This window comes from Geotrypetes seraphini, chromosome 18 (assembly GCF_902459505.1).
Source record: "Geotrypetes seraphini chromosome 18, aGeoSer1.1, whole genome shotgun sequence".
In the NCBI taxonomy this organism is placed as follows: Eukaryota; Metazoa; Chordata; class Amphibia; order Gymnophiona; family Dermophiidae; genus Geotrypetes; species Geotrypetes seraphini.
Genome location: NC_047101.1, coordinates 39,211,154 through 39,341,097, shown reverse-complemented (window position 1 = coordinate 39,341,097; position 129,944 = coordinate 39,211,154). Strand labels below are relative to the sequence as shown.

At 40.7% G+C, this 129,944-nt stretch overlaps 2 protein-coding genes across 5 annotated transcripts; both read right to left on the bottom strand.

Annotated features, from left to right (window-relative positions):
• Positions 1-27,145: 27,145 nt before the first annotated feature.
• On the bottom strand, positions 27,146-129,120 carry LOC117351714 (protocadherin alpha-C2-like). 4 transcript variants are annotated; one of them, XM_033927452.1, is made up of 4 exons: positions 126,869-129,120; positions 69,161-69,219; positions 64,490-64,578; positions 27,146-29,023 (listed from the first exon to the last, which is right to left on the bottom strand). In XM_033927452.1, exons 1-4 carry the CDS (start codon positions 129,083-129,085, stop codon positions 28,701-28,703), a joined length of 2,688 nt encoding a protein of 895 aa, XP_033783343.1. In that variant the 5' UTR covers positions 129,086-129,120; the 3' UTR covers positions 27,146-28,700. The 4 variants fall into 4 exon arrangements, with proteins under 4 accessions (XP_033783343.1, XP_033783342.1, XP_033783341.1 ...); XM_033927451.1 differs by lacking the exon at positions 126,869-129,120 and adding an exon at positions 109,316-111,638; XM_033927450.1 differs by lacking the exon at positions 126,869-129,120 and adding an exon at positions 77,005-79,560.
• Positions 97,717-100,254, bottom strand: LOC117351814 (protocadherin alpha-C1-like). The gene has a single exon (XM_033927657.1). It carries the CDS (start codon positions 100,252-100,254, stop codon positions 97,717-97,719), a length of 2,538 nt encoding a protein of 845 aa, XP_033783548.1.
• Positions 129,121-129,944: the final 824 nt, after the last annotated feature.

Below are 129,944 nucleotides of genomic sequence, written 5' to 3'. Positions count from 1 at the left end.
ACGCTGCTGGCCTCGATCACCTGAAGTGGAAGACTATTCCAGCGATCAACCATTCTCTCGGTGAAAAAGTACTTTCTGGTGTCACCGTGCAGCTTCCCTCCCCTGATTTTCCACGGATGCCCTCTTGTAGCCGTGGGACCTTTGAAAAAGAAGATATCTTCTTCCACCTTGATACGGCCCGTGAGATATTTGAACGTCTCGATCATGTCTCCCCTCTCTCTGCGTTCCTCGAGTGAGTATAGCCGCAAATCACAGTTGCCTAGCAGAAACCCAAATAGTACCAATATTCCATGCTACAAATACCAGAGCAAGCAATGGCTTCCCCTGTGTGAATACTTGTAAATAAATACAAAAATGGCCCCATCTAGTCAATCAAGATGGTTAAAGTTATAAAATGCCAGTCTGTGCATGCTTGTATCATCTCCGTGCCTTCTGCCCTTAATCCCAACGCCTCTTTAGATGCATAGGGTAAGCATTTCATTGTAGATTGGTCTAAAATGCTGTTTCCTACAGACTACCTGTGGCATCATTATCATCCACTTTTTGCTGTTTGACTTCTGTGTTTATCCCATGCCTTTTAAATTCCTCTTCTTCAATCACCTCTTCTAGAAAGGGTGGAGGGGGGGGGGGGTCAGGCTTTCACCACCCTTTCTGTGAAAAAAAAAAATGTCTTCTTCACCCCAAACTAGGGGCAAAATATTTACACATCAGGGAAAAATCAAGCAAAAAAGTTTTCATTTTGGTGAAAGAAATACTACATGAACCCCAATAAACAATTATGCTTTATGTCGAAAAGTTATATATAAAAAAAGTTTGTGTGTGCTCAAACCAGACATCAAAGTGTTTCAAATGTAATCATTGCACACAATCCTCATGAATTTTCAAACTAACCTAATATCATGAAAATAATATATTAAAATAACATACTCATTTAAAAATGATGGTGAGAAACAACATTTTCCACTGAACATTCACATCAGCTTGTAAGCTTGACATAGATCATTATATTACACCAACTCAGAGGAATTATAAATAATTGTAAGCACATCATAACTACAATCAAAAGTGCATTGCTGTCAGGAACCACTGCTTGTGCAATGTTAACGCAAAAGGGGGTATGGAATTGGATGGGAGTGGCTTGGCATTAAACAACAGAGAAAGTCTACTCTGCAAAAATGCCGAGCCCAAAAGAAGAAACAGAGTAAGCCAGGTCTTCAAATGAATTACACTTTATTGGCAACCAATATAATATATAAGAAGTCATCTAAACATGCATTGGACTCGACAGGGGCCGAGTTTCAGCAATTATGACTGCATGAGGAGTGCAGTTAATAAGACAATGTTTCTTGAGATGAGTCAATGCCCGAAAATATAATGTAAAATCATAGAACAAGCATCCTTCTTGATCTTCTGTTTAGATTGTTGATATAAATTGTATGATTTGGATTAACTTCTGGTACAGCCATGGTTTAAATGAGGGTCCAGAACTTCCTGCTGCAAGCAGCCATCATAGCAAGTCTTTGTTTATGCCATTACACTACTCGCAACTAGTCAAGTAAGATCCTCCAGTGTCATCCTCATGGTTGTTTTCAATGTGTCCAGCCATCTGATTGCAGACTTCGCCCAGTTCCTTTGAACTTCCCAAACATGATGTCCTTTTCCAATGATCTTTCTCTTCTAACAGTGTGACCCAAATAAGACAGTTGTAACTTCATCATTTGGGCTTCAAGTGACATAGCCAAATTGATCTCTTCCAGAATTGATTTGTTAGTTCTTCTGGCAGTACACACCACACATAAAATTCTTATCTAGCAAAAAGCTCAAATTATTCAATCTTCTTTCTGTCTTGTTTCTGTAGTGTCCAGCTTTCACATCTGTAATTGACCACTGAGAAAATGAATGCATGGGCAAGTCTGATCTTCGTTTGGACTATTATTTCCTTTCCTTTAAATACTTTGTTGACAGCCTTCATTGAAGAGTGATCAAGTGCTACACTGTGGAGTATTTCTTCCCTGTTAGTTACTTCTTTGTTTACAAAAGAGCCCAAAAGATTGAAATCCTTTATAACTTCTATTCTTTCACCTTTAAATCTTCTTCATTTTCCATGTTCATGATCTTCATCTTGTATATGTTCAGTTCTAATCCACATGTTATGACTTTCGGCTTTGAACTTTCTCAGTAGATACAGCATGTCTTCTTTGCTGCTGGTGATGAGTGTTGTATCGTCTGCATAGTGCAGGATGGTTTTATTTTGGCCACCAACCTTGAAACCAATGCTTTCTTCTTCCAAATTAATAATAATAATAATAATAATAATTTATTGTTTATATACCATCAAAGCCAAAGTAGCTCGAGGCGGTTTACAATAAAGAAGAGCTGGACATTCAGCGAAAAAAACAATGAAGTCTTTGAGTACATGAATATTTGTACAGAGTAAGGTTACATTGTAGGGGCGGGTTTACAATAAGAAGTAGGTTGAGGTGGTTTACAATAAGAAGGGTTGGTCATACAGCATGGGGTAAGCAGTGAAGACTTTAGGCATCCTTGGTCACAAATCGGTTGAACAAGTTGGTTTTAACTAGTTTTCTGAAGTTGAGGTAGGATGAGGAGTGCTTGATGATGCTGCTTAGCCAGTCGTTCTGCAGACTTGCTTGGAAGGCAACCATTCAGTCAAGGAATCTTTAGTATCGGCAGGTTTTTAATGTAGGGTGGCTAAACATACATATTCTGCATGTAGGCCTGCTGGAGCAGTCTAGTTTAAAGTGGGAGACCATGTATAGAGGGGCCAAACCGAGAATGGATTTGAAACAGAGGCAGGCGAATTTGAACAATACTCTTGCCTCCAGGGGCAACCAGTGGAGTTTTTGGTAGAAAGGGGGTTATGTTATCCCATTTCTTTATGCCGAAAATCAGTCGCACAGCTGAGTTTTGTATGATTTGGAGTCTTTGAATGGTTTTCTTGAGAGACCTCAGGTAAATGATATTGCAATAGTCGAGTAGGTTTAAAATGGAGGATTGCACCAGTAAACGAAATGATGTTGTGTTGAAGTACTTTCTGATGGTTCTTAGTTTCCATAGTGTCGCAAAGCCCTTTTTTATTAGTAGCTCTGAGTGCATATTTAGAATGAGATAGCGGTCCAGTGTCACTCCCAGGATTTTTATGGTATCGACAATGGGGAAGTTCTTACCGTTCAGGGTTATTGTAGTATCTTTGATTTTGTCATTTGGGCTTGCCAGGAAGAATTTGGTTTTTTCAGGGTTGAGTTTCAGTTTGAACTCTGTCATCCATGTTTCGATTTGTTTTAGAATTAGTGCTAGATAATTCTTCGTCTCAGGAGTCAAGCTTGTTAGGGGCAAGACTATGATGATGTCATGGGTGTAGATGTAAAATTTGATTTTTAATTTTTCCAGTAGATTTACCAATGGGGCTAGGTAAATGTTGAACAGAGTGGGGGATAGGGGGGAACCCTGTGGTACTCCGCATGGGTTTACCCAGCTGGAGGATTGGATATTGTCACTATAGATTGGTACGATCGTTTGGTCAAGAAGGCTTGGAACCATTTTAGTACATTGCCTGAGAGACCAATTGTCTCCAAGCAGTCAATTAGGATGGTGTGATTGACTAAATCAAAGGCGCTGCTTAGATCAAGTTGAAGGATTAGTGCACTGGAGCCTTGGCTGAGTAGGTTCAGGAGGGAATCCAGTAATGAGGCAATGACCGTTTCCGTGCTGAACTCGGATCGAAAGCCTGATTGGTTGTCGTGGAGTATGTTGAATTTGTCCAGGTGTGTTACTAACTCCTTTACAAAAAAGGGAATGTTTGCGATGGATCTGTAGTTAGATGTAGTTAGCTTTTCTGAAGATGGCTTCACTATAAAGATTGAACACGTAAGGTGACAAGATGGAAATCAATCAGTGTTACCATATTCAGTTCACACTGCAGCTTCTTGATTTTCATAGATGCTCTTTATCAGCCAATTATGTGTTTGAGTATTCCCATTTGTGCTAGAGTTCTCCATAGTTTATGATGATCCACACAGTCAAAAGTTTTACTCAAGTCGATGAAGCAAAAGTATTCTTTGCTCTTTCCAATATCCATCTAACATTGGCAATAATGTCTCTTGTTCCTCAACCTTTCCTGAAACCAGCCTGATCTTTGGGTAGTTTTTCCTCAATGTATTATTGTAGCCGTCGTATTATTTTCAGCAACATTTTGTTGGTGTGTTGAATTAATGCAATCGTTCTGTAGTTGTTACAGTCCTTGGCATCACCTTTCTTTGGTTTAAGCATAAACACTGATCTTCTCCAATCAGTTGGTCATGTTTTTTCCTTCCAAATCTGAAGTTAGGGCCATGATGACACCTTCTTAGCCTTTGATTAATTCAGTTGGAATACTGTTGATACCAGGTTACTTGTTTTTCTATAAAGCTTTAATTGCTGCTATGATTTCTTTTAAAATATCTGATTCTTCTTCAGTGTCAGTTTCCAGTTCAATTTCCCCAATATTATCCTCATTGCCTTTTTTGTATAAATCTTCTGTATATTCTTTTCATCTCTTTTTAATATTTTCAGGATCATTCAATATCATTCCATTGGCGTCTTAAGCATCCCCAATTGAGGTTGGACTTTCAGCCTCAATCCCTTAACAAGATCCCAAAAAACAGGCAACTGATCTGTAAAATCTTTAAGATCCATAAGACCATAAGAATTGCCACTGCTGGGTCAGACCAGTGGTCCATCATGCCCAGCAGTCTGCTCACGCGGCGGCCCTCTGGTCAAAGACCAGCACCCTAACTGAGACTAGTCCTACCAGCATACTTCCTTGTTCATTATGAACTTGTCTAACTTTGTCTTGAATCCCTGGAGGGTGTTTTCCCCTATGACAGACTCCAGAAGTGCGTTTCAGTTTTCTACCACTCTCTGGGTGAAGAAGAACTTCCTTACATTTGTACACAATCTATCCTCTTTCAATTTTAGAGAGTGCCCTCTCGTTCTCCCTACCTTGGAGAAGGTGAACAACCTGTCCTTATCTACTAAGTCTATTCCCTTCAATACTTTGAATGTTTCGATCATGTCCCCTCTCAATCTCCTCTGTTCAAGAGAGAAAAGGCCCAGTTTCTCAAATATTTCACTGTACGGCAACTCCTCCAGCCGTTTAAATATCTTAGTCGCTCTTCTCTGGACCCTTTTGAGTAGTACCGTGTCCTTCTTCATGTACGGCGACCAGTGCTGGACACAGTACTCCAGGTGAGGGCACACCATGGCCCAGTACAGTGGCATGATAACCTTCTCCGATCTGTTCGTGATCCCCTTCTTTATCATTCCTAGCATTCTGTTTGTTCTTTTCGACACCGTCGCACATTGCGCATGTAGGGGTGTTTCCTTATTTGCACCTGAAGGTTAGGCTTCTCTGACGTCATAAAGCCTGAACCATCATTCTAGCCTGAACCATGCAAGAAGAGAAAGAAGAAAACATATTTGCTGTTTATAATGCCTGATGCATTCTGGGTATGTACCAGAACTGTATTCTAGTCAAAGACATCCAGCTCTGCCTACATGCCCAGCCTGTGTGAATCTTGGGGGAGTAATGGCTCCTGTGCTGGTCTTATCTAATGAAGGTGCTTCTATTTCACAGCCTGAGCGAGACTCTATATAAAAAGGTTGTTCATCTAAGTTATGTTTCTGGGTTGGTCCGGAGAAGTCATCTGATGAACCAAGTGGAATGTGTAACCCTGCAAACACCTTCTGAAAATCCAGATATATAATGTTGACCAGGTCGCCCTTGTCTATCGCTCTGTTTACTCCCTCAAAGAATTGCAGCAAGTTCATCAAACACGATCTGCCTTTGCTAAAACCATGCTGACTGGTCCTCATCAGCCCGTGTCCGTCAAGGTGATCAATGATGCGGTCCTTTATCAGTGACTCTACCATCTTTACTGGTACCGAGGTCAGACTCACCGATCTGTAGTTTCCCATATCTCCCCTCGAACCTTTCTTTAAGATTGGCGTAACATTCGCCACCTCCCAGTCTTCCGGAATCTTTCCCAATTTATTCAACAGATTGGCTATTAGTTGAAGCAGTTCAGCTATGGTCCCTTTCAATTCCTTGATGACCCATAAGAACATAAGAACTGCCATCTCCGGATCAGACCCTAGGTCCATCAAGTCCGGTGATCCGCACACGCGGAGGCCCCGCCAGGTGTACCCTGGCATAGTTTTAGTCCCCTTATCACTCTAAGCTTCTCATAAGGAGATGTGCATCTAGTTTACCCTTACCCATATCACTTTATGCCACTCATAAGGAGATGTACATCTAGCTTACCCTTAAATCCTAGAAAGTTGGATTCTGCAATTACCTCTTCTGGGAGAGCATTCCAGGTGTCCACCACTCGTTGCGTGAAGCAGAACTTCCTGACATTTGTCCTGAACTTGTCCCCCCTTAGCATCAGTCCATGTCCTCTTGTCCATGTCACATTGGACATTGTAAATAATTTTTTTTCCTGCTCTATGTTGTCGATTCCTTTCAGTATTTTGAAAGTCTCGATCATATCCCCTCGCAATCTCCTCATCTCAAGGGAGAACAATCCCAGTCTCTTAAGTTGTTCCTCATATTCCAAGTTCTCCATACCTTTTATTAGCTTCATTGCTCGTCTCTTCACTCTCTCCAGCATTTTTATATCCTTCTTTAGGTATGGAGACCAATGCTGGATGCAGTATTCCAAGTGTGGTCTGACCATCATTCTATAAAGCGGCATTATTACTTTCTCCGATCTACTCATGATTCCCTTCTTTATCATGCCTAGCATTCTATTTGCGTTCTTCGCTGCTGCCGCACATTGCACCAACGGCTTCGGGGTCCTATCAATTACTACACCCAGGTCCTTTTCCTGTACAGTTTTTCCCAGAGTTGCACCTGACATACTATACTTGTGTTTCTTATTCTTTCTGCCTAAGTGCATCACTTTGCATTTTTCCACATTAAATTTAATCTGCCATTTGTTTGCCCATTCCTCCAATCGACTCAAGTCACTCTGGAGTTCCTCATTGTCCTTTTGCGATTTGATTGCCTGGCATAGCTTTGTGTCATCTGCGAACTTGATGATCTCACTGGATGTTCCATCCTCTAGGTAATTTATGAAAATATTAAATAAGATGGGCCCAAGTACTGAACCCTGGGGCACACCGCTAGTCACATTCTCCCAGTCTGAGAACTCCCCATTTATGCCTACTCTCTGCCTTCTGTTCTCCAGCCATTTGCCTATCCATCTTAGTATTTCTCCTCCTATTCCATGGCCTTGCAGTTTCCTGAGAAGTCTTACATGTGGAACCTTGTTGAACGCTTTCTGAAAATCCAAGTATATAATATCCACCGGTTCTCCATTATCAATTTGTCTGTTCACTGTCTCAAAAAATTGAAGTAGGTTTGTCAAACATGACTTCCCTTTCCTGAATCCATGTTGGCTGGCTCTCATCAGGTCATGTGTGTCTAAGTGCCGGATTATGCTATCCTTGATCAGCGCCTCAACCATCTTCCCACAGACTGACGTGAGACTTACATGTTTATAGTTGCCTGGCAATCCTCTCAATCCTTTTTTTTTTAATTTATATCTTTTATTATTTTCAATTTAAATTCCAAGTATTACACTTGTACAGAAAGCAAGAATAGAGTAGATATCAAATACAATACAAATGTAAATCCTAAATTAACAAATATACTATTTATGCTCAAGTCCTCAAATTGAGGTCCAAGAATTAAAGAAATTGGCAAAATTATAAAGAAAAATAATAATAATTTTTAAGAAACTGAGAGCTATAACAATGAGATGAGGTCATAATATCCAAATTATAGGGCTCAAAGATTATTTGCATTCAGATGAGACATTGCCACGAAATTTGTCATTTGTGATGGTTCAAAAAACACTTATTTAAAAGTACGGTAACACACAATACATTTACACGGGTGTCTCAAATATAAGGTTGCCCCCAAAGATAAAACCCCAGGTTTCAAGAGAAGAAATTCACGGCGGTGCCTTTGCGTCTCCCGTGCTAAATCTGGAAACATTTGTATTTTGTAACCAAGAAAACTTTTTTGTCTATTTTTAAAGAAAAAGTTTTAACAACCATGTTTTATCAATTGGCAAAGCTAAAGTAATGATCATAGTAGCTGGTGATGCTAAATCCTTCTCAGATGTTTCTAAAATCTGTGAAATGTTTAAGGGTTCTTGATCTGAAGATTTTACTTTTTGTTGTTGATTTTGTTCTTTATCAGGCAAATAATAAACCCGTGAAAATGGTGGTAATGATTCTTCAGGTATCTCCAAATTTTCCACTAGATATCTCTTAAGCATATCTCTAGGTGTTACCAACTCAAGTCTTGGAAAGTTATTTAACCTTAAATTGTTGCTACGTGAATTGTTCTCAAGCACTTCATTCTTCTTTCTTAGGTTAATATTGTCTTTAACTAAAATCTCTTGCATTTGTTTCGATGTTACAATTTCTTTTTCTATTTTTTGAATGGATGAGTTAGAAGCGTTTATTTCTTTTCTTAAATTCTTCAGTTCTTTATTATGTTCCTTAATTTTCCCTTCAATTTGTTGAAATGTAGGAGTAATATTTTTAACAAAACCAGCCATTAAGTCCCAAATAGAATCTAAAGTCACTTCTGCAGGTTTAATCAGTACAATTGGAGTTTGTGTAAATGTGAAGTGCTCACCGTCCTGAAGTCCTTCGGGGTTGTCGTATGTCCTTCCCCCTCATATTGAGATGGTGTTCCCCCAGATATCTCCATGGGGGCCCTAGAAAGGTGGGCCCCAACCTCCAAACTCTCCAATAGATCCTTCCTTGCCTCTGGAGAGGAGAAAACCACTGAATCCGGGGTTTCCCCACCTCTGGGAGAGCTGGTTGTCTGAGGCTGCGGGGGCGGTGCCCTAACGTCGGGGCTTAGTGTAGTATCGGGCCCAGGAGTATCCACAACGGGTTCGCCTCCCTGTGTCCTCAGCAGGCCGCCATCTGACATCGCTGTGACCTCCTGCATGCGCCGCAGAAGATCCTGTATATTCCCGAGACCCGGAGCTCCAGAAAGCCGCGAGGCAGAAGCGGCACTCTGGCCCCATCTCTTCGGCATCGCTGTAAGTAAATACCGCTAGAAATTTTCCCCAACAAACGCGATTCTGGGACAAGCAGCTCAGCGCGTCCTGCTCTCAAATCGCCATCTTGGATCTCCCTTAGGATTTCTCGATCCTTTTTAAAATATCGGCGTGATGTTCTCTATCTTCCAGTCGTCCGATATCTGTCCTGTTTTGATGGACAGTGTGGCAAGTTTTTGCAATAGTTCTCCGATTTCCACTTTTAGCTTTTTCAAGATTCTCGGATGAATTCCGTCTGCTTCAGGAGATTTGTCAATTTTGAGTTTGTCGATCTGGCAGTAAATCTGGTCCAAGTCCACTTCTACTGTGGTGAGGCTGTCCTCTGTTACTCCTTTGAACACTTTCACTGCTTCAGAAATTGTTGCAGTGTCCTCCTTCGTAAAGACAGACGCAAAGAAGGAATTTAGTCTGTCTGCAATTTGTTTGTCTTCCTTAATGTACCCTTTCCTTCCCTGGTCATCCAGCGGTCCCACTGCCTCTTTTGCGGGTTTTCTCCCTTTCACGTACCTAAAGAAGGGCTTGAAGTTTTTGGCCTCCTGCGCTATTATCTCCTCATAGTCCTTTTTGGCATCCCTCACCGTCCTGTGACACTTCTTCTGATCCTCTTTTGTTTGTTCCAAGTTTGTTCCAAGTTTCGGTTGTTTTCGTGCATTTCCATATTTTAAAGGAGTCCTTATCTTTTATGGCATAATATACAAAAGCATGTAAAGTAGCTCATTATTATACAAGTATAAATGCTATAACACAGTTTGTGGGGAACACCTGGGTCACACTATTACCCATGTTATATAACCTGTAAAATAACCCCAGCTCTTGGGCTGCATCCTAAAGAGATCAGTGCTCACCAAAGCTAGCTCTTTTCTTCCATCACAATTGAGCACCTCAGGCCAAGACCCTCCTAATCACAACCCCCCCAATTCACACAAAAAGCTGCACCCAATCACTAAGGGTTCCCCAACTTCCTGTAAGGCCACTCCCCCCCCCCAGGCCTACCACCAATATTCCTGCTGTCTAGTAGAATAGAGCAGAAGCAATCCCCAGTTTTTCCTGCCCTCACAAGCATAAGGCTGAAAATGGTGCCAGTGACCCCTAGTGGTAGTCTCGTGGTAGTACTACTAAGGGTCATGTTTCTGGGTCAATAGAATAACCCAGCTATCAAGTCATCTCATACGCAGGGTTATTTAACATGTGAGTTAATAATTGTCAGTACTGAGCTATTGCAGGTTGATGACTTCTGTGGTAAATCAACTACCACCCCCCCAAAAAAAAAAAAAAAAACCAGATATGAATTTCAAGAATACAATGAATTCAGCATATGTTCTTGATCAGAAATGTATTAGCTTTATTAAAATATTAGAATTATATTTTACTTAGTTGCCAAGTATATCTGTTAGATATTGGTGGCTATTTTAGAAGCTTTAGTCTTGTTTTGGATGTTTGAAAACTGGCATTTACACTTCTATATTGCACGGATGTCGAAATACCAATTTTATTAAGTCAATATATGAGTGTCTAAAATTGTAGTACATCCATAAGGCAAGAGAATGTACTGGATGTGTTTTGGGTAGGGCTACGGAGAAGCCAAAATATGGATGTCAGAAAAGACTTCAGTTAGTCGAAAATACAGCAGCTCATTTAATTTTAAATGTTAAGAAGTTGGATCACAATACACTTCTCCCTCCGTATTCGCGGTTTCAGCAATTGCAGTTTTGATTATTTGCGGTTTTTAGCTTGCTGGCTCCTCCGCCCAAATTACATTGGCTTGCATAGAGAAATCGCTGATTCCAAGTGTTTACAGAGAAAATCGCTGATTCCCAGCAGTTTCTTCACCGTGTTTAGCCACTCCTTCAGGAACAGACCAGGTCTCCCATCAGGTTATTTGTGGCTTTACCATATTCGCAATGGTTTTTAATAGAAAACAGCGAATAACATTTGAAAAAGTTATTTGCGGTTTTTCTGTATTCACGGGTCTGTTAATCCCCTATCATAGCATATATGGAGGGAGAAGTCTCTAATTTTGAGAGAATGGTATTAGCTACCAATTTCAGCTAGGATTACTTTATAAGTTGTGTTTGTTTTTTAGAGCTTTTAGTATGGGAGTGCCTACATATCTGTCAAGTTGATTAAACAAGAATATTAATGCTCTTGGCATTCTTCTCTTCATAGTAACATAGTAAATGAAAGCAGATAAAGATCTGATTGGTCCATCCAGTTTGCCCAACAGTCACACTCATTATACATTTATGGTTAAATTGTCTTTTTTCTTTAATATTTTTGGCAATAGACCATAGAAGTCTTCCTAGTACTGTCTTTAGGTTCCCACTGCTGGAGATGCTATTGAAGCCCACTCCAGCCTATCTTAACCATCATGTCACTGGAGCTTCTATCAAGGCCCCTCCGCAGCTCATTCTAAACCGAATTACCCTCATATATAGAACACAGACCATGCAGGATTGCCCAGTACCGGCTTTAGTTTGTGTTATGCTATTCAATTTCTAATTAGAGATCCTCTGTGTTCATCCTATGCTTTTTTGAATTCCGTCACTGTTTTCATCTCCATTAACTTCCTCAGAAGGGCATTCTAAAGATACTACCACCCTCTACATGAAAAGGAATTTCCTAACATTACTCATAAGTCTGCGACCCTGCAACCTCCATTCATGCCTTCTAGTTTTCACATTTTCCCATTTTCTCAATGATGCTTGTTGCAGCTTCCTTCATTAAAATCAATGAGGTTCAATTCCACTGGAAAAGGAGCTTTCTGCTACATAGGACTATCCTTGTGGAATTTTTTTTTTCCCGTTAGGGTCAGTGGTGCGCCTGGTTACCTTGGCTTTCGTAAAGCTGTGGAAACTTGGAGTTTTGGGAATACTTTTGGTAGCTGATCTTAGAATTTCTGTTTTTTTTAGGCTTCAACATTTGAATGGTATTTGTTATTGTTTGATATAAGTTACATATATTGTTGGTAAGTGTATTATCTTATTTTTATTGTTAACCATTTTTAAATAGTTGAAAAAGTGGTATATCAAATTATTAAATTAAATCAAATTCTTATTGCAGATGGGGAAAGAACACCCATTTCCAAACAGATGGACATCTCTATGTAGACCTGGCACATAGCACATCCAGGTTATAGAAAGGTGCATTGGTTGAGCAGTTGTCCACTGGAGGGACTAAGGCACATCAGTCACTTAATCCCCCAGTGGTTGGTGTCTCTATCCCTCCTCCTAATCTGAAACTGACAAGGGATGGCAGCTTTTATGAGAGCTTCAGAAACTATGAACAGCCTTCCATGTACAGTAGCTCTGAAGAATAGTTTAATAGTGAGCAAAACTCTAAGGGACCCAAGTTCAAACCTTACTTCAGTTCTTTGGGTAAGGGGGTGTTAAGCACTTTTAAGCTACTTTTTTACATTATTTTGAGGTTGGTAGTAATGTGGTATATGAGTAGTTTATATTTTTAAGTGGGATTATTGAGGCACCACAATAGCAACAGGCACTATTTCACTAGGGCAATCACCTATATTAGCATTATTTAAATATATATATATATATATATATTCTTCAAAATTCAAAATAATTTAATCTCATGGTTTTTAGGTTAACCCTTTTTCTACCAAAATGATGTTTTTTGAAACATTGGAACATGAGGGTAGTGCTGGCTGTACTTCAATGAACTAAGTCCTAGAAATGGCAAAGAAGGACCAGGTGGTTTGAGTGTGAATGTTGGGCAGACTGGATGGACCATTCAGGTCTTTATCTGCCATCTTCTACTCTGCTACAGTGTAATGTAATGTAATTTATTTCTTATATACCGCTACATCCGTTAGGTTCTAAGCAGTTTACAGAAAATATACATTAAGATTAGAAATAAGAAAGGTACTTGAAAAATTCCCTTACTGTCCCGAAGGCTCACAATCTAACTAAAGTACCTGGAGGGTAATAGAGAAGTGAAAAGTAGAGTTAGAGGAAAAATAAAAATAAAATAAACATTTTAACAAGACAGCATTGATTTAAATACTTTGGAAGGTAGAAGAGAGGAGAGAAAGGAATAGAAGCAGAAGGGGGAGCCGTTGAACAGTAGAATTCTGGAGAAATTTAAATGATAGAAATAGAACAAAACAAAGACAAAAGGCAAAACAATAGATAAGATTAAAGATAAATCATAAGCTGGAAAGAAAAATAAAATAAAACTTTGTCTTCAATCCACGGTTTCAGCGTCAGTGATGAAGTGGAGCAAGTAAGTTTAGGAGGAGCGATTGACGTTTCCAGAAAGGGCTTCTTCAGGGAAGAGACTTGGCAGACACTCCCAGGATGCCTATGTCTCCTCCCCTGCGATGTTCTCCCATCCATGCATTCCCTCCCAGACACACTGCCCATGCCCCAGCCGCTCCAAGGAGGCTGCCCCAGATGAGGCCCACGGTGAATGCAGGATTCTCTCCTCTGCGGGAAAGCCGCCCGGAGCCGACAGTCGATCTTCTTAGCGGATTGCATGGGGGGAAGAGTTCACACTCTTGGTAGGATCGGGTCTGTGTGCTCTCGGTGGTTGTGGCTGGTCTCGTTGCTACTATGTTACACCTAGATAGGTTGTTTATACATATTACATCTTTCAAATTCCAGAAGGAAGCTCTCTTTGACACAATGTAAGTTTTATAGTGAAAGTCAGCAATAAATTTAAGAGACTGAGATCTTACTCTACATCCCTCAACCTTGGAGTGAGGTTCATTCCTGTCCTGATATGTGAGACTAAATAATTTGGAGAAATTGCCCCCAAGAGAATCCCAGATTCGACGGGCCCTTCTCAACTGGTCTCAATGAGTTTAAAGAGCAATGTTAAAATTTGAAAAGAATAACTTTGATCTCAGATTAAGAGGAAGATTATTTGAAAAGGCTAGAGTGAAGAAATAAAAGGCACCATGCCTTGTAGAGTCTAATCAAGAGCATGCAAGGGATGGAAGAACTTGGTGATTATCATGCAAATAACTAAGGAAATGGGCTGGGGTGATCCTGCGTAGCTTTTGTTGCATTCCGAGAAAAATGAGGTAACTGAAGAATTTTGAGTTGGGGATTATGACTGGCAGATTTTGTTGAGTGGAGACATTTACCCCCCATTTTCCTCTACTGTTTTCTTTTGTGAATAGAATCACACTTTCTCATAATGTTGGCCTCAAGATTTTGTACCATTTCTTTTCTGTTTTGTATATAAAGTTTTGATATTGAATGAAAAAAAAAAAAAAGATTAAAAACCTGAGGTCTTGGTAGCATTTCTTTAAAGCCTAAAGAAGACAAATGCATACAAACAACTCCCTTGCACTTGTTTAATTATATTGGTTGCCTATTTAATAGCATATTAAATTCAAAATCTTGACATTTATCTGTAAAATCCTTCATGAGCAGCAACCTCTTTGTTTAGCTGCAACTTTAAAAGTTCTTGTTCCTGGATGGCCTTTGCATTCAAGCAAATATGATTAGAGATGTATAGAGAATCAATCTTTATGGTCATGGGACCTCAGTTATGCAATACACATCCAAAAGACTTAAGATTGATTGATTCTTTAAATGAGTTCAGAAAATCTTTAAAAACATCCTTGTTTTCTCGTGGTCCTGTAACATTATATTACTTGGGTTTAGTGCAGTGGTTCCCAAACCTGTCCTGGGGGACCCCCAGCCAGTCAGGTTTTCAAGATATCCCTAATGAATATGCATGAGAGAGATTTGCATATAATGGAAGTGACAGGTATGCAAATCTCTCTCATGCATATTCATTAGGGATATCTTGAAAACCTGACTGGCTGGAGGTCCCCCAGGACAGGTTTGGGAACCATTGGTTTATTGATACAAATCATTGATTTTATATATTTATGTTATAAGAAATAATATATTGTTTGTCAATGTACTTTATGTGTGTAGGTTGTATACCAGAGAACTGTAGATTTGAGGTATATAAGTTTGTTCTTAAATTAAATTAAATTAAATGCTGGTACCAGAAGAAACTCAGAGACACCACAATCTTTACATGCCAGTATGGAAGGAGTTTGTGCTTCTCAAAGTTCAGTGAATTGGCAAGAGCGAGAACAGCTCACCTCCTGCTTTTGTAGACCCAGCTGGAAGCTCAGTTGAGACACTATGGGCAACTGACACCAAACCACGGACCAAAATCAAAGGAGGATTCAAACCGTAGACCTCAGAGCAGGGGTGTCAAAGTCCCTCCTCGAGGGCCGCAATCCAGTCTGGGATTTCCCCAATGAATATGCATGAGATCTATTTGCATGCACTGCTTTCATCGTATGCTAATAGATCTCATGCATATTCATTGGGGAAATCCTGAAAACCCAACTGGATTGCGGCCCTCGAGGAGGGACTTTGACACCCCTGCCCTAGAGCATAACATTAAAAGTAAATTAACAGAATGCCCCTGAAGTGCTGCTGTTTTTATTGTTATCAGTTGACATCGACTCGTGCTCGAGTCCTAGCGAATTGATGAATTACAGATCTAAAAATAAATTGGTTTTGTGCTAACCCAGAAGGGCTGCTACCTGCTTAAAATCTTCTGAACACTGGGCTGGGCGCATACTTCAATTGCACAAATTTGTATTTGCATTGATTGATTGATTGATGCCCCGCCTTTCCCAATAGAGTCACATACAGTACAACAAATCGAACATCAATAAAACATAATAGTGATAATGTAAAGCCTCCTAAAATTACAAAGAGGCTACCAGCGCCTCACATCAAAAAACCTATAAATCAAGTCCCATAAATAAGTCAAGATGGAAGACCCTACTCCAGAGCATCCTAGTTTCCTCTTTGCAATGTTTTCAAAATAAGGGCTCCTTTTATCAAGGTGTGCTACGGGGGTTAGCGCGTCGGACATTTCCTCACGCGCTAACCCCCGTGGCATGCCAAAAAACTAACGCCTCATCAATGGAGGCGTTAGCGACTAGCGCGGCAGGCGGTTGAACGCGCGGTATTCCACATGTTAACCGCCTACCGCACCTTGATAAAAGGAGCCCTAAATGTTTTGAAAAAATATTTCCGAAATTAAAAACCTCCGTTTTGTGGCCAGCCCATTTGGATTTTTCCACATGTGGCTAGGTCCACACAACTACGTCGCAAGGAATTTTTGAAATTGAAGGATAGAGTTACATCATTGAGAGGTAGATTTTTTCTTCAATTTCCTTGCAAATGTGTAATAGCTTTACAAACTAATAGATATATTTACTTTGATCCTTCTCAGCTTGAGAGATTGTTGATTGAAAAAGAAGTTTCTGTTGTGGGATAGGAGATTTAGAGGATGTTTTGAAATTGAACGAAGTTCTGGTGTGAAAGATTGATAGGGTCCTTATTTCTTGATTGAATATATAATTGTTAAAATAATTTCACATTGCTTCCTCCCATTAACGAGGATTATATGTTTCATCCATTGTATTTCATTTAAAATACGTAATAAATAATGATTAAATTTTTTTTTTTAAAAAAGATGCAAGACACTACTCCAGAGCTTCCTGATTTCCTATTATTTTCCTAAATAACTTAAACAGAATATCTGTGGTGATATTTATCCATTATGAGTATACATCTTGCCTAATTTTGGAACCAGAAAAAGGATAAGAACATAAGAATAGCCTTACTGGGTCAGACCAATGGTCCATCAACCCATTGGTCCATTCTCATGTTGGTCAATCCAGGTCACTAGTACCTGGCAGAAACCCAAGGAGTAGCAATATTCCATGCTACCGATCCAGAAGAAATGAGCACACAGGAAGAGTTTTCCTACTTTTAGGAAAATCTGCAAATACTATCCATATGCCCCTGGATTCTATATACTGTATGGTGTACATACCTATGTGTGCAATTTTAGGCACATTCTTAATTTGCATGCACAATTCTTAATTGAATAACGAACCAATTAGTGTTGATACTGGAGTGCTAGCAGTCAACATGGAAGATACCGCATATGGCTGCATGAAAATGCAAATGAGCACCCAAACTGAGCAGTCACCTTTATTTTCTGACATTCTGCAAGAATTTAAATTGCTTTGTCATCTCTCTCGCTGCCTCCTATCCACCCAGCTCTCTCTTTGTTCCTCACCCCTTCCTATTCCTATGAGACTGTCACTGGAATGCTTTCATGTTTCCCTTTCATATACTGATATTTGTCAACGTGTGCTTATTTCTGATCTGAAGATGAAGGGGTTACCTTTGAAAGGTAATCATAAAATGCATTTAGTCCAATAAAAAGGAAAATATAGATATTACTTCCTTTCTTGATCCTGATATTTTAACTACTTACTCTGATTCAGTCACAAGCCAAATAGTAGCTTGGAATTCATCTCTGACATCTCTTTTAGATACAATATCTCCATCAATTTCAAAAACCATTTTTCCTCGCAAAATTAATAACCCTTGGTATAGTGCAGAATTACGATTGATCAAACAGCAATTGCGCTCATCTGAAAGAAAATGGCGACATAATAAGACACCAGACAATCAATACAAATATAGGGAAATAGCTGCAACATACAAAACTAAAATTAATCTTGCAAAAAAGTCTTATTTCTCTAAAAAAATCGAAACAGCAAAAAATTCCTCCGTTCTCTATAACATTTTAAAATCAATGGACCCTATAAATAAATCTCAACATTCTCAGCGAACATCCTCCCTTAAAGCTCAAGAACTAGCCGACTCTTTTATCCTTAAGATAAACAATATTCGCAATACTTTTGCCCAAGGTACATCTACTATTTCCTCTAATGCCGACCAACCAAATCTTATACCGACCGCAAAATGTTCAAATTTTACAATCCCCTCACTTCATGATGTTGAATCCCTTTTTTCCCAAGTAAATACTAAAAGTTCTCGCTCAGAATTAATTCCACCTTTTTATTTGAAAAAATACTTTTCACATTTTGGCCCTTTTATTTTGTCCATTATTCAAAACAGTCTTTCTACTTCCACAGTTCCATCTCAATGGAAGTTCGCATCAATTACTCCTATTATTAAAAATCACAAAATTAGTATTAACGAGTTATCAAATTACCGACCGATTGCGAATGTTACATTTCTGGCCAAACTTACCGAAAAATTAATTTTTAACCAGCTGTCAGATTTCTTTGAAAAAACTAATGCTCTACACCCACACCAAACTGGATTCAGAAAAAATCATAGTACAGAATATTCATTAATAGGTTTAACCACTAACATCCAATACTATCTCGACCACCATAAATCGGTTATTCTCTTTTCTTTAGATATATCCGCTGCCTTCGACACCATCGATCATGACTTACTCCTAAATAGATTAGAAGAAAAAGGAATATGCGGTAAAGTCTTAGATTGGTTTAAATCTTATCTCAACAACCGCACCTCATCTGTGAGATTTAATAACGAAGATTCCACTATTTTTTCATCTACATTCGGCATCCCTCAAGGATCCATCCTCTCTCCACTATTATTTAATATTTTTTTATCGCCACTATTGGAAACCTGTCAGGCCATAGGTTTCATTCCATTCTCCTATGCCGACGACATTCAATTACTTCACCCTTTGAATCCCGAAAGCAGTACAGACATCACCACTATAAATCATAAATTAGAAAAAGTATATAATTGGTTGAATTCGAATAAATTAGCATTAAACATCAATAAGACTAAATCCATTTTATTTAATTGGAAAAAAGACATCTCTCTCATAAACCCATTCCTTCTCCATAACATACCTATCAGTATGGAATCTTCAATTAAAATTCTGGGGGTAATATTCGACGAAAACCTCTCTTACCACGAACATGTTTCTTCTATCGTCAAAAACTGTTTCTTTAAATTACGTCAGATTAGAGCCATTGCCAAATTCCTTTATCCTTCTTCTTTAAAAATCCTGATACATTCATTTATCATCGCAAAAATTGATTACTGTAATGCTCTATTCTTAAACATTACCCAAAAAGAAAAAAGGAGACTCCAAATTGTCCAAAACACCGCAATAAAACTTATCTATAACAGTAAAAAATTTGATCATGTATCACCTTTATTGATAGACGCACATTGGTTGCCTGTTAGCCACAGAATCCTGTATAAATTGATGTTCCTAATTTTTAAGACCCTCAAATCCAGTGAACCACTATTCATATCTAAATCATTGATCCCATATAATCCCCAGAGATCTTTACGTTCATCTGAGTTAAATTTATTATCAGTCCCTTCATTAAAAGTTATCGGAACTCGAAGAGCGGACATCTTCACTGTTGCAGGTCCAAAATGGTGGAACTCTCTTCCCCAATATATAAGAATAGAACAAGATATTTTAACCTTTAAAAAACTTTTAAAATCTTATTTGTTTAAGGATGCCTATGACCTTTAAGAATTTTAAATTATTTATTTTGTTTTAATTAATATTCACAAAAGTGCTTTGCGATTTTTACCCTACCTTTTGTTTTTTCCTCTTTCACATTCCCTAATTGTAACTTCACCCCCTTTCCTTCTTGTCATGTTAGTTATTATTGGATTAATAAGTTTAAACCTGTTTTATTATATTATGTACATCGCCTAGAATTTCTGTAATAGGCGATTTATCAAGACCTAAATAAACTTGAAACTTGATCATCTTATTTACTTTATGTTTTTGCTTTATTTCTATATATTACCTTGAAGAGTGGACTAACCTGGCCACCACACCGTTTCACTCAAAGTAAGACCTAAACTATTTTGTGCATTCAGTAGGGTGTCTTGTTTTTCATCACAACTTCCATTTCAGTCATTCTTTTTTTTCTCTGTAATAATTTTCAGTCATTTAATATGGCCACAAAGGCTATCTTCACAAAAGCATAATATCTGAAAGGAAATTAAAAAGGAACCTTGCACCATGTGAGAGATCAAAGATAGGGAGTCACCTGCAGGTGGCTTGTAATTCTTTCCGCCTTACTGCAGACTTCTCTGAACCTTCCCTAAGGTAGTGAGACAACACTAATACTGAAATAAATCATTTCTTTATAAATGAGATGTATACAATGATAAATGAGCATCAGTGGATAATTGTATAAAGTATTTTCTACTTGTAAAATGTGCTTTACATGTATAAAATGGCTGTTACAAAATTGTCCCGGGACAAACATGCATGAATGGTAGGCACAGCACAATGTCTGCCCAAGAGCATAGCTTAAGTGGTGCTGGGGAGGAGTAATGATATAAGTGCATTGTAATAGGAAATTTAGGAAATAAGAATAAGGAATACGAGTATACAATGTCAGGTGCAACTCTGGGGAAGAGTGAACAAGAAAGGGACCTGGGTGTACTGATAGATAGGACCCTGAAGCCGTCGGCAAAATGCGCGGCAGCGGCAAAGAAGGCAAATAGAATGTTGGGCATGATAAAGAAAGGAATCTCGAGTAGATCGGAGAAAGTTATAATGCCGCTTTATAGGGCAATGGTCAGACCGCACTTGGAATACTGCGTCCAACATTGGTCTCCCTACCTAAAGAAGGATATAAAACTGCTGGAGAGGGTGCAGAGACGAGCAACAAAACTGGTGAAGGGTATGGAGAAACTGGAATACAAGGATAGACTTATAACACTAGGATTGTTCTCCCTTGAGAAAAGGAGACTGCGTGGGGATATGATCGAGACCTTCAAAATACTGAAAGGAATCGACAAAATAGAGCAGAGAAGATTATTTACACTGTCCAATTTGACACGGACTAGAGGACATGTAATGAAGCTAAGGGGGGACAGGTTCAGGACTAATGTCAGGAAGTTCTGCTTCACTCAGAGAGTGGTTGACACCTGGAATGCCCTCCCAGATGAGATTATTGCGGAATCGACCGTCCTAGGCTTCAAGAGCAAACTAGATGCATATCTCCTTAAGAGAGGCATGTAAGGATATGGTGGACTATAAATTACGACAGGTGTACACCTGGCAGAGCCTCCGCGTGTGCGGATCGCCGGACTTGATGGACCGAAGGTCTGATCCGGAGATGGCATTTCTTATGTTCTTATGTTCTTATGTAATGATATAAAATACTTCTGTACATGCATTTACATCTTTAGAACAGGTATAGATTTCTGTGAGAGAATTTGAGTGCTACTGGAGGTCATTAGGCAAGTTATTTTCTAAAAGCACTTAGGTGCTTATATTACCTTTATTAAATAGGCACAAAATTGGCACCTTTAGACTTCCTGTTATCAAATTACTCCTCACTCCCCATTTACTTTATGTAAGTAGTAGCAAGTCTTCATTCTAACTCAAGCAAACATCTCTCGTTTTGCAGTATATGATAGGGAAACATGAAAGCATCCAGGTTTGATCTCCCTTCAGAACTGCTATCCAAGAAAGCAGTGAGGAAAATAACACTTTTCGACAGGCTCATTCCATGATGCACATCAGACTGAAAACCCACCTTTCTGATACAGCTTTCAATCCTTAACCCTACTCCTCTGCCCTCCAACCCAGCCAGCTGATTAACCGTTCCTCTTAACTGCATCCATGACATCCTGTTTGTCTTTGGGAAGCAGAGCTGAGCTTGTGAGGTCATAATACCTCATTTCACCAATAAGAGCCAACCTCATCCGTGACGTCACAATGGCTTGATTGTCCTGTACTCCTCTCTGTCCTCCAGCCCAGCCAGCTGATTAACTGTTCCCCTTAACTGTATCCATGACATCCTGTTTGTCTGTCTTGGCTGTTTAGATTGTAAGCTCTTTTGAGCAGGGACTGTCTTCTTTGAGACTCTGTACAGCGCAGCGTGCGTCTGGTAGCGCTACAGAAATAATTCATAGCAGTAATAGTAGTGTGAAGAGTTTCAGTCTTTGGGAAGCAGAGCTGGTATTGTGACATCATAATGCTTCATTCCACCAATAAGAGCCAACCTCATCCGTGACGTCACAATGGCTTGATTGTCCTGTACAAGCCAGCAGATTAACCGCTCCCCTTAACTGTATCCATGACATCCTGTTTGTCTGTCTTGCCTGTTTAGATTGTAAGCTCTTCTGAGCAGGGACTGTTTTCTTACTCTTTATGACTCTGTACAGCGCTGCATGCGTCTGGTAGCGCTACAGAAATAATTCATAGCAGTAGTAACTTTTTCAACTTTTATAAAGTTATTGAACTTTATAAGCTTTCTTCAACTTCTATAATGCTATAAAGTTGCTATTTTCCTCACTCGTAGCACAGTTAACTTTAAGGGACCCTTTTAGTAAAGTGCACTAAAATCCGGGCTTAAGGTATTGTAAGGCAGCATTTTATAGCTCACCAGACCAGATTTAACACAACACCTTTTGGGAGTGTTTTCTTTAACTATTTAATGCAAGTTGTGCTTTAATGTAACCACTAGCACAATGTACCGGCAGGATGTTAATACAGGACCACTTACTGCCTCCTATATAAGAGACACAAGTGCTCCTGCATTAACTCTGTATTAACCAATTAATTCACACTAATATAATGCGCTGTCTTCCATGACCACTCTCCTCCTGTGCCAGACCTCCGAGGAAAAAAAAAAAATCAGAAAATAAGTAATTTAACATGTTGTAACAGGCAAACTACCACACAACCTCTTAATGCATTTCTGTGATAGCCTGCCACATGCTAATCATGCATTATGGCCCAAATTCTATAAATGGAACTGCTAGAAAGGCACCATTAGATGGCCTAATGGCGCCAGTTATAATTGGTTTGCCTTTAATCAACAAGATAATTTAAAGCATTTAAAATCTCATTTTAAAAAAACTACGGAGGTGCCTAAGGGTAAAATAGGGTTAATGCCAGAAATACCCTTAGGCTTCGGTAGGTGCGATTCTCATCACAGTTAGGCACCAGAAATGTAGGCCTTGAAAACCCTGGCCTACATTTCCGGTGCCTATCTGCAACGCAGCCGTGATTCTATAAACGATGCCATAGTGTGATTGACACACGATCAGCGCCCTTTTTGCGGGCACCTGCCGATCCCAGCGCCGTTTACAGAATCTGGGCCTACATGCTTAAGGGTAACGTACAAATACCAAAATGGTCATCTAGTATGTTCAGTAATGTAGTTAGAATTGTAATTGCCATTCTTTGACGGGTATATCCCCTCAACCCCTTCATTTGAGGTTGTAAATGCTACCTCCATATCTTTTTAGAAGTGTACATATCATTTCACTGCTGTTTTTGCTGGAACACTCAATGTTTTGTTTCCATCCTCTTGCCATTGCGAGATCTTATTTATATTTCTTATGCCTTTTTAGGTGTGTTTTGCAAAGCAAATACACCATCTATCTGTTTGTCCAACCCTCTGCATGAATTTGTTTGCACATAGGCTGCAAAGGGAAGCAAAGAGTACAGGCAGCCCCCCAAAGAGCAGAAATGATGACAGAGTGGCAGAGCCCCTCGCCTACTGCACCATAGAGAACTCAGCAGTGGAAGTCCAGGCCAACAGATCATACAGTATAGTACCCCATGGGGCATTGCTACCTTCTTCACTGAGAACCTACTGAGGTCAGTATGGCCCTGGAAGATATAATATAGCAGGTTTAGGTGAGGGCCGTGACAGTTGGAAAAGAAGGAATTTAAAAGGGAGAGGGATGGAGTGGCAGGAGGGGGCATTAATAACCTCCTTTGGATTTGCCTCATATCTTATGTCAATCAGATGGTGGTTCCTTTGAATGGAGATCCTGATGTAACTATTACCTGAATGAATCAATCTGTTCTGGACATAGTTAAGTGTTTAAAAGACAATCGATTGGTTATTAATATATAGAAGCTTGAAACCATCTGTATATATGGATCATATTGGGACAATATTTATATGAAATTTATCTTTGAGGGTACTGTGATCCCAATAATTGCAATGATTGGAAACCCAGAGGTTAAATTAGATATAGGAGTTTCTTTGGAACCCCAGATTCTGAAATTCTGTGAACTGTTAATAAAAATTTAGGAATGGATTCAGTTAATGGCCCTCAAAATTCAGTGCCAAAAATATTCAGCACTCAGTGGTATTCTATCATGAATATTCCGGGATTGGCGCCCTTCTAAAATAGCATGTAGTGCCAGGATCCACACCCAACTTTGGGCACAAGGATTTACACCAGCTGAAACCTGGTGTAAACCTTGGCACGTAAGTTAGGCATGAATCCCTGGTATTCGGTAATACTGCACACATCGGTAGTGAACGCCCTTCCTGTGGCCACACCCCCTTTGTGGTTGCATGCTATAAGATTTGCACATGGATCTTTATAGAATAGCACACAGTAAGATGCACATGCCAATCAAAAATGGCGCCAACTGCCACCAATAATTGATTGTTATGATCCAATTATTAGCACTAGTTGGCTCATTAGCTAATTTAGTTGCACGCACATCTTAGGATAGCTCACAGCTCTGTGCATGGAAATCTGCATGGTGCTTAGCAGTGCCTAACACCTAAGTGAGCACTTCGATGGGTGGAGCATGACTTAGGCACCGCTAAGTCTGATTCTCCAAAAACGCAGGTGCCTGAAATGTAGGCCTCTAAAACCCTGGCGTACATTTCATGTGCCTAAGTTTTTACAAAGGCAACGTTAGCCGTAATTCTGTAAATGGCACCTGAGTGTGATTGGCACCATTTATAGAATCACCCCTTAAGTGTACACTGATCTAGGAACTTAATAGCACACGTAAATGGCATAGTGCAGCGGTAGGGAACTCCGGTCCTCGAGAGCTGTATTCCAGTCGGGTTTTCAGGATTTCCTCAATGAATATGCATTGAAAGCAGTGCATGCAAATATATCTCATGCATATTCATTGGGGAAATCCTGAAAACCCGACTGGAATACGGCTCTCGAGGACCGGAGTTCCCTACCCCTGGCATAATGTGTAAATGCAAGAAGGCATACACATGTAGTGGCATAGAAAGGGTGAGATGCGCCTGGGTGGTGGTACCCCGCCCTCTTTTCTGCCCCTCATCTGCTCCTTCCCTGCCCCCTCCTGATGCATGTGTGCGCAACCCTTCCCTTCCCCCATACCTCTTTAACATTCCCGACTAGTGCAGCAACTCCAACCAGCTGCTCGCGCCAGCGTCGGCTGTTCCTCTGACATCACTTCCTGGGTCCAGGAAGAGACGTCAGAGGAAGAGCCTGTGCTGGCATGAACAGCAGGTTGGTGTTGCTGCTCGCGCCACGAATGTCAGAGAGGAAAGGGCACGCTTCTGCGGTAGTGGGGGGCAGAGAAGAAGCAGGAGCAGAGAGGGGGATGGGTGCTGGCACCCCCACCAAGACAGCACCTGGGGCAGGCGGCCCCCACTTACTATGCCACTGCACACGTGGGTGAAGCCCAGGTGGGACATAAGTCAGTCTACACTTATGCACCTAACTTACAGAATATTCTAAGTTATATATGTCCCTTCTGCATTTATAGCTAGTGTAACTTCAGGTGTGCAGACTCTGGATTACTCTAGTATACTATAATAAAATTTGGGTGTCTAGATTCCATTATAGAATAGGTTCTCACCATGTGATATCAGAAAATTTACTGTGCCGGCTTGCACTAAAAACCTCTAGGCAAGGATGCACATATTCTCTAGTTATGTGTGTAGTGGAAAGTAATGCCCCTGATCCATCATGACCTGCTCATTTCTGCCCCCTCCTCCCCTTTTTGACTCACATGTAAAATTTAGCCATGGATCCCGCACCTAAATTCTCCCCCTCCCCCCAACCAAGCTGCGCTAGAGGTTTCTAGTATGGGCCAGTGAGGTAAGTGTTCCGACGCTTATCGGAATTCCTCATATGAGTGTCAGAACATTTACTGCGCTGGCTTGCACTAACCTCTAGTGCAGTTTCAAAAAAGGGGACCTTTATCTACACAACTTATAATTGATTCTAATTAGCACCAATAATTACTTGTTAAAATGCCACTCATCGGTGCTAATTAGTTTGGTTATTTATGGTTATTCCTTTGCAATCGTGTGCTAATAGTTGGAATTTTTAAAAGACCCATCTGTTTGCAAACGCATTTTTGTTATCTGTATAATTTGGACACTGGATTGTGCTGGATTGTTTGTGGCATTGCAGAGATTTTTTTTTTCTTTTTTCGTGTGTTGTGTTTGTATGTGTGACCTACGATGTGTATGGTTATTTGTAAACCGCCTAGGCATAGGCAGTGTATAAGTGTTTAAAATAAATGAAATTGTGCATGCAGTTTGGATAGGCAACCAAAACTGGGCACACAATATTTAGCACATTTTATAGAATTAGGGGGAAGATTAAATAAAAGTAGATACAATCTTTCGGTGTGCCTACTTTTACGTACACCTGTTACCACACAACTTAGGGCCTCGTTTGCAAGCGTTTTAGTGCAGATTTAGCGCATGCTGAATCAACACGTATGCTAACTGCTAATGTGTCCATAGGATTAGCATTTAGCATGCGATAATATTTACCACACGCTAAAAAGCATAGCACACCTTCATAAAAGAGGGGGTTAATAAAAGCTCTTTCTAAATGTCAAATAAGTTTTATATATGGAAAAAGCTTTATGAGATTATGCCCATGTGTTTTTTTTATTACATTGCAGCATTGCAGTTGCTTATCAATAAAGTTTTTTTTAAGCGTATAATATTCATTAGGTTACCGTATGCCTTCTAGTATACAAATCTGATCAAATTCAACAGCTATAAAATAAAACAGTACAGCAGAGAGATTATATACTGCTGTTTTCTGCACTTTAGTGAAATAACCATTTCTTTTATCAAAAATTGTAATCCACGGTGTCTCATAATGCCTTTGTTTTACGTATAAAATGATGTTCAAATAATATTCTTTTTTTTATTTGTCAGACCAAATTTTGGTGGGATAATGATAATTACTGTGTTGATGCCCAACCCGAAAAAAGTAATTTGACAGTTAAGCTGAATTCCAGCAACATAAATATAATTATAAATAATGCATCAAAATTCATATACTTCCTGATTTAAGAAAGGTATTTTACTGTGTTTCATAAACAAAAAGAACTGATCATTAACAGTGATTTAAAAAAAAAAAAATCAACAGTGCCACTTTTTCCACAAGTGTACAAATAAAGAACAATAACATGGATTTACATTCAACAGTAAAGCTTACAGTCAACTATAGGAAATAGTTGCATTTGCATTCACATATACGAGCAGAGAATAAATATATATTTGGGGATTTATAAGAGCATAGGGCATACATACAGTACTTTATTTTCACCTCTTGGATGTTAGTAGGATCAGTAGATCATAATCTCAGTAAGAAAAGTAAAAATCAAGTCGTGAGGGATTGTGGGAAGGGAACACTATGGCATTGTACATTTCTAAGCTTAGTTTATTTTTTTTATTAATATCTATAGGAGAAATATTTTGAAGTGGCATCTGTATATGTGGACAGGTTGTTGGAACATATCTTGTGTATTCAAAGTGCAGATAAATTTGAAACGGATGATGTGGTTGCAATTGTTAATAATACATGCAAGAGACACCCAGAGGGATCTGAGCAGAGAAACCCATGATTGGCAGATGGCTGACATAATACAGATGTTTTAGGCAATTTCTCTAAAGCACTTTAATAGCAGCACCAGCAATTATAGTTCATAATGGCTGTAGATTAGGTTACGTTTGCTAGGCAATAGGGCACGATATTTGTTTGTACCAATAAACCTTTCCCTCCGTCAACCGACATACATCTTAAGTAACGAAAGGTTTTCCACTTGTGGATGCGATATGGAGAATTTCCTGAACATTTCAGAGAAAATGAGGCAGAATAAAATATTAAACAAAGTGGAACAAGGACTTTTAACAGGAAAACTTCACCACTGGTCACTTTTTTTCTTGCTAATCCCTCTTATATTGAACCTTAAACAACATTCTTTCTGATGCAATGCAGAATACCTTCAAAGTGTGTTGCCTTTGGTTTGCTACAAAACATACATGTTGATATCTGAAAGGGCAGTAAATGCATGCCTCACTTTTAATTTCCACATTGGACAATACACATACAGAAGATAAGAATTCATATGAAGGTTCAAGAAAGAAAATGTCCAGCCCTCACCTTTCTTGGATTTTTCTTGCCCATTTTGAAAATCTGAGAACTTGTTTCACATCATGCTTCTCTTTTGTTCATTTTGTCCATATATTTTTCATAGTTTATAGCCCTTCTTGCCTTTTGCATTTTTTCTTTCCTTTACGTAACTTCTACCTGCACATAAGTATTTCCAATCAGATACGAGATTCCCTTAATCAAACACAAACCTGTCCTGTAAATGTCATCAGTCTCACAAAAAAAACATACACTACAATACCATTGCAAAAATGGCAACCTATTATTGGAAGCTATAAGGTTTTTCCCTTTCACAGGGGTCAAAACCAGCTTGCTATTTGCAGTTTAGATGTTGTAAACAAGTGAGAGGAAACGGTTTGCGTCTTACACAAGAAAGCTTGCAAGACCAAACCTTTTAAGCATGTTAAACTGACGTGAACTTCTCAATTGGATTTCTGAAGTCTGTGCACACAGAAATGTGTGTTAACAGTAGGAAGAAGTTGGAGCTGCTACATAAGAAATATTTGCCATTGTTACAAAAAATTCTATCTCCTCACTGGTCACTGTTGTCAGTGGCACTGTTTCCCTTCTCTTTTTTCTCTTGGTTTTTGCTCCCCTGCTTCTTCTTTTTCTTCCTTTTCTTGGTTTCCTCCTTTTTGCCAAAGGTTATGAAGTTACCTTTGCTTCCTTGGCTGGCCTGCTGATCCTGTCGAATGGAGATGATGGCCGGAGACCCCGGGATGATAAAATTGTCGGGGAAGTCAGGTGGAATTGGTGGAACTGGTTGTTTGGGGTTGCCAGGTCCATATTTGAAGGTCCAGCTGTTGCTGTTCACACCTGCTCCCACTGGAGGAGACACCTCTCCCGCTTCAGGCTCTGAAAATGGAAAACAGTATTAAGAGATATTAAATTTTAAAAGAACTGCACAGTATTACTATAAAACTACAACTTTTCTAATTTCAGAATTAGGAAAGTTTGTTTGTTTGTTTATTTCTCACCCGCCCTTATCCAGGGCGAGTTACATATTAACATACAAAATAAAAGATTTATATTTATCATACGAAACACTTTAGAGACACACTATAACAAAATACAAACTTACATATCAAACCAAATTACATATAACATACACGTTGCGTCAACAACGGATATTTTTTTAAGGCCAAAACTGGACAAACCCACACATACATCAAAATATAAAATTCCATAAGTCATATAACATGCCTCAATAACAGACATCAGTAAATCAAATAAAACAAACCAGACCATTGAACACCTCCGTGACCAGCACTCAGTACTCAAGATAAGGAAACAGCTATCACGTGTATTTACAGAATGGCTGGATTTATCTGAAATATTTTTTTAACAAAATAATTATTCCTCTGACACAGGGGTTCTAAACCAGTGGTGCCCCACCTCCAAGAGATGCAGAAAGAGGTCATGCATGGTACAGAGAAGGGTCTTGAAAGCTGAGGCAATTTATTGATACCTTCTAGACAGAGTGAAGACAATTATCAGCGTAGTTATTGGTAGTAGCTGGTTTTAAGAAATGTTTGGACAAGTTCCTGGAGGAAAAGTCCATAGTCTGTTATTGAGAAAGACACGGAGGAAGTCACTGCTTGCCCTGTATCGGTAGCAAGGAATATTTCTACACCTTGGGTTTTGGCCAGGTACGAGTGACCAGGATTAGCCACCATGAGAATGGCTACTGGGCTTGATGGACCATTGGTTTGACCCAGTAAGGCCATTCTTATGTTCTTATGTACTACTGTAATTTTCGTAACATATTAGAAGTTAGCACTGTTAGCAGCTAACAGAGATATGTGTAGCTGTTGGTAATCGCTAGTGGACATGTGGTTTAAGGAAGAGGGTGTGAGGGTTTCTTTGATCAATTAAAGGGGTGTGGGAATCAAGCAACGTTAAAAACCCCTGTTCTAATGCATCTCTGCAATCATCCCCAGTTTTATATACTGACCAGTTGTTAAGGGAGCTTACAGTTTAGCTTTAAGCTGATAACAGTGGCTGAGCGAACCCTTATACAGTAGTTACAGTGGGCTGGGGATGGAGGGGGGGTTAGAATGTGAGGGTTGGTAGTGAGAGCTGGAGGCTGGCAGGGATTGGTGGTTGGGGTACTAGGACAGGAGGGTTGGTTGTTAGGAAGGGTGAAGGGTGATTGATGGAGGAATGGTGTGGGATTAAGGGTGATTTTGGCGGGTTAAATCATTTTGGGAAGGGTGGGAGTGTGGGAAGAGGTGGGTAGGAAGGGTTAAATTTGTTCCCTTCCCGCCCTCCCAGTTTTTTGGGTTGTTTGGTTTTGGTGGGTGGTGGTTGGGTTGGTCGCAGCTTTTGCGGAAATGTGTTATGGGGGCGAATTGTGGACAGTGTGGCTTATGAAGTTATGTATTTTATGTGCTTATTCTGCTCATGTGCAGAACCGCCATGGGTGGCCGGCATGATTCTGCGATGCCGCGAGTCTTGCTGGGGGAAGTGGGGTTTGCTGGAATGTGATGAATTTGGTGAGCTGAGCTAGTTCGACACCGAATAGCTCAAAGGTTTGTGGTTGTTAAGCTACACTGAATTATTTATGTATGAAAATGTTATGTTTATATGAATTTATATGTCTTTATTTAGTGGTGTGTATATGAGGAGTGATGCGAATGCCAGTGTTATATCAATGTGTGGTGAACAATTTGCATTATTCTACACAGGCCCTGATTTCTAACATTGTGAAGCCGCAGAAAAAGATATGTAGTTTATTATTTCAGGCGACTTTTTATGCTTTTTTTGATCATGTTTTTTATAGGCATTTGCAAATAACACATAGAGAATAAACAATTCTATATTAAGCAATATTCCAATACAACTGAATACAAAGGGGTCCTTTTACTAAAATGCACTAAAATTTGCAATTGTTGCAGCTAAACACAGGATTCTACTGCGCAGTAGCTGCAGTATTTGGGGGCTTTCCCACTATTTTTATTGCAGGTTGTGCATGAATGCTGAGATTTAACCAGGACCACTTACTGCCTCCTATTTAGGAAGCAGTAAGTGGTTCCATATTAACTCTGCATTAGCCAGTTAGCGCATGGTAAGTGCAACATACTAACTTCAGTATCACTAGGGTTACCAGACATCTGCGCATGTGCAGATATAACGCGGTGACATCACACCCGCGCATGCATTGATACTGTCTAGAGGCGGAGCTGAGGGCGGAACAGGACACGACAGAGGCGGAACTGGGCGATCCTGGGGGCGTGGCCATGGGTCCGGATTTTCCCAAAGGAAAATTGGGTAACCCTACATATCACCCTCAAAGGATCAAAATCTGAAAAATGCAGTAACTGCAAAAACTCTTAATATGGTTGAGCCTGTTCCGCACATTAAGGGCCAGATTTTGCAAATGGCGCCTACATTGGCGACTGCCCACAAAAACAGCGTCATTGGCGACTGCCTACAAAAACAGTGCCATCCTTGTGCCAATCACGCGAATCACAACTACTGTTAAAACATAGGCACTGGAAATGTAGGCCAGGGTTTCAAAGGCCTACATTACCGGTGTCTATGTTTGACATGAATCACGTCTAAGGTCATTTCCAGCTGAAACCGTACCTACTTTGATGTGATTCCAGCGCCTACATTTTTAATGACATTTTAATTGGTTTTAAACAATGCAATCAATTACTGTGCTGATTAAAGCTAATTAAACCAAGTAAATTAGATGGCGGTAGGGTGCCTACCGCTGCCTAACTTATGGCGCCATTACTAGTTTCAAGTTTCAAGTTTATTCATGTTTTTTGATTAAACGCTTATCCAAAGGTACTAAGCGTTGTACAAAGATTAAAAAAAAATAATAATAAATAAATAACATTAACATTTTAAGAGATTAAACATACATAATTCTTTATGAGACATACTTGGATAACTACCTTATTAGCCATGAGAGACAATAGGAAAAAGGGGAAGAACTACAATTTTTAAGAAAAGGTACATAGATGGTAAACACATAAGGGGTGGGAATGAAGAATTGCTGGCATAGATATATATATATATCAAGTTTGGAAACTGTTAAAATTATCAATACTAGAAATTGTTAAGATTAATATGTATTGTATTTTCAGTTAAAAGTAGTGCATTTTCAGTTAAAGGCATCTTTAAAAAGAAAGCACTTTAAACTGCTTTTGAACTGCGGATTTAGTTTGGTTCTTAAATATAGAGGAAGAAAATTCCAAATCATAGGAGCTGTTACGGAAAAAATAAGAGTATGACAAGTTCCAATTATTTTCAGGGAAGGGCTCTAGGGGGGTCATACGGAATCAAAAGTCTATCTATAAATGCCGGGGCTTTGGTTTGAATAGTCTTGAAAACAAGAAGAGCAATTTTGTATGTTATCCTATGTATGACAGGCAACCAGTGAGCTTTTTGTAGCAAAGAGGTGACATGGTCAAATTTTTTTGCGTCTGAAATTATCTTAATTGCTGTGTTTTGAATAAGTTGGAGACGTTTAATGTCTTTTAGGTATGTCCCCTTTAATAGAGAGCTACAATAATCCAATTTAGAAATCACCAAAGAATGGACCAATGTGTTAAGGGACTTATCGTCGAGAAGGGGAACCAATGATCGAATCATCCTCAACTTATAAAAGCAGTTTTTAACCAACGCACTGATACGTAAGTTTGTTGTCTATAAATAAATCAGCCCCTAACTGCGTGTTAAGGGCTGTAGTTCATTACACTCAAAATTATGCACTTGGAAACCTCAAACCTACTACTGAGAGGGGAAGAAGAAGGGAAAAAACAAACCATTTTCCAGTGCCTAAAATATCAGTGCTAAAATCACGCCTATGGAGGCGCTTCGGGCTGCTGAATGTCACTGTGGGCATGGCTAATGCCAGAAGTAGCATTAGGCAGCCTAAAGTGCCTCCGTAGGTCTGACTCACATCATAGGTAGGCACTGGAAATGATTGACAAGCGATCGGTGGCTGCTGACCACAACGCTGGTTACAGAATCTGGGCTTCAATGCAGAACATGCCTACTATCCACCCCCTGTCCTGCTCCCAGTGCTCAAAAAATAAATTCTATTTTTTAGCACGTGAGTAGTTCCTGCTGATTCTAAAACTGAGCAATGCTTTTTACCACAGCTTAGTAAAAGGACGTCTTAAACAGTTAAGCTGAATTTCATAACCGAAGAGTTCCCATTGTACATCAGGAAATTACACTTTTTCCAGTCTTATCAAAGAATGTGTCCTTTTATCCATAAAATGAAGCAAAAAGGTCCCAGTTCATTTCTACCCAGGGCAAGCATCTAGGTCGGGGGTGTCCAAAAGGTCAATTGCAAAGGTAATGCGAGTCGATCACAGAGCCCATCCTGGGCTCCGTGATAGACTCGCATTGCCTTTGCATTCTCCTTGCTTTCCCGACACTGGGGGGAAGGCTTGTGGGCTTGGTGCTCGTGCAGTCGCTGCACGCGCCTGGCCTGTTGCAGCGTTGGGGAAGCAGGGAGAAATTGGCGGTGGTGGATTGGGGGGGCAGGCAGGGCCGGATTTAGATGAAAAGAGGCCCTAGGCCAGGGGTGTCCAATGTCGGTCCTCGAGGGCCGCAGTCCAGTCGGATTTTCAGGATTTCCCCAATAAATATACATGAGGTCTATTTGCATGCACTGCTTTCATTGTATGCTAATAGATCTCATGCATATTTATTGGAGAAATCCTGAAAACCCGACTGGATTGCGGCCCTCGAGGACCGACATAGGACACCCCTGCCCTAGGCTATTCCACTTATGAGGCCCTTTCACCTCCCATTTTTAAGTTTGTAAATTACATGAGAGATAATAAAATACATCATTACTGTGATATATATCAATATGTTAAATGAAACATGTTGTTATTGGTACTAACCTTTATAAAACATGTGACACGGATAATAAATAAAAAAAAGTCCAGAACACTTATTTGGACATTTATTCTCAGCACCATATATAGTATTTGTAACAATAACTAATCAAACATAACACACAACATTGCCCCTTCCTATGTCCATAGTGCCCCAAGTCACCCCCCTCCGATGCCCGCCTGCCTCCAATCCCCCTTCCATTGAACACCCCCCCCATGCCATCCTGCCTGCCTGTCTGCCTTCCATTAAACCCCCCCACCCCCCTCCGATACCAGCCTGCCTGCCTCCCATACCCCTTCCACTGAAACCCCCCACCCCACCCCCACCCCCGATGCCAGTTTGGGCCGCCCTGTCCTGACGGATCCACATTTTGCTTCTCTCCCTGTGGGGCTGGGCTTTGCCCAGCTGTTTCCGGACTGACGTCTTTCCCTCCCAGATCCTCCTCCAAGGGCGAGAAAAAGAAAGGGAGAAGCCAAGTTGGCGCCCAGTTGCAACCGGAGCCGGTTCCGATCCCGAAGCATAGAATTTCTCCTTATTTTCGGTTCAGTGTTTTAGTGTTCACTGTTTTTAGAATAGTGTAATTTTAATTTTGCTAACAATTTGAATGTAGCCCCTCTTGATCTTGAGGCCCAAGGCTGAAGCCTAGTTAGCCTATAGGAAAATCCGGCCCTGGGGGCAGGGAGAGAGAAAGAAAGACAGATAGAAAGAAATAAATGGGGGGCAGGGAAAGAGAAAGAAAGAAAGAGGAGGGGGCAGAGAGAGAGGAAGAAAAAGTTAGGGGAGGGAATGGTGTGTGTCGGGTGGCAGGGGGCAGGCAGGAAGAGAAGAGAAGAAGAAAATGTTGGACTCATGGAGGGACAGAGAGAAATGTTAGCTGGGAAATGGAATGAGATCAGGAGGAGAGGAAGCATGCAGGAGGCAGAAAGAAAGAAAGAGAAATATTGGATTTACAGTTAGAGGAAGGAAGTTGTGACAGGGAAGCCCCTGTCCCAGCCAAAAGAACCACAAACCCCAGCATGCATCATGCCCTGGTCCCAGGAAAACCTGGCATGGAGCCGGCACAGCCAGGAAGGGAAGAAGAAAACCTGGTCGTAACCCAGCCTAAGAGCCAGAGGGGGAGGGCATTTGAACCTAACTCGTCCCCCTATTACTCCTTTCCTCCTTCTCTGAAACCTAAACCCAACTCAGGAGGGGGTGGGGTTAACACTCAAGGTGTGCAGGTCAGAAAGCCTCAAATACAAACCAGGGGAAATCAGTTGATGAACTCAGCTGGGGCTAATCACAATCAGCCAGCCACCAGCAGGGAGTGCAGCTTCCAAGGAGCTCCTGTTGCTATCCAGGAGACAGCCCAGCAGGCGGGAGATTGAAATCCCTGGACACTATCTTGCCTTGCCAGACAAACCCTGGGAGGGTGGACCAAAAGACTGGCCTTGGAGAGGACAGGTTAGCAAGGAGCTTACATGCAGGCAAGGAGGGGGTTGGGAAGAACCACCTGGGGTCACGGGGTGGAGAAGCAGCCGTGGCTATGACTCTAATGACTGGGAGATGAACAGCCTTCCTGGGGAAAGTGAGCCTGAGGAAGACATGGACATAGGGGAGTGTGAGATATGAGAGGTCTTGCCCTTTCCTCAATAATCCAGTCTAGGCTAATTGAAGACCTGGACACTAGCAGTGTTTGAAGCAGGGTCAGGGTAATCCTGGCCAATTGAGAAGTAAAGGTCAGAACTGTTTAGCTAGCTTACCTCTGGAGAACTTGGAGGGGTAAGAAGCTCCTGAAAGTTAGCCCAGGTTGGGCTGGGCTACGTTCATTAACCCTGGACACGTTTGGTGTGGGAGAATTTGGAAGCCAAACCTTGGCTTTGTTTCTGTTGGGAGGTTTGGGAGGTTAACCTGCTTTATTTTATGGACCTGGAAGCTCCAGGCAGGGCACAAGAACTGAAGCCCCTGTTGTGCTTGGTGGAGGAAAGGGTGAAGAACATACTATATGTTCCAACATGTTTCTTTTGGGGTTTTTTTGAAAACTTTAATAAACCTGGTTCCAGTTCCTAAGAAATCCGTCATCCGGGTTTTTGTTCATCCAGCCATATAAAAGGCGCATTAATAAATCTACCTGTGATCTGAGCCCGGTTTCCCACCTACTCAGGGACGGGCCCGGTCACAAAGTGCAACCTGAGACTCATGAAATCACCAGACAATGAAGGTAGGAAAAATGATTTTATTTTCAATTTAGTGATCAAAATGTGTCCGTTATGAGAATTTATATCTGCTGTCTATATTTTGCACTATGGCCCCCTTTTACTAAACCGCGATAGCGGTTTTTAGCACAGGGAGCCTATGAGCATCGGGAGCAGCGCGGGACTATCAGCGCAGCTCCCTGCACTAAATACTGCTATCGCAGTTTAGTAAAAGGAGAGGGGACATATTTGTCTATTTTTTGTATAGTTGTTACTGAGATGACATTGCATATTTTAAAATCATCTGCCTTGACCTCTTTGGGGAAAAAAAACCAACCTAATATAAATTATAATTAACATTTTCTCTGCATACAATGTTTTTTGTGTTTGTTTGTTTTTTTATTTTATTGTTAGTAGATCATTTTGACTTGGTCATTTTAAAAGTAGCTCACAAGCCAAAAACGCGTGTGCACCCCTGATCTAGGTCTTTCTGATAATGTCTGGCTCTCCGTGACATCCAATCCCTGCTATGTTTTAGTCTGCCGGTATGGTATAAAACATCATTTTAAAAGTTTAAAAGAAAAATTATTGAAAGAAATATTTAAAAAAGTTAGCTTTCCTAGTCTGTGCATAACTGTAAGATCATATATCAGTGCTGTGGGCATGCATTACAACTTTCAGAATACCTGCTTATAGTTACAACTCTTTGATGCTTGTCACACATTCTTGACAGTTCTAAAAAGCTAGCACTATAGGATGAAGTTCATAATACATGAAATTCCAGAAGCTCTTTAAACTGTGCTTAATTGCAGGCTATGCTTCTTTATATCACAAGACATTGTCTCACTGCAGTGGGAAATCTATCCAGCAGGAATAGTATGTCTGTGCTATTTTTTCCCCCGTGCTATAAATGATCGTTGCTTTTTCTGACGTATTGTGCTGTATTGTTTTTGAGACCATAATCCACAACCAGCGCAATCTGGTGTTTACTAGAAGCAGGTGGCATTCATGCTCCATAAGGAAAATATCACCCGTATTCTGTGATTTGTCTCTTTGTCTTTCTCTCCTGCTTTCTTAGAAATCCTTGTCAGGAGAAAGCAGACTGTGAGAAGCAGATGTGCTCTTTCAGAAAGAAAGGTTCAGTTTCCCCTGCAGAGAAATTAAAGCACCCAGGTCCTGACATGCTCGAAAAGAATTTCTCCTCCTCCTAATCAACATTTTGCCCCTTTTAAGCATTACAGGGTCATTTCACTAAAAGCTTTTGACAATTTCAATTATGTGGAATGTTTCATTGAAAAGGCTTTGAAAAACATTTTATTTTTCAAAACAGACTATCTGAGCTTTTCCTGTCAGCATAATTACAGTGTCTCACTTTGCAAAATATGGCAGTCTATTAGAACTAAAAATGGTATAAAGGCAAAAAGTGAATCGCGGACAGTCTGCAATTAATCTGATTAATCTTCTGCTTGGTTATTTTATTGCTGTCTCCACACTGACGCTGCAGATGCTTCTCGCTGAACTAATGAATAATTTTGCAACATAAAGAATTTGATATTCCCAGACTTGATTCATATCTGAAAACCGAGTGCAAAATTCAGTATTCAGATATGCAAACATCGAATGACTCCTAATAAAGATTTGTTAAATAAAATTCTAGGTTTGTTTTGTTCTTAAGGCCTCTTTTACAAAGCCGCGCTAGTGGCTGCTGTGCGGCAACAGCCCCAAAGCCCTTTAAATCTCTATGGGCTTCGTGGCCGTTAGCGCAGCACAGCCGCTAGCACGGCTTTGTAAAAGAGGCCTAGAGTAAATTTTATATATTTTTATATAAGAAAAAGGACAAAGAGACAAAAATCAAACTAGTAAAGAAACATGGGACAAGGTCACAATGACTCCTATAACAAAATGTCACTACTATACAAAGGGGGTATTAGACTTTTTTTTATTTAACACATGTTCCTGCTGCCAAAATTGTGAAAAGTTCCTAACCTTAGCAATGTGTGTTAAGGAAAAGATGATGGGATTTGATATCCTGCCTTTCTCTGGTTACAATCAAATTAGTTTACCTATTATATTGAGGTACTCATTTTGCACCTGAGGTAATGGACAGTTATCCCTGCCTATCGTGAGATAATACATGAACACATATACAAATGCATTTTTTTCAGTTCATGGCCAAGTACTCTGGAACTCACTTCCTGTAACCCTATGTCTTCAATCCTCCTTTGATAAATTTAAATCAGGCCTTAGATCTTCGTGCTTCTAGGACTGGGTTGAGATGAACTGCTACACTGGCATCAAGTCCAAGAATTCAAAATGCACTAACCGTACTCTAAATATTCTAGAACTTCAGTGTACCTCTAGTTGGGAAAAGGGAACAAGCTGGCATGTTGTGGATTCCTATAGACGAGGTGCTACCCAAACGTTTGGGGAATTCAATTGTAAAAAAACAATTTCTTACTGAAACTCCTAGTTTCCACCGTCTCCTTCGAAGTAGTCCCCTTGAGAATGTATACAGCGATCCCAGCGTTTTTCCCATGAGTCCATGCATCTATGGAAGTCATCTTGGGTGAGTGCCTTCAGGACCTCCTGCAATTCTGCCTGGATCTTTTCAATCATGTTAAAACAGCACCCTTTCAATCATAATTTCATTTTGTGGAATAGGAAAAAAATCACAGGGGGGGCAAGGTCAGGTGAATAGGGAGAATGCATAATCGGTGTAATATTTCTAGAAGTCAGGAATTGTCGAACAATGAGGGATGTGTGAGTGGGTGTGTTGTCATGGTGGAGCACCAATTTTTGTTTTTCCACTTGTCTGGGCCGAAATGCGTCTCATGTTCAATTCGTCCGACAAAATTCGTTGAATTGACCCATATGACTGTCCTACTATGTCACAAACATTGTGGATAGTTTGCCTACGATCTGCAAGGATAGTCTCAAGAACTTTAGCTATGGTTTCCGGTGTTGTGCCTGTTGACGGTAATCTGGAACAGTCATCGTTGTAGACAGATGTCCATCTGTCCTTGAAGCGTTTGTACCAAAGAAAGGTTTTGCTTTGGCACATGGCATTATCTCCAAAGGCTTCCTGGAGTATACAATGGGTTTCTGCAGCAGTTTTTTTTTAAAGTTTGAAACAAAATTTGATGCAGATTCTTTGCTCAGTAAAATTCGTCATATCGAAATCCGCCGAGTTACTAAAACACAACCTTACAAAATTGCACAGAACAAAACAACGCAACCACTCAGCTGCACGCCCGTTGGCATACTGATTCACAAAGCATACTGCTGGACACCTCTAGCGGCGGAAGGGCATACTATATCCAGTTTGTATGCGCTATTCACATTCCCTGAACTTTTGGGTAGCACCTTGTACTAGGGTTACCAAATAGCTCCAGAGAAAAGAGGATGGATTGAGATATCCGGGTTTTACTTCCATTGCTTTCAATAGAAGTAAAACCTGGATATCTCAATCTGTCCTCCTTTTTCTTGAAACAGATATGAAGTAATGTGCACACAGGTGATTATAACACACACTTTCTTACACTTCTCAGTGCTCAGAGAACCGTTTTTAGCTTATGAGACCGCTGGGTAAGCAACATTTTTTTTAGCCCACTTCTGATACGGCTTAGCAAGAGCGGTTGAAGTAAAAACAGACATGGTGGAGGCAGAATTAAGTTTGCGTTGATGTGCGTTCTCCGAGGCAGCATGGCGAAACACGTCAGAACCCGTTGAACCCCTGCATTAAAAGCTAAGTCTGTTTTGAAGTTGAGCATTTAAAAAGACAAAAAGTAATTTAAAAAGATCAAAAAAAGTGAGAGAGTATTATACTTATAGATACTACAGGGACCAGTGCAATGATTAAGAATTGAGCCGTATCAGTAGTGTGCAAAAAAAATAAATAAAATTTTGCTTACCCAGCGGTCTTATAAGCTAAAAACGGTTCTCTGAGCACTGAGAAGTGTTAGAAAGTGTGTGTTATAATCACCTGTGTGCACATTAGTTTATATCTGTTTGCAGTTTAGTGAACTTGGGGCAATTAATTATTCCTGAATATATATTTGGGTCTCCTTTCTCTGGAGCCATATGGTAACCCTAAGTAGGACCTACATGTAACAGAATCCTTCCTCTCAGTTATTTTATTTATTTTATTGTATTTCTTCTATTTGTGCGTTGCACATACCTATACAAGCTCTAGGCGACATTACAGAGGAAGGGGTTAGAAGAGAGTAGGGAGGACTGTGGAGGGCAGGAAGGAGTAGAGAGGAGAGAAGCATGTAGAATAGTTCATAGAAATTCCTAACTTTACAGATAGGAGCACCATCTATGTAAATGATATCTAAATGAATTAAAGGAATGTGTAAAAAGGAATAGAAGGGAAGAACCGTTAAACAATAGAATTCAGTTAATAAAATAAAAAGAAAAGGGGTGAAGTCAATGGAATAAAATTTAAAATAATTCATAAACTAGAAAAAAAAAATCAAATAAGTCTGGCAGAAGTCCAATTTCCTGAAGCAGCTCTGTTGCCTCAGCATATTTTAAATAATCCCAACGGCAAAAGTCCAAATGGGACAGATATCAGCTCAGGCTTTCCAGCTACTGCAGCCCTGACTCATTGCTTCCAGGCAGAAGATGCACAGAGATAGAACAATCCAGCACTGGGCCGCACTGCTCTTGGTGGGCGGCGGATGTTCATGGGCAGCTCCCAAAGAATACAGCACTCTGCCTCCATCGGCGGACAACCCAGAGAAGGAGTCCACGGCAAGGCCCCACTCCACGGATCTGGAGACACCACCAGCTCCTCCCCAATGAGAGAGCAGATGCCGCCCCATCCTAGGCAACAACCAGTAGGGATCAATCATACCGCCAATGGTTCCGCCTCCAGCAATGATCTCCAGTCACCACACGCAGGTAGGAAGGGCCTCTGCTGAAAATTAACCGTTCCAGGCCTTTAGGTTAGTAGACAGTTATGCTGTGATTCTATAACTGTCAAACTCCTCCTATCCAAGATATTTTCTGACTCATCAGAGTGAAATTTTTTTTTTTTAAAAGATAGAACCCTGTAAAACTATGAATAAGGTAGATGAAAGGAACAAAATAAAGTAGAAACAGGCAAAATACAAACAGACTACAAATATGTAAACAAAAAAAATTAAATGGAAAACCCAAGAAACCTGACTCCACTCAATAAATAAAAAAATTATTTCTACCTTTGTAGTCTATTTTATTTTTTCCAGTTGGGTTGGTCCTGGTCTCTGTCACTTCCTGTTGTTAGTTTTCTCCTATGTCCTTTACCAGAATATCATTTATGTTGCTTGATTCTTCGTTCCTGCCCTACATCTATCTTTGATTTTTCTCCATTCTCTCATCTGCCTTTTAGTCTGCCTATAGCTAGATTTCATTCTAAAACAACCTATTCTATTCCCTAAAGTTTTCCTGTGCAGGTTAGCTAGCATAAGGAATGTAAACAAAAAGCACTTAAGTCCTTTGCTCCTGGTATTTGTAAGTGCAGGAGAGAGGAAGTGAAATGCAATTTATATATTTGAAAATGTCAGTTATGTGTACTGTTTTAATCCTTTAAACTAATATACTTAAGGAGTAACCCTTTATTTTAATAAAACTAATATAAAGGTACGTAGATTATGAAATAGGGAACGCACCTTTATCACGTAGGTATTGTCTCAGAATAGAATTACAGATTAAGGAACTTCGAGTAGAGTCTCATGAGTATGTTGACAAGCAGTAAAGTGCTTGCTAATGTGTATATAATGAAGCATTTAGGATCTAGCCAGTTCTGCTATGAAACGCAATATCAAGTTTAATACAATATTCATGATTGTTGTTATCCCTTTACTAACAAACAAAGTCACTAGGACACTGCTCTCTAACAGCAAAGGACAAGGAAAGGGTACTGAACTGAGGGAGGAATTCATAAATGTACAGTAAAAGATCACCTTTTTTTTTTTTAACTTCAATCATCTTTATTGATATTTGCATTTTATAACAAACAATCAGTAATTGACCAGTCATAACACAAGCAATATTGCAAAATGTCAATCACAACTAAATGCAACTAAAGTAGGAAACATCCTACAATATCAAAAAGAATAACTGGACAGACGTGTAAGGTATGATATTAACGCACCTTGATTTACTGTGGGATTTAGCAACTTACACGATCCTGGTACTGCTAGATGCTGAATCCTGTAGCCACCTCACGAGCAGTGTTATTCTATGTACTCAGGAACATAAAGCCACAAAGCCATGGTCCTATGTGCAAGGGTCCAATGTTCAGGGACCACAGCCAGTGACGGGGAGGGCAAACCGCCCTGGGCGCTGTGATGGTAGGGGCACTGGCACCTTTCCACCACCCAATGCCATGCTTGCACCATCCCTCCCCCCACCCCACACCTCTATAGATCTTTGCTAACGCGAATAACTTCTCCTGCCTGTCGCTCACACCAGCCTGGTTCCCCTCTGAATCACTTCTGGGACAAAGGGCCAGGAAGTGATGTCAGAGGGAAATCCAACGCTGGCCCATGTGCCTAAGGTCCCGCCCACAGGAGGGGCCTAAGGCTAATGGGCCGATTCTGGTTGTCCCAGGCACCTCAGGCTCCACCTGTGGGTGGGGTTTGAGCCGCATGGGCCAATCAGGCCCTAAGGCCCGCCATTCCAGCCAACTTGTACAGGTACAGGGAGGGGGATTTGGGGTGGGTGGTCGAGGGGTCAGTGGGAGGGCCTCATGGGTCAGCGGGGAGGCCAATTGGGGGTTCAGGGGGGGCGATCGTGGGAGGGGGGGTGCATCGAGGGCAGGAGGGCCTGGGATTCCTCCTGCCTGTATCTTAGTGGGGGCGGGGGGTAGGGTGGATCACCTGGCCAGGAAGGCTTGGGCTCCCTCCTGGCCCGATCGTAATCGGCAGGGGGGTCACAGCTCACTGGGGCCGAAGGGCTCCCTCTTGCCCCAATTGTTGTGGGGGGGGTATCATGGCTCGCCGGGGCAGGAGGGCTTGGGCTCCCTCCTGCCCGTATCGTTGTAGGGGGGGGTGGATTCTGTAACCGGTGTTGTTTTTGACAGACACCAGTTACAGAATCCAGATTTTAGGTGAAGGACTGGCTCCTCCTTCGCCTAAAAGCCCTTGTTTTAGGCGTTTGGGACTTTTTTAAGGTTATCTGTTGTAAGTTTAGACGTAGTGGTGGTCTGGGCATTTAAACAGCTGAACGTAGAGGCAGGCCATTATCAAAACAAACCTCCTTTTGGACATTTTTTTATAATGGACATTTTCCCTGCTTCTATTTTCAACATTTAGAGCCTTAGGCCAAAAGGGGACTTAGACCTTTTTTTTGATTATGCCCCTCTAAGCGTTTGAGAATAAAAATTAAAATGGGGAACGATCAAAGGACTTAAGACACAACTTTACTTACATGAAAACAACAGGAAAGTGGGGAGAAATACAATATTAAAAGGAGAGAGTACAATTAAGGTTAAAAACAAAAGGGAAATAGGAGAAATCATATTGATGTTGAATATGAGTAAAAAACAGAATGTGGCAAGAAAGGAGCCAGAGATCGATTAGCAATCATAAGCGTCTTTAAATAAAAACTTTTAAGGTTGCCCTTAAATTTATCTAGATTTTGCTCCGCCCTTAAATATGATGGTAAAAAATTCCATATTGTAGGGGCTAAAGTTGCAAATGAAGAGGTGCTACAGGTACTAATGATTTTTAGGGATGGGACAATATTCGTATTAACTTTTAATGTCTTGAAACACAGTCCACCTAATATTCCAAACAATATGACCAAACAGGAGAGCCTTCTACCCCGCGGTGTAGCATGGAAGAGAGATGTCCGTGGCGGTGGCACCCTGTCCCGCACTCTTCTCCATCCACCTCCACACGCCTGCCACTTCCCTTGCCCCGTATCTCTGTAATGTTCATGGTATGAGCAGTAACCCCCAACCTGCTCTCAAACCAGCCTCGGCTCTTCATTTCATGTCATTTCCTAGCTGCAGGTCCAGGAAGTGATGTCACAGAAAGAGCCGACGCTGGCGCGACAACAGGTTGGGGGTTGCTGCTTGCGCCAGGAATGTTACAGAGGTATGGTGGAAGGGAAGTAGTGTGCACGCGTGGCGAGGGGGGGTGGAGAAGGAGCGGGGCAGCGAGATGGAGGAGTGCCTGTGCCCTCACCAAGATGGTGCCTGGGGCATATCACCCCCCCTTACTATGCCACTGTTCTACCCAGTTAAATTGCTTGTGGCTGCCTAACCGCTGATAATCCGTGGCATTTAATTAGACAGTAATGCAGAATATCAACACTGATCAGTTAATGCAGGGGCAGTCCTTGGCCAGAGCCTGGAAGAAGTTGGTATTTAACCAGTTAGTGGTAATAGTCATACCACTAACTAGTTAAGTAAGAAGTTAAATTCAAGAAATCAAGGGACAGGCATGTGGGATCTCTCAGGGAGAGGAGAAGATAGTGGATGCTGTGGATGGGCAGACTGGACAGGCTATTTGGCCTTTATCTGTCGTCATTTTCTATGATTATATGTTTCTAGGACAGCAAAAATGTTATCCCAAATTTAGCCAATGAGTTAATCAGGTATTAGTCTGAATATTGAGTGGTGCCCTGTCAGCTTCCAGGTAGCAGCATTTTCCCCCTCCCCTTCACACACACACACACAAAGTCCCGATTCCCATCCCTCCCCTCTAAAGAAAAATCAAGGCTTACCTGGAGTCTCCCTGGTGGTCTAAGAGGGTCATATGGGCAAGAGTGATGCCTACTTGTTCCTGCAGGTCCAGCCTCAAAATGGTTGCCAGGACCCCTAGCAGCAGTCTCTCTAGGGGGTTAGGGGATAGGGGTGTAGCATGATAGGGCTCAAGTTGGGATATAATTTTTCATTGAAGGGAAAGAAGGAGGGATGAGAACTGAGAGAAGGTATGTGAGGGAGGGGAATCAGAACACCTATTTGTCATAATGCGGGTTTTTGTCAATACTCTGCCACATAAGATCCAACTTTTCAAAATGACTGGTGTGCTAAAGCCAATGGAAATTTTCCTTTTACGGACCCAGTCAAGGAACTTTCTGAAGATTTGGGATGCTGAAGCACCCACAACACCACAAAACTGGCTCCAATGCTCCTCCAGGACACATATAACTGTCTTATGTGGGTCCTGGCTGAATATCAGCTGGGTCCTCATGTCATGGAGGCTAACACATTTGGAGTTAGCACTGGAGAGCTCGGCATTGAATATCTGGGGTTAATTCTGCTCATGGCGGTCAGTGTTTTAAAAAACACCATTGGCTGATATTGGGCAGCATATTTTTAGTTTGATTACAGACGTTGTTGTTGCTTTCTTTATTACATATGTTGGTGGCAATTCTTCTTCAAATAAATACTACATGTATAAAAGCTGATTAGGGTTTTTTAATTTAATTATTTATATTCTGCATATCCTATGTGGACTACAAATTATTCAGGTACTCAAGCATTTTTCCCTATCTCTCCCGGTGGGCTCATACTCTATCTAATGTACCTGGGGCACTGGGGGATTAAGTGGCTTGCCCAGGGTCACAAGGAGCAGTGTGGGATTTCAACCTACAACCCCAGGGCGCTGGGGCTGTAGCTCTAACCACTGCACCACACACCGGGTTTGTGACAGCATCAGCATCAGTGGCGCTGGTGAAATAAGCCAATCATCAAAAATCCCAAAAATAACTCTGTGCACATTGCTAATTACCGACCCATCGTCAACCTTCCATTTCTAGCCAAACTAACTGAAAAAATCATTTTTAACCAGCTCTCTGACTTTGTAGATAAAACCCAAATTTTGCACCCTAATCAAGTGGGTTTCCGAAAGAACCACTCTACAGAACATTCTCTTTTAGGACTTTCTACATCTATTCGATACTATCTCGACCAACATAAATCAGTCCTTCTTATATCCTTAGATCTCACAGCAGCATTTGATACAATAGACCACCAGCTTCTACTTCAAAGACTTGCCTCTATCGGAATCTCAAATCAAGCTCTCGAATGGTTCAGATCCTATTTCTCTGGTAGAACCTCTACTGTACATTTCAATAACTCTTTACCTACACCCTTTCATAACAACTTTGGCATCCCACAAGGTTCCATATTATCCCTTTTGCTCTTTAATATCTATCTCGCCCCATTATTAACCTTTTCCCAGTCAATTGGCTTTTCAGCCTATGCCTATGCCAATGATATCTAAATTCTTCATAAAATTGACCCCTCTAACTTAAACGATATCGCTTCCATCAACTCCAAATTAGACAAAATCCGAGACTGGCTAAACTCGAATATGCTCTCAATTAGCATCACAAAAACAAGCAACATTCTTTTCCCTTGGATAGAGGGTTTATAGCTGGTTTCACCAGTATCCATTGATAATACCCCACTTGAATCTACCTCTACAACTAAAATCTTAGGCGTCATCATTAATTGACAATAAATTAACACACCGACCCCAAATCAGTGCTCTTGTTAAAAACTGCTTCTACAAGCTCAGGATGATAAGATCCTTGGTCCCTCTTTTAGACTCACATTCTCTCAATATTCTAATTCACTCTCTCGTCATTTCAAAAATCAATTATTGCAATTCATTATATAAAGGGTTATGTCAAAAAGATATCGGACGCCTCCAACTAATTCAAAACTATGAAACTATTAAAATGGAGCACTGAGCATCCCGGATCAGAGAACTGGTGGACTAATGGTAACAGAGCAGATTAGGAGGCTGTTTCAGCCAATCCGTTCTCAAGGGCCTTTTCTACTCTTCAAGGGTAATATCTGCTTTAATTTTAGTTAATTCATTTGTTTTCATGGTTTTATACATTAGGTATGTACTTGTGCATACCTAATGTAAATGGATTTCAGTTCACTCAATCTAAAAGCACATTCTTGCATTTCTGCATAATGAATAGAAGGCCTATTAAATGGTGATTCATATTCATTTTTACATAAAAGCATACACACTTCATGAATGGCTTAGATCTGAAGAATAAAAACTGACAGCAACTCCATTATTATACCAGCCACTGGTCAGTAAGGTTAGATGTTAAATTTAGTGAATAAAAACAACATCAAATGCGTACCCAGTTGAAAGCTCACACAGAAGAACAGTATCATAGTGAAGGACAGTAGGTAAGGGCCAGCATGGCCAAGAAAGATGATCACGATTCTACCTGCAACTCTGTTTAGGCCCCCTCCCCCTCTTTCATCTTTATCATTGTAAACTACTCCTCAATATGTCTCTTTTTAAAAATTATTCTTTAAAGTGTAAAAGTTAAGTTTTCTGTGAGTGGAAATGTTCTATGGCCCATAAAAACTGATGCAAACAAACAGTGGATCTGTCCAAAGAAAACAGGTGTGCTGATATGTTTCATGACTCTGCTTTATTCATTCAATGACTCGACATGTACATGTTTCGGCCCAACCGGCCTGCATCAGGAGTCTTATGCTTAGCAGAAACACCGATGTGATTAATCAAATAACTAGTTTGGCCCACTGAGAAAGGCTAACATCCTCAGTGGTCACAAAAACTTTTAAAGTGTAAAAGTTAAGTTTTTTCTGTGAGTAGAAACTTTATAAGGTTTTGTGACCATTGAGGATGTTAGCCTTTCTCATTGTGCAAGAGTGCTTTACGAGTTCATATACTTTTATCATGTAAAGTGGGCCAAGCTGGTGATTTGATTAATCACTTTGGTGTTTTTGCTAAGCATAAGATTCTTGATGCAGGCCGGTAGGGCCAAAATATATACATGTCATATATAATCCTGAGGAAGGCTCCTTTTAGCACAGTTGGTTCTTCCCTCGGTTTGTAATTTCTTAGATAATATTTGGATTTATGTAATCCTAAACTATGACTCACAAATTAGAATTTGCGATTTGTGGATACTGGCTCTTGATTAAAGATTAACCGTACATGCTCCACAAATTGTTTGGGGAACACTTTTGTAGCTAATGTATTAAGTAGGAGTTTTTCTATATTGTGTCATTGGAAAATAGGCTCTATGAAACATAGAAACATGACTGCAGATAAAGGCCAAATGGCCCATCTAGTCTGCCCATCCGCAGTAACCATTATCTCTTTCTCTCTCTGAAAGATCCCATGTGCCTATCTCAGGCCCTCTTGAATTCAGGAAAACAAGGGAGATAAGTGACCAACTGCTTTTTATTGACATTGTAATCATTCAAGAAAAGCAAACTGATTTTTGTAATCTGCAAAGCATAAATTTTCCAATCAGTGATAAATCATTTATTAGGAATGTTATGATTCTGCTCGGTGTTATATGATGTTACCTTTGTAAATCATAATTTGAGAGATGATTCTGGTCACTCTAGAACAGACATGTCAAACTCTGGCCCGCAGGCCAAATCTGGCCTGCGGTGTATTAAACGTTGGCTCACCAAACATTTTACCATTTTATACTTAATCTGGCCCGCCAGCACAAACCGCTGCCACTGCTGCTGCTCTTCATGAGCATCTGCCTTCACCTGGGCCTCCCTCCATCCCGGCTTCCTGGTCTCCTCTTCAAAGCAGCCTGCTGAGGATCACCGGCCAGCTGTAGCGAACTTCACATGCTGCTGTCGACCTCAGCACTTTTCCTCTGATGCGATCCCGTATGTCAGAGGAGGGGCGGGACCGCAGCAGAGGGAACATGCTACCAAGGTCGATGGCAGCCTATGAGGTTCCCTACAGCTGGCCAGCGATCCTCAGTAGGCTGCTTTGAAGAAGAGACCAGGAAGCTGAGATGGAGAGAGGGTAGGAACGCTGGGCCAAATCTGAAGAAGAGACCAGGAAGCTGAGATGGAGAGAGGGTAGGAACGCTGGGCCAAATCTGAAGGTGAGACCGGGAAGAAGAAGGGGGAAAACATACAGGCCTTCGGAACGGGGGGCAGGCCCTGGTGTAGAAGTACACGGAGCAAGAGATGGAGGGGTACAGGTGTGCATATGCCGGACTTAGGGGAGGATGGGGTGGGTAAGAAATAAAAGAGAGGAGAGGGAGAGAGATTGTGGACAATGGGATGGAGGGAGGGAAGGAACAGAAAGGGAGAGAAGTTGGACATAAGGGATGATGTAGAGGGGGGTGGGGGTTACAGATACTGGATAGGAGGGTAGTTGGGAAGAGAAAGGGAGAGATGGTGGACCTTGGGATGGTGGGGAAGGAGGGAGATATGCTGGATGAAAGGGTAGTTGAGAAAAGGAGAGATGGTGGATCCAGAGATGGTGGGCTCCATCACTGCAGCTGTGGGGATGAAGACAAAAAAAGGAAAGATGCCAGACCTCCGAGGTAGGGAAGGGAAACAGAAGGGGAGGACAGAAATGGAAAATGGATGGTTAGCCCGGAGAAAGATGAAAATGACAAATGGGCAGGAGACCCTGGCAAGCGAGCCTGGGACCAACAAAAGGTAAAAAAATAATTTTATTTTCTATTTTGTGATAACAATATGTCAGATTTGAAATGTGTATCCTGCCAGAGCTGGTGTTAGACAGCAAGCGTGAACTAGGACCTAACAGAGAGAGGAAAACTCTTTTTTATTTATTTTGTTTACACCACAGAGCCGGCGTGGGATTGGAGACATTGTAACTCTATACTTCTACTAAGACTAAGGGCTCCTTTTACTAAGGTACGCTAGCAGTTTTAGTGTGCATGCTACACGTTAACACCTCCATAAAGCTGGCGTTAGTATTTTTTGTGTAGCGTGGGATTAGCACATGCTAATCTTCAGTGCGCACTAAAAACGTTTGCGCACCTTAGTAAAAGGAGCCCTAAGCCTTAATCACTTAGGGGTCTTTTTATTAAAGTGCACATTAATTGCGTGCTAAATTGGTTAGCGTACCTTAATAAAAGGATCCTAAGTAAAAATTTGGCCCGCTACATAGACCTTTTTTTCAGATTTTGTCCCCTTATGTGATTGAGTTTGATATCCCTGCTCTAGAATGAGTAGTTTATTCTACTTTTAACTCAAATTTAAGAGCCAAAAAGATGATACATTTAATATTAAATTAATGCCTTTAAATAAGCATAAAGGTAAATTTCATCCTAGAAATACCATCAATTAATTTCTCCTCTTAAAATATCTCTCTTTTCATGCCGGTTTAATTAATACCCCAATTTGTATTAAGTGTAATAAGGATCCTGGTACTTTAACTCATGCGTTTTGGTCATGCCCTTTAATTAGGTCATTCTGGTCTGGTCTGTTATTTTTAGGCTCATTATGGGGGAGTTCTGTTGTAGATTCATCAAGGGGAATAATTTTTGGAAAAGCTGCAACTTGTGGGGTTTTTGGTAAAAAGAAATGTCTCTTATTTCAAAAGGCGTGTATAATAGGACATAAATATATTATGCAATTTTGGTTATCAAAAGAAGTACCTAGTTTTTGGCATTGGAGGAATCAGTTTCATCGTCTATTATTATTTGAGACTTGGGAAGTTAGGCGTTAGGCTAGGAAAATTTGAATCTTTAGGGAAATATGGGATCTATATATTCAAAATCTTTCAACTAAGGCAAGAAGTTTAATTCTTAATGATTTACATTGAAGCTGTGATTGTTTATCTAAAATTCCAGTTCTTTATTTTTTTTTATTATTCTTTATTTTTGTCAACTTTCATTGGGTTTTGGGGGTTTAGTATGATTCCTTCAATAAAATGTTATAAACTAAATTTTGGGGGAGAATAGGGGGGGAGAGGTGAATAGAGAAAAGGAAGGGAGTAGGAATTAGGGGAGGGTATTGAGAGATATAATAGTTATTTTGGAAATATATTTTGAAAGAAGTGAAAGATATTTGATGGAAATTAATATGATGAATTCTAACTTAATGACTATTTTATTGTATTATATTATTGTATATTTACTGATTTCTTCAATAAAAATATTATAAATTAAACTCATAACAATTAAATTCATTTAAAAAAATCTCTTCTATACTTTTGTTGCTGAAGAATGATGGATTATAAAATGGATTTGAGCTGGATAGAGAATTTGCCATATTATTGTGGGTTCATCTGTGTGTAAAAAAAAAAAATATATTGTGCAGCATAATAAAAAAATTCATCTCCTCCCATGAATAAGGTTACATTGGTGCATATTTTAGAAGTGCCATTTCTCTTTTAGATATCCATAAACCGACACTTAGACATATCATGCATAGACATCTAAGTTCTAATGTTATAAAGCTGGATGTTTAAAACTGAAAAACATCCAAATGGTAAAGAGGATGGACTGTGTATGTTTTGGATGGGACTAGAGTTGGCCCAAAAAATAGGTGCTTTATTCCCCATTTCAGAAGGGGAATGAACATCTAGGTCTAAAAAGATGGCTTTCGGGAGTCAAGTTTCAGAAAATTATTCCTGTTGAGCAATGCTCCACTCGAGGGATTAGGGGAGGTGGGTCTTCCCTCCCTAAAAACAGAACTGGCAAAGGAAACTGGACTGTATGACAACTTCAGGAAAAACAGACATCTGTTTCAAAAATAGCCGACATAACCATTTACGTTCCAGCACATAAACATAAGAACATAAAAACATAAGAAGTTGCCACCACTGGGTCAGACCATTGGTCCATCGTGCCCAGTGGTCCGCTCCCGCGGTTCCTGTCCATTTCTGTAGCCTACCTCTTCTTTTATCTGTAACCCTCAATCCCCCTATCTTTTAGGAACTTATCTAAACCTTCCTTGAAACCCTGCAATGTGCTCTGGGCTATCACAACCTCTGGAAGCGCGTTCCATGTATCTACCACCCTCTGGGTAAAAAAGAACCTCCTAGCATTTGTTCTAAACCTATCCCTCTCAATTTCTCCGAGTGACCCCTTGTGTTAGTGGTTCCCCACAGTCTGAAAAATCTGTCCCTGTCCACTTTCTCTATGCCCCTCAGGATTTTGAAGGTTTCTATCATATCTCCTCTAAGTCTCCGTTTTTCCAGGGAGAAGAGCCCCAGCATCTTCAACCTGTCAGCATACGAAAAGTTTTCCATACCTTTTATCATTTTAGTTGCTCTCCTCTGGACCCCCTCAAGTACTTGCCTTTCATAACATAGACATTCATATGCTGCCTCAGAGACATTTGAGGTCCTGTGTTTCCTGGTTGCCATTTTAGATATCTATTTTTCTAAAATTGATGTTCTTGTTGTTGGAATTTAGAGATATAGTAAATTATAAATGATTTATAATAAGAACCAAGGAAGAATATGACACAAAGCTTTGGGCAATGTTGAGCCTAGAGTGGTGTTCCTGAGGTTCATTGAAGATTTATGAAATTGGATACTTGTGGAATATTTGTTGAAGGCAACTTAAATTCTGATGTGGACATCATTTCTAAAATGCTGCTCCATATACTGTTCACTGGGCAATATATCGGATATAAATAAAACAAAGTTAAAATATGATTATATCAAGAAATTGAGTAAATCATTTGCGACCAATATAAATTTCATTTGGATCAGATTTTTATGTTTTTGAATATAATGTCAAATATATATATAGAATTCATAATGATTTATGAATTATGTGGATTGCAAATTTTCCTAAAATTTGTGGTTAAATAGAATGAACAATAACTAGGCAGTAGAGCATACAGGTAATTTGCAGTTGGGCGATGGCTTTTGTGTTATGCGTTTGGATGCCTATTTGAAGTATTTTTATTGTAATTTTAGTGTATAAATGAATTTGCAAAATATTTATAGTAATTCACTTTGCTCATTGGAATTCTATGCAAAATGTGGAAACTCAGAATTAAATCAAATTAAACTGTAATTCTTTGGCAGTATAGTTGTAGAGGGGCACATTTACCCAATCACAGGGCTGTAAGAATGATTATACCTTTCATACAAAAGATTAAGCAGAAACAAAATTATCCTAATAATGGAACGGGCTTTAAAGAGTCTTTAAAATTAGACTGTAATCAGTAAACCGAGCTGCAACGCAATTAAGTACAAACATAAAGATTTCCTTCTCACGCATTTTCAATTTCTTATGCCATAAAGCATCATTCTTCACAGAAGCAATATATTTTAAAGATGCTCATGGATGAGAGATGTGTATGTAATACAGGAAAAGGACACAGTAAGAACAGACTAAATCACATATAATATTCTACAGCCATTGCAATCCATCTGGCTTTCTTAGCTGTCACTTTAGAGGCAAATGATGAAATGTATCCCCTGAATGATGAGGCCAAAGAATTTTGCACAGGTCAACAGCCCATTTCTATGAAAGTTTTGTGTGGATGGAAACAAATTATTTGTTCATTAGAAAGATTTTCAGCTGAGAAAGATCATTATAAACATACTTAACGTCTTGCTAGATATTAAAACACCTACATGGAAAATGCAAAAAGAAAGTAGCTCCAAGAGCTAAAATTATTGATTTAAGCTGAAGAAATTGCTTCCATCTCAACTAAATAGCTTTTGAGACATCTGGAGATATGGTAATTTTCTGGCCAAAATAAGTCAGATTTTTCTTTGGAAAATATGCTTTCAAACAGATAAGTTATCCTTTTCAGACATAAATGTGGCCAGGTACATTAGTCGAATTGTGAGCCTACCAGGACAGATAGAAAGAAAAACTTGAGTACCTGAATGTAAACTGCTTAGTCTATAGGCAGTGTATAAATACTAAAATGAAATTACATCTCGAAAAGTCTCAAAAATCTGACTCAATTAGTAACTGTAAGATCATCTCCACCTTGCACTTCCTGTATTTGATGATTAGATGAAACAGAAATATAAAACAACTTATGCTGGGTTTTACTAAACCACAGAAGAGCTTCTTACCACAGGCTGATGAGATAAATGCTCTGACGCTCATAGGAATTGAATGAGCATTGGCACATTTACCTCTCCGGTCCGCGGTAAGAAGCTCTACCGCGGTTTAGTAAAAGGAGCCCTTACATATTAACATATCATTCCCATCGGACAATTACAAAATGTTATTTTAGACAGTTAATAAACAATATCTCAGATGACATAAGATGGCTTTTTGGAAAATTCAATGAACTACGGTTTCTTGTCCTTAGAGAATTTTCCAAAGCATACATCATTTTAAAGAGATTGAGGGTAATCCAAAACACTGCGGTCCACCTCATTTATGGTCTAAAAATTGGGAGCATATCACTCCTTTCTACCTGAAACTACACTGGTTGCCGGTGGAGCTTAGACTGCTGTTCAAGTTTTCATGCAAAACTGGGTGCCCTATATAGAATCCTGAAATTTGGGATTGCATATTCAAAAATTCTACCCCAAAGATAGGGCCATTTAATATCAGGTATAAAGATAAACAGATAAGTCATCCGCACATCTTAATTCAGAGGTCAAACACTGAATATTCACACACACTCCAGGACCTGTGATTCTTATTGTACACAAGAACATAAAGAGGTGCCATACTGAGACATCAAAGATCCATCAAGCTCAGTATTCTGTTTCCAAGTACCTAGCTAGATCCCAAATGGTAAAACAGATTTTATGCTGCTTATCCTAGGAATAAGCAGTGGATTTCCCCAAGTCTATCTTAAAAATAGTGTATGGGCTTTTCTTTTAGGAAGTTATTCAAAACTTATTTAAACATTGCTAAGCTAACCACTTTTGCTACTGGCATTGAATTCCAGAGTTTAATTACACAGTTATTTGAATGTTAACGTCTTTGAAACATCTATTTACAGTCACCTTAGCAGGATATGTCAAACATAGGTATATAGACAAAAGCAGAGAAACTGCAAAGCAAAACATAAACTCTAAAGTCCCCAGTTTTTTAGGCGCTGGTAGGTGTCCAAGCTCAGTATAAAATACAATTTAAATGATGTTTTTAACTGAATTTCAAGGTGCCTACCAGTGCCTTTAAAACCAACAACAGAATTGTGCCTTCATAGGCACTTTAGACTGCATAACGTCACTGTGGATGTGACTAAAGGCAGAGGTGGTATTAAGTGACCTACAGAGCCTACGGAGACGCGATTCACATCCAAAGTGGACACTGGAATTGTAGGCCTGAAAAACCCTGGCCTACTTTTCCAGTGCCTACCTTTGCTGGAGGTGTAATTCTGTAACTGAAGACTGGAATGACGAATGAGGTGATTAAATTTGCAGATGACATTAAACTATTCAATGTTGTTAAAACACATGCAGGCTATGAAAAATTGTAGGCCGATCTTAGGAAATTAAAAAACTGGCCGTCCAAATGGCAGATGAAATTGAATGTGGGCAAATGCAAAATGATGCACATTGGGAAGAATAACCCAAATCATAATTACCAGATGCTAGGGACCACCTTGGGATCAGCATCTGGGATCATTGTAGACAATACGCTGAAACCTTCTGCCTAATGTGAGGTGGTGGACAAGCAAACAAAACACTAGGAATTGTTAGAAAAGGGATGGTTAATAAGACTATGAAAGATTAAGATGATGATTCTGCCTGTAGTCTGTTACCAAATGGGTATGTTGCCAGTGTTTTTTCATGGGTCTTTTTACAAGAAATTAAATAGTATTCTGACAAAATTTATTTGGCTGGGGAAAGCAGCAAGAATTGCCTTAGTATCTTTACAAAAGCCAATTGTGGAGGGTGGGGTAAATTTTCCCAACTTTTATAAGTACCATCAAGCCTATATTATGCGTCATGGTATGTACTGGATCCTCCCTGAGCTCATGGAAAATCTCCCAGATTGGTTATGATTGGAATGACTCATGTCTCCATTGTGATTAGGTCACGTTCTAAGTATCAAGATGCCTAGGCTGTATAAGGACAATAGATTTTATTAGACACGTGGCAAACTTTAAAATTTATCAATAATTTCACACCTATTCCAAGCCATAAATCCACATGTCAGACCCTCTGGCTGAACTCCAAGATTCAAATTGGCGGGTTTAAGGTCATCTGGAAACACGGGATGAAGGCAGGTATACGGACTTGGGATGATGTTATCTAATCTAATCTAATCCTTAGGTTTGTATACCGCATCATCTCCATGTTCGTAGAGCTCGACGCGGTTTACAGTAGGAGAAATAGGAAGGAACTACAACAGAGGGTTAGAGGAAGAAGTGTGAAGAAAATTTAGAGGACTTGGGATGCCAAGATATAAGAGTTTCCTTGATTCCTAAGTTGGAGGGAGACTTATGTTATATCATATGGTAAGCTGCTTGACTTTTCATGATTGCAACACAAATTTGGTCTTAACAAATCACAAAATTATAGATGGTTGCAGTTGAAGCAGGCCATTCAGGAGGGGTTCCCTGAATGGAAAAATCTAACTAATCAGCACAGTCTGCTGGTCTTATGTTTTCAGGTGGACTTCCTGGGAAACCAGGCCACTCAGTGGTATAAATTAATATCTGGATTTTTAAATAAGAAACAAAAGACTGGTCTGCATGACATTTGGAGCATTGAGATAAAGCATCAAATTACCTGGTCTCAATGGCCACGTATTTGGGCTTAGCGGATGAGATGTACGGGGTCAGCATCTATAAGATAAACTTGAGTTTTTTTTGTTGTATAGAACAGTTTGGACCCCAGTTCTTTTACAGAAATTAAATAGCTCTAAGCAGGGCAGTATTAATTCATCGAGAGCCCCTAGGCACACAAGTACACTGAGCCCCCTGCTCCGCCCTGCCCCACTATGCGCCCAGGCGGAAACAGGAAGCAGTGTCAGAGGGAAGCTTTGGGCAAGCAGCACCGCTTGCACAATTACAGTTCCCGTTGCCTTTCTTACCCGCATTGCTTGCTTGTCTTACTTTCTGTCAATGGGGGGGGCTGCGTTGCCGATTGGGGTGGGGCCCACGTTGCTGATCGGGGGGGGTCCACATTGCTGGAGGGGCCTATCGCCATTTGGAAAAAACAATGTTGATGCCCTCCTTCATTGGGCCCCCCTAACCATTTTGGGCCCTAGGCACGTGCCTACTTGGCCTATTAGTTAATCCTGCCCTGGCTCTAAATGTAATAGATTCTGGCACTGTCATCTCGAAGCTGGGACATTAGATCATCTACTATTCTATTGTCCATTGATACTTAGTTTTTGGAAATCCATTTGGGGCCAAGCGAATAATATACTGGAAAATCCTGTGGCATTATCATATGACACTGTGTTATTTGGTACTTCCATGAGAGCCAAGAGTCAATCTCTCTTCCTAATAATAATAACCTTTTGATAATCATGACAGGGGTTACCATAAAGCAAATTATGAAAAAATGGGAAAATTGGGATCGGCTGAATTATAATTTTTGGTGGAATTCGTTATGCCAAATCTTTAAAACGGAATAGGTAATAGCCATACAGCAGGGATATTTTAAGAAATTTAGGGATGTTTGGGAGCCAATAACAAAATATTGTACAGAATGAATATTACTTTTTTCTCTTTGTTCATACACGTCCAGGGTGGGGGGAGGAGGGAGGGAATATTTTCTGATTTATTATGCTTAAGAACAATTGTTGGGTATAAGGGAGGGGGATATTTGATGTGAGTTTGAATTTGATGGTATATTAAGTGATGTTAAAGTATAAAATGCTTGTATCTTATGTTACAATTGTTGAAAGTTTTAAAAATGAATAAAGATTTATATTTTTTTAAAAAAGGAATTGGTTATCGGATAGAAAACAGAGGGTAGGGTTAAAAGGTCATTTTTCTCAATGGAGGAGAGTACACAGTGGAATGCCGCAGGGATCTTTACTGGGATCGGTGCTATTTAACATATTTATAAATGATCTGGAAATTGGAACGATGAATGAGGTGATTAAATTTGCAGATGACACTAAACTGTTCAAAGTTGTTAAAACACATGCAGATTGTGAAAAATTGCAGGCAGACCTTCTGAAATTCGGAAAGCAATAGGAGATAAGAAAAAATCATTCCGGATGTGGAAAAAGGACAAAACCGGGGAAAACTGGAAAGAGCACAGGAAGCGTCAAAAAGAATGCAACTGCGTGGTTAGAAGAACAAAAAGAGAATATGAAGAGAGGCTAGCCAAGGAGGCACGAAATTTCAAACCATTCTTCAGATATGTTAAAGGGAAGCAGCCAGCAAGAGAGGAGGTGGGACCGCTGAATGACGGAAATAGGAAAGGGGTAATGAAGGAGGAAAAAGAAGTGGTGGATAGATTAAACATGTTCTTTTCATCAGTTTTTACAAAAGAGGACATATCCGGCATGCCAGAACCTGAAAGGATCTTTAAAGGTGATCAGGCAAAAAAGTTAAGATCCATGGTGGTAAGGCCCGAGGACATGCTCAAGCAGATAGACAGATTAAAAGCTGACAAGTCTCTGGGCCCGGACAGAATCCACCCTAGGGTATTGAAAGAGCTAAAAGTGGAAATAGCGGAGGTACTGCAGCAGGTTTGTAACCTATCTCTGAAAACAGGGGTGATCCCGGAGGATTGGAAGATAGCAAATGTTACGCCCATCTTTAAAAAAGGTTCGAGAGGCGACCCGGGGAACTACAGACCGGTAAGTCGGACATCGGTCCCGGGAAAGATGGTGGAAGCACTGATAAAAGACAGCATCGATGAGCATCTAGAAAGGAATAAACTGATGAACACAACCCAACATGGCTTCAGCAAAGGAAGATCATGCCTAACGAACTTATTATACTTCTTCGAAGGAGTACACAAGCAAATGGACGAAAGAGCCTCCATAGACATTGTATACTTGGATTTCCAAAAAGCCTTTGACAAAGTACCACATGAACGCCTGCTAAGGAAACTAAAGAGCTATGGGGTGGAAGGGGATGTACATAGATGGATCAAAAACTGGTTGGCGGGTAGGAAGCAAAGGGTATGAGTGAAGAGCCACTACTCGGAGAGGGGTCACGAGTGGTGTCCCGCAGGGATCGGTACTCAGACCATTGCTGTTCAATGTTTTCATAAATGACATAGAAACAGGGCTGAAGTGCGAAGTTTTAAAATTCGCAGACAACACAAAACTTTTTAGTAGGGTTAGGAGCAAAGAGGACTGTGAAGATTTACAAAGGGACCTGAACAAACTGGGAGAGTGGGCGAATAAATGGCAGATGAAGTTTAATGTAGAGAAATGCAAAGTCTTGCATGTAGGACACAGAAACCTGATGTACAGCTATATGACGGGGGAGCTGGTAATGGATGAGAGTAGCCTTGAGAAAGACTTAGGGGTAATGGTAGACAGATCAATGAAGCCGTCAGCGGAGTGCGCAGCAGCCTCAAAAAAGACGAACAGAATGCTAGGTATAATCAAGAAGGGTATTACAACCAGAATGACAGAAGTTATCCTGCCACTATATCGGGCAATTGTGCGCCCGCATCTGGAGTACTGCGTCCAGTTCTGGTCACCGTACCTTAAGAAGGATATGGCGATACTCGAGAGGGTTCAGAGGAGAGCGACGTGACTGATAAAGGGTATGGAAAACCTAACATATGCCAAAAGATTGGCGAAACTGGGCCTCTTTTCCTTTGAGAAGTGGAGGCTTAGAGGGGACATGATAAAGACTTACAAGATCATGAAGGGCATGGAGAAAGTGGAGAGGGACAGATTTTTCAAAATTTTGAAAAATACAAGAACGAGGGGGCATTTGGAAAAGTTAAGAGGGGACAGATTTAGAACCAATACTAGGAAGTTCTTCTTCACCCAGAGGGTGGTAGACACCTGGAATGCGCTCCCAGAGGGTGTGATACGACAGAGCATGCTACAGGGTTTCAAGAAGGGTTTGGATGATTTCCTGAAGGGAAAGGGGATTGAGGGGTACTGATAGAGAATTATTATGCAGGTCCTTGACCTGATGGGCTGCCACATGAGCGGACTGCTGGGCGGGATGGAGCTCTGGTCTGACCCAGCAGAGGCACTGCTTATGTCCTTATGTCCTTAATTGGAAGACTTGGCATCCAAATGGCAGACAAAATTTAATGTTGACCAAAGCAAAGTGATGCACATTGGGAAGAATAACCCAAATCATAGTTACCAGATGCTAAGATCTATTTGGGGGATCAGCGCCCAAGAAAAAGATCTGGGTATCATCATGGAGAATATGCTGAAACCTTCCACCCAATGTGTAGTGGTGGCCAAAAAAGCAAACAAGATGCTAGTAATTATTAGAAAAGGAATGGTAAGCAAGACTAAGGGCTCCTTTTACAAAGCTGCACTAGCGTTTTTAATGCACGCACCGGATTAGCGGGCGCTATAGCATGCACTAGCCAGAAATCTACCACCTGCTCAAAAGGAGGCGGTAGCAGCTAGCATATGTGGCAATTTAGCGTGCGCTATTCCGCGCATTAAGGCCCTAGTGCGGCTTTGTAAAAGGAGCCCTAAGAATGTTATATTGCCTCTGTATCGCTCAATAGTGTGATCTCACCTTGAGTACAGCATTCAATTCTGGTTGCCGTATCTCAAAAAAGATATAGCGGAACTAGGAAAGGTTCAAAGAAGAGCGACCAAGGTGATAAAGGGGCTGGAACATCTCTCATATGAGGAAAAGCTAAAGAAGGTAGGGCTCTTCAGCTTAGAAAGGAGATGGCTCAGGGGAATTATGATAGAAGTCTACAAATCCTGAGTGGTGTACAACGGGTACAAGTGGATCGATTTTTTACTCCATCAAAAATTACAAAGACTACTAAGTCTGCCTCACTTTGTCAATCCACTTTTTTTTTTTTTATATATAGTGCATAGATCTTACAGGACGCCAATTAAGCTGGCCAGAATTGCATCACAATCTTCTTCAAATCTATGCTGGTCTTGTAAAAGTATACTTTCTCATCTTTTAATGAATTCTCCCAATGTACAACTTTATTGGAATTTAATATGGCGAAGAATTAGCAAGGTATTAAATTTGGACAATGCTATATCTTTTTCTTATGAAACTCTTTAATTACATTTTTCCAATCCCAGTATTATCATTTCTACTAATAATTTTTTTTTTAATATCCTTCTTGCTACTGCCTCTCATCTTATAATTTGTAACAGGAAGGATAACATTAAACTCAATTTTAATGAATGGTAGAATTATGTGAGTTCTATACGTAAAAATGAAAATGCTATTGCCATTAAATATTGTACAATTGCACATTTTTGTAAAACTTGGGCGCCACTTGATAGTTATCGTAACTGTTTATGAGAGTTTATCTTTTTTGTATAACTTTCAGCTTGACTTTACTTAGGTATACAATGTTATATAAGTAATTATTATATACTTTATTTGTAAATATGCTTATTTATTCTTATTGTTTAATTTTTGAAAATGCAATTTATTGAAAAAAAAATTACAAAGACAAGTGGACACACGATAAAGTTACAGGGAAATACTTTTAAACCATAGGAAGAAATACTTTTTTTCACTCAGAGAATAGTTAAGCTCTGGAACGCATTGCCAGAGGATGTGGTAAGAGCGGTTAATGTAGCTGGTTTAAAAAAAAGTTTGGCCAAGTTCCTAGAGGAAAAGTCCATAGTCTGTTATCGAGATAGACATGGGGAAAGCCACTGCTTGCCCTGGATTGGTAGCATGGAATGTTGCTACTATTTGGGTTTCTGCCAGGTTCTTGTGACTTGGATTGGCCACCTTGAAGAAAGGCTACTGGACTAGGTGGACCATTGGTCTGACCCAATAAGGCTATCATTTGTTCATATTTATGTGATTAACCTCAAAGTTAGTTCAAATATTGGCTATGTCTAATTTATTAGCCTCTAATAGGCAAAGTTTTACTGACAAGGTTAAAAAAAAAGGGTATGAATCTATAAAAGAGAAAGAAAATGATTCTTTTTTGTCAAATTTATTCCCACTAAACAAGAAATTGTATTTTGCAAAACCTGTGGTATAGCATATCACCCTCACATTTATAATTGCAATTGTAAACAATGTATAATCTATTTACATGAAGACAGTCAGCAGTTAGTCAAGTAAATATTTCATAAGACACCATGTTTGTGAATTATAGTAGCTCTTTTTATTGAATCATTAAAACCTGAAATCACACCTCTTCTGAGTGGCTAAGTGAATTCAGTGTTGAATAGATTATGTTTTGAGTGAACATATAACGTTATGCACTGGCTCAGCTTTAAGCTGAAAAAAAAACCATTCTGACTTCTAGGACTGTTTGCCATGGTCTCTTTCTAGTGTTTATATTTTTTCCACTATCGTTTTACACTGTTCTTAATATACTTTGGGGCTAGATTTACTAATGTAGTTTAATGTATATTATTGTGAGTTATGTGCTTCTTGTGATCTTCACTCTCCATTGATTCAGGTATAAACTGATTTTGAGCCTTCTGAGAGCAGGAATGTAACTCGTCTTAAACTACTGCTAAAAAAAACGAGCGAATGTCAAATAAATACATAAATATTTAATAGGTCCCATTGATAATAACAGGACCTATTTTAAGTTACTTACATTAATGTGCAATATATCTAGCCTTTTGAGGGTAATTCTATAAAGACTGCAGAAATGTGCCAACATATAAACGTGCACATATTACATTACATTAGTGATTTCTATTCCGCCTCTGCCTTGCGGTTCTAAGCGGATTACAATTAGAAGAGATCTGGACATTACCGAGAGAATTACATATACAATAATTCAAGTAAATTACATGTTATGGTAGAATGTTACAGATTTAGAGATATCTGGAGTTTTTCCGATAGAATTACATAGCCAGATTCAGGTAGTTACAGGATACAGTGGGGAGTAACAATAAATTTGGGTAACAGAAGAGCGTTACCTAACATTGAAGGTAATTTAGGGATACAGTGGGGAATTTTTTCCAGTACAATTACATAGGTAATTACATAGGTGATTACAAGATACAGAGGGGAATAGCAGTATATTCGGGTAAAAGAAGAAAGTTATCTAACATTTCTGGAGTAGAGGTATTGGGTACAGATGGTAGATGGTTATGTAGGGATCTGAAAATTTTTGGTAGGTGTGGTTCGAGGAGTTGTTTGATGTGTTGTTAATGGGGGGGAGAGCATGTGTGGTTGGGGAGAGATTAGTAAGTAAGGACGTGTTTTTTGAATAAGTATGTTTTGATTTCTTTTCGAAACACTTTGATGTCTGTTGTTTTGATCATCAGATTGGTGATGGTGGGGTCAATTTTCGCTGCCTGTGTCGATAGAAGGCTGTCGTAAAGTTTCTTACGTCGGGTACTGTTAAGAGGGGGGAAGGTGAATAGGTTCTGAGTTCTCCTTGATCTGGGTGGTTGGTAGTCACACACTGGGAAATTCTAGGAAAGGCACCTTTATAGGTGCCATGACGGGAATAGCTCTGATGCGCATAGAATTCCTACGAGTGTCGGAGCTGTTAATGCCACGGCCGGCACTTAGGGCTCCTTTTACGAAGGTGCGCTAGGGCCTTAACGCGGGGAATAGTGCGCGCTAAATTGCCCCGCGCGCTAGCCGCTACCGCCTCCTTTTGAGCAGGCGGTAGATTTTCAGCTAGCGTGCGCTATAGTGCACCTTCGTAAAAGGAGCCCTAAAAACCATGCTACAGTTTTGTAAAAGGAAGTGTAAGTTAGGCACGAAACTTAATTAATTGGGTGATAGGTGCCTAGATTTAGGCAACAAGCGCATGCATAAATACCACCATTCTAGCCATGTACAAGTGTAGATGCCTATTGTTCTTAACAGAGTAGGCTCTAAATAGGTGCTCTTTTATAGAACTGCCCGTCTGGGTCAGATCAATGGTTCATCTAGCCCTGTTTCCTGTTTCCAACAGTGGCCAATCCAGGTCAAAGTACCAGGCAGAAACCCAAACAGTAGCAACATTCCAGAGTTGAGATTGTGATGTCATAATGCCTCATTCCACCAAGAGCCATCCTCATCAGTGATGTCACAATGGCTTGATTGTCCTATACTTGGCTCACATAAGAACATAACAATTGCCATACCAATGGTCCATCTAGTCCAGTAGCCTGTCCTCACAGTGGCCAATCCAGGTCACTAGTACCTGGCAAAAACCCCAAAAGTAGCAGCCTTCCATGCTACTGATCCAGAGCAAGTAGTCAATATTCAAAAGCGCTTAGCAAGCTCACAACAAACATGAATGTACACATATGCAGATATCTAGATAAGTACAACTGACCCAAATATTCAGCTGCACTATTCAGCTAAGACTAAATTCTATACATGATGCCCCCAAGAAAATTGTTGCTGGAAAAAATATTGCTCCCTTTTCCCAAACCTATGATTCATTAAAAGGACACTACGACCTCTTCATAAGTATTGCTAAACCAAGGAATAGATTGTCAGTTTTCCTGACCTCTTTTACAAATTTTAATCTGAAATGTGCTTTAGACACTTTCAACAGAGATCGAATTACTCTTGTTTTCTTACCTAGTGTTGCACTGGATACTGTGGGCCATTGTTGTTCTGGGCCCCCTGGTCCTCCTCTTAGAACTCCAGACTCATCCAAGTGGACAGCACTAGACAAACCATACACAGATTAGAATGTTATGCTTCTATAACCCAAAAAGAAATCTCAGTCTTTTAACTTACTTTAATCTTGGTATCTTCCTATACTAGGGATAGACAATTCCGGTCCTCGAGAGCCACAGGCAGCTCAGATTTTCGGGACATCCACAATGAATGTGCATGAGACAGATAGAATGGCATGCACACCCTCCTTGGTATGCATATCTGTCTCATGCACATTCATTGTGGATACCCGAAAACCTGACCTGCCTGTGGCTCTCGAAGACCAGAATTGCCTACCCCTGTTCTTGACCAACAAGCTACATATGCCTTAAAGCAGCTATTAATTGGGTCATCATGGCAAACTTTGGTTACAAATTATGGACTAAATTCAGTAAATGGCATTCAAATTTGGGCACCAAAATAATTATTTTGTAAATAAGCGAGTATGAAAGGCTCCTGCTCGCTTCATTGTGTTGAGTGGGACATGAAGGGATATTCCGTGGTACTTACCCAGGCAATGCTGCTGAATATCCACTTGACCATTGCAACAATCCCCAGTTAGTGTCAGGGATTATCTGAGGATGGAGTTGAGGTGGAGCAAGCAAGGAGTTATATAGGCACTGCCAATATTAAGTGTTGGTACCCGCATAGCTCCCTGGGCAAGTAAGGTCACTGAATGTTGGCCATACAGGCATAATTTCTGGACATTGCCAAAAATCTAGATATTAAGTGCCAGTGGCCGCATATGGCCTGGCATTGAATATCTGGGTCTAGTTTAGCTAGTGGCAAGTTTTTAAAATGCTGACCGCCGATGGCTAAGTGGTTTTGCTGATTTCAGGCACATGGGTGATGAGTTAAATAGAATTCTATACGGAGTGCAAAACTGCTCCATTAACTATATAACAGCTCACTAAAAATGTAAATTTGGGAGGTATCCAAAAACACTACAGGCTCAAACTTGGGAAAGGTTAGACGTGGTCTGCATTTTAAAAGAATCTTTCTTCAGAAACCCACTCCCTTTGAAAGACCTGCTATGGCTAACCAGCTCCCACTGACTATAGTCAGCAAAACTTTACTTACAGCAATTGCATACCTTGCAAACAGAAAATAAAGCCATTACAGCAGACTGCCTTCGGATTTATCAGAGTAATAGCATTCCAGTTACTCATATTTGCTTTACAGTTTACTGACACTGCAGAATCCCAGAGTGTCAATTTAGGGCAGAGAGACCAACTATAAGAGGTCTAAATGGACTAAGTATGGCTCAAGAAATTTGTTCCAGTCCCTCGCTGTATGAACTGTTTCTCTTGAAAAGGGGGAGAGCAATGTCTCCAAATAGGTGTTGCCTGGTTTGTGTGTGCGTGTTTTCTTTGTGTGTATGTTTGATCTGGAAGGGAACCGAGAATCTGAAAGGATCAGTCGTCAAAATGCTATAAGGAAAGAAGAAGTTGATAAACCAACCCCCTGTTTTACTAAGGTGCGATAACCGATTAACACACTAAATGCTAACACGTCCATAGACTAACATGCACGTGTTAGCATTTAGCTCACACAAAATTGATTAGTGCACCTTAGTAAAAGAGAGCCCAAGTGTGATAATGTATCTAACCACTAGGTATCACTGTATCAAGACAACAGGTACAGCAATTCTCTCCCTCTAGGAGGCCATACACAGAACAGACTACATTGGTCAGTCACTAGGAAGCCCTAAGGGCAGGTGGTAGGGCCTTATTCTATTACAGAACCTAAGTGCTCAGATTCCATTATAGAATACTAATGTGTGACCCTGTATAGGCATGCTTAACATTTAGGTGCCCAATTTACACTAGCCACAGAACTGGCTTAAGTGCATGCATCTAAATATTAAGCATGCCAATGCAGGGTCTCACACTAATATTCTAAAATGTTGGGTATCATCAAGAAGGGTATCACGACCAGGACGAAGGAAGTCATCCTGCCACTGTATTGTGCAATGGTGCGCCCGCACCTGGAGTACTGTGTTCAGTACTGGTCGCCGTACCTCAAGAAGGACAAGGCGGTACTTGAGAAGGTCCAGAGAAGAGCAACTAAGCTAATAAAGGGCATGGAGGACCTCTCATATACTGACAGACTGAAAAAGCTGGGGCTTTTCTCCCTGGAAAAGCGGAGACTTAGAGGAGACATTATAGAAACCTTCAAGATCATGAAGGGTATAGAAAAAATAGACAGGGACAGATTTTTCAAATTATGGGGAACCACAAGTACAAGGGGGCACTCAGAGAAATTGAAAGGGGAGAGGTTTAGAACAAACGCCAGGAAGTTCTTTTTCACACAGAGGGTGGTGGATACATGGAACGCGCTACCGGAGGATGTGATAAGCAGGAGCACGCTACAGGGCTTCAAAGAAGCTTTGGATAGGTACTTGGAGGACAAAGGGATTGAGGGGTACAGATAAGAGTAGAGGTAGATTATAGGGACAGGATTAGAGGTAAGTTATAAAATTAGTCAGCGACCACTGTTCAGGCAATAGGCCTGATAGGCCGCCGCGGGAGCGGACCACTGGGCAAGATGGACCTATGGTCTGCCTCAGCGGAGGCAACTCTTATGTTCTTATGTTAACATTAATTATATAATAGGGTCTACCACCCACTCTTGGGACATCTAAATAGAGGTGTCCAGTTACAGAATCTTCCATAAAGCTGGTATGTGTGGGTGCCTAAATGAGGTAGGGACATGCGCAACTTACAGTATTCTATAAGTGGGAGCCCTGCCTGTGTCCCACCCATTCTCCAATGTGTATCCCCCCCCCCTTTGCAAATATATAGAACTTTAACAAGGAAACTGAAACACACCAGAATAAGTATGATCCGGCCCAGCAAAGATAGAGACGTGTGGCAGGTTGGGGAAAGCATGACTCATGGAATACTATCCATTTTCTCTGCATATGTTTATGTATGAGGTGGGGAATATCTGTGTGTTCATATACGTATGTGTGTCTCTCCTTGTATATGTCTATATGTGTCTGGAAGTGTCTGTGTATGTGCTTGCATGTACTGTATGTATGCTGGTGTAGGCACGTATTTGCATGCCTGTATGTTATAAAAGTGTATTTTTGTATACCTGTGTATCTGTGTGCTTGCATTTTTGTGTCCATGTATCTGCATATGTGGGAGGAGATATGGGGGGGGGGGGGGCAGAAGGGTGGTATATAAGTGTACTGGTGTTAGCTCTGTGACCAGTGGAAGATAAAAGAAGGGAAGGGCAGTTTGAAAGGAACAGTTCCCTAACAACCATGTTTCAATATATTAATTTTTCTTTGCTGCAGGAGCTAGAACTCTCTCTGCATTTTATTTCTCTTGAACCTCCTTGTCTGATCTTGCCCATTTTCATACTCATTCTATTTTTTTCTCTGCTTATTTCTACCCCTACACTGACAGATGGATAGCCATTTTTGACAACTTCTAAATAATTTCCTTCCAACATTCTTCTGAGCTGAAAAGAATAAGATCAGTATGAAAGGATGCTTTCCAAACTGTGTGTGAAAATGGGAGTTTCAACGATGCACCTTGTGAGTCTCACAGTCTGTTCTACAACCTACTCTGATCTAAGAACAGAACTGTACAAATAAGGGTGTGCAAAGTAATTCTATAACTAGGTGCCTATTATAAGCCTATTTTATAAAGAAAACTAGGCACCTTTTCTATATAAAATACTAGTGTGACTGGTCGAAAGCATGCCTTGATTTATGTTATTCACTCCCACTTGCCCTAGGACTAGTGTAAATGCTTTTGCCTAGATGTTATCAAGAACACATGTATATCAAAGCATTTTATAATGTATGCATGTGATTGTACACTCTGTCCACACTCCACCTAGGTACTCATCTACCATTAACATATCTGCCATGCGGAAAACTTGCATACTCTTATACTGGTTGGTATTTTATAAGAGGTCATTTAGGCACATAAATGATTACTTACACGTGTAAATTACTAAACTACCAACATTTATTCAAGTCGTTACAGCTTAAAACTAGGTACCACCTTATAGAATTATCCACTAAAATGCTTTAAGGCCTGGATTCTATAAATGGTGCCTATTGGTGCCTACATTTTAACTGTCAGTTGGTTTGGTTGTCAATCAACCATTAGGTGCGCCGTTTATAGAATCACATCTAGCAGAGGCTAAGTGGACTTAGGCATCACTAGGCATCCTAGACATAGACACTGCTTCATTAGACCAGTTTTTCACTTGCCTAATTTGGCGGCGCCTAGGTCTGTCACCTAACTCAACCATGCCCATTCTCCACCCATAACCATGCCTACTGTTTGAGTTAGGCATCATTACACATCATTAGGTGTGGGAGGTTGCTCCCACTTAGGCGTCCTAAAAGCTCAGCACCAAACTCTTAAATTGTTTCATTAATGTTTTGGGGGGTTTTTTGATTGGCTGAAAACTGGCACAGTCAATTACCATGCTGATTAAACCAATTAAAGAAAAAGGTAGGCACGGATTTCGAGCTTGAGCTTTATTAGGTGGCCACAGTTAGGACATATAATGGAGCCTAATGCAGGCACCGTTTATAGAATAGGGCCCTAACTTTCTGCTTACCTTTGCATTCCAGCTCGCATAGATGCAGAATAACGCCAGTCAGGATTAGGCTGTTTTGGCTGCACAAGCAAATGGAGAAAACAAATATTTACTTTAATATTAAAAAGTAATTTTTGTAAATTCTAGAAAACAAAATACTGTATCTGTAATCAAACACTTAGGCTTCTCCAGAATTTCTATGAGTAAAAGAAATCAGACATCTGGGCTTGTTCATTCTTTTCAACTGCTAGTAATCTGCAACGGATTTCGCAGAGACATGTGCTTGCTCCAGCAGATAACAACAGAAAGGAAAACAAAATGATTGCACACATTATTCATGCATAGATGTTCAGACTGATTTATCAGTCATGAAAATCAGAATTGAGAAAAAAAAGAACCAAGGAGAACTGAAAAGAGAACTTCTAAACAAAACAGGATGCTTAAATGCTTAGTATAATTTTCAATTATAATCTGTAGTATGGAAAACCCCAGTTTCCAAAGACGTACAGTAGAAAGCTCAAAGGAGCAGATTCTTCAAATGGGGCCGTGATCGACAGCCACCTGCAAAAGTGGTGCTGATCACGTGTCAATCACATAACGATAGGCACCTGCAAAACAATAGAAAAAAAGGCAAGGGGAGGGGTCTATCCAGCCAAAAAAAGTCTTTATTTTCAATGTCCTAACAAGGATCCTGGTTTCGGCGTGTAAAACAACACCTTCCTCTTGGGACACTGCTCTTGGTGAAGGAATGGAGCCTGCAGCTGCCCTGCTCTTGGCTGTAGTAGTCTGGTTTTCTCAGTCCTCTCGGTAGCTCTGTGAGGACTGAGAAAACCAGACCACTACAGAGCTACTGAAAGGACTAAAAAAAACCAGACCACTATAGCCAAGAGCAGGGGAGCTGCAGGCTCCATTTCTTCACCAAGAGCAGTGTCCCCTGAGTAGGGCGTTGTTTTACACGCCAAAACCAGGATCCTTGTTGGGAAGTTGCAAATAAAGACTTCTTTGGCTGGGGCTGTTCTCCCTGGAGAAGAGGAGACTTAGAGGGGACATGATAGAAACCTTCAAAATCCTTAAGGGCATAGAGAGAGTAAATAAGGACAGATTCTTCAAACTGAGGGGAGCCACAAGCACTAGGGGTCACTCGGAGAAATTGAAAGGGGACAGGTTTAGAACAAATGCTAGGAAGTTCTTTTTTACGCAGAGGGTGATGGACACATGGAACGCACTTCCGGAGGAAGGGATAGGCCAGAACTCTGTACAGGGGTTCAAGAAGGGTTTGGATAGGTTCCTGGAGGATAAAGGGATAGAGGGGTACAGATAGAACTTGAGGTAGGTTATAAAAGTGGTCAGAAACCACTTCACAGGTCGCAGACCTGATGGGCCGCCGCGGGAGCGGACCGCTGGGCGAGATGGACCTCGGTCTGACCCAGTGGAGGCAACTTCTTATGTTCTTATGTTCTTATGATAGACCCCTCCCCTTGCCTTTTTTCTGTTTTGCTGTTCCTTTAAGGCGAGGTGCTCTTTTTCTGTCTGCCCAAGATAGGCGCCAGTAATGTAGGCCAAGGTTTTAAAGGCCTACATGACCAGCGCCTATCTTGCATGTGAATCGCATCTACAGAGGCACCTAACAGCACCGAAGATCACTTCCAGCATTAACCGTGCCTACTGTGATCTTAAGTGCCGCAACACACCTCCATAGTCCATTTTTGGTAGCATCTGCGGGCACCTACTTTTTTTTTTTTTTTTTTTTAATGATGTTTTAATTGGTTTCTAATCGATGCAGTCAATTACTGTTAGGCAGCAGTAGGGCACCTACCACCACCTAACAGCCATGTAGAGAATTTTCTCCAAACTGTAGAGAATAATGTAGTGTTTTATTTTGCCACAGATGATTGTACTGCATTATAAATGGAGAACAATTTTAGAACAAGATGCTGGGTTAGGGAAGAAACATACGCCTGTATACTATATCTATTTTATAATGTGTCTATAGAAAACCCAAAAACACCTGTGCAAAGTTTCACCTGCTGACATAAGGGTAATTTACTGTGTCGATATGCCAGTGGAAGTCAGCACATTTGTATTATTTTATTGTTCCTGTATTCTACCCATTTTTCACTCACGGGAACACATTAACCCCCCTTTCCCCCCCTTTTATCAAACTGTGTTAGAGGTTATTAGTATGGGCCGGCGAGATAAGTGCTCTGATACTCAAAGGAATTCTATGAGTGTTGGAGCATTTACCACACAGGCTCGTGCTAAAAAAACTCTAGCGTAGCTTGATTAAAGGGTCTATGTTTTCTGAGTGTGTGCTTTTATGTATGTATACATTACATTACATTCTGACTTATATTCCACCAAAGACCTCACGAGTTCATGATAGATAACAATATATTTCTATTACTGGGAACAAATCCGGTTAAACATAACGCAATGGCAAATATTCAAATAACAATAACAACGACAAGAGATCAAAGACTTGTAAAGCAAAATCCAACAAAACAGATCTCAATCTACCTAGAATGGAGGAACAGAGCTTCAGAGGTCCAGAGGTATACAGCTATAACAGCATATGTCACAACACCTCATATGTGGACTTAATATCTTCCACGGGCCACAAGATAAGTGCTGATTTATTATTTATATTCATTCATTGCATCACATGCTGAGTTAGATTAGTTATATGGAGGGGGTTTTTTTGTGCCTATGAAAGATATTGAGTCTACATATGAGAAGTTGTGACATATGCAGTTACAGCTGTTCACCTGTGGACCTCTGAAGCTTTTTTTCTCCCATTCTAGGTATATTGAGATCTGTTTTGTTTTTTTAAATATTCAAATAGAACATTAACAGCAGAAGATGATACATTTCAAGATAAAAAAATTTTAAACAGGAATGTCTTTTTAAAAGTTTTCTAAAAACAGTATATTGATCGTCTGATCTTATTAAAATAGGGAGTTCATTCCAAATTAAGGCCCCCTCTTATCAAGCCATATTAGGGATTTTATTGCTGGTCGCTGCGGTAAAAACTAGGATGCTCATAAAATTCCAATAAGCATTGCAGCTTTTACCACAACGGCTGGCAAAAAAAAACCCTAAATTGGCTTGATAAAAGGGGGCCTAAAGGAGCCTGATAAAAAAAAGATGCCTTCCATTGAACAAATGATCTAATTGTTTTTGGTGAGGAAAATTGAAGATAGAATTGCTTCCGTACAACATGACCTGGTCTTCCTGCCCGTAATAATAATATGGCACCTGGCATATATATAATATTAAAAATCATATATATATAAATATATTATAAATTTGTTTGAGGGGGCATGTTGGGGGGGAGGGAGAGGGCATTCCTGTGCACTGCCTGGTTAGCATCTTAGTAAAAGAACCCAAAAAAGCCCAATAATTTCTGCTACTTTTATTAAAGGTGGGTTGAAAAAACTGTGATCCGTAAAGATGTACAAACATCACAAATAATCCAGGTACTTACCTGCCAGGCACGGTTTATTCAATTAAAAGCCAAAATTGAATTTTTGAAGATCTAAAAAAAACGTTTGTTGCATTTCAAATATTATAAATAAATAAAACATCTTTTGCAAATGGGATATATCCTTAGCAGTAACTAGGTGAAGTACATGATATTGTTGACATTTTCTACCATAAACTATGCTACCATGTAAATCGCAAATTATTAACTGGGACAATGAAGAAATCAGCTGCTATGACAGGAGCGAGTGGGGATCCCTCTGTCTCCACTGCCCCACTGACCCCTTGGAATGAATGCCTTGGGATGTGGGCAACCGGGTCATGCCAAGCCTTGAGTTAATAAAAGCAGTTGGGTCTTAGGAAGAGAGTGGAAATTCAAGGTGGGGGAGTAGATGGAGGCATCAGACTCATTGGGCTACCAGGGAGTTGAGGTTCCCCCAAAGGATGAGGTTTCTTTAAATTTGACTGGTTAATCATGCAGGCACCAGCATTAAATATCGCCAGTGCCCGCAAAATTCCCATCACAGTCCACCGCTCTGAATATTTAGAGAACAGCTCCTCAACAAGTTCCCCGTTAGACCTATGGGTTTCCAAAGTCCCCCATTTACATGAAGAGCAAAGCAAAATTGTCACTTATATATAGTACTGCTAATAAGTGCAAAAGCCTTAGGGATGACACTTTTGTTTTGTACATTCTCTTTTTTAAAATGCTTCTCATTTGCATTGCACTAATCACACCAAATACACATTTTCCCACTAATTCTATAAACTTGGGTATTTAAATTTACACTTAGCGGAGCTGCCATTATAGAACTTGTGCTTAGCACACATCATTCTGGTGCCTAAATTTCAGCCCCATTTATAGAATTTGCCCTTTATTCATAATTTATTTATTCATTTATTTAAAAAAATTATCACTTGCTTAAAATCTAACCCCCTCTTTTATTAACCCGCGATATCATTTTTTAGCGCTGCTCCCGATGCTCATAGGAACTCTATGAGCATTGGGAGCAGTGCGGCTCCCTGTGCTAAAAACCAGTATCGTGGTTTAGTAAAAAGGGGGGTAAATGAGTTACATAAAATGAACTACTAAAACACAAAACATCACATCCTAAGAGGGGAAAAATACAACTAATTTACTCCGTATCATTTCTTCTCTTGTATTATCATATTCATCTATTCCTCCTCAGTGGCAATAATAAATTAACACATAAATGCCTGCACAAATAAGTATGTTTTAAGTTCCTTATGACACCACTTTTTCTGTGTGGTTTGCACAATCAAAGTAGTTTACTTGGGGCAATGAAGTGTGAAGTGACTTGCCCAGAGTGGTAAGGAGCTGCAATGGGAATTGAACTCAGAACTTCAAAGTGCTGAGGCAGCTGCTCTAATCACTAAGCCACACCTCCAAAATAAGTCTTTTATAAAATATCACTACAGTTCTGCATACATGGGCCTAAACCCCAAAATCAATATATGATGCCTAAAGTTGTGCACATTTAGTACATCGGTGCATGCACCACTTGATTGAGCCTAATCAGTGATGATAATTAGCAATTGATACCTCATAATTTGTTTTATACATGGATTTAGACTTGTCTATTTCCTAAAAAAATATGACCATATCACAGAGGCATACCATGTCTCGCACTGGCTTCCAATTGAAGCAAGAGTGCACTTCAAATTCTACTGCTTACTTTACAAGGCTTTCAACGGAGAAAGCCCAACCTACTGAAATAACCGACTAAATCAAACCTCCTCAACCAGACACAGAAGATCCCACTCACTATTCACTCACCCATCATCCAAAGATGTCAAACGAAAAAAAACTTTATGATAACCTAATAGCCTCCAAAGCAGCTAAACTGGACAGACAAATCACCCCTCTGTTATCTTCGACTACAGACTACAAAGCCTTCAGGAGAAACATTGAAACCATACTCTTCAAAAAACACATAAAACCTATCCAGCACAACCCAATATCCAACCCAATATCCAACACTCTATTTACCCTTAGATCTCTCTAATACTCTTCTATCTACCAAACGTTATCTAAAACCCATAATTTCACCCTATTATTATCTCCTAAAGACCTTCACTTCCCTTTGGTAACTCTTTACCCAACATATATTACCTTAAAAATTCTATGTCATCGCTTATTCTATTCCTTCAAATTTTGAATGTAATTTTTGTTTTAGTTTGGATGTAATCCGCCTTGAACCGCAAGGTAATGGCGGAATAGAAATCACTAATGTAATGTAATGTAATAATTCACACTAATTTGAGCTACTTGAAAGTCATGTGCACAACTTGCCATATATGTACACTGCTGGAATTGTTATGTGTTGGATCAAGTGTGCGAATCTGGAAAAGGGGCCTGGTTAGGAGCAGATTATGGGCAAGTTTTTAGCTTAAGCACCAATGCGCACACAACTTAGGGGCAGGCATTTAGGCCAGGTTTTCCATGGCCTAAATCAGGGGTAAGGAACTCCGGTCCTCGAGAGCCGTATTCCAGTCGGGTTTTCAGGATTTCCCCCAATGAATATGCCTTGAAAGCAGTGCGTGCAAATAGATCTCATGCATATTCATTGGGGAAATCCTGAAAACCCGACTGGAATACGGCTCTCGAGGACCGGAGTTCCCTACCCCTGGCCTAAATGGACACACCTAGAAGTTATAATGTATAACCGGCACTAAACATAATTCTATTCGTCTATTTATTCAATTTTCTATACCGTTTTCCCAGGGGAGCTCAGAACGGATTACATGAATTTATTCAGGTACTCAAACATCTGTCCTGGTGGGCTCACAATCTATCTAATGCATCTGGGGCAAAGGGGGGATTAAGTGACTTGCCCAGGGTCACAAGGAGCAGTGTGAGTTTGAACCCACAACCTCAGGGTGCTGAGGCTGTAGCTTTAACCACTGTGTCACGCTCTCCCCATGTAACTTTTACAGAATTGTACTTTGTGTTGTACTAGTTGGCACCAGTTTTTTAGGCATGATATAAAGAATCAGGCCTAATGTCTATTTTCTAACCCAGATGTCCTACAGAAAACTGGAATGGAAAACAGTTTTTCAAGGACTACAAGCATGTTCTGATAGTTTATACACTTCTACACTGCAGCTCAGAAGCTGCAAAATTTATCATTTGTACTATGAGTTCCTATCTTAAAAAAGATTCAGCAGCTGTGGCATTGATTCTGATATATCCATACCTTATTCAGTTTTCAATTATCTGCCATCTATTTCTATAGCGGGCATAAACCTCTATTGATAATTTAGCTAATTCTGTTTTCTATAGTAACATGTATGCAAAACTGTATCCAAAGAAGACATCAACTTAAAGAAATAGAGAAAATCTCTTGAAAAGCAAAATTCAGTTGTAAAATTCTGTAAAGACTAAGCACAGCAGGTTTTTCATATGATATTAGTATTAGCATTCAGTTGTATAATGGAAATGCATTATATCAATTATCACATAAACCATTTATAAAGTATACATTGCAAATACATAACCCAGGGGGAAATTAGTGCTTTGACGACATTTTTGTACAGGGATCCACTTCAGACTCTATTCCAAATGAGGATTAAAATAATAAACAGGGTGTGTGTATTTCATTGTGAGTACATAAAAGTGCATCTACATTGCGATAGAGCCATATGTTACCTTATAACATAAAAGCAGTTTTACGCATGTTAATGTACAAGCTGGCACTATGCCTAGCTAAACTTCTGTATGTGAGCTGTTTCCTGTTAAGAGCATACTAAATTTTACTTATGGCTAAAAAGAAAAACAAGCAGCTGTACAGAGAGTTCAGAAACATTAAACTCAATGACGAAAACATTTGCAGAAAAAGAAAGGCTTTTGCATAAAAAGGTAGATATCAATAACATGAGAAATATCTAGAAATTGTAAGCACAACTGGTGAAATATTGATCCAGGCACAGGCTCATCATAGTATCTCACTGCAGGAAGACACAGAAGTCATTAATATACTGCTGAATTAAACCACAGGTGATACACAGGTTCCAGTGTCAAACCAGCAGGATACAAGGTGTAGCACTGTAAGGAAAGTTTAGTAAAATAGGCCAACAGTATAGAAAACTGCCATACAATTTAAAGCCTATTCTGATAATACCATTCATATGCTAGCATCTTAGCTGGCTTTATTGTGGCCAGGAGATTAACTGTTACTAGCCCATGCATTAGTTTCCATAAAATACATCTAAGCAAACTATTGATGTTTTCTGTAAAATGTTTTACTCTATCTTCATTAAATAATTATAACCTGCTACATATCGACTCTGATTTAAGTTTGGAACTTTTGATGATTTTGATGCTAAGTTTGGAACTTTTGATGATTTAACAAACATCTCCTCACCTCATTAGGAGTTGTGGTCTCACTTTTTAAAATAATGAGATTTTGGGCACTCTGCCCACTCTGTCCTGTCAGGTGTCTGTCTGCTATCACTGCATGAGGACCAGATCCAGCAGGGCCGCCAGTGTTATAAAACATGAACGTGTCACTTCCTGACCCAGCTGTCAGGCACGCTTTATAGCAGTACGTTTTAGTAAGGGAGCCATTCCCCCTCACTTCAATAAAATGTGGTTGTACCTTTAACCCATGTGGTAGTCTAGGTTCAATGTTATTATTGGCCTGTTTATATGTTTCTGGTGAGCATCTGTCTCTGAAGCCACAGGAACCTGCCCAACAGGAGTTACCATATACACTGTATCTGTAGCATTTGATGACTGTTAACACAATGATAGTCAACAAGAATATGAAAGAAACTGAGCTCAGAGCAATGATTAGATAAAGAGTTATCTCTGAATAATTTTTTGTACTCTTCACGTGTTTTCTTGAGTCGGGAATGATTTTAGAAACTCTGTCCACAACAGCTACATTTATAGCGATTGAAGCAGAAAGGGCAGGCTGCCCATTGTCTCTCACAAGAACTGTCAAATTGTAGGTAGTAATACTGTCATCCCCTACTTTACGTGTAGTCCTTATTTCCCCCGAGTGTAGTTCCATTTTAAACATATATGGATCTGAAACTTGGGCGAGAGAGTAGAAGAGCCATGCATTTTGTCCAGAGTCGGCATCAATGGCTATTACTTTGGTAACCAAGTATCCTGCATTTGCTGTTCGAGGAATCATCTCTGTTGCGGCTGAGCCATTATTTGAAACAGGGTGCAGTATCTGAGGGGCATGGTCATTTTGATCTACAACATATATGTTAACCACTGTAGTACTGCTGAGTGGTGGGTTCCCAGTATCCTGTGCTTGAACAACAACCTGAAATTCCCTTAACTTTTCATAGTCAAAAGAATTCATGGCATAAATGTCACCGTTATCAGATTTAATAGAAATGTAAGATGTTACAGATAGCCCTTGAATTTCTCCCCCGAGCAATGTATAGGACACAAAAGAATTTTCTTTGGTGTCAGGGTCATAGGCTTTCACAGTACATAATGAAACTCCAGGTGTATTATTCTCTGTTACATAAACTGCATATGAAGATTTTTCAAACTGTGGTGCATTATCATTTACATCTGATATGTCCACTTGGATAGTTTTCTGAGATGATAAGGATGGAGTGCCAGCATCCGTAGCTGTCAAAGTAATATTGTAGGAGGGAACTCTTTCTCGGTCAAGATGTCCATCAGTGACCAAAGTATAAGAATTTTTATAGGAATTTAATTTAAAGGGAAGGTTGGGAGGTATCTTAAGGCTGACTTGTTTGTTCAAACCGGAATCATTATCGGTTACACTTACCAAAGCTATTATAGTTTCTGCTTGAGCATTTTCAGGCAGCACAGGTGTATATAATGAAGTCACTACCACTTCCGGAGCATTGTCATTTACATCAATTATATCTACTAACACCTTACAATGACCTGCCATGGAAACTGGGCCTTTGTCAGTGGCCTGAATGTAGATCTCATAAGAAGAGGCTTCTTCGTAATCCACTGACCCATTAACTCGTATTTCTCCAGTGTTAGGGTTTATATGAAACAACTGTCTAACCTTCTCTGGAGTGTAACTACTAAACGAATACACTACTTCCCCATTGGACCCTTCATCAGGATCAGTAGCATTCAACTTAATTACCATGGTACCCAGACTAGCATTTTCTAACAAACTAACTTTGTAAGTTGATTTATCAAAAACCGGAGAATTGTCATTAGTGTCCATGACTCGTACAGATATTTGTGCCGTGCCTGATCTTGCAGGGCTGCCACCATCAACAGCAGTTAAAATCAGCTGATGGAGGGCTTTTTGTTCACGATCCAGAGCTTTTTTCAGAACAATCTCTATTAACTTACTGTTTTCATTAAAGGTTTTCAAGTCAAGGGTAAAATGATCGTTTGTGCTGAGTTTGTAAGTCTGAATAGAATTGGTTCCCACGTCAGGGTCCTGCGCGCTCTCGAGAGGAAAGCGCGCTCCAGGAACAGCTGATTCACTGATCTCCCAGTAATAGTCGTTTCTTGGAAACCTTGGCGTATTATCATTAATATCTATTATTTCTATTTCAATATTATGCACCTCTACAGGATTCCCGATAACGACGCCTAGATTTAGAAAACAAGTAGCTCTGAGTTCACAGAGGGCTTCACGATCTATTTTTTCATTCACAAATAAGATTCCATTGCCCAGATTCACATCGAAATACTGCTTCCTGTTTTCGGACGTGATTCGAAACCCCCGAGAAGCTAGCTGCCTGAGGTCGAGCCCCAGATCGTTAGCTACATTTCCAACATAAGCTCCGTGATTGAGCTCCTCGCGGACGGAGTACCGGATCTGCCCGACCGCTAGGCCCAGGAGGTGAAATACCGTAACGAAAAGAGCCTGCAAAATAAGCCTCCTGCATCTCCGGAAAAAAGCCATCGCAATAGCTCGGAAAAAAAGGACAAACAGCCTTCCGCAGACTCCCAAGCGTGAAAGTCACATCCTTAAATATCCGACCGTATGTCCAATGTTGCAAGCATAGGTTTTACCATTTAAGGCCACCCCGCGTAGATGCAACAACTCCGACGGAGTCGCAAAATCGGCTGCCTCCCCAATAAATCCATGCTTTCTCCCTGCTGGATCGCAGCGCGGGTTTTCATTTCTTGATCGGGCCTGTATCACTCTCTCGCTCCAGCTTCACTTCCTACTGGCGTGTGAGAGGCGGCTGCTGGAGGCTGGAGGAGGGGCGGGCGCTCGTCTTCGACGAGTTCATTTTCAGCACCACGGAGGTGAACAGCGACACGGAAGCGTTCAGCCTAGGACCGCGGACAGCTCTGCACCGGTAGAAGTCTGTGGCTACAAAGATGAATGCTCCGGTCTAAACACACCCTTTTGGTGAAAGCTGGCAGGATTATAGCCGATAATTGTCGCTTTTAGGGTACCACGTTTGAACAACATTGAAATTCTGCCTCATTTCTTTTCTGCTTTCTAATTACTATAGAGGCATTACACAAATATTACACAGCGGTTTCCTAGCAGAAATCTGGACTAAATTCTTTGAATCGGGTTTGAAAGATGATTTCAGTAATGTGATATTTAATTGTGAACTTTATTAAAACTATACAAGAGAACTTTTCTTTGTCCCAAATATTATACTTTTTTCACCACTGTACATTCAGGCAGTCGGCAATTCAACAGAAGTTGTTATGTTGGGTATTGGAAAAGCAGATCAATTTCAAAAGCAAAGTACACAAGCACAGACGTAACAGTGCTTTTATTTAATAATGTTATTGAGAATTTTATGTTAGGAATTTAATTAAGTCCATTAAAATCATGCAACTAGATTAATAGTCTGGTGGATGACTGCAAGCAGAAATTGTTCTAATAAATCCTGACCACTGCTTTAGACTGGTAAAATAATTATACAGTTGTCATGAGGCACGGTACTTGACAGGAGCAAGATCTATAATATAGGTTTCCATGCTTTTTCCATGTCATCATTTTATTTTGACTACCAAAAACCTTTCAGAATTACCAAGAAAAACAAAAGGCAAAATTCCTGAAATAGGCAATCTATCCAAAGAGAGACAAAAAATTATATCAATGAAAAACAACTTTTAGGGCTCCTTTTACTAAGGTGCGCTAGCGTTTTTAGTGCATGCTACATTGCCGTGCATGCTAACCCCGTGCTACGCGCCAAAAACTAACACCAGCTCAATGGAGGTGTTAGCGTCTAGCGCATGTGGCATTGCATCATGCACTAAAACTGCTAGTTCAGCTTAGAAAAAGGAGCCCATAGTGTAGTGTTAAAAGTCCTAAAAGGATGTGTAATAGAGAGAACCCTCAGTTGTGGGAAACCAAGCAAAGACCAAAGCAAGGCTCCATAATAAAAATCTCCCATAGCGACAATATGTTGTGTAGTATTCCAACTAAAACAGTGAAATTGTGTCCCTTATTGGATTGAAAACATTCAGTCCATGGATATAATATGCATTCCTCCTGTCATCAAACACAGCACAGAACTTTGCAGACAATGCAATATACAAATGAAATGTATGAAATAATTATCAAGAGATGGCCAACATATTCCTTAATATTTTGTTCACTTATTTGCATTTTATCCTATTACTAACTTTATCAGCATACTGTTAAAGAAATCTGTACTGAAAAAAATTCCACATAAATGGATCATTCTTTATATGTATAGGGGAAAAAACAAATCTCAAATTTAGTACAGATTTAAAGTTAAGCAGGCATATGGATCATACATAAAATGGATTCTGACATCCATGTAATATGAATGTGGTTGTGGTAGAGGTATAGAGGGACACAGAGCCCATTTAGCATGGAAATGATGATGATCACAAAGAAAAATAATAAAATATTTGTAAGTTTATTATTATTTTAAGAAGAAAGAGATTTATTTAAATTGAAATTGACAAGAATTTTACATAGATTGGCAAGAATTTTCACTTTCTTTGACATCTAAGTCATTGTGACTTGAATTAATTATGATATAAACATTAATAGTAGCAGAATAAGTTAAATGGAAAACTATATCAATGATATAATATTCTATATTGGATACTATTATCTTTTTTCACTTGAATTACTCTGACATTTGGCAGTGGGGTAATTTACATACTATTTAAAGAAGAAAAGTTTATTTGGCTCTAGAAATCTGTAAGTAGGTAAAGCTATAGCACTGAATGGGATGCATGCCAAGTAGGTCTGGATGGAATCCCTAATAGTGATGTAACATGTCTCCTCCCCATCACCTAAAGGAAATGCCTTAATGAAAGGAAATGCCTTAATGAAAAGGTCACCTCTTCCTCCTTTGGGCCACCTTCTCAATCACCACTTAGTCACAGTATCAGCATTTCATCAGACCTGCTATCTAAAAGGAGCTGGAGTAAGCCAGTAGTACTACAGCACTCTTTACTCAAAGTGCCCCCACTTCCCATCCCCTCTTCACTCTCCCCCAGACAATGGCAGAGTTCTTCCATGACAAAATTCACAAGATCCACCTTGAATTCTCAACAATCTTGCCTACTCCACTGCTCCGTCTGACTGTCCACTCTGTCAACCTCCCTTCAACAACCTTTACGACCTTTTTTTCCTTTTCTGAAGTTACGGAAGAGGAAACTTCTCACCTTCTCTCCTCCTCCAAACCCACCACCTGTTCCTCTGATCTGATTCCAACCTGCCTGCTCGGATCCATTGCTCCCGCTGTGAGCCTTCCCATCTGTAACATCCTCAACCTTTCACTCTCCACTGCTATGGTTCCTGATGTCTTCAAACATGCTGTAGTTATGCCCCTCCTTATAAAGCCCTCACTAGACCCTACGTCCCCCTTCAACTACTGCCCTATCTCCCTCCTCCCCTTCCTATCCAAACTACTCAAACATGCTGTTCACTGCCATTGCCTGTATTTCCTTTCTTCTCATATTCTTGATCCACTTCAATCGAACTTTTGCCCTCTCCACTCTATGGAAACTGCCCTTGCTAAAGTCTCTAATGACCTGTTCCTGGCCAAATCCGATGGACTCTACTCTATTATCATTCTTCTCGATCTATCTACTGCCTTTGACACTGTGGATCACCATCTCCTTCTTGACACATTGTCCTCACTGGGATAAGAACATAAGAATTGCCACTGCTGGGTCAGACCAGTGGTCCATCTGGCCCAGCATTCCACTCACATGGCAGCCCTCTGGTCAAAGACCAGCGCCCAAACTGAGACTAGCCCTACCTGCGTATGTTCCGGTTCAGCAGGAACTTGTCTAACTTTCTCTTGAATCCCTGGAGGGTGTTTTCCCCTATGACAGACTCCAGAAGAGCGTTCCAGTTTTCTACCACTCTCTGGGTGAAGAAAAACTTCCTTATGTTTGTACGGAATTTATCCCTTTTCAATTTTAGAGAGTGCCCTTTCATTCTCCCTACCTTGGAGAGGGTGAACAACCTGTCCTTATCTCCTAAGTCTGTTCCCTTCAGTACCTTGAATATTTCAATCATGTCCCCTCTCAATCTCCTCTGCTCGAGAGAGAAGAGGCCCAGTTTCTATAATCTTTCGCTATATGGCAACTACTCCAGCCCCTTAACCATCTTAGTCACTCTTCTCTGGACCCTTTCGAGTAGTACCATGTCCTTCTTCATGTATGGTGACCAGTGCTGGACGCAGTACTCCAGGTGAGGGTGCAACATGGCCCAGTACAGTGGCATGATAACCTTCTCTGATCTGTTCATGATCCCCTTCTTTATCATTCCTAGCATTCTGTTCGCCCTTTTCACCACTGCCGCACATTGCGTGGACAGCTTCATAGACTTATTGATCAGAACTCCCAAGTCTCTTTCCTGGGAGGTCTCTCCAAGTATCGCCCCGGACATTCTGTACTCGAGCATGAGATTTTTGTTACTGACATGCATCACTTTACACTTATCCACGTTGAACCTCATCTGCCATGTTGATGTCCATTCCTCGAGCCTGATTATGTCACTTTGCAGATTCTGGGGTTCTGCTCTCTCCTGGTTTTCTTCCTATCTCTCTCATCATACCTTCAGCATAAGTTATGGTGGATCCTCCTCTGCTGCTTCCCGCTGTCTATTGTTGTGCCCCAAGGCTCTGTCCTGGCCCTCTCCTCTTTCTCTTTCTCTTGATACGCTGATCTCCTCTCATGGTTTTCAATATCACCTCTATGCTGATGAGTCCCAAATCTACCTCTCCATGCCGGATATCTCTGCAGGAGTTCAGGCCCAAATTTCAGCCTGCCTATCCGACATTGCTGCTTGGATGTCTCACCACCATCTTAAACTGAATATGGCTAAAATTGAACTCTAGAATCAGAAAATAATATTAAATATTGAACTAAGGCCAGCACTGGGCAGACTTGCACAGTCTGTGTCTGTCTGTATATGGCCATTTGGGAGAGGATGGGTTGGGGAGGGCTTCAATGGCTGGGAGGGTGTAGATGGGCTGGAGTCGGTTTTGACGGAGATTTCAGCAGTTGGAACCCAAGCACAGTACTGGGTAGAGCTTTGGATTCTTGCCCAGAAATAGCTAAGAATGAAAAATTAAAAAATTTAAATTGAATCAAGTTGGGCAGACTGGATGGTCCATTCAGGTCTTTATCTTCTGTCATCTACTATGTTACTATGTCCTTATCTTTCCCCCTAAACCCGCCTCCCCCCTCTCGCCATACTCTATATCTGTGGATAACGCTATCCTCCTCCCTGTCTCATTAGCTCACAACCTTGGCGTGATCTTTGACTCCTCTCTCTCCTTCTCTGCTCAGATCCAATAGATCACCAAATCCTGTTGCTTCCTCCTCTATAACATTACCAAAATCCATCCTCTTTAGATTTCAGCAAAGCCTTTGATACGGTTCCTCATAGGAGGCTCTTGAACAAACTTGAAGGGCTGAAGTTAGGACTCAAAGTGGTGAACTGGGTAAGAAACTGGCTGTCGGACAGATGCCAGAGGGTGGTGGTTAATGGAAGTTGCTCAGAGGAGGGAAAGGTGAGTAGTGGAGTCCCTCAGGGTTAGGTGCTGGGGCCGATCCTATTCAATATGTTTGTGAGTGACATTTGCTGACATTGTTAGAAGGAAAAGTTTGCCTTTTTGCAGATACCAAGATTTGTAACAGAGTAGACACCAAGGAAGCAGTGGAAAATATGAAAAAGGATCTGTAAAAGTTAGAGGAATGGTCTAATGTCTAGCAACTAAAATTCAATGCAAAGAAATGCAGAGTAATGCATTTGGAGATTAATAATCGGAAGGAATCGTTTATGCTGGGAGGTAAGAAGCTGATATGCACGGACAGGGAGAGCGTCCTTGGGGTGATAGTGTCCAAAGATCTAAAGGTGAAAAAACAGTGTAACAAGGCGGTGGCTGCTGCCAAAAGGATGCTGGGCTGAATAAAGAGAGGTGTAGCCAGTAGAAGGAAGAAGGTGTTGATGCCCCTGTTAAGGTCATTGGTGAAGCCCCACTTGGCGTATTGTGTTCAGTTTTGGAGACCGTATCTGGCAAAGGACGTAAGAAGACTTGAGGCGGTTCAGAGGAGGGCGATGAAAATGATAGGAAGCTTGCACCAGAAGACATATAAAGAAAGATTAGAAGCCCTGAATATGTATACCCTAGAGCAGAGGTGTCCAATGTCGGTTCTCGAGGGCCGCAGTCCAGTCGGGTTTTCAGGATTTCCCCAATGAATATGCATGAGATCTATTTGCATGCACTGCTTTCAATGCATATTCATTGGGGAAATCCTGAAAACCCGACTGGATTGCGGCCCTCGAGGACCGACATTGGACACCCCTGCCCTAGAGGAAAGGAGGGACACGGGAGATATGATTCAGACGTTCAAATACTTGAAGGGTAGTAACGTAGAACAAAATCTTTTCCAGAGAAAGGAAAATGGTAAAACCAGAGGACATAATTTGAGGTTGAGGGATGATAGATTTAAGAGCAATGTTAGGAAATTCTACTTTACGGAGAGGGTGGTGGATGCCTGGAATGCACTCCCGAGAGAGGGGGTGGAGAGGAAAAGAGTGACAGAGTTCAAAGAAGTGTAGGATGAACACAGAGGATTTAGAATCAGAAAATAATATTAAATATTGAACTAGGCCAGTTACTGGGCAGACTTGCACGGTCTGTGTCTGTATATGGCCGTTTGGTGGAGGATGGGCTGGGGAGGGATTCAATGGCTGGGAGGGTGTAGATGGGCTGGAGTAAGTCTTAACAGAGATTTTGGCAGTTGGAACCCAAGCACAGTACAGGGTAAAGCTTTGGATTCTTGCCCAGAAATAGCTAAGAAGAAAAAATTTAAAAAATTTAAATTGAATCAGGTTGGGCAGACTGGATGGACCTTTCGGGTCTTTATCTGCCGTCATCTACTATGTTACTATGTTACTATGTTCCTATACCAGGTGCTGTTTCTTTCGAATTTTTGTGGGATAGGAGGAGGGTTAGTGATCACTGGGGGAGTGTGATAACATAATCCCTCCAGTAGTCATATGGTCAGTTTGAATATCTTTTTGGCACTTAAATACTTTAAAAACAGATCTAACTCAGAATATCTGATTTCCATCCTGGATGTCTTGTGAATGGTTTGATTATTACAAGACATCCAAATCCGAGGGTTGCAGAACAGAGATCTTGGGGTGATAAATGGAACCACAAAAATGCTACGAGGTCTAGAGAGATGCAGAAGAAAAGGAAAATGATAACGCCTCTGTACAAGTCATTAGTGAGATCTCATCTAGCATATTATTTATTTTCATGTTTATTCATTTATATTCCACCTAGCAATATATTATTTAACACTATCTTTATTACCATCTCTCCTGAACCAAGTGCCTGAATGCCTCAGCAAAAAATGTCTTCCAAAGACATAGCTACATATTAGCTACTTCAAAACATAGGGCCTCTTTTACAAAGCCACACAGGCAAGTGCTGTGTGACAAATGCTCAGACACCCATTCAATCCCTATGGGCACTGGATCATTTACTGCGTCGGCCTACGCTATCCTTTGGCCAGTTGATGAACCTACTAGCACTAATTTCTAGCACAGAGCACCTAATTTAGAAGTCTAAACTGGCTGCAGGAATAATTTCTCCAAATCTGGGCTCTATTCTTGTACTCAGAGCTCCAAAATCTTCCCTTTCATTCCATAAAATTGAAAACACCATCTACTCTAAGCTGCAATTTCTCCTTCCTTCCCACTGAAGCTGGATAGTTTTAATTCTATTTCACTCCATGCTGCAAGCCTCTTTTCTCACATGTGGTCCGCTAAAATGCACTGAGGATCAGAAAGCAAACAGTAGTGAAATTAATGCAATCCTTTATGAGCTTTTGAGGGCATTTCCAGCATTTTGGGAGGGCTGCTGTACAGTTAGGGAATACCTCTATAAAAAGTGTCATAAATTAGGTGCCCAAAAACTGTGTGCTAAGATAATATTCTATAACAATAACAATAATAATAATAACTTTATTCTTTTATACCGCCATAACCAAAAGTTCTAGGCGGTTTACACTAAAAAGAGCTGGGCAATCAGAGAAATACAATAATACAGTAAAAAATACAAATATTTGTAAAATATAATTTCAATAATAAAACTCATAAGTAATAAACTTATCGAACAAAGTGGTCTTAATTAATTTCCGAAAACAGCAATAGGATAACATTGCTTGCTGAATACATTTACCTAACCAAGATTGTTGCCTACCAGTTTGAAATGCTAGGGTCCTATCTAAGAAGGTCTTATATCTACACCCATTAACTTTTGGATAAGCAAATAAGTAGAAGTTTCTAGTTTCTCTTCATGATCTATGCAACACAAAATGAGGAAAAAGGTAAGCTGGAGACAATCCCGATATCAGCTTAAAGCAGATATATGAAAATTTGAATAATACTCTTGCCTCCAAAGGCAGCCAATGAAGTAAATGATAATATGGCCTAATATGGTTGTTCTTTTTTAAACCAAAAATCAATCGAACAGCTGTATTCTGAATTATCCTTAATTTCCTTAGAATTTGGGGGGGGGGGCTACTAAATAGATGATGTTACAATAGTCTAAAATAGATAAAACTAATGCCTGCACCAATAGTCTGAACGATAAAGGATCAAAATATTTTTTTATGGTTCTTAATTTCCACAATGTAAAAAAGCATTTTTGTACCACTAAGTTCATGTGTTCTGCTAGTGTTAAATGTCGGTCTACTGTGACTCCCAGAATTATGATAGATTTAATAATCGGGTAGTGAAGACCATTAAGATGAAGCAATGAGTTTGTTATTTTGTCGTTGGGACTAGCCAAGAAAAGTTTGGTCTTTTCCTTATTGAGTTTCAGTTTGAAATTAATTGTCCTCTGTTCTATCTGAGTCATAATAGAAGATATCTGGTTTAAAATTTCAGTGGTAAAATTATTTAGAGGGATTAAAATAGAAATGTCATCTTTGTATATATAAAATTTTACATTTAAACTCTGTAATAAATGTCCTAAAGGGGAAATGTAAATGTTGAATAAGGTAGGTGATAGCGGAGAACCTCGGGGCACATCAGATGGGTTGCTCCATGAGTGAGAATAGTTACTGTCACAAATCACTTGATAAGATCTTTTCTTCAAAAAACCTTGAAACCAGTTCCAGACCCTTCCTGAAAGTCCTATTGTGTCTAAACAACTCAACAATAATTCATGATCTACTAGATCAAAGGCACTACTAAGATCTAGCTGAAGAATTAAGGCACTAGTGCCTTTGCTAAATAGACCATGTAGATAATCAAGCATTGAAGTTAAGACAGTCTCCGTACTATATCCTCTTCTAACTCCCGACCGATGGTCATTAAGGATATTAAATTTATCCAAATAACTTACTAATTCTAAATTAACTAAACCTTCCAGTAATTTGTAAACAAAGGAATGCTTGCTATGGGTCTATAATTGGATTTCATGGCAATTGATACTTTCTGATCTTTAAAAATAGGGGTAACCAAAATATGACCCAATTCATCAGGAAACAGTCCCTTAATCAAAGAAAAAGTAGCCCATTTAAATAAATCCGCTTCAAAAGTAGATTAAGCATTTTTCATTACGTTTGGGGAACAATTGTAATGTAATGTAATTTATTTCTTATATACCGCTACATCCGTTAGGTTCTAAGCGGTTTACAGAAAATATACATTAAGATTAGAAATAAGAAAGGTACTTGAAAAATTCCCTTACTGTCCCGAAGGCTCACAATCTAACTAAAGTACCTGGAGGGTAATAGAGAAGTGAAAAGTAGAGTTAGAGGAAAAATAAAAATAAAATAAACATTTTAACAAGACAGCATTGATCTAAATACTTTGGAAGGTAGAAGAGAGGAGAGAAAGGAATAGAAGCAGAAGGGGGAGCCGTTGAACAGTAGAATTCTGGAGAAATTTAAATGATAGAAATAGAACAAAACAAAGACAAAAGGCAAAATAATAGATAAGATTAAAGATAAATCATAAGCTGGAAAGAAAAATAAAATAAAACTTTGTCTTCAATCCACGGTTTCAGCGTCAGTGATGAAGTGGAGCAAGTAAGTTTAGGAGGAGCGATTGACGTTTCCAGAAAGGGCTTCTTCAGGGAAGAGACTTGGCAGACAGTCCCAGGATGCCTATGTCTCCTCCCCTGCGATGTTCTCCCATCCATGCATTCCCTCCCAGACACACTGCCCAGCAAATAGTTTGATTTGACATATTTATTGAACAACTTTAAAAACTGTTGCTAGCCCGGGGCTTGGAAATGATCCCAGGACATATCAGCCCTTGAGCCATCTTCCAAGTAACTAAGGGCTCCTTTTATCAAGCCGCGCTAGCTGGGTTAACAAACATGACTTTTCATCACGCGTTAACCCCTACGCTGGCCAAAAACTACTGCCTGCTCAAGAGGAGGCAGCAGAGGCTAGCGCGGCTGCGGTTTAGCATGCGTTATTATGCACGTTAAACCGCTAGCGTGGCTTGATAAAAGGAGCCCTAAGTTGTGAAGCATCATAGTTGCAAGTAGGAGTTTGTAATGTTGCTCTGTAAGAGTATCAGGAGATGGCGAGCATTCATTATCTGCTTTTAAAACCAGTGTAGTATCGGTTAAGTTATTAACCAGTTTAAATACTCTCTACTATTTATCTTGGCTGACCCTATTTTCCGTACATAATGTTTTGAACATTTTTCTTTAATCAGGAGTTTATAGTTCTTTAATTTAAGTCTCCAATTTACCTTGTCCTTCTCCCTATTTGATTTCAACCAAATCCTTTCCAGTTTTCTTAATTTCTATTTAAAAACCAATAGATCAGTATCAAACCATTCATTGGAGGATCTCTGTCTCTCTTTATATGTTTTTAATGGAGCTATTTGATCTAATACTTGCTTATTGAACTTTTACCATCTTATTGGAAAATTTGAGTCCTCCTCACCTTTAGGATTTAGCTCGTAATGAGACCAGAATTCTAGGCACTCAGAATCCATTATGGAATAGAGCCCAGGTTGACATTTGTGCCAACATATACACCACGTACGATGCATATATAGACGTTAGCTCTCAAGGGCTCATTTTTGAAAAATGCAGACATCCAAAAAAGGCACGGACTGACACTTGGATGTCTTAATTGCTAGGATGTCCAAGTGCCAATTTTCAAAACTGTCTTTCTGGATATCTTGCGAGGTGTCCCAGCCACTGTGCATCCAAAACTCCATGGGGGCATGTTGGAGGCACGTATAGGCAGGCTTTGGTAGGCTTATACTAGGACATTTTACTGCAATAATCAAACCTTTCCTAGGATGGAACATGGACGTTCTGAGCTACACCTGTTTTAGAAACATCTAAGTGCTACAAAGGTAATGATTCCCCACACTTCCCCAGTGGTTACTGACCTCCCCCCTCCCACCCACCCCAAAATCTGAATGAAACAGTACATACCTGTCTCTAGAACAGCAGCACTTGGTATGGGAGATCCTAGTAAAGCATCACACAGGTGTCCTAAGTAGCCTGGTGAATGGGCTAGTGACAAATAAATATCCACAAAGTGTGACCCAGCTTGCTTAACTTCATATACTCAGAGGAACATAAGAACATAAGCAGTGTCTCTGCTGGGTCAGACCAAAGTTTCATCATGCCCAGCAGTCTGCTCACGCGGTGGCCCATCAGGTCCAGGACCTGTATAGTAACCCTCTATCTATACCCTTCTATCTTCTTTTCCTTCAGGAAATTGTCCAATCCCTTCTTGAACTCCAAAACCGTATCCTGTCCTATCACGCCATCTGGAAGTGCATTCCAGGTGTCCACCACTCGGGTGAAGAAGAACTTCCTAGCATTGGTTCTGAATCTGTCCCCTTTTAATTTTTCCGAATGCCCTCTAGTTCTTGTAGTTTTTGAAAGCTTGAATCTGTCCCTCTCCACTTTCTCTATGCCCTTCATGATTTTGTAAGTCTCTATCATATCCCCTCTAAGTCTCTGCTTCTCCAGGGAAAAGAGCCCCAGTTTCTCCAATCTTTCAGCATATGAAAGGTTTTCCATACCTTGCTCTCTTCTGAACCCTCTCGAGTATCGCCATATCCTTCTTTAGGTACGGCGACCAATATTGGACGCAGTACTCCAGATGCGGGCGCACCATCGCCCGATACAACGGCAGGATAACTTCTTTCATTCTGGTTGTAATACCCTTCTTGATTATACCTAGCATTCTATTTGCTTTCTTAGCGGCTGCTGCACATTGTGCTGACAGCTTCAATGGTCTTGCCCACTATTACCCCCAAGTCCCTTTCTTGGGTACTCTCACTCAGTAACAGCCCTCTCATCATGTAGTTGTACCTCAGGTTTCTGTTCCCTACGTGCAAGACTTTACATTTCTCTACATTAAACTTCATCTGCCATCTCGTTGCCCACTCCACTAGCGTGTTCAGGTCCCTTTGTAAATCTTTGCAGTCTTCTTTAGTCCTAGCCCCATTAAATAGTTTGGTGTCGTCTGCGAATTTTATTACTTCGCACATCGTCCCTGTTTCTAGATCATTTATAAATATATTGAACAGCAGCGGTCCAAGCACTGACCCCTGCGGAACACCACTCGTGACCCTCCTCCAGTCTGAGTAGTGGCCCTTCACTCCTATCCTCTGCTTCCTACCTGCCAACCAATTCCTGATCCATCTGTGTACATCTCCTTCTACCCCATGGTACTTCAGTTTCCGAAGTAGGCATTCATGTGGTACCTTGTCAAAGGCCTTTTGGAAGTCTAAATATACAATGTCTATGGGGTCCCCTATGTCCATCCGTTTGTTAATTTCTTCGAAGAAGTGCAATAAGTTCGTCAGGCATGATCTTCCCTTGCAGAAGCCATGTTGGCTTGTTATCATAAGTTTATTCCTTTCTAGATGCTCCTCGATGCTTTCTTTTATCAGCGCTTCTGCCATTTTCCCCGGAACCGAAGTCAGACTTACCGGTCTGTAGTTCCCCGGGTCACCTTTCAATCCCTTTTTAAAGATGGGCGTAACATTGGCTATCTTCCAATCCTCTGGGATCATGCCTGTTTTTAGGGATAGATTACAGACTTGCTGTAGCAGTTCCGCTATCTCCTTCAGTTCTTTCAGTACCCTAGGGTGGATTCCATCTGGTCCCGGTGATTTGTCAGGTCTTAATTTTTCTATCTGCCTGTGAACGTCTTCGAGGCTCACTTTCATGGATGTTAATTTTTCTGCTTGGTCTCCTTTGAAGATTTGTTCAGGTTCTGGTACGTTGGATGTGTCCTCTTTTGTAAATACTGACTAAAAGAACATGTTTAGTCTCTCTGCCACTTCTTTCTCCTCCTTCACCACTCCTTTCCTATCTCCGTCATCCAGCGGTCCCACCTCCTCCCTAGCCGGTTGCTTCCCTTTAACATATTTGAAGAACGGGTTGAAATTTTGTGCTTCCCTGGCTAGTGTCTCTTCATATTCTCTTTTTGCTTTTCTAACCATGAGGTGACATTCTTTTTGATAATTTCTGTGTTCTTTCCAGTTCTTCTCGGTTTTGCTCTTTTTCCATTTCTTGAAAGAATTCTTCTTATCACCTATCGCTTTCTTCACTTCTTTAGTTATCCACTTGGGTCCTTTGTTCGGTTCTTTTTGCACCCTTTTCTGAATCTAGGTATATACAGATTTTGCGCCTCACTCAAGGTGTCCTTGAATAAAGACCAGGCTTACTCTACAGTCTGCCATTTCTTCGAGGAAAAAAGACCTCAGAGTGGGTCAGGCAATATCATTGAAAATCACATTGCAGTAGCTTGAACCCGAACCTCGAATCAATCATCAGTCAAAAATACCTCCTATATAACATAATTGACTGCATTTGACTGACTACATTTGAACTTAAATGAATTACACCCTACAGGAATACATCCATTTTACCCACAGCTTCTTCAGGGAAAATAGAAGGCTGTCCATTAACCATTAATTAATGCAGACTTTCATTTGCTCCACTGGGGGAGTTTGGGGATCATTATTTAATCCCTCCAGTGGTCATCTGGTCAATTTGAGTATCTTTTTGACACTTAGACACTTTTAAAACAGTTCTAGCCTCGAACATCTACCTTCCATCCTGGACATCTTGGGAAAGGTTTATCACTGCATGACGTCCAAGTGATAAGCCTGCCCAAATCTCACCCATATCATGCCTCCAACATGCCCCCTCAAACTTTTGATGCACAGTGGCTAAGAAGTTTAGCTAGATGTCCAGAAAGTCATCTTTGAAAATCGACGCTTGGGTGTTTTGGCGAGAAAATGTCCAAGTGCCAATTTATGCCATTTTTGGATGTCTTGGTGTTTTGGAAATGCTACTATAAGGATCTAACTGCCATTTACCTCATTTGGGTACCTAACTTTTATTTGAGTGCATAATTAGTGCCTAACTTGTGCAATATATAGAACTAAGGGGTTAATGAGGAGAAAAGTTGCTACTGTGTATTAACTGCATCACAAATAATACGCAATGCAATTAACAACACCCAATGAGGTAAAAGTAACAGTTCTGTATTATCTGCCACACTAAAAATAAGCATGTAGTAACAACCTCGTCATTACATAGTAATATAGTAAATGTTGGCAGCTAAAAACCTGTTTGGTGCATCCAGTCTGCCCAACAAGGTGTCCAGAGTTGAGTCTGGCACTCTGCATAGGTTCCACTTCTTCATTAACCTCTGTCTCTTCCTGCTAAATCTGCCCAGCACTGGTCCTATTTCCCAACCACAAGAATTGTCAAAGCTCACTCCAGCTTTTATCCTGATCTATTTTTGACATTTATGGCACCCAAGCCATAGAAGTCTGCCCAACAGTGACCTTATTTTCCAACCTCTGAAGCTGTCATTTTTTTTCAGCTAATGCGGCCAAGGGAAACCAAAAGGTTGGACACCCCTGCTCTAGGGTATACAAATTGTGATTATCAAGTCTCTTCTTATACATCTTTTGGCCTAAAATACTTATCATTTTGTTGCCTTCCTCTGAACTGCATCAAGACTTTTGATGGCCTTAGCGAGATATGGCCTCCAAAACTGAACACAATACTCCAAGGCATTAATACCTTGTACAAAGTCATTAATACCTCCTTTCTTCTACTGGATATACCTTTCTCTATGCAGCCTAACATCCTTCTGACTAAAGTCATTGCTTCACTGCCTTAAGATTCTCAGACACTATCACTCCCAGTCTGTATTTATCAGCCACTCATCCCCAAGCAAATACAGCTCATCGGAAAGCAAGGTGGCCCACTAAGGTGAGAGGAAAGGAGGGAGATGAGCCAACAAGAGGAAGAGATGCTTGGATGCCAACCCTGGTGCCATTTTAAAAAAAAAACATCAGAAAACAAGGTGATCCACGAAGGTGAGAGGAAGGGAGGGAGATGGGCCAAGAAGTCAAGTGGTGCTTGAGGTATCCTGTGCCGTTGACGTCAGGAGCATGTGAGAAAGCAGCAGCAGTGGTGAGGAGGTGCGGGGCAGGATAGCATGATGGAATTGATCAGGTGAAGGGAGAGAGAGAGAGAGAAGGGGCAGATGATAGAAGTGGGGATAACTTGTGCCATCAGCGTCAGGAGCATGTGGGAGACCAGCAACAGTGGTGAGGAGGTGAAGGGGCAGGATAACGCAATGGAACTGCCTGGGATGGAGAGAGAGAGAGAGAAAGGGGCAGATGATGGAAGTGGGGAGAAGGGGGGAGAGAGAGAGAGAGAGAAGAGGACAGATGATGGAAGTGGGGAGGAGGGAGAGAGAGAAGAGAGCAGATGGATGTCAGTTGAGAGGGGAGAACAGATGCTGAATGGAAGTGGAGAAAGAGAACACATACTGGATGGAAGGGGGAGATAAAGAAAAAGGGCATATGCTTGATGGGGGAAAGAAGATAGAGTTAGTGAAATAATGAAGGGGTGAAGGAAAGGGGTGGCAAGCTGTGGTAGACACAGTGAAAAGAGGGAAACTGAGGACTAAATAGTAAGAAAGAATTTAATTTAGACAGAGGCAGAAAATAGAGAAGGAAGACCAGGGAAGAAAAGGAAAGGAAAGAGAGAGGAGAGAGATGCCAGAGAATAGGGAAGGAGATAGAGATATCAGATCTGAATGGAGGAAATGAGAAAAGAGAGATCCTAAAAACTATAGGGGGGAGGGAAGGAGAGATGGAAGAAGAGAGATGCCAGACCATGAAAGGAACAAAGGGAAGAAGATGGATGCCAGACCAATTGGGGGGGGAGGATGAGAAATGGAAGGGGCAGGCAGACAGTTTCTGGAAGGGACAGACAGTGGATGGAAGGAAGAAAATGACAAGAAGATGAGGAAAGTAGACACCAGATGACAAAGGTAGGAAAAAATGCTATTTTTTTTGCTTTAGAATAAAGTAGTATTGTAGCTGTGTTGATAAATTTTTATAAATAGAAAATGGAAATACGATGATCTTTTTATTGGGCTAATTTTAATACATTTATGACTAACTTTCGGAGACCATATTCTCCTTCCTCAGGTCAGGAGAGGATACTGTAACAGCAGTATACTTTACTGACCTGCGGAAAGAGGTTTTGACTTCTGAAAGCTAATTTTAAAATGTATTATATCATCTTATTTTCCATTTCTTTTATTTATTTTTATCTGTTAATTTGTAAAGTGTTTTGTTGTTTTTCTTTTTTCTAGTTTACATGTGCTATCTTTATATTTTGTACAGTATTGGGTGATATGCACCACTGTTTCTGTGGTGTTGCATTGGCTTCTTTATGGTTGTTTTTGTATACAGTACTCCTCCGAAATTCATGGGGGTTCCATTTTAGGAACCCCCACAAATTTAAAAAAACCGTGAATGCAGTTTTTCAACTGTCAAAAGGCAGGGGAGGCAGGAGAGATCAGCTCCTGATTGGTGTAGCCCAACTTTACTACAGGAAGAGGCGGTCAGAGCAGACCGCGAGTGATTTTCTTCACCCGCCAGCGCTCCAGCTGCCCTCTTCCTATGCACCCTAGCATCCTTCTAGCTTTCCCCGTTACCTTTTCAACTTGTTTTGCCACATTAAGACCATCACATACAATCACACCCAAGTCCCCACTCTTCTGTTGTGCACATAAGTTCTTTACCCCCTAAATTGTGCCATTCCTTCAACATGCTGAATGATCTGCGCTGCTCCAACGGTCATAGAGTTCCTATGAGCATAAGAGTAGCGCCAGCATTCAGCACACCAGCCAGAGCTAAAAACCTCTTCCGTGTTTTTGAAAAAAAAAAAAGGAGGGAAGGGGTTAGTTTGTGATTACTTATTCCATACTGGGTGAGGGTGGTTCTGTGTTCTGTGTGTATGAAATACATGGTTTTCTAGCCTTGTTTGGCGAAATGGTTCTTGGGAGCACCTTGAATAAACCCAATTTGAATCTCCTTATTGTGTGCAAATCTTCTTTTGTTCCATGTTGGATTCTTTGGTGAACTGCTTGCCTTGTTGTTTCGTTACAAGTTAACATACAGTACATGGAGTGGAACGTACTAGAGGAGTTACAGATTTGGTTGTTTATACATGTATATGGGTTACAGTTGATCGACATAGAGTGAGGCAATTGAGAGGCATTGAAAACTTGGGTATTAATATAGACTTATGTTTCAGATAGTATTACTGCTTTATAATGCATTTGAAAACTTTTATATACCTACGGAAAGGTTCAGAGGTAAAGTCCTGGGTAAGTAGGTGGGAAGGGAAGGGAGAGGGATTTGTTCAGAAATGTTTGGGGGTTGCATAGAAGAAAAACTGTACACTGGCACTGGTATGCTAATCTTTGTTGTTTGTTTTGAATTTTAAAATAAAAGAAAAAAAAAGAAAGAAATACAAGTGGAAATAAAGAAGTAAATTAGAAAACAGATAAATGGGGGTGGGGCAGGGCCAGTGGGCCCAGTGTACTTGTGTGACTAGGGCCCTCGAAGAATTAATCCTGCCCTGGAAATTAGGCACCATTTATACAATCAAAGCCGAAATTCATTCTTCCACAGGAAGACTAAAATGGCTGCTTGGTAAACTCCAAAAGCATGCAACTAACTCCTAGTAACCAATTAAGTTTCTGACCTTTGTCTATCTGCAGATCTCCTTTGAATTCTCTGACACTCATGCAACTGAGTGCCCAAGCTAGCCTCCCATGAACCTTGGCACTCTGTACTATGTACTAGGGCAGGATAGAACAAGAGGAAGGAAGAAGCCAAGCTAAGTACATGGATTTAACAGAATCACACTCCTCTGAAGATATACCTCCTATTAGGGAGTGTCAGAGAGCACTTTACACTTCTGTTGTCTCAAACTATAAATCTCTATAATGAATCACCCAGTTACAGCCAGCAGGAATGCCTATAAATGGCAGTATTCTTGGACACATGCACATGCAGTAAATGAGCTCATACATAATATCTGCTAGAAGAAAACTATACATCACATTTTCGTGATGGACATGCACATGAGCAGAGTTTAGGAAAAGCATACAAGGCATGCATAAATTATAGATTGTATAAAGTGCTTGGAAAGAATTCCATGAGCCATGCTCCACATGCTTTTCATGCTTGGTTGTGTCAAAATGTTAAAAGGTAAAGAAAATTTATGAATAACAGAGACCCAATTGGGACATAATGAAAGCTAGATTTCCAGAGTTCCTCAATATGAGCTGTTCAGGTTTGTTTATGTACCTGGAGTTTATTTCCCAAATAGTGAAACAACATATAGACCAACTGTGTCAATAAGAGTAATGTATATGTTAAACTTTTGCTTACCACAAGTATCACATTAAACTGTTCTTCTTTTGTTTCCTGTGACTGAATAGAGAACTTTGAAAAATGTAAATTTTTGAGGTTTTCAGAGCTCGGACCATTGTTTTCTCCATGAACATGTAAATTGTTGCTAGGCCCAAGTTCCAAAGATGCTTTGTATCGATAAGTTCGAGAAAAGGTTCCCACGCCATCTACTTCCATAAGATCTGATGTTGCTAGCTGAGGATTTGGTGGAATCTGAACATCAGATCGATACTCATCATAGTCATCTAAAAAATCACAACATCCCAATGGACAATATGTTGAGTAAGAGTTTGACCTAGATTGGCAAAACTTTATGAAAACCAGGAAGATTAAAAATCCAAGAAATACAAAGGAAATACTTGCCAAAGAAATAATCAAATAGAGGTTCAGGTTGGTGAGATGTTCTTGTGGATTCAGAACATCGTCAAAATTTGGAAGTACTTGAGGAAGCGAGTCTGTAAGTAGTATGCCAATGCTAACTGTGGATGATTTTGTGGGTTCTCCACTGTCCTTCACAAGAATAACAAGTTTCTGCTTTACAGCATCTGCGGTTTGTATTGAACGAGTAGTTCTGAGTTCTCCTGTGGTTGATGAGATCCTAAACAATCTGGAATCAGAAGACTGAAGAATCTGGAAAGACAGCCAGGCATTCTGTCCCTTGTCTGCATCATGTGCCACCACTTTGGCCACTAGGTAATCAGCATGCACGTGTCTGGGAACTATTTCCACAGATATGGATTTCTCCTTTGTGGCAGGATACAAGATAACAGGGGCATTGTCATTCTGATCCACAATAAACACATTTACTGTTAAGAATGAACTCAGGGTTGGCGTCCCGCTGTCTTTGGCTTCAATTTGAAACTGAAGCTCTTGAATCTCTTCATAGTCAAAGGACCTCGTCGCGAAGATTTCTGCTTTTTCGGGGTTTAAGGCTACATAGTTGAAAACGGACATGCCTTTGACATCTCTTTCCTTTAGAGCATAGGAAACACGTCCGTTTGTTCCGAGGTCCGCGTCAAATGCCGATACTGTGCAAAGCAACGATCCGGGGAGGTTATTTTCTGCAACGAACACGTCCAAGGACGACTTGGAAAATCGAGGCGAATTGTCGTTCACATCCGACACTTCTACTCGTATAATTTTAGAGACGGAAATTGGAGGGGAGCCGAAATCGGTGGCGATAACGGTGATGTTGTACCCGCTGACCGTTTCGCGATTCAAAGAGCCGTCCGTGACCAAAGTATAATAATTGTCGAAAGAAGATTTCAGCTGAAATGGGACGTCGGCCGGTATCTGGCAGGTGACCCGACCGTTTCCCCCAAGATCCTTATCCACGACACTGAGCAGGGCAATCACGGTGCCAGGCGGTGCATTTTCCGGAACCGGACCAGAAAGAGACGTTATGGCTATCACAGGAGCGTTATTGTTCACCGCAAGAATTTGCACCAGCACCTTGGCCGCGCTGAACCTCCCGAACGCGCCTTTATCTCTCGCCTCTACGTGCAACTGGACCCCAGATTGTTCCGCGTCTAAGACCCCGTTGACTTTAATGTCTCCCTTTTCGGCATCTATGATGAACAAGTCTTGCAGCTCCTGAGCGGTGCTACTCCTGAAGGAGTACCGGATCTCTCCGTTCTGACCCTCGTCTAAATCGGTGGCGTGCACCTGAGCTACCAGGGTACCTTGGGGGGCGTTTTCTGCCACTGTCGCCGTGTACACTGAGTTCTCGAACACCGGAGCGTTGTCATTGGTGTCCAGGACCGTGATCACGATCCGGGCGTTGCCGCTTCTCTGGGGTCGTCCACCGTCCACGGCGGTGATCACCAGTCGGTGAGTAGACTGTACCTCCCTATCCAATGCTTTATCTAGTACCAGCTCTGGATATTTGCTTCCATCCCCGAGCGTCTGTGTTTGCAGTTGGAAGTGATCATTAGAACTAATGATATACGTTTGAACACTGTTGGTGCCTTCATCTGGGTCCCGGGCGTCGGGAAGCGTAAACCGAGAGCCAGCGGGTAAAAATTCGGCCATACTCAAGTTATACTCCTTCAAAGGGAAACGGGGGGCGTTGTCGTTTATATCCAGTATTTTAACTCTCAATCTGTGCAGCTCAAGAGGATTTTCGAGCACCAGTTCATAGCTGAGGAAACACGAACTTTTGGAACCACATATCTCTTCTCTGTCGATGAGTTCCTTAACAGATAAAATCCCGGTGTGAACGTCCAAATTAAAATATTGCTTACTTGAACTGGAGATGATTCTGAACTTCCGCAAGGTCAATTTGACAGTCTCGATCCCTAAGTCCTTCGCTATATTCCCAACAAATCTACCGTGCGCAGTTTCTTCTGGAACAGCATACTCTATTTGTCCATTCACAGTGTACAATAAAAAGCAGAACAGGAAGATGACATCCATTCTCTTCCCTTCCCCACTCGCTTGCAAAGACACTTCAAAGAGTAGCAAAATTCACTCACGGTTGTCAATTCAGCTTTTAAAAATACATTTCTAAGCGGTTATTTAATATTATGGTTTTATTCATTCTCCATGCTATCTATATTGCATCTCGGTTTGCCGTCAGGTCTTTTTTAAATAGCAAAAAAGCTTCTTCAGTAAATAGCCATCCAGTATATATAGCAGAGATCTATTGTACTGAAGCACTTCCTGTGGCGGACAGCGCCACTTAGAGCTCGAGCAATGAATTTCATCGCGAATTTTGGAAAACTTTTCATAAAATATTGAAGTTGGAAACTATTAGGAAGGTCCAGAGTTTGCTTTGTGTGGTAAATCAATTAGAGAAGCAGGCTCATGCTCATTATTATTACGAGCGAGTTTTAAAATTAATATTTTTTCAAACAGTGTTTTATTACTTACATGAAGCAAGCAGAACAAGAATTTCCAATGCAGAACCAACTTCTCACACAAACTTTCAGGAATAAAACACAATTGCCTTTTTAATTACCACAATCACTATATTTATGATTTTCCCCTTTGGCCATGAGTAGTTTATGCTCAAAGGTCCAAGATATATTAAAGCTTTTTTATTTTGCTAATAGCTAAGATTGTTTTTTGCTTTAGCTTCACCAGTTCTTCCATACCTTAATGCTAGCTTATTAGACTTTGAGTGTAAAGTAATTTTCTAACTCCCCAATCATATACTGTTGCATTTTTGTACTTACATGTGTGATAATATTTGTGAATTTAATATATTCATTCATTTTTATTTGTTCAACACATGAGATTCATCTCTTAAGTGTCAGCAGATACCCTACATTTATATGACTTCATCTCTTCCTTTAGAGAAATTTTGAAAATATGTCTGGAGAATTCTTGTCAGAGTAATAAATGCAGATGTGCTAAGTTTCTCATCCTAAACCTCTCCATCACATTTGAGGATGAAGTACAGATTTCTTTCACTCCAGTTGTAATTGTGTTTTCCTTGTATACAAAATATTAAGAAACTTATATGGAGTGCTTAACTGGGGTAAAACGCGGACCTCATGGACCTGACGGACCTCGTGGATCTAAAACCACACATCCTTAAAAATCAGAGGTCCATGCCACTTGTAGTTAGTTTCTGGCTCTGACAGACCTCGGTGACAATTTAGCGCTGACGGATCCGTCTCAGCAAAGGGAGGGAAAAGTATTAGAATCCGTCAGCGCTAAAATGTCACTGAGGTATATCCAGGAATCCTAGTCCTCCAATATATAACTATTCTTGGATTTCATAATTTTAAAAAATAGTTTACAAGTAGATAATTACTTGGGTAGAACCCCAGAATTTCATGTTTCCTTTCACCCAGGCTAGTGTGAAGTTATCATTCCAATTATGGTGCATTTCGATAAGGAATTAAGTCAGCGCTGTTTGACAAATTTATTTCCTAACTGTGGGTACTATTGTTAGCAAAATTTTACACTTTGTATATGTAATAAGCTTGTATTTTTTAATCAATTGTACTTCACTGATTGCCCAGCCCTCTTCTGTGTAAACTGCCTAGAAATCGTTTGGTTATGGCGGTATAGAAGAATAAAGTTATGTTATGTTAATGCCATAGCTTCTTCTTTGTCTGTTTATTTTTAATGGTTCATGTATTTGTTTTTACCTATGAAAAGTTGAATATATCAGCAAACATCTCTTAATGCAAAATTCTCTTTTACCAACCTTAAAGCCTAAAAATTTCTTCATGCTCTAAGTTTAATTGGAAGTGATTACAAGAGGATTCCAGATCTCTCTTCACTCACAGAATAGGGGTTTCCTTATGTCCATCCTCTTGTTTAGTCACTGCAACCAACAGAGGATATGTGCTCTTGTATTTCTGGTTTAAAAAATAGCCTTTCTTTTCAGTTACATCACAAATTTGGCCAACAACGACGCCCTCTGGCTTAGCACCGAATTTCAATTACCCAGTCTTCACCCTTTGATCCTTCTATCTTCAAAAGCTTTTGTAAACCAGAAAACCCAGGGTATATTTTTACGTCACATGTTTGAAGAGTATAATTTGTGCATTTTTAAATACTTTTCCTAGCGGTACAAACGTGATTATTTTTTTAAAAAAGATCATAAAGTTTGGTTTGCTGTTGATATGCAACACTACTTTCAGAAAAGGCTATGGGCTCCTTTTATCAAGCCGCGCTAGTGGGGTTAATGTGCGCGATGTTGCATCACGCGCTAACCCCCGCGCTGGCCAAAAACTACCGCCTGCTCATGAGGAGCGCGGCTTGATAAAAGGAGCCCCATGCCATTTGTAAACTAAAACAAACATAGTTTAGGAAAAGTTCGGCTTTCTGTTAACAGCGGGACCTGGAGTGACCCGCTTCTATATAACTCTTTACCCCCCCCCCCTTCCTAACACACCTTTCCAATCTCAATGAGACACTACACTTTTGTTGGTAGTACCTGGCCGCAGCCCTGTTTATTGAATATTAAACATATTCATATAACATTTTAACATACATAAGTATATATAAATTAACAACCATAAATAACACATTAACCATAACCCATAACAATGGTATCACCATTGTGACCTGGATCCCGAGCTACCATTGGATGTAATTGGCCCCCGACCCCGCCATCTAAGCAAGGGTCCGAGGGGTGGCATGTCCCCCACATGCCCCATTATCCAGGGTCATCCGACCCACCAGGCACAGCTCCCAGCCGGCCCACCACTCATCCCTTGATGAGACCATTAGCCAGTAGCTCGGGATACCGCCACAGGCCTGTAACGAGTTACAGGCCCCCCCCCCCCCACACACACACACCCCGCAGCGAAGTCCTGTAGGAAGAAATCCAAACAAGGGCCAGCAACCGGCACAGTAGGAGGATAAGTTAGCCCCATAGCACCAGCCCCAACTTGAGGTCTCCCGCTATCCCCGGACCCCCCTACCACACCGGGCCCCATGGATAAGGAGGGAACGGAGGAGGGACCGACGCCCAGGGATTACCATTTCAGGGAGCGCACCAGGGACCTGTGGACCACGGGGACCACCAGCCCGCTGGGCCCACGGGCGCACTGCAACCCATCCCTGATGCCGAGGGGACAACGGGAGCAGCGGCCGACTCGGGCGCACTACCACCCCTGCCTGATATCATGGGGGGCAAGGGCACTGCAGCAGACTCTCCCCTTGGCGCTCCCCCCCCCCTTGGGAGTGGGCACCCCAGGATGGGCACGCTTCTGGAGATCCGAAGCCACAGCCCCCGGATCCCCGACGACCGGAACCCTCCCGGCCGGCAAGGAACCCGTACCCTGCGTCTCCCCCATCGCAGCGACACTCCTCCCCCTTCCAGCAGCAGGGTTCCAGCTCCTGCCCCTGCGAGCCGACCCCGTACCGCGACTTGTAACCGGCACCACCCCCACTACCTCCAGCGCTATAGCCGCCCGTGCAGATGCACGGGAGCGCCTCGGAGGTAACTGCCTGCCCCCCCTAGCAGCTGCACTCACCGCGAGGTGCTCGTCCTCGTCGAGGGAGTCGCCTGCTAATAATGAGATTTCAGCTGGGTCCGCGGCGGCGGCCTGAGGTTTCGCCATGCTCGAACGCCACGTGGCAGAAAAGGTAGGCCGCGAGCGTGAGCGTGTACCCGCCCGGCAAAGCTGCTTTGGAGGACCAAAACTGTTCGGGTCCTCCGAGAGCCGCCTTTTAATCCCTCCCACCCACAATCCACCTCGGCTGCGACGCGGACCGCCCCCCCTCGGGTATGCTACCTCGCCCCCCTCCTCTGACTCAGCTAGTCCCACGGGCGACACCGCGGGCCACCCAGTCCCGCGTTAATGCCGCCCATCGAGACTAGCTCTTGGGCTTTTAATCTATGGTGTTGGATATTGTATTATTTATTTGTTGTGCACCACCTTAGCAGTCCTCCACTGGGGAAGTGGTATTAATAAAATAAGAAAGAAGTATAGCTACAAAATAATAATTCTAGCCAACATTAGGTCTATATTAATGTATTCTTAGGGACTGGGAGACTTGATTTTCATTTTTTTTTCTCTCTCTCTCGCTCTCTAAAATTTATCAGCATTTATCACAGCAAGAACAAAGCAGGAGAAATTCAGTAAAGAAATAACTGTAGTTTTCTGGGACAAATAGATTTATTTTTAATGGACAGAAATCAAAACCTAGTATAAGGAGTCCCAAACATTTTATGAAAAGGGTCATATGCCTTTCAATATTATTGACAAGATGAAATGAAAATGATATTGCCTATCTTTAATGTAAACCACTTGCATCCCATGTACTGACTAAATGTATCTTTATTGTAAACCGCTTCAAACTTCACAGTATAGCGGTATATAAGAAATAAATTATTATTATTATTATTATATCCACGGTCGAGTAGCCGACGCTTCAGATCTCTTGGCTGAGCTCTCCCTGCTTCCCTGCGTCGGGCTGACCAGCATTCCTCTCCCTGACGTCAATTCTGCTGTTGGGGAGGAAGTTCCAGGCCAGCCAGGCAGCGATTGGCTGGCTGGCAACTTCCTCTCCAATGGCAGAGTTGACAGGGAGAAGAAAGCTGATCGCCCGGTAGATTGTGAAGGCAATGCGAGTCTATCGCGGAGCCCAGGATGGGCTCTGCGATCGACTCTCTTTGCCTTTGCGATCTACCGGTCGATCGTGATCGACCTATTGGGCACCCCCGATCTAACCAAACCGTATCGACCATTCCCAGATCCTGATGCATACTATAGCTATCAACCTTGTAATCTCCCTGGGAATGCCTAGGCTAATTTCTTGTTGTCAACCGCCTAGAACTGAAATTGGCGGGATAGAAGACATCAATATATCCTTCCTCAGCATCAACCTGCTTCCTTTCCCTGCATTTTTTCCCCCAATATATCCCCTTTTCTTTTACCCTATTTTGCACTCCATTCTTCCTGCTCTTGAAGCATCCATTTTCACCTTCCCAATTCTCCCTAGCATCTCCCCTCTTCCTAGTATTTCTCCTCTCCCCTCCTTCCCCTTACTGGATGTCTCACCTCTTCTTCCCCCAACCCCAGCATCTGTTGTTCCACCCATTTTCCTTTCTCTCTTCTTCCCTCCTCTCAACAGGAGAGGTTTTCTATGCTTTACTTTTCAGCAGCAGTTCTTGCGAAAGCCTTGAGCTTTCTTCCCAGTGTCAACTTTGGGTGTTCCTCCTTTGACGTTCCAGTGGTGATTTCAACCTATTCCCCTTGTTAGCGACTGCTGAAGCAGCAGATCCAACCTTCTTTTTGCTGTGGAGATTTGATGTTGGGTCCAATCTCCCTCCTCCATCATTGAATTTCTTCTTCCTTCAACAGTGTAGCATTTGGTTACGGCTGCCAAATCATATGCATATTGTATGTACACCTTTTTTGCTTATGTATTTTCTTAGCCCAGATCCTCCGTATTCTCCACCATCCATCTTTTGAATAATGAAATGCTGGACAGCATTATGGGCCTGAAGCTATGATTTTCAAATTAGGGTGAATATCAAGTTAAATTAATTTTCATAAATGATAAAAACCCACCAATTTGTGAAAATTAGTTTAAATGGATAATAACACTCTCTTGGGTTCTGTAATATTTCAGAAAGCATCTATTTTTTAGATAGAATATCAATGAAACATGTGAAACACAGCCTTAAAAATAAGGCATAATTACTTACACCAACCACATAGTAGCATAGTAACATAGTAACATAGTAGATGACGACAGATAAAGACCCGTATGGTCCATCCAGTCTGCCCAACCTGATTCAATTTAAATTTTTTTTTTTTTTTCTTCTAAGCTATTTCTGGGCAAGAATCCAAAGCTTTACCCGGTACTGTGCTTGGGTTCCAACTGCCAAAATCTCTGTTAAGACTTACTCCAGCCCATCTACACCCTCCCAGCCATTGAAGCCCTCCCCTGCCCATCCTCCACCAAATGGCCATACACAGACACAGACCGTGCAAGTCTGCCCAGTAACTGGCCTAGTTCAATATTTAATATTATTTTCTGATTCTAAATCTTCTGTGTTCATCCCACGCTTCTTTGACAGTTTTACTCTCCACCACCTCTCTTGGGAGCGCATTCCAGGCATCCACTACCCTCTCCGTAAAGTAGAATTTCCTAACATTGCCCCTGAATCTACCACCCCTCAACCTCAAATTATGTCCTCTGGTTTTACCATTTTCCTTTCTCTGGAAAAGATTTTGTTCTACGTTAATACCCTTTAAGTATTTGAACGTCTGAATCATATCTCCCCTGTCTCTCCTTTCCTCTAGGGTATACATATTCAGGGCTTCCAGTCTCTCCTCATACGTCTTGTGGCGCAAGCCTCCTATCATTTTCGTCGCCCTCCTCTGGACCGCCTCAAGTCTTCTTACGTCTTTCGCCAGATACGGTCTCCAAAACTGAACACAATACTCCAAGTGGGGCATCAACACCTTCTTCCTTCTACTGACTACGCCTCTCTTTATACAGCCCAGCATCCTTCTGGCAGCCGCCACTGCCTTGTCACACTGTTTTTTCGCCTTTAGATCTTCGGACACTATCACCCCAAGGTCCCTCTCCACAGAGCTGATGTAAATGGTCATGCCTTAATCACAATAAATGTAGTGTGCTATCTATTCTACATAAGTTCAAATCAACCTCTGCCCCCTCCCCCCCCCCAAAAAAAAAATGATTTCCAGTACAAAACCATATCCATTCTGCAAGCAGCATCTCCCATGCAATGCATGAAAACAGGCTATTATCCATCCCCACTGCTAACAGCTATAGTTAAGTATTGCCCAATCTCTAAGCTCTCCCTCATCTCTAAGGTTGTAAAGAAACTTATAATTAAACAACTATTAGATTCTCTTGACAAGACTAATGCACTCCATCCTAGACAAATGAGCTTTTACAAGCATCGCTCTATGAAAAACCTTAATATTTCCATCATTTATTCTCAACAGAGGCCAGGATGTTCTTGTCCAGTGGTCTCAAACTCAAACCCTTCGCAGGGCCACATCTTGTATTGGTGGGTCCTTGGAGGGCCTCAGAAAAAAATACTTACACGTGTCTTATTAAAGAAATGACAATTTTGCATGAGGTAAAACTCTATAGTTTATAAATCTTTCCTTTTGGCTAAGTCTTAATAATAATATTGTCATTTATAGCTAAAGAGACGTATGATCAAGAATCTGTTTTATTTTACTTTTGTGATTATGATAAACATACTGAGGGCCTCAAAATAGTACCTGGCGGGCCGCATGTGGCCCCCGGGCCGCGAGTTTGAGACCACTGTTCTTGTCTTTCTTGACCTGTCACTTTTGCCTTGATGCACCACTCTTTTCTTCGTCAATGTCTAGGCAATCTAAATATCCAGGTTTTCAAGTTTATTTATATTTGGCATACCACTCAATGTAACACTTAAGCTGTTTACTTATCTTAATTTAAAAAAAATAGTGATAGTAGCTGAGAGAGAATATTAACAAGGATGAAACAAGTAAGAAAAAATGGATGGGTAAGAGAAGGAACTACAATCTGACATGGAAAATTTTAAATTTAGTTCTTTACAATATTTGGTGGAATGTGGGTTGTATCACCTATAGATATGAGAAATATTTAGTTAAGAAATCAAAATTTAGGGCCTGTTTTACAAAGCCACGCTAGCGGCTGCTGCGCGGTAATGGCCCTGAAGCCCATAGAGATTTAAAGGGCTTCGGGGCTGTTGCCGTGCGGCTTTGTAAAACAGGCCCTTAATATCAAATTTTTGACAAAATGGAACATCTTAAAAGCATATTTAAATAACTATTGTAAACATTAATTTCTTTGGATTCACTATACTGTATTGTACTTAGTTGCTTGAATAACACAAATATTTTACTGTACTTTGCTCATTTCTTGTGTGTATTTTATGCATTTTAAAATTTCTCAATAAAAATGCTAAGACTTAAAAAACTCCTTTTGACCAGGAGGTGCTGTTGCCTTCCTCTATTAAACCCTTCCATTTTCTTATACATAGGCATGCCTAGATGTAAAAGATTGCCCAAGAGCTAGTCTTGACTGGCTTTAGTAATACTGGGCTGGATGGCCAACATGTCGGCCTGTCAGGATTGGCTCCCAAAGGGGAAAAGGGATAGTGAGGTGGGGGAGAGGGAGGTTTTGGCAGAAAGTATTTCCCGCCGCAGCTGAAGGGTAGAGATTGGATGCTGCAGAAACATGGGGTGGGCTTTATAAAAGTAACTGCCGCCGAGGGATTGGTCTCTTCTGGTCCTCGGCAGTGGCTTTCTTGCCCTCTCTCCCTCCTTCGGGAGCTGATTCTCAGGAAGGGAGCCCAGGGCTCGCAGTGGCGGGGTTCGAGCTACCAAATTCTGGCGCTCATCGGGAGATGAGCAGCTGGAGTGCAGCTAGTTCCGAAGTGGATCCCAGGTGGGCTGGTGACCCGTTTAAAGGGGCAGGGCAGTACCTACCACCCCCAGACCCCTGCTGGCAGTGGTGGGATGACAGGGCTAAAAAAGCTGCTTATAGGATATTGTTTGGTAGCTCAATGGTTGTGTTCTAATTCCATGTTATTTGTTTGACCCAATAAACAGCTGTGACTCAGTATTTCCTAAATGTTGTTGTGGGGGGGATATAAATGTATATCTTAAGGTGGGGGACATGGGATGACATAAAGGGGGGGTAGAAAGGGGGAGTGAAGGAGTAGTGGGCCTTTCCAGATCCAGTTGTTAAGTTCAAACAGAACTAACATACTTTGATAGCTTCGGCAATTACCTAGTTATTGTTCTAGTTTGGAAAACTTGAGTTTCTATTCAGTAGTTTTCACTTAACTAATGGCTCCTTATACAAAGGTGCGTTAGGGCCTTAATGCGCGGAATAGCGCACGCTAAATTGCCACGTGTGCTAGCCGCTACCGCCTCCTTTTAAGCAGGTGGTAATTTTTCAGCTAGCGCGCGCTAATCTTGTGCATGCGCTAAAAACGCTAGCGTACCCTTTGTAAAAGGAGCCCTAAGTAATGTAGACAATCACTTTTACACAAAGTCAAAAGGCTCACCTTTCCGAGTTGATTTTCTTCGTTCTCTGTAGAATGAGGAACGTTTGGACTGAAGATTATTAAATCATTTTTGGAATTTACTCCACTTAAGCGCAAATTATAGCAACGTTGCAGAGAATAAGTCCAACTTCCAACTGTGCTGGAACAAGCAGGGGTAGGTTTCCCTGGATCCACCATATCCCGACTCTCTCTATGACATTTTAAAACAGTATATAGGATCATGACGATTAAAAATATGCTTGAAATTGAACCTATGGATATAATCAAATACATATTTATGTCAGTCAAATAATTTTTATTTTCTTCTCCGGCATCACTTAATTTTGTGTACTGATTACTTTCCAACAATGAAAACGTTAGAGTCGCTGTTGCAGACATTGATGGTTCTCCATGATCGCTCACCAAAACCACTAATTTCTGTTCATTAACAAATAACTCTTCATAAAGGCTTGTGGTACGAATTTCTCCGCTGCTCAGTCCTATCTTGAAAGGTGCATTGGTCGGTTCCTTAATTTGATAGGAAAGCCACGCATTGTATCCTGAATCAGCATCCATTGCCCTTATTTTAAACACCAAATGCTCTCCTTTTGCAGATTGAGGGGCCAGTCGTATGATTTGGGCATCAGCCCCCAAAAGGGGTGATAGAATTGTGGGAGCGTTGTCATTTTCGTCCAGTACAAATAAGTTCAAAGTTACACTACTGGACAAGGCAGGAGACCCAGAATCTTTAGCTTCTACTTCAAACTGGATCAGATTAATTTCTTCATGATCAAAAGATTGTAAGGCATATATGTTGCCACTTTTCGGATTAACCGAAATATAACTTGAGACATAGATCACTTGGTTCATGTTTTGCACAAGTGAATAAGTAATAAAGCCATTCTCATTTAAATCTGGATCCAAAGCTGACACGGTACAGATAAGAGAACCAGGGAGGTTGTTTTCCTTTACAAACAAGGAATGAAAGGGCTGCGAAAAGGCTGGAGCATTGTCATTTACATCAGTGATTTCTACTGGTATGTTTGCTGTTGTTGAAAGAGAAGGGGAGCCTTCATCCCTGGCTACGATGACGATTTCATATTCGGAGTTTCTTTCACGATCTATGGGCCCATCCAACACCAGTGAATAATAATCCTTAAAAGTAGACTTCATCTTAAAAGGAATACTTTGAGCCACGTAACAGTTGACCTTCCCATTAGCATCTGAATCTTTATCAGATATGCTGAAAAGCCCTATCACTGTCCCAAGTGGTGAATCCTCTGGAACAAGCAGAGATAGGGAGTTTACTGTCAGCTCAGGAGGGTTATCATTGACGTCCAAAACTTCTATTATAATTTTGCAGTGTCCGGCCACGGCGTAGTGGCCTTGATCAACAGCGTCTACTCGAATTTCATACGACGTGGTGTCCTCATAATCCAGCTCTTTTTTCAGTCGGATTTCGCCACTATTTGAGTCTATGCTAAAATAAGATCTGACGTGTGATGGAACAAGATTGCTAAACGAGTATAAGATGTCACTGTTAGTGCCTTCGTCCAAATCAGTGGCGTTGACCTTCAGGACTAAAGTTCCATCCACTGCGTTTTCAAATAAACTTATTTTGTAAACTGGTTGGTCAAATTTTGGGCTGTTATCATTGACATCTTCAACAGTAATAAGAAGTTGCACAGTGCCAGTTAGCCGTGGTTTGCCACCATCAAAAGCTGTAAGTGTTAAATAATGCACTGGGATGTGTTCTCTATCTAGCTGTTTCATTAATACAAGTTCTGCATATTTACTTTCGTCATTGTTTGGCTGTACATCTAAAATAAAATACTCATTTGGGCTGAGCTCGTACGTTTGAACTGAGTTTATGCCAACATCGGCGTCAAAAGCGCCCCCTAGTGTAAAACGTGATTCTGGAAGCCTTGATTCTAAAATAAACAGGTTGAATTCATTTGTCGGGAAGACTGGACTATTATCATTTATGTCTTCGATCTCTACTTCCAGACGATATATAGTTACAGGTTTATCTATTAAAACTTCAAGATGTAACTGACAAGCGGGTTTCTGTGCGCATAGTTCTTCTCTGTCTATTCTCCTATTTACAAGCAAAATTCCGGTTTGCAAATTTACCTTGAAATAGTCATTTCCGTCTTTGGAGGTGATTCGGAACGTTCGCAACACCAGCTCTCCGGTTTCTAAACCCAAATCTTGAGCTATCCGTCCAACAAAAGTGCCACGCTGAGATTCCTCAGGAACGGAATAATGTACTTGACAGAATACGAGATCCCAAGCCGAAAGAAGCAGAATTAAATACACTTGCCGTCTTTGTAAAACAACCATTTTCTCTCTCACGGAAAATCAATAAAGCCGTTCAAAAATTCAACAATAAACTGGGTTTCTTTGTGGATCTCATTTAAATTCACGATCCTTAAATGTCGGCTCTCAGTTCGAATGTGTAGTTCAGGCTCTGACTCCAAAGGTTCAGCATTTTTTTAATATTGAAAATCGTTTTCAGTAGACTGCGACACCCTGTGGTTTTGATGTGTAAGTACAATAAACTATATTTGCAGTATTCTAGATTTGGGTATGTTTTGACATCCAAATTTCATTAATAAATATAATATTGCTTGATAAGAAAATGTAATCAATTTAAAATGTAAGTGACCCACTTCCCTTCCCCCTCCATGAATGGAAGATTCCCCCCTTTTCTCCCTCCCCTTCCCCACTTCCCTTCTCTCCCCCTGAATGGAAGATGACACATATTACTAGGTATTGTGATGCAATAAATGTATACCAAAGCTTCAATATAGAATATTAATAATCATACTTCATGCTCTGGGGAAAAGATTTTGAATCTAGGGGACCCATATTTTCAAAAAGAATCATGTTCTTCTAGGAAACTTACACACCTCCCTAACCTCTACCAGAATTAAACGATGGAGTTGGTTCCTCCAATGCCAAAAACTAGGAGAGGAGGGCAGTAGGGGGTGGGGGGTATAAGATGTTTTGCAATGGGTCATTTGGAAAATATTTTCAAGGAATCATAAAAATATGTATGAAAATATAATAATTGTGAATCTAATTGAAATGAAAATCTTTGTATATTATATTTTATTTTATTTCCTTAAATAAAATGTTATAAATAAAATTTAAGTGATGATAATTGATTGTTGATTTCTTTGAATTTATAGATCTACAATGTATTAACTATTTACAAGAATTTCGAAAATGTTTTGATGTGAAGTTTACATAACATTTGAACTATCTCAGACATGCAAATCTACCTGATGTGCATATAAATTAGAAACATGTGTCATTTTCCATGGACAGAAGGCAAAAATGAGGTCAAATCCCTCAGGGGTTGGTACAGCAGGGAAGAGAAAGTGAGTTCCAAAAACTGGAGGCAGTCCAAGATGTCAGTCACATCATTTTATTAAAAAGGGTAATTCAAATATTATCTTGAACTCCCTCCTGTATTTGGGCAAGCAGAATTAAAGGGGGCACACAAAAGTGGGTGATGTCATGAAAAAGATCCTAGGGCTTAAAACATTAGTGTAAAGTACTGAGAATATGGGGTCCTTCCATCATGCAACAGTCTTCTCAGCTCCTTGTTTTTTTTATCTCTGCTCTCCCAAAGGGATGTGACCAAAGTTCTACCTTCACAAACAAACAGAAATTGACCTTTGGTGCTCCACAGAACTGAAGAACAACCAAAAACAAAACTACTGTGGAGAAGATGTCCAAGATGCAGGCTTTATTGGAAATACAGTCATTTAATCCACATGATAAAATGTCTAGGACCCAAATAATGGGGACTATGGACCCAACACAGTCTGTGTTTCGACAACCCTGTCTTCCTCAGGGGTCCCAAAAAATGTCCTAAGGCAAAAAACGTGGATCAAAGGCTAAAAACGGTCCTGCTCGAGAATTCTGCGTGATAAAGTAATATTCAATTGTGCAGAGTTCTCAAGCAGAACTGTTTTTAGCCTTTGAGGGTGAACAGTCGGTGTTTATCTACTAAGCCTATTCCCTTCAGTATTTTGAATGTGTCGATCAAGTCCCCTCTCAGTCTTCTCTTTTCAATGAAGAAGAGCCCCAGTTTCTCCAATCTCTCACTGTACGGCAACTCCTCCAGCCCCATAATCATTTTAGTTGCTCTTCTCTTGACCCTTTTGAATAGTACTGTGTCCTTCTTCGTGTACGGCGACCAGTGTTGGATGCAGTACTCCGGGTGAGGGCACAACATGGCCCAGTATAGTGGCATGATAACCCTCTCCGATCTGTTCATGATCCCCTTCTTTAATCATTCCTAGCATTCTGTTCGCCCTTTTTGCCACCACCACACATTGTGCAGACGGCTTCATTGATTTGTTGATCAGAACTCCCAAGTCTCTTTCCTGGGAGGTTTCTCCAAGAGAAAGTCAAAATCTTGGTTTTCGCCCTATGGGGTTCTACAGGATTCTCCACTGTCACAAATTCTTTTTAATATTTGAGAGGGTTCAATTCCCATTGAAAATACAGTTCTTTATATATAATGATAATATCACCTTGTTGTTGTCAGTCTCATAGGGATTAAGGAAAGTGGAAACCTTAGTTCAGACACATCTAATGCAATTGGGAACTGAACTATTTGGAATTCTCTTGCTGGTGGAATTCTTTATCTACAGAAATTAAGTCAGAATCTTCTTACACAGTTATTCAGAAAAAAAATTAAGACATTTCTTTATAACAAATTTTTATTAGAGGATGTGTTCTAAAAATAATTGTAAGTTTTCATTGATATTGTATGTTGTAACTTCTCTATAATTTTGTATACTGCTTAGGATCTATTTTGAATAGGCTGTCAACAAATGCCCATATTAGATTATCTAACAATGTTAAATTGAAATTAAACAAAGAAAAAACTACAATTTTGTGGTCTGGATCTTCAGCTTCCCTGAATCATTTAAGGTTAGGTTTTATTAGCTTTCCTCAATAATCTTTATTGAAAATTCTAGGTGCTATCTTGGTCCCAGACTAATTCACTATTAAAGAAGGCTATATTTAAATTGGGAATTCTTCATTAATTCCAGAAATACTTTTTATTCAGTCAATTTAAGCCATTTGTACAAGTTTTGGTGGTCTTACAATTGGACTATTGTAATCTCATATGTAAGTTGTTCTAACTGGTTAATATAAAGGTTGCAAATATTGTTTTAAAAAAAAAACCCACCATCTTTGCGATCTGCAGAGTAGGTAATATGATAGTTACTCCGCTGTTGATTAAATTACACTGATTATCAATGAAGGCCCACCTTTTATTTAAATTATATATATTTATTTTTCAAATTGCATATCAGTTGGCACCTGATTAGGGGATCCTTTTACTAAGCTGTACTAAAAGTGGTCTATGCTTTGTTTAGTGATGTTTCCATGTGCTGAGGCCACTTTTTAGTGTGGTTCTAATATGGCAGTGTATCTCAAACTGTGTGCCTCATTAAATTTCAGGTGTGCCGCAGTGCACTGGGTAGAAGGAGAAGCACCAGCACCAGCTGACTGCCTACAGGACATGCCTCGTCCAGTGGGTGGCAGCACCTATCCTTCTCTATGGCCCTCTTTCCTTCTGGCACCCCCCACTGGCATCTCAGGGCCTGCCTGGAGATCCTTCACACACATGTGGACATCGACATGATGATGTCATGCATGCACGTGATGTCATCACAGCGATATCCGTGCACTTCCAGGTGCCTCGAGCCACTGCCATTACCTTTAGTGTGCCATGGCTGGACATTGTAATATAGCTAGCAAACAGAAAAGGCAAGCGAGATGTATGTATCAACCAACAGTTACATTTATTCTCATAGAGTCCAAATAGCACTTTGGCATAAAGTCCCAATAAAATTGCTTGATTTGGAATCAGATCTTACAGAAGAAGTCCCAACTTGGATTTAAGTTTCGGCAGTGTGAGAAGCCTTCCTCAGGGGACAATCAGATAACTTCTAAAGGAGCTTGGTTTATGTTGAGACAAGTGTTCTTCTTTTCTTTGGTTTGTTCTAATATGGCTAATATTGACATTTTCCAATTAATGGCCACATGCAAATTGTGAAATTAGCACATGGTGACATATAAGCCCTCAATGTCACCTATTTAGTAGATATTAAGGACTCCTGTTCTAATTAGACAGCATGCACAGGACATGTCAACTCTATGCTCCCAAATCCCCCCCCCCCCCATGATAAAATATAAAATGTATGTTTTAGCACATGGGAAGCACACACCAACTGAAAACCAATATATGAGGTTCAGGAGTAAATTAAAGACTTTTCCTTTCTGAAAATGTATTGCTATGACATAATTGCTGTGTAATTCCTAGTAGTCTATTAGTCTTTTTAATATGTTATCAACCACACTGAACCAATGTGCTGCATATTGTATTGTATTGTATGACAAAAATTATTTTATCTAACGGAGTTTCTCCATAGAATAAATGGAATGAGAATTTCTGCTTTAGCCGTTGTTCCTATGACTACCATTACGTTAAGGAGATTTTTCAACCAGGAATAGTGGAAGTTCCCTTACACTGGGGTACCATTAATTATTCTTGCAAATAGATACCTTGATCTGAGTGTAGGGAGCTCATCTTGACCATCAACATTTGCAAGAAATGTGAACAAGATAAGGAATTTTCTCCACATTAATGACTTGAAGTTCAGGGCAAACTTCAATGCCCTATAACTATTTCCTTACCATCTTCATAATTCTTCTGTACTGATTCAAAAGATCAATCTAGAGCAGGGGTAGGGAACTCCGGTCCTCGAGTCAGGTTTTCAGGATTTCCCCGATGAATATGCATGAGATCTATTTGCATGCACTGCTTTCAATGCATATTCATTGGGGAAATCCTGAAAACCTGACTGGAATACGGTTCCCTACCCCTGATCTAGAGCAATATTTTAGATGAAAAGCAAGGACCTGTTGATAAGCAGCCAAGATCTGGGACTTTGAAATAGCCAAAAAACAAATACATAAAAACATTCAATAGTATATAAAGCCAGTAAAGACCAAGTTCTATAATAAGGATATATACCAATGTAACGGAGAAAGTACCTCAGTGTCATTTGGGGTATTTTTCTTTCCCAGGGACTAGCCTGTATTCAAAAGACTATTGAAGCAGGAAACACATCCTTGGTCAGAAAAACTCCATATATGCTTCCATTGTTACTAACTATATTCAAATGTTGTCCAAATATCAAGACTAATCAAAAAAGTAGAAAATATGTCTTTAAGGGCTCCTTTTACGAAGCCGCATTAGCGGCTTTAGCGTGCGCGACTTTTAATCGCGCGCTAACCCCCGTGCTAGCTGAAAAACTACCGCCTGCTCAAGAGGAGGTGGTAGCGGTTAGTGCGGCCGGCAGTTTAGCGCACGGTATTACGCACGTTAAACCGCTACCGCGCCTTCGTAAAAGGAGCCCTAAGAGTCCACTTGATCACCGGCAATAGGAGCAGAAGTTCAAATGTTTCAAAGCTTAGACAGTATTTGAAAAACTTCACAGTCAAACTCCACTGCTTCCAATTTTTTTATTAGTATTGATATTTGGACAGCATTTCAATATAGCTAGTAGGTTTTTTTTTTTGTTTTTTCACATTCATCTTGTGTGGTTATTAACTTTGAAATAGCCAACAGTATCAAGAAACAGACCACTTAATACCCCGACCACAGAATCGATTCACTGACATACTCAGCAGAATGTTCCATCCTTTACATTGGGCTCCTTTTACTAAAGTACGCTAGCGTTTTTAGCATGCGCTAAAGATTAGCACACGCAAACCATGCGCTAAATAAAAAATACTAACGCAAGCTTTATGGAGGCATTAGCATTTAGCGCGTGCAGCATTGTAGCGCGGGCTAAAAACCGCTAGCGTACCTTAGTAAAAGGAGCCCATAAAGTCCCTTAATATGGATTTCTGATGTTCCTCTTTAGAGATTAGAGAACACCTCAAATCAGGCTCTTTACTAGTGAAAAGGACATAAAGAATCCTCTTGACTATGTCTTCTCAGCTATGTCTCACAGAAGATATACTGACAACCCAATGAATTTGGTCTTTTTTAATGTTTATCTTCCATTTCTTCTCAGTCTGAGAGTGTGTTCCAGTAAAGTCATGCATAATGATATTTGGAGCTCCCTACTGGCCTAAATAGAATTGATTCCTTCTCCTTCATAACTTCACTGTTCTACATTTTCATAAGCTATTCCAGGTCCCAACACTACTCACTCACCAGGAGGGCCAATTTCTTCATCCAAACCTCAAGTTTATTGTTTCTTACAGCTGGAAGCTGAGCACTTTCTAGTTTATAATCTGAGTGTTCCACAGCCCAAGCAGGGCAACTTAGAACTTGCTTGAAAGCCTTCTACCAGGTGAATATATACTTTCAAGTGAAAGATTTTTACTCTAGTTCCTCCATAAATGACCATGACTCTATTACATGCCTTCCAATACCTATACCACTTAGATCTTCTTGGTCTTTTAACCTCCTCTATTAGAATACATCTCAGTGTACTCTTGATATATCACACTCTACCCCCTGTACATTGGAACTTATGTCTACGTAGTCTTTATTTCACTATCAAAACTTCCTTCTGAGTTCTTAAAACTGGTGTCTCTTAAAGTTCTACTTTAAAAAGTGTTCTTCCTAATTGCAATCATTTCACTGATAAGACTTAATGAATTTCAAGCATTACTGATGTGTATGACTCATATACAGTTTCATCATCATAAAGTTGTCCTTTAGACCAGTGATTCCCAACCCTGTCCTGGAGGAACACCAGGCCAATCGGGTTTTCAGGCTAGCCCTAATTAATATGCATGAGAGAGATTTGCATATGATGGAAGTGATAGGCATGCAAATTTGCTTCATGCATATTCATTAGGGCTAGCCTGAAAACCCAATTGGCCTGGTGTTCCTCCAGGACAGGGTTGGGAACCACTGCTTTAGACACATCCCACCTTTTACCTAAGGTTGTCATATCTTTTTTCCTTAATGAAGAAATAGTCTCACCTTCTTTCATAAGCCTTTTACAACAGCTCAAGAAGAACTCCTCCATGTTTTACTTTGTATATGAGCTCTTACTTGTTAAGGTACACCACTGATTTTCCAGCAATGAATGGTTCAGCACCTCCTTTAGTCCAGTGGCAAGCCATTTCTGCAACCTGTTGCTCGCATCAGCCTCGGCTCTCCCTCTGAAGAGATTTCCTGGTCCTGTGATCAGGATGTGACATTAGAAGAACAGTCAAGGCCAGCACAAGCAACAAGTTGCAGATGCTATTCGCCACCAGTGAACATTTAAAGAGGTACGGGGGAGGCAGAGAGGTGCCAGAATTAGAGCGTGCTTTAAAGGTGACCACTGTTGGTGTGACAAAACTGTTAATCCAACATAGATTTGGAACCAGGGCTGCTGGAAAATCGGTGGTGCATCTGTACTTTAAAAGAAATGTTTACCATTAGGAAATTTATGTATCCTTTCATCTGCTCCAATCCTAACTCAGTTAGTATAACGTGGGTGATGAGAGCTATAGAAAACTTGCTGATCATTTGGATATAGCTCCTTTAGGAATGACCAGATATTCCTCTCAGCTCCAAAGTCATTTCATCTGATCAGACCTCTATTCAGCAGTGGGATCCATGTACAGGGTAAGGCAAAAAAAAAAAAAAAAAAGTAATCCCATAGAGTATTTTGCCTTTTACTCAGCAACTGCTTCGAATTTACCTAAATATTTTATGTATTTATTTAGTCATCATACTTATATCTTACTATAATACAACATTTAATTATCTCAAGCTGTGTTGATGTTACCTGCATTTTAGTGTTACTACCTAGTGATTTTTGCACATTAAAAATGTTTGCGCTAAAACACAGTAAAATAACATCATTCAAATGATACAATTAACAATGTGTCTGAATTTTGCAGTCACTGTAAGAACTCAAAGCATCCACTCCCAGCTTTAACATAGGCCTTCACTTTGGGAAGTTCTTAACAGCCTTGTCAATTGGTCCCTGTGGCAGGCTGTCCCAGATTATCTGCAGACCTTCCTTGAGTTCTGCAATTATTCGGCTATGGGCGGAGCTTGGGATAGGCCTTCAACATTGTTCCTCAGCCAAATGTCTACATCACTGTGATATCATTAACAGTAAGCTGGTACCTGATGGGAGGGGGAGGACATTTCAAATAATGGTAGTTTTATAATGCCCCATTAACAATCTGAGGTGAAAATTTGCCGATGTGAATTACAATCATCGTTTGAAGGAAAAGAATTGTGATGATAATTATCGATGGACATTTGGAAGCAGTAAAACTTCAAAAACTACATGACTGCTCTGCAACCATGTAACTGCTTTTTGATATATAGTCTTTGTGCTGATGACCCATTAGAGCAATTAAATTGTATAGTTATTTTTGTCACCATTTTTTTGGTCAGAGAATTTTATCTCCCTCCTAAAGTTGGGAGTTCTTCTCTCTGGCATTTTTCCAGTAGTGGACCAGTGATAATAAACAAAACTCGCTTAGAGCTTAGTTCTCTTATTGAGTACAATCCTTCGGGATATTGAGGCTTACTTTGTTAGTTTTTGGGGCTCAATTGGTCACTAGCCACAAATATAGATAGACATAGAAAACTAAGGTGGTTAACTGTTGAGTTTTATAATGCAAACATTTTTGGATGTATGAAAATCGAAAGCCTGTAACTTCACCACGTTTAAAGATATTCTCATTCCAATCAGCACATATATGTAGGCAGTAGCAATAAATAAAGTTGTAAAAATGTTGCATTCAAATTCCAAGTGGCTGCTGAAAAAAACTGCAAAAAATCTCTAGGAGGTTACTTTGGTTTTCCCTCACCCTGTTGAATTTCAAATGCCTAAGAAACAGTTTCAAATCTTCAATGGCCATTTAAATAGTGCTGCTCAATATCCATGCATTACTGGTGAAAACATTGACCTATCTGTGCATGTCGCTTGCACATCTCAGACATTCAATACCTGTACATTACTGCTTGACTCTTGACTCAAGAGATACTCAAGAGACACTCAAAAATATAAACCTTCTTTTCCATCTTTTAAGGGAATAAGATCAACTGGTAAGATCTGCCGATCTTATATATATATAGATTCACAGAGATCTGGAATGAAATTCCATCTTTTATTAGATCTCTTACTTCTCTTCAGACCTTTCGGAAGTCTATGAAAGCACTTTTATTCCAACAATATTTAGACAATGGTCTTAGGATATATAAATAACTTCTCCATATTGTCGATAGTGAACTTTATTTATCAGATGGCAGAAATTCTTTTGATTAATAAATTATATCTTTATATTCAAGTCAATTAACACTAATTTTGTCAGCTACTTACTTGTTAACCGAATCAAGCTCCTTTTAGGAGATGATTCGGTATACAAACTTAAGTTTTAGATTAGATTAGATTAGACCACTTAAGAGTTTAGATTAGGTGGTTACAAGGCTCATTTTCAAAGCACTTAGAAACACAAAGTACCAACTGTGGTACTCCATGTATCTAAGTACTTTGAAAATGAGCCCCTTTATATTGCTATCCCCAGAATGTCCCAAATCTCCCCCTTCTCTGAAGGATAATTTTTGCCATATATTGATTTATATGTCTAAAATTATGCTGGCAAGTGACTTGGAGTTATTTAAAGAACTAATGTGATCAACCCCAGCGCTGACTACACAAATGATTTGCAATAATTAACTCTCCAGATGTTAAAAAATGAAATATTGTAATAATTAGCCATCCTTCCCCTCCCCCCCCAACCTATCTTCACACCAGATTTGGTTCACCTAGGTGCCGATGTTTGAAGGAGAAATACATACATAGCAGAAACCACAGCATACAGACACATAAGTAGATCTCCTAAGCAGTGGCGTACCTAGGGTATGTGGCACCCGGGGCCCATCATTTTTTGACACCCCCCCCCCCCCCATGTAAAAAAATATTTTTTGTAATGACCATGAAACGGAATAAATGGTCAGAATAGAAACAGGCAGTGAAAATTTTCTTATATTCCAAACATAACATAACATAAATTATGTCTGAATTGTCATGACATCAGAAGTACATATGGAGTAGTTGCAGGTGATGCTTGGGACAGTTCTGATTGTGTTAGTTCGGTTTTATGTGTTTTTTGAATAGAAGGGTTTTTATTTCTTTTTGAAGGTTTTGCAGTATGTGGTCGATGTCAATTGGTTGTAGGGTTGGGGGTCGAGTGTTGCAGCTCAAATGGCTAGGAGGTTGTCGATCAGTTTTTTTCTTTTGACGTTTTTGGTTGGAGGGTGTGTGAATGGTGCATGAGTTCTCCTATGTCTGTTTGAAGTGGATTGAATTATTTAGCTGAAGAAATTAGTTACCCCCTCATCCCATACACATTAATTCTCTTCCATTTTTGTTCCCATTATAAAAAACACTGATAAGTTCCCAGAAAAAAAATACATTAAAATAAGAAGTGAAAACAAAGGCCCCTACAGATGAGAACATAACATAAGAATAGCCTAACTGGGTCAGACCAATGGTCCATCATGCCCAGTAGCCCATTCTCTAGGTAGCCAATCCAGGATACTAATACCTGGTCAAAACCCAAAGAGTAGCAACATTCCATGCTACCGATCCAGGGCAAGCAGACACTTCCCCCATGTCTTAATAACAGATTATGGACTTTTCCTCCAGGAATTTGTCCAAATCTTTCTTAAAACCAGCTACACTATCTGCTTTTACCATAACTTCTGGCCACTTCATTTTTAAGTTTAGATCTTTCCTTTCAAACAGAGACCTTGCTAGATGTCAAATACAGCACAAGGTAACTTCACATGGACTTAGCTGTACAGGAAATGTGAATCTCCTCATACACCCACCATATAGTGCAAAAATGTGCAAAGGTCTGTTTTTTTTCTTTCGATCACTACATAGCGTAATGCCACACAAGCAGCGCTGTTACAAACATATTCTGTAGGTCGATGCTAAGGATAACAAAGTTTCCTTCCTTGGACCAGAAGGAGATACTGATAAACCACTGGAAGAGATCCCAACACAACACCCAAAGACCCACTCAGTGTGTGAACCAGTTGAGTGGAGTGGACTAACTGGGGGGTGGAAATGGGCCCGAAGTTTGCTCAGCAGAATTTCCCAGACCACCTCTTCCTCTCAACACATTGACACGCTGCCACCACCACCACTAGAAACACCTCACTGGGTAGGCCACATTATTATATTTTCTTATAAAGCACATATTTTAACTGAACTCTCTGACATCCTCAGCCTTTCCATTCACAAAAATAGAAGGAAGAAAAGTTCCCATTTCCTGCTGTTTCATGTCCCCAGCCTATACAATATTTTTTTTCTGCAGACCCTTCAAAAGTCTGACCAAATCCTCATTTCACTTGCATTATAAAGTACTGAGGATGCCATCTCTCCCCAATCCCAGGTCCTAAAGTCTAAGACAGTAGCGCAAATTAATGCTGCCAGATTCAGGAAAAAAAATTTCGATTCGATTCAGCCTATTGAATTGGTTTTTCAATTCGATTTTCCTGCCCAGTTGGGTGATTTTTTTCAAAACTCCTGGTGGGTTTTATAGCTTTTTCACCCCCTTTGGCTTTTCCTAACCACACTGGCGCTGTGGTGTAAATAAAATAAAGAAACAAAAAGGACTTTTCCTCTCTCTGTTAAATCCTAGCTCACGTTTGCAGTGCAACACCAGCTCTGTCAGGATACACATTTCAAATCTGACAAATTATAATCACAAAACAGAAAATAAAATTAATTTTTCTACCTTTTGTTGTCTGGTTATATTTCAAATCTTGTTGGTCCAAGGCTCTGGTTTTCTTCTGATAACTTGCTTGCCAGGGTCTCCTTCTTTCTTCTTTCTGCATGCTAACCATCCATCTGCCAACTCTGTCCTCCCTTTCCATTTCCCTTCCCTCCCCAGGAAGTCTGGTATCTTTCCTTTTTTTCATCTTCCTCCACAGATCCACCTTTTCTTAACTACCCTTTCATCCGGCATCTCTCTCTCTCCTTCCCCACCACCCCAGAGTCCACCATCTCTCCCTTTCTTTTCCCAATTACCCTCCTATCCAGTATCTCTATCCCTCCTCCACACCATCCCTTGTGTCCAATTTCTCTCCCTTTCAGTTCCTTCCCTCCCTAAATCCCATGGTCCATCATTTCTCTCCCTCTCCTCTATTTTCAGACCCATTATTTCTTCATCCCCCCCCCAAAGTTTGGCATATGCACGTCTCTTTGAACACCCCCTTCCCTCCGTGTACTTCTAAACCAGGGTCCCCCCCAAAGGCCTGTCCCCCCTTAAAGGTCTGCCTGTCCCCCTTGAAGGCCTGCACCCCCCTTGAAGGCCTGTCCCACCCCCTTGTAGGCCTGTCCCCCCCTTGAAGGCCTGTCCCTCCCCCTTGTAGGCCTGTCCCCCCCACCTTGAAGACCTACCTGCCTGTCCCCCCCTTGAAGGCTTGTCCCCCCCTTGAAGGTCTGCACCCCCCCCGAAGGCCTGTCCCCCCCTTGAAGGCCTGTCCCACCCCCTTGTAGGCCTGTCCCCCCACTTGTAGGCCTGTCCCCTCCCTTGAAGGCCTGCCTGCCTGTCCCCCCCCCCCCTTGAAGGCCTGTCCCCCCCTTGAAGTTCTGCACCCCCCCGAAGTTCTGCACCCCCCCTGAAGGCCTGCACCCCCCCTGAAGGCCTGTCCCACCCCCTTGTAGGCCTGCCCACCGCCTTGTAGACCTCTCCCCCCTTGTAGACCTGTCACCCCTTGAAGGCCTGTCCCTCCCCCTTGAAGGTCTGCACCCCCCCCCCCGAAGGCCTGTCCCCCCCCTTGAAGGCCTGCCTGCCTGTCACCCCCCTCCCCCCTTGAATGCCTGCCTGCCCACCCACCCCACCCCGAAGGACCGCTCGTCCCCTGGCCTCCCCGCACCACCTATGAAGCAGCACTACCTATGCTCCCGGCCTTGCCGTTCAGTCCCCACCACCACCCCCGAAGGACCGCTCGCCCCACTGACCTTCCTGCACCACCTATGAAGCATCCGCAGCAGGATCGCGACGTCAGCTATCCCTGCGCTGCTTAGGCGCTGCTTCCTGCGCCGCGTTCCCGCCCCTCCTCTGATGTCAGAGGAGGGGCGGGACCGCGGCGCAGGAAGCAGCGCCCAAGCAGCTCAGGGATAGCTGACCTCGCGATCCTGCTGCTTGCTGCTTCACAGGTGGTGCAGGAAGGTCAGTTGGGCGAGCGGTCCTTCGGGGGTGTGGGGGGACTGAACGGCAAGGCCGGGAGCACCCCTTCAGGGCTGGCACCCGGGGCGGACCGTCCCTCCCGTCCCCCCCTTGGTACGCCACTGCTCCTAAGCCTCCCGGTATTTATGAAATAAAGACTAAGAAGGGTTTCTTCTTATGCACCATTTACACCTTTGATATATTTAAAAGTCTCTAATATATCCCATCTGTTTCTTCTCTGTTCCATGGAATGTATATGTCGTGTTCTTTGGGCTGAAATCATACTTTTTGTACAGACATTATATCATTTTGATAGCCTTCTTCTGGACCATCTTCAACCTGTCAATATCCTTTCAGAGGAAAGGACGCCAGATTTGAATGCAATATTCCAGGTGCAATCTCAAGAGTGACCTTTCTTATGAAGAACATGTGCAACCCTGTTCTCTGTGCAAAAACCTCTAGCAAAAATCTGATTCTGATGGAGTGCTTTCTCCCAGTCAGAAAGTATAATTCAACCTAGAGCAAATAGGAAAATATCTTGACAACTTCAAAAACTCCACTGCCATGGAAAAACATATTCTTGACTAATATCTTATGATTTTTCAACTTTCCAAACCACAATAGATATAATAGTTTGATGATACAAATAATACGCCCATAGAACAAAATTGTCTTTCAGCTGAAAGTGAAAATAGTAGAGAAATTCAAGATGGCCGCGAGAAGCTGAGAGTGGGAGAGACGCTCACAGAATTCATCAATTACCTTTCCTTCTTGCCAACCCGATGCCGAAGCGGAGGGGGAAAAGTGCATCTGGAGCCTCGATGCACTCCGAGACCCTCCCACAAGTGACTCTGGATGAATTCCTAAGGCGTTTTCAGGAGCTGACACAGTCAGGGAATCACCTGCTGGAGCCGTGGGCCAGGAGTGAGGCAGCCACGAGTCTCCTTGGGCTGGAGTCAATGCTGAGCCCTGACGCCAGAACTCCACCCCCCTCAACCACAGAGTGCAAGCTCGCCGTGGGATAGCAGTCAGTCCGAAGAGGTAGACTCTATATCCCGGGAGGCTGAATTGAGTGAAGCACTGGAGAACACTCCTGTGGTTAAGACAACGAGGGATCATGAAAGACAAGACCTACATGGGGAAAAGATGCCGGGAACAGTACAAGCTGGATTAATGACTGCAAGTATATTTTCATTGCCTAAACCTACCGATGTTACCCTAGACTCCTTATGGGATTTAGTAATTGCGCTTGGACAGACTTTGTTACCGCAAATAAAAGATTTAGAAAATAAACTGTGTGAACAAAGGGAGGAATTAAATAGGTTTAAACAGGACATAACGGTGGTAAAAACTAACATAGAAAAAGTTGAGAAAGAGATATTGGATGTAAAAGAAGTGCAAATGACTCTTATTAGAGATAATCTCAATTTAAGAAGAAAGATAGAAATATTGGAAAACAACAATTGAATAAATAATCTCAGAATATTGAACTTTCCAAAGGTACCCTTACTTTCGGCTAAAGAAGTCTTAAAGAAATATTTCATGGAAGTACTCAATGTTCCAGAAGATAATTTTCCTCCCTTTTCAAAAATCTATTATCTTCCTACAAAAACCTTAGAGGAACAACCTCAGGTAGAGGGTGAACAAATGGACTTAACCACGATCCTGGAGACTTCAATGAAGGAGGTAGCTAGGCCAGCTACCTTATTAGTAACAGTTGTCCTGCTACCTGATATGAATTGGATTCTAAAGTTATACTTTAAAAATAGACACAAAGAATTTATGGGACAAAGAGCCCAAATATTTCCTGATGTGACAAAAGAAACCCAGAAGCGCAGAAAACAGTTCTTGCTTCTTAAACCTGAGGTTACTGCGATAGGTGCTTTATTCTTATTAAGATGCCCATGTAAATGCATAGTAAAGTATAAATCTTCTAATTATGTATTCTTTGAACCTGTACAGTTAAAGGGGTTTCTCTCCATGAAATGTCTTGAAGGAGAAGTAGTAACAACTTAAGTGAGTTAATTGCCCCTGTGAACCACTGTCAGCTAGCCGCCTTATTGATAAAATTGATTCACTTTTTTTTTTTTAATTTTCACTCAGATTACCATCTTGGATTCTATATATGGGACTTTAAAATTGATTAAGCAGAAGAATTATTTTCATATTATTATTTAGTTTCTTCGTTGTGTATTAGTTGGTTGTCTTGATCATACACTGTACAAGAAATTATTCTTGATAATTTGTTTAATAAAATGATAAATAAATTAAAAGAAAGAAAGAAAATAGTAGAGAATCTTATTTATAAACATTTCTTACCTCAGTGGCTTTTGTGACAGCATTCTCCCCAATGTGTAATTGCAAGAGATCGCCAGTGGGTGTTCTGTTATTTTCATTGTTCCACCCATAATGGGGAGATTGAGACCTTAGCATTCTGTTACCCTTGGATTCTCCAGATAAATACAGGTAGTACTGTTGGCTTTGGGAGTATGTCCATTTTCCAGCTGTATCTGGACATACTTCTGTTTTCTTAGACCCTTTTGTGTCTGTTCGTGCTTTCTGGTATCTTAGAATTATATAAACAAAGATGATAAACAAAAATATACCTGAAATAGAAGCGATAGAAATGATCAAATACACATTCAGATCTGTGGGATAATTGTCATTATTCGGAACATGTCTGAAATCTAATATCTCTTCTTGATTACTCTTCTCCAGTAAAACAGTCAGAGTTATTGTTGCGGACAGAGTTGAGTTTCCATGGTCTTTTACTAAAATGGTAAGAGTCTTTCTGCCTTCATCTGTCTCTCTAAGGGAACGAATAGTTCTAATTTCTCCGGTATAAAGGCCAATTCTGAATGGATCCGCGTTTGTAGGTTCCTTAAACTCATAAGACAGCCATGCATTGTATCCAGAATCGGCATCCACTGCTCTTATTTTAGCCACCAGATAACCCACATGACGTGAAAGAGAAACCACTTCTGATGCCGAGGAACCACGGCTAGGAAATGGAGGTAAAAGCACAGGATGGTTGTCGTTTTGATCTTGAATGAATAGGGTTATTTCGGCGGTACTGCTCAGAGAAGGGGAACCAGAATCTCTCGCTTCAATGCGCAAACTGAGCACCTGATTGCGTTCATAATCAAATGACAGCAGGGCGAAGACATGACCCGTGTCAGACCGAACAGAAAACATGCTCGGAATTGGCACTCCTTCAGTGCTTTCTATGATTGAATACTTGACCTCACCGTTTTCTTCGAAATCGTGGTCTAGTGCTGATACTCGGAAAATAGGAGACCCTGGAACGTTGTTCTCAGCAATAGTAACCACGTAAGGGACTTCTAAAAAGGTGGGTGGATTATCGTTCACGTCAGCAACCACTATCACAATTGTCTTAACAGCAGATAAAGGAGGAGATCCCCCGTCTGTTGCAAGGATAGTTGCGTGGTACTCCGCGGTGGTTTCACGGTCCAGTGATTCCTTAAGCACCAAAGCATAATAGTTTTCGAATTTTGCCTCAATCTGGAAAGGAAGCGAAAGGGGCACTTCGCAGCTCACTTTGCCGTTGACCCCCGAATCCTTGTCCGTCACCGTAAACAGAGCTATGACAAGTCCAGGGAGGGCGTCCTCTTGGACGGGGTTTGAAAACGAAGTCACTTTGATTTCAGGACTATTGTCATTCACGTCCACTAGCTCCACCGTCACACTGCAACGTCCCGTCAGCTGTAGAAGGCCTCGATCCTTTGCTTGCACGCGAATTTCAAACGTATTGGATCTTTCAAAGTCTAGAACACCTTGAACTCGAATTTCGCCGGTATTTGGGTCAATGCTGAAAAGCTGTTTTCCAACAGCTAGAGTTAAATTAGTGAACGAATACACAACGTCTCCGTTTTCACCTTCATCTAAATCCGTGGCATTGAGTTGAATTACCAAGCTCCCCAGAGGCGTATTTTCTAACATCTTCACTTTGTACGAGGAATGATCAAACACGGGCGGATTGTCGTTAGCGTCCCGGACTTGAATTGTAATCTGAGTTGTGCCAGTTCTCTTTGGCGCTCCCCCATCCGTCGCTGTCAGTGTTAACTGGTGCACAGACCGCTGCTCCCGATCCAATGCTTTCAACAACCTGAGTTCCAAAGAAGTACTTTTGCCTTCGCTCATTTGATGGTCTATCGCAAAAAATTCGTTTGCGCTGAGATGATAGGAAAGGAGAGCGTTTTCCCCTACGTCTTTGTCCAAGGCGCCCTCTAGTGGAAAATGCGTTCCTGGAAGAGCGAATTCTGACACTGTTACAGCGTTTTCACTCGAAAGGAAATGAGGAGAATTGTCATTTATATCTAGAATTTCTACTTGTATTCTGTACACTTCCAAAGGTTTATCCATAACAGCTTCTAAATTTATTAAACAACTACTGCTACTGACACATAAATGTTCTCGGTCTATTTTGTGTTTAATAAACAAGATCCCATGTTTTATATCAATGCCGAAATACTGAATGCTGGTTTCGTAAGCTATCCGAAAATTGCGATTATACATCTTTACAGTATCTACTTTCAGATCCAGAGCAATGTTTCCTACTGACGTACCTTCTTCCAGCTCTTCTAAAACTGAGTAGCGAATCTGGCCCAGGGTCTGTCCAGAGAAATACAGGAACAAAAGCACCTGAATCGTCGGCCATGGAACGATCCAGCTTTGAACTGTAAACCTCATCCCGGATACAGTCAGATGGAGATTCCAAAACAAAAATAAATTCCGTGATTGTCACCCAATTATAAATGCCATTTTTACACTGATTCGTATGCTGAACATCCGTTCCGATTCTGTCCTCCAAAGATTGAGATGTTCAAAAGCAAAGCACAAGCAAATCACACAGAAGCAATATTGGTCTGTAGGTTCATTTTTTGAGGGAGGAGCATTATGTCTTTCTTCTGGCCGGTCTACAGCGACACCCAGTGTCTCTAATAGCAAACAACAGAATTTTATATGTTCAAAAACATACGTAAGCATAGTGCTGGTTATCCTAATGAAAACAACATTATATTCTATACCAATATAGTCATGTACAAGTTTATTTTAAAATAAGTCGTATAATTTAATGAAATAAACTACTCTTTAGTTTTTAGGTTTAATTTATAATAATCTTTTAATAACAAGATTGTCAGTTCAATCTCACTAATAAGTGTAATTAATATTAAATTAATTCTAATATGATTAAGGATATAAATTATACATAACATGAAGTCTTCTCACAAGCAGGGGTTGTAGTTTTTTTAAAAAGAAATTGTGTTGCTTTATGTTTGTTTATTGATTTGTACATGTACTTCTGACCCGCATAGATTGTTTGGATATGTTGGATAAAGGTGTTTTTAAATAAATAAACTCTTATAGCTATACA

Coding starts and splice junctions, on each gene's coding strand:
- LOC117351714 (XM_033927450.1), bottom strand. CDS start 79,512: ATGGCTTTTTTCCGGAGATGCAGGAGGCTTATTTTGCAGGCTCTTTTC. Junction 69,220..77,004: donor AGACCACAACTCCTAATGAG/GTGAGGAGATGT, acceptor TTGCTTGTGCAG/CCAAAACAGCCTAATCCTGA. Junction 64,579..69,160: donor ATGCGAGCTGGAATGCAAAG/GTAAGCAGAAAG, acceptor TGGTTTGTCTAG/TGCTGTCCACTTGGATGAGT.
- LOC117351814 (XM_033927657.1), bottom strand. CDS start 100,254: ATGGATGTCATCTTCCTGTTCTGCTTTTTATTGTACACTGTGAATGGA.